Source organism: Dryobates pubescens, chromosome 8, assembly GCF_014839835.1.
Source record: "Dryobates pubescens isolate bDryPub1 chromosome 8, bDryPub1.pri, whole genome shotgun sequence".
Lineage (NCBI taxonomy): Eukaryota > Metazoa > Chordata > Aves > Piciformes > Picidae > Dryobates > Dryobates pubescens.
This window is the reverse complement of record NC_071619.1, coordinates 30,489,914-30,634,092: the sequence shown is the minus strand read 5'-3', so window position 1 is coordinate 30,634,092 and position 144,179 is coordinate 30,489,914. Positions and strand designations below refer to the sequence as shown.

The 144,179-nt window shown below is 43.1% G+C and overlaps 1 protein-coding gene across 1 annotated transcript; it reads left to right on the top strand.

Annotated features, from left to right (window-relative positions):
• The first annotated feature begins 94,763 nt into the window (after positions 1 to 94,763).
• NECTIN3 (nectin cell adhesion molecule 3) lies at positions 94,764 to 142,909 on the top strand. Its single transcript, XM_054163452.1, has 9 exons — positions 94,764 to 95,039; positions 110,826 to 111,164; positions 118,565 to 118,861; positions 120,780 to 120,897; positions 123,284 to 123,435; positions 136,346 to 136,484; positions 137,860 to 137,941; positions 141,797 to 141,859; positions 142,385 to 142,909. The coding sequence occupies exons 1-9, from the start codon at positions 94,838 to 94,840 to the stop codon at positions 142,559 to 142,561; spliced, it is 1,569 nt and encodes a 522-aa protein (XP_054019427.1). The 5' UTR covers positions 94,764 to 94,837; the 3' UTR covers positions 142,562 to 142,909.
• Positions 142,910 to 144,179: the final 1,270 nt, after the last annotated feature.

Sequence of the window (144,179 nt, the reverse complement as noted above, 5' to 3'; positions counted from 1 at the left end):
TGCTGTACCTTTCTCTATAGGTGTACAGGTAGGTCAAATTGCTTAGGAAATCTCAAAAATAGTTTTAACTACCACAGAGGAAAATTGCCACCAGCTCCTACTTGAGAAGCTTGTGAGGTGAGCTAGAGCTGATAAGATGAATAGAGTGAAGAAGCCCAGTGATTACAGCCACTAACAGCACCCCTGCTTAATTCTGATTTATTTATGGATAAATGCAATGCCATGGCAGACTACCATTTTGTTTACACTTGGCAACACTGAACACGGAAAAAGTATTTGCAGTTGCTAAATGAGAGAAGGGACAAAAGGATTTCTGCTTTGCTACTTCTAAGTGGAGATTGAATCCATTATATCCAGTGCGCCCAAAGATACGGTACGCCACCAAACTGCTTTGACTCCTCATCCATCACAGACGAGTGTGACAATACTCCAGCATTCATGATGGGATCTGAAAAGCCTCATGTAGCTCACATTTCCACCTTTAAATAGACTATGGAGAAAGTCAGTAGCATGTATCTAAGAGCATAATTGCTATCCTAAGTCAGTTATCTTCAACCAGCACACTTTCTTCATTCTAAAGCGAACTGAATCGCAGCACTATCATATCAGTGTGCATTTTTAAGCACATATTATGCATGCAGGTTCTGCACATCAACAGCAACAAATGATTTATGATATCCATCAGTAGATACACTTCTGTTCTCAGCAGAGGGAAGACAGTTCTTCTCCCGCCCTTCCTCTCTCCTTTTATTAAGGTACAAGGAGTTTTGCTATGGCTGTTTATACCAGAAGTCTGTTGGGCAAAAACTTCTTATCCTACATGTCCAAACAAATCTGTTTGACAAACCTTTATTATCCTTCATATCCAAGCTACCAAGCAGCAGTGGAATGCAAGATGGTTTGTCAATGTTTTCACAACAGGTCAGGTGGCACCTGTGTAAAGATGGCCAAAAGCCATCACTTTGTAGGGTCAGAAGGACTGTGCTCCTGCAGCACTATTGAGCTCACCCTTGTGGGCTGACTGCTTCTCTAGCCTTACAGTCTTGGTAATTTGATAGCATTGACAATGTTACAGGAAGCAATGAAATCTTCTGGTTAGAAATTTTCAAGAGGACCAACACGTGCTTAAACATTGGACTCCTTAAAGGATCATCACCAAAACTGTCATCAGAGTTTGCATATCTTTGGTGTGGCAAATTTCAGACCTCTCTGCAATGCTCAGGTTTTTCTACATCACTTTTAAACACTTTGTTTCTCTCCCATCAGTTTCCCTGGTGTTCTTACAAAGCTGATGATTGCACAATGCTATTGCCAGTTCAGTGTTTGAACTGAGCTAGCATTGTTAGCTGAAAGGCAAAAGGATAACTGGATAATATGTTGCCTTAATTACAAAATGTAATAATAATAATAATAATAATAATAATAATAATAATAATAATAATAATAATAATCAGGAGAGATCAGCTGAGCTACATTAAGAATTTAACAGTGTCCTCATTCCTCATCTTAACCCTCCTCCTGCAGGGTCTACACATGTAGAGGTGTAATGACAATCTTGTCATCATTCGACCATGGGTTAGCCTACATCAGGCTTACCAGATCAAATATACTCTTACCTTAAACACACCTGATTATCTAGGCAAATTTATTTGTCATTAACATCCTATTATTCTAAATCACCTTAAAAGGTTTGGCTTTTCCCCACTGCTCTCCCTATGAAAGCTGCAACAAGTTACTTTTAAATTTTATAGTAAGATTGATTTGTCAGTGTGACAGTTTAAGTATTAACCTGCATATTTTTGCCCCCAAGGCTCAGTGCATGCCCAGACATTCTCAAGATATCTAATCCCACCATCCCTCCTTCCTTTATGCCCTGTATTGAGCTGATCTTAAGGCTGTTTCTTAGTTGTGGTAATTTCTTTCCCCCCTCCTCTTGCATTTGAATGAGTCAGCTTACATTTTACCTTAGCAAATATTTCATGTGTGATGGCTACTCTGTTTTCCATGTTTTAACAGAAATGTGAAGTATATCTTCCAGAGGTTTTCTGTCTCACAAGACAATTGTCTTACTGCCTCAGAAGACAGGAAACTTCCTCATAAAGTAGCATAGATGATAGGAAGAGAGGCGGTAAAACATCCCTTAAATACCACAGCCTGGACAGGCAATGGCCAGAGAGGTGGCTTTGTACTAGGTCATTGCACATCAGAAACATCCCCTTGATTAAAGAGTTCTGACATTCAGGGGCTTTGGGAACACAAACAGCCATGAGGAAGCATCATTGAGTGCTCTTACTTGGATTCAAGAGCTATAAAGCTGTGAAGGGCTTAACAGAAGAAGCTGAAAAAGATGACTTCCTCCCCTCCCAGAGAAGGTCTCATTTAAAATAAGATCTCATTACCAGGCTTTAGAAGGGTACATCAACTCTGTAGCTACCTCACAACCATGACCTTGGCAGCTGACTTTGCACTGTCTCACTGCTTCAGTTGGCAAGCAAGGTGAAATCCTGGTTTCTATTTGGCTATTCAGGTTCTGATCTCTGCCTTAGAGGCTCTCTGTAATGATTCCCACAAGGGAGGTCTCACACTGGCTCAGGGTGCTGGGCCATCTCATTTCAACTACAGTATCACCAAGAAAGGCTGGACCAGATGATCCTTGGGGTCCCTTCCAATAATGCATTCTGTGACTCAATATGCTGATGTTTTCTGTTGACGTTTCTCCATCTAGCTGCACCCATCCCACAAGCCATTCATTCAGAGATACCACTAGAAAGGTGCTTTGCCCTTCTGAAATTTCCAAGTTGGCTACTGATTTGAGCATCAAAAACTTCTGCAGTAATTTTTTTCTGATGCCTAACATGCTGCTTAACCCACCACAGCCGTGCATCAACCCCTGCTTTTGCTTTCTGATCTGTTCAGTCTTTATTGTAGCGCAGCCTACTGATTCCTGAGGATGTCATCAGTCCAGATCAATTGGAACTTCACCTTCATCTCACTGGTAGGTGTTTAAATACATCCTGCTTTGAGTACATGAAGTCACAGCTCATTTCATGCTTCATTAACAGAACAGGTAAGCTTGTGGATTTACAAGATAGATGAAAGCACTGAGGGCTGTCCTTGCCAGTGTGTTTAGTTACACCTTCAGTTTTATTTAAGTTCCCTCTCCCTGTCCCCTCTCTCCCCACAAAAAACTGTTGCAAATAGGGATTACAGTGACTAATTAGGCATGCTCACATACAGCTACTACTATCTGCTACTTTTACACCACTAGAACAGCATTAATCTGACCGGTGACAATTAGCCTGGTCACCTGCTTGTCTTCTGCTCTTTCATGCAGCATGCAAAGGTCACTATCTCAGCACACCTTATGTCATCCTGGACTGTTCAACCTGCTAAGTGTCTATCAGCCTCCTTTGGGCTCACCACATGCTACAAAATTAATGACAGGATGTGCACCTATACATCTTAAAACCATGGGCATGCTAAGTAGGTTGATAGGATAAGAAAATATATAACTTCAAGGGGAATTCTGTCATGTGCTTTCTTCAGACCAAGATGATGTAGATAACACCTGGTTGTATATTAAGCCAGGATAATTCTGCTGCATGCCCAGCTGCACATGGGTAGGGGCCTCTACTGCCAGGGTATTCCATTTTTTTTCAGAATCATACAATTCTAAGTAAGCAGATGACAGAAGATTCCCTTTAAGTTAAAAATATTCTTTATTACAAGGATCTTCACTGGAGCTAACAACTGGAAATCACTCCATTAAAACAGGTAAAATCATAATTATCTCCTACTCTGCCTTTTAGCTTTCTTTTCTTTCCAAAGTCTCCTCATTAGAGTTAGAAATATTGATTAGTCTGCTGCTGTGTTTCTTTGGAGTACTTTCCATCACATTCCATGTTTTTCATTTTTACTTTAATTTTCCATTACTGACACTTTTTATCCAGCTGAGTACCCATATAGCATTACCTGTTAGGTTCCTCCAACCTGCAACACAACATTTAGCTTCTGGCTCTAGACATGAAGGCTCAAGCTATGCAAATATTAGAAGCTGATGGCATTCCAGGAAACTCTGGGATGGATTCAGTTGCCTTTTTCTTACCCCTTTTTTTTTTATTGGCCCTGTGACGTTCTATGGCCTCTTTCAAGAGGAGATTGGACGTGGCACTTGGTGCCATGGTCTAGTCATGAGGTCTACCGAGACAGATTGGACTCGATGGGGTCTCTTCCAACCTTAGTTATACTGTGATACTGTGATACTTCCTAACATCTGACTATGTCTGACCAAGCCAAAGATAACTACACCCTCATCTTCTAGCTTTGTCTCAATGCTTGCTGCTGAGTGCCTGTTGAATCTATCTGATACATATCCTGACATCCCCTGTCAGGATAAACAGCTTCCAAGCAGCACCTTTGAAAGTGACATAATGACACATTGGTAAGAATATCAGGTAGCTCACGAAGCAGCTTTGCATGACTATGCCTGCTCTGTACTCCAACAGCTTATCCAGTTCTGAGATTCCATCTAAAAGCACACACATCCCACTCTGGCTGTTTCAAGATAGCTCTTCTGCCTCTAAGTTCGTTGTGTGTGAACATGAGAATGTTTCACTGGTAAGAAAATTACATATGTTCTTCCTCCCTATATTTATCCTTAGAGGTAAATAAATGATTAACACATGGCTGTTGCACACTGAATGGTGTTACAGAGAGAATTTTGTGCTCCAACTTCTCAAAAGTATTTCAACTGTTCAAGTTCCATCCACATTAATTCTAGAAGGTGCATATTCTTTTAGCACATGATTAAAAAAAATGAGCCTTTCAAATGAGTTCCCATTTTCTTGTTGCAGCTGTAAGCACTATAGATCTCATTCTTTGTTTTGTAAGTTTTGTAGGTATTTCTGTGTTAAATGGCCAAAGCTAATGCCAGGAAAATAAGCTAACTACATGAAAAAGGGTTGACTTTTCACAGCTCCTGCTTGTCTCCTAGTAGCTAAAACAGAGCAATAGCAAGATAGTGTTCTTTGCTGCAAGTGTGAGCCACCCATGCTATAAATAACCTATTCTGAGACATTTGCAAGGCTATTTAATGCTGTTCCTTTTAAATCTCTGGTGTTTCAAGCATTGGTTGTACTTTTCTTAATATCACTTGTTTACTTTTAATTTTGCTGCTGTGAAGTTCATGCAAAGTGAACTCAGTGAGTCCATAAAGTGATTTCGCTACCACAAGCTGAAAGTCATTTGCATATCTTCGAGCTCTCTCATTTTATCTTCATCTAGTATTCATCAGGATGTAATATAGCTGTGCAAGATCTTCATTGCTACTTAACTGTACAAACTTTCTTCATTAGGCTTGAAATAAGAGTCAAGTCTCTCAAACATCTCCAAGTTCTGTGTGTGATAGATGGGCTACTTACTCTTTTCCCCTTTCAATAAATTTGAAAAGATTGGACTCCTTTTTATACCTTAGATTAGCCTTCACTCCTAATTTCTTGCAGCATCTATCTTTTGCCTGGAAGGCTTAACTGGCTCAATTGCTTCCTCCCCCCCCTTTCACATTTCTAGCACCATGAACATTTTTCTGAAGCGTCCTGTGCACATCAACATAGAATTGAGGGATTCCATGCAGGGTAAATGAAGAGCTGACGAACAGACACAGCAGCCCCAAACTGTATCAAGGAGATGTCTGTGCTTTAGATCCTATTTCACCCCAGAGGCACGATATTGCCCCATGCTTCATCTTGAAAGGCTTGCTCTCTGGTTGTTTTTTTTACAGTACAGAGGAAATGTGGAAGTGGTGTTAAAGCTGAGAAGACAGACTAGCACCAAACCAGCTCCTCCAATAACCAAGCAACGACTGTTCCTACTGAGCAACTCATCATTTTCACAAAGCTTTGCCTCCTGTGCTTAAGAATATTGATTATTTCTAATAATAATAATAATAATAATATTTCACAAATGCTGTGTTATTAGCAGGAAGCTGTCTCCTGAGCTGCACAGTTAAGCAGTAGAGCCTTTGGTAATCTGCCCCAGAATTTCTCATTAGCTCCCAGCAGCCAGTGTCACAAAGCTTTCACTAGCATAGCTGGTCAGTATCTTAAGGGGACCTACAGGAAGATTGGGGAGGCACTGCTCAGAAGGGCTTGTAGTGATAGGGCAAGGAGGAATGGTTTGAAACCAGAGCAGGGTAGATTTAGGTTGGACATAAGGAAGAAGTTCTTCACGATTAGAGTGATGAAACACTGCAGCAGGTTGCACAGGGATGTGATTGAGGCCCTATCCTTGAAGGCATTCGAGATCAGACTGGATGTGGCCCTGGGGCTAGACAAGATGACCTGTGAGGGTCCTTTCCTACTCAATGCAATCTGTGAATCTGAAGTAATCCATGGCAGAAACAGAAGGACTGCTTCTCTTTCTACTTCTATGGTCCGGTCTTAATTTCCTCTTACAATTAATCTTTAACAAAGAGGTTTTAGGTCAGCAAAAAGTAAACAATTCCATCTGTAGGTATGACTGTGCAGGCAATGGAGACAGCTGCAAGTCTCCCAGGAATGTCAAGTACAAGATATGCATGTTTCAGAGCAAAGGCAAGACTGAATTTCTTCCTCCTGTCCTGTGCTGCCAAAAGCTTAACAGTGGCACACCACTTGCTCTCAGCAAAAAGTTGCAAACAAATTCTGCTAGACAAATCAAAAAGGGAACCAAAAGCAAAATACTCTTACCCAAGTCATTGTCTTCCTTCAACATTGTTTGGCTGCATGCAAGGTTAAAATCCAAGCAAATAGATTAGCAAATCCTTTATCTGAAGGAAGTAACCAACCCATGACAAACATTTTCTGGTGCAGAAAGAGTAACTTATGTTGACCCAAATCTCCAAATAAGATGTTCAGTTAAAGCAAAGGAGCCCAGAGGTGAGGAGAAAGTTCTTCACTGAGAGAGTCATTAGCCATTGGAATGTGCTGCCCAGGGAGGTGGTGGAGACACCATCCCTGGAGGTGTTCAAGAGGGGATTGGACGTGGCACTTGGTGCCATGGTTTAGTCATGAGGTCTGTGGTGAGAGGTTGGACTTGATGATCTTTGAGGTCTCTTCCAACCTTGGTGATTCTGTGATTCTGTGATTCAGCAGTTAACACACAGGTGAGCCAGTAGACCTTTGGATGCTATTTTTGATCACAGAATCCTAGAATGGTCTGCGTTGGAAGGGACTTTAAAGATTATCTAGTTCCAACCCATCTGTTATGGGCAGGGTCACCTTCCACTAGACCGAGTTGCTCAAGGCCTCACCCAAGCTGGACTTGAACACCTCCAGAGAGGGGGTATCCACAATCTCCATAGGCAACCTGTTCCAGTGTCTCATCACCCTCACTGTCAAGAATTATCCTCATCACGCCCAAACCCACACATAGCCACTAACAACAGAGAGCTTTTCTGAAGAAGGAGAAATTGGCTCCATTTGCAAGTGTACTGAAGTTTCCTCTGCAGGTCTGTTGGATCAGCAATCCCAAGTGTGCCCTTCTACAGCAGCTTTTATTTGTTGTCCTGAAAATTTAAATTGGGATTGTGGCATTTTGAGTGTTCAGGATCTGGGGTGTTTGAGAGCAGAATTAATAAATTTCAGACTTACCTAATTTTCCTATCCAGATGGTTGGTGTAGATGTAACAGATCCTGCTGATTATTTTTAAAGCATTTCAAGTGATGAGACTAATCATACTGTAAGCCATATGTCACAGCTATTTTATACCTCTGGGTGTTGAACAGATACAATTAAGAAGTTTGGAGGGAAAATTTTTGTTCTGTAGACCCTCTCTTAATAGTCCAAGATTCTGAATTCTCACTGTTTATACTTTGATATTTCTACTGGCCACTTCCATCTTTACAAGTCCATCTACCAAACTCCAGAATGACCAATTTATGCTCTTTTGTCTTTAACTGAGGACACAGTCTCAAGCTGCACCAGGGGAAGTTTAGGCTTGAGGTGAGGAGAAAGTTATTCACAGAAAGAGTTGTTGGCCAATGGAATGTGCTGCCCAGGGAGGTGGTGGAGTCACCATCCCTGGAGGTGTTCAAGAGGGGATTGGTCATGGCACTTGGTGCCATGGTTTAGTAGTAATGAGATGTTGGGTGACAGGTTGGACTTGGTGATCTGAGGTCTTTTCCAACCTTACTGATTCTATGAATATACAGCAAGATATTAGAACTAAGTAAGATGCAGCAGGATATTAGAACTTTTAGTCTTCTGATATCTGTACTTCCTAAATTCCAACTGAATTCAGTGAGAATAAAAATGTTTGGGAGACTTCCATGAAACTTCAGTTTTCATCTGTTTCTTCACATTTAAATTTTGAACCAAGTTGTCAGTGTGTAGGTTTGTATTAGACATCTTCTGAAACAGAAACCTATAAGAAGGAAACAAGAATCAGGGGAGCACTGTAACACTTCTAAGTGTCCAAAAATCAATTAGTGGATTTATTTTATTCACCAAGCACGGGAGTCATGAATGTATCTCATTATGCATGCCACAAAGCCACCTATTCCTGACTTTTTCCTAACTAGTTCATTCCCTTCAAGAGAAATGTCTATGTTGAGAGATGCTCCTCCTTGGTTTACCTGGTGAGGCTCAAAGGAAAACTAAAAAATACACTTTGATCTTAGAGACATTCTCAAAGTGTTCATTTGAGATTGGCTTTTCTCCAACAAGAGAGCAATTCTTTCATTTGTCTCACCTGGGGAAATCTGTCCCTCTAGGGATACAATCATTTCCTTAATTAGATGAGCAGACAGCAGCCTTAACACGTTTCCCAATCACATCAGCAAAGATTTGGCTGTCAGGGAATAAGACTAAGGAGAAACATTAAAACAAGATACTTCTGATTAGAGGTCTCCTTTAGAACATGAGGCTGAGGATGAGCACAAATGTTGAACACCATGAGGTGACTCACAGAGCAAAAATAGCACATTAAAGTTATCACTATGTGCTAACTTAATTTCTTGACTGAAGAGGTTGTTAAGCCTGGCACTTATTACTGCTGACAAATCAAGAGTCATGTCAACAGTAATCACTCCTGAAGGTTGTCAAACATCTTTACAGTAAATTGCTACCCTCAGATGGTATCAATGTTGCTCCCTTCCCTTCTAGTCCATTATATTTGGGAGTTCTAGAGTGACTCTGCTTTACCCCTTCTTCATTGCACCTCCTCCAATCATCCTTTCTCACCATATCTGCACCTTTTCTACCCCACCTGCCCCCTTCCCCCCCTTTTTCCCCTCAAACCCAGAGCACCTGAGCTCTGTTGGAGTCTCCTCCCACCCCAGGTGTTGCCACTTGGCCCTCCCCACCCACTCCACTATTTAATCCCCACCAGGAAGGGCAGCAGCCCTAAGCTGAGCCCATCTGGGCTGGAGGATCCTCCTCTCATCACAGGTGAGTGCCCCTGGTGCACACTGGGTGATGGTGGTGGTGACAACAAAGGCCGGGGGGCCTGGTGGCCCCCCGGTTGTTAGGAACAACATTGATTGCTACTCCAATGTCATCCACGGGTGCTGCCTGGGGCTGAGCTCCTCTGTGTGCTGTCTTGGCTGGTTGAGGGTCTTGCCCTTGGCTCTGGGATGGGTGCAAAGATGGTGGTGGTGGAGCAGGAGCTGTTTAGGCAGGGTGGAGGATGGTGCAGAGGGAGCAGGGAGATGGTAGGGGAGTAGGAGCTGCTTTGGCAAGATGAAGAGTAAGTGAAGCAGGCTTCATAGAACCAACCAGGTTGGGAAAGACCTCAGAGACAATTAAGTCCAACTTATTACTTAATACCTCACACTTCCTAACAACTAAACTATGGCTTGAAGTGCCATGTCAAATCCTTTTTTGAACATCACCAGGGATGGTGACTCCACCACCTCCCTGGACAGCACTTTCTGATGGCCAATTACTCTTTCTGTGAAGAGGTTTCTCCTCACCTCCAGCCTAAACCTCCCCTGGCACAGCTGGAGACTGTGTCCTCTTGTTCTGGTGCTGGTTGCCTGGGAGAAGTGACCAACCCCCACCTGGCTACAACCTCCCTTCAGGTAGTTGTAGACAGCAAGAAGGTCTCCCCTGAGCCTCCTCTTAGTTGAAAGGTCTTTGAAGTTTCAAAGTAAGTCTTTGAATAACTAACAGATATGTGCCTCCTTTCTGAAGATATGTTGAGCTTCATGGTTGACTGCATTCCTGAAATCCAGGAGACATGAATGAAAAAAACTACTTCCTATAAACCACTGCTAAAAATTCTGAGCAGCATGTCAGTCCTTGCTATTATTTTGGGAATACCTTATTTAAGGAACCAAAACATACTTCCTAGAGAGCCTTTTCTTGCTTGTAAGGAGAATGCATAGTCCTCAGTTTGTCTGCAGCACTTGTTACCAAGGAGACCAGGTTTTAAAAGGTAGGTTCATAATGCTAGCAATGCAAATATAAAGAACTATTTATGCCAATTTAATACCCAGGTTAGATAGAAAAAGTCTAGTTGGGCCAACTGCACAATTAGCAGGGGAGAAAGGATGAGAAAGAGAATCCAAGAGATGCATTCGCTGAGTGTATTAGAAGCAGCAACCTAGAATAAAAGATTCATAGATTCACAGAATAGTTTGGGTTGGAAGAGACCCTAAAGATCATTTAGTTCCAATCCTCCTGCCTTGGGCAGGGACACCTCCCACTAGACCAGGCTGCTTAATGCCTCATCCAACTCAGCCTTGAACACCTCCAGGGATGGGATATCCACAGCCTCCCTGGGCAACCTGTTTCAGTGCCTCCCCAGACTCAATGTAACGAATTTCTACTGCCTAGCATGTGTACATTAATGGGGATAAGACAGTTTGCTTATTGAATTAATCTTTTGTTTGTTTGTTAAGAATTCTGTTTAAGGGCACTTTGTAAGGTCAGTTTTCCTATGACACCAGGAATTTCATGGTACTTGGATAATTTTCTCCACTTGAGAAGCAAATGACTAGACAGACTTTGGCTGGGCCATCTCATTTAAATTAGACTCCCAGCTAGAAAGGTTGGACTAGGTGATCCCTGACATCCCTTACAACCTGGCATTTTGTGGTTCTATGAACTTAACACTTCCATGAATGTTCAGAGGAGGAAATAAGTAATTTCACTGCAAGAAGTAAGACATCAGTTAGAGCTTCAGCAGTGATTTTCAAACTAATCCTTGTGAAAATCTATTTCATTGCTGCACATAAAGAGCTTGGTAGGCTCCCCCTATCTAATAAAATATATCCTTTGAACTGAGACAGTTTCTTACCCTGATTGAATTAATGAGATGCTGAAACCTAAATATTGAAAAAGCAGCACCCTACCACCACTGGTTACCAAAAGGAGCTACCAAGGAACACTTCAAACTTCCTTGCTCTTAAAAAACTCTTCTTACATCTCTCCTCACAGCTGCCATCATGCACAATTAGCCATGCAAACTGTCCTACTGCTGGCATCTGATAGCTCCTAGCACAGTAGGTAGACTAATTGCTTAAAAACCATTCCTAACTCCTGAGCTGAAAGCTTTCAGCAAACATGCAGAACATTCAGCTATGAGTTTTGCCACCCTATCTCCACAGCCCTGGAGGGCTGTACACGTTCTGAAGGGGCACATGGAATGGGAGAGCAACAAGTGTGGGACCAAGTGAAAAGCAGCCCACAGATGAGGTGTGCAAGGCATTTGTTTTCAGCTGGGACTGTGGGGTGAAGTTTTAACATATTGTGCACTTAATATAATGGGAATCAGAACACCAACCTGCTCTACAGCACAGCTGCTGATGAAAAATCACTTCAGGAGCTGCTGCTGGTATTGGTGCACTCGGCATGCACGAAGCCATCAGTGTCTATGCTTGCAGTATTCTGGCAAAGCTCATAGCAAACACTTGTTTACCATCTGCAAGGCTGTGAGTGGAAGGAAAGGTCACAGGAGACCACAGGTGCAAGGCTAAGCCTGCCATAAGATGCAGGAGAGAGTCCTTAAAGCCTTGTTTATTGCTGATGCTGTTGGTTTATTTGCTCTCTTACCTTGAAGCATCCCCATTTCTCCTGTTTTGAGAGCACTGGAGGTTTTGCTTTTGGCTACGAGGACTGGAGCTCAGGGGTAGCTCCCCACACATGCTATGGGGGCTGCTGTGCCTTATCCTGCCAAAATATGTCCAAATCTGGAGCCACAGAAACAGAAGGGGTGCAGCATTTGGTCCTTATACTCTATTACAGTAGATGAAAGGTCATCATCAACAAAATGACCTTGGAGGGTTCCTTCTAAACTGTTTTAGCTTTTGAATCTGTGAGGTACTGGGAGTGGGTGTATCTGAAGTGTGGGATCTTCCTAGTGCCCAATCTTTGCCTCTTCCTTTAATGCTGCTTTGTTTGTAAATACCTTAAGGATGATGTCGTGGCTCTGAGGGCACTAATAGGTCTTAAGTGAGCTGGTTAACCCACCCCACTGTCCCACCCTGTCCGGAAGCCCTACTCTAGCTCTGCCCCAGCAGCAGCCCCTCTTTGTGCATGTGCCCAGCTCCATCCTGAACTGTCCTGTCTCCTGGGGTTGGTATCAGACCTGACCTTCCTCTTTTACAAACACTTTTTCTCCTCACATTTGCACTTGGAGTTGCATGATTCCTCCTTAATATGTTAAACACACCTTTATCTTCAGAGACTAGTTGAAGGCAGGTGCACAAAAAGCCTACATGTTGTTTTGCATCTGACTTAAAACCACTTCTGCTTTCTATTTAAGCCTGTCAAATCTTTGAACACAGCACAAATTAACTTTTAAATCTTGTTGAGGTATTTCTGTGCCACAGGAAGGAATGCAAGGGGGAGGTTTTAGGGAAAGAAAGGAAAACCACTCACAAATCTGTACTTAAAACAGACAAGCTGAAGTAGGCTCAGGGGAGACCTTCTTGCTGTCTACAACTACCTGAAGGGAGGTTGTAGCCAGGTGGGGGTTGGTCTCTTCTCCCAGGCAACCAGCACCAGAACAAGAGGACACAGTCTGAAGCTGTGCCCGGTGAGGTTTAGACTGGATGTTAGGAAGAAATTCTTCATAGAGAGAAAGATTGGCCCCTGGAATGTGCTGCCCAGGGAGGTGGTGGAGTCACCATCACTGGAGGTTTTTAGGAAGAGACTTGATGGGGTGCTTGGTGCCATGGTTTATTTGATTAGATGGTGTTGGATGATGGGTTGGACACTATCTCAAAGGTCTCTTCCAACCTAGTTTATTATATTCTAAGTACCTGAAGTAGCTACACAGATTAGTTAATGAAAGTCATATGAAGTCCCAGACAAATGACCAAAAGAATCTGCAGCAACCTTCAACTTTCATAGGCTTTCAGAACACAGAACTGTATAGAACTGCTGAAAATTCTGTTCTCCCCTGAATAGTGTAGCTCAAGAGCTTAAAGTAGCTTCTCTGAACCTGCAGGAAAGTGTTTGTTCTTTAAGCAATATTCCAGTTGTAGGTGAATTGATGAAAACTAACTGTACTTGCACATCTGCACTCTTCTGATGAATAGTCTGATGACAGGGATTTTTAAGGGATTTTATGCTTTAAAAGTAAAGATAGTCTAATAGTGTAGTTCTGGATTGCCACAGAACAAAGTGTTTGCTGCAAAGACACTGGGTGTTGATTCTAGCTGGTATATTGATATGTTACTTCTATTGAATGTTTTTGCAGTGCAAGGGGGGGGAAAAAAGATGTGGTGATCTTATTGACCTGTAGCCTTCCCTTTGCTCTAATTTAGAGCAATCACAACTCCAGGGCTATAATTGTAATCTTCTGTTTAAGTGAGGAGATAAGTCCCAATTACATTAATTTTTCAGCTTTGTGTATAACACTTGTCTAGGTCTGAATATGTTCCAAGCCTCAGCTCTGATACCACTTACTGATGTTTTCATACTTACAAAAATGTTAATGCAAATGAAGAAATGAATAGCTGGGATTAGTACGTGGGCTGTGAAATCGTTTGTGTCTGCTTCATGCACATAAAAGTAACCATGTGGAAAAACGGTCCTGGGAGAATGCTTTGTAACAGTTGTTTGTGAAGCACTTTGAGCTTAAAACACTTCCCTGATTGCAGTAAGATGCAGTTATTTCCTAATAAGTTATTAACATCACCTGTTATTACTAATAGCAACTTGTAGGCTGCTGCTAAATGGCTTTCTCAGAAGTGAAAAGCCTGGTATCTCCAGCTCTGTTTAGATCCAAATGTGCCTACCTAGGCTGTGAGTGGTGGGTAAGCAATGCCATTCTGAGCCATACAGTCCCAAAACTACTTCTATGTCGTTCAAAACAAGTGCTCCTTCCTCTCCTTGTCCCTTTCTCCTCTCATTCCTTTTCCTTTGCTGTTTTCTCTCCTAGGTTTACACACACTACTCTCTTTGGCTACTGAGATAATACTTCTAAACCAGCTCCAAAACCAGTATTATCAGGTATTTTAACTTTAAAGATCCAAGGTGCCCCATCAGAAGTGAGTGCTGGGGGGGGGGGGGGGGGGGGGGGGAGGGAAGTATTATGCTGAATGCTGCACTATTGTTGTTAATGGCAGGCTGTTAAAAGCACCTACAAATGACATGTCTGTGATTTCCTTTAAGTGCTCCTTATAAATATTAGGTGATCACTAGATTACTTCTTTTCTTTTCACTTACTCAGTTGCAGCAGGGCAATAGTTACAATGAGAGCCTGAAAATGTATGTTCCTTGGAAAATGAGAATGCCAGGTTGGAAGGGACCCTAAGGACCATCTGCTCCAACCTTCCTGGGTGATAGTGGAGTTGAAAGAATTCACTTTAATTGTGGGTTGGTTGGGTTCTTGTGCTAATGTATAATGCTGAGTGAGTGCCAACAGACACCAAGACTTGCTGCATAAGGAACAGGATACTCTGAAGTTCCTGTGAAACTGAAAGAGTTTATCTTGACTCCAAGTATATTTTTCTATACCAATTTTTTTTCCTCTTGGTTCTTAATTCTTAATCTTAGTTTTTGGAGTCTCAAAAAAAAAATCCTTGTATCTAAAGACTTTTCTCTTTGTAAACACCTAGCATCAAGTGATAGTGTAAGGATAATTCTGCAGCAAAAAAATGTAAATATCTAGGGTGGAGTCAGACATGAAGTTTGCAGTAGGAATGTCAGACCTCTTCCTCCCACTTGGCATTGGCACCCAACATAGTATCTGTAGTTGTCAACACATTTGATTAGCAGAGCTGGTAGCAGGTGGGAGAACAGACCACTGAGGGCTGAAGCAGCTTGAGAGGTCTGTGGTGATGTCCCAGGGAATCAATTCTGTATTAGTAGTGCATGATATACAAAAGGTTATTATTGAGGATTTTTAGTGACTAACAATGAAAATGGGAGGTGGGAGCTCTTAAGGGGCTGACACATTCACTGGGTGTAGTGGAAGATGATGTGCAGTGAAGATTGGTTGCTTCTACAAGTTCAGTGTGCAGTTAAGTGATCTGAGCAGGAAGCCTGAACACAGAAAACATTTTCTGATGTGACATTTTTTTGCTTGACTTCAGTGGCATTGATAATCAATTTGAGACTGCCTTGTCTTGTCCAGTTAATGTGTGGAACAGATCTAACAGCAGTTCTTAATGTCATGAAAGGAAAAAAATAAGACTTGTTTTCTTGTGCCTTCAGTAGTTGAAAACATTCTTCTGACATTTGAACTCAAAATTGGGGAGAGAGCTTAACAACTTCAGTAAATAAAATTAAACATAATGACATAAGCACCTTGTCTTCTGAGCAATCAGTAGCAGAAACTTACATGGTGGTGGTCCTTTCAGTAGGTCTGTTTCCTGAAAGAGTTTATCTTGTACACAGCTCAATAGGCACTGAATTAGCTGAGAAGTGGGGAGAGCCCCATTGCTAGCTGAGAAGGGTGATGAGACATTGGAACAGGTTGCCCAGGGAGGTCATGGCTACCTTTCCCCTGGAGGTGTTGAAGGCCAGACTGGATGAGGTCTGGTGGAAGGTGTCCCTGGCCATGGCAAGAGGGGGTGGAATTAGATGATCCTCAAGAAACCATTCTATGAAAGCATGAGAGAGAGCAAGTTGAATTTGGATAGCAAGTACCTTGGTGAGAATATCCTGAGTAATTTTTGTTCTACAGCTTCCTCTTCTGCATCTTAAATGGCCACTATCAGTGCTAGTTTTTCTATAGCTGTAATACATTATGAATGTAATGGGTGTTGTAGTTAATTATCCACAGCCTTGAGGTCCAAAATACATTGAACTGAAAGCACTGTGAAGGGGACTTGGACACTTCCCAGTTTGCATGTTCACACCAACACCACTCTCTGTTAAAAAGGACAGATCACATGTGATGTGGGTAGAATGATTTTAGTCTTTCAGACTAGAGGCACTTAAATCATTCCTACACAGCTTTGCACTTCCAAGCTCTCTCTCCTTCCAGGTAAGCTGCTGAAGGTGTTAACTTTCTGTTACTACTTGCTTGTTAATTTCCTAGAATTAAAGCAACCACTGTAACCAGCGTCTCAGACATAGGTGGTGAGCAGAGCAGCTCCTCCAGAAGGACATGGATCAGGTTAAAGTTGGAAGGGACCTTGAAGGTCATCTAGTTTCAATGCCCCTGCCATGGGCAGGGACACTTTCCACTAGACCCAGTTGCTCAATGGCCTGTCTAACTTGACCTTGTGGTTCTGTGATCCTGCATGTCTTCAGAGAAGTCCATGAGATTTCTTGGACATGCAGCACTCAAAAGTAAAAACTCCTCACCCTACAGCTCCCAGCACAGGAAAGCCCTGCCTTTGCTTTGGGGTTAAATCAGAAACAAAAACCTCTCACACCACATTTTCCCTTTCTGCATGTCCCTGCCAGTGGCACAGGAAGGGAAGAGCTATCTCAGAAGGTAACAGGTTAGACCAAAACCCAGCCCTGAGCTCACCATGGCAGAAATCATCCCTGAAACCTCTGTCCCTTGTGGCAGGGGCATACAGCTCACCCAGAGAGGGGTATGGCCAGGGGCTCATCTGAGCTGCTACTCCCACATATGCTTAAAAATTACTGTAGTCTTGATTTATTTTTATTTTCAGTTATGGTAGCTTATGGGAGGATGATGAGGCTTAAATCAGTGGCCCCAAGTTGCCCCTGTGGAGGTTTAGGTTGGATATTAGGAAAAATTTCCTCACAGGAAGGATTTTCAAGCATTGGAACAGGCTGCCCAGAGAGGTGCTGAAGCCACCATCCCTGGAGGTGTTTGAGAAACATGTGAACATGGCATTCTGGGACATGGTTTAATAGCCATAGTGGTGTTGTGTTCATGGCTGGACTTGATCTTAGAAGTCTCTTCCAACGGAAACAACTCTATGGCCTGGGAGCTCAGTGAGGAGTGGGTGGGAAGTAGCTGCAGTGCCCCCATGATACCTAGGGAAATAGCATGGCCTCCAAGAATCCCATCCTAGGCAAACTGTTTGAAATGAACTCACTGCTGTCTCCCAGAATTATTCTGACAAGCAGGAAGTTATTCTGGTTGAAAGGCTCTACCATACCTCCCATCAAGGTCTAAAGCTTTGATCGCTGCATCCTCTGATGTTCTACACGAGTACAATATCTTACACAGTTGCTGAATGTTTTGTAAATAGAAGTGGTCTAATAGTTCTTGACATTCCTTATGTGGAAAAAGGAAACAATTAAAAAAATTGTACACTTGTTCATTTGATTTTTGTCAAGATGTTGGTAATAGGATTAGTGTGTGCTGCTGCTGCTGGGTTTTAGTGAACTGGCATAATTTCCTCCAGTGCTGCACAGCCTGTTGCTTACCCTCCTGGCAACTTGTTAGAGCAGTGGGTCCGTCCCGCTTCCACTGTGGGGGAAGAAAGCATAGATATCTGCAATTAACAGGCTGGGGCTATAGGAAATGCAGAATTAGAATAGAATTAACCAGGTTGGAAAAGACCCCTGAGATCGAGTCCAACCTATCACCCAACACCATCTAATCAGCTAAACCATGGCACCAAGTGCCTCATCCAGTCTCTTCCTAAATGCCTCCAGGGATGGTGACTCCACCACCTCCCTGGGTAGCACATTTCAATGGCAAATCACTCTTTCTATGAAGAACCATCCTTGTACATGTTCAAAAAACATGTAGGTGTGGCACCTTGGGACATGGTTTAGTGGGCATAGTGGTCTTGGGTTGATGGTTGGACTTGGTGATCTTGGAGGTCTTTTCCAACATTTATGACGCTATGTATTCTAGTCTAAGAGGACATGAGCCAGAAGAATTAAAGATGAAGTAATAGATGCCTTCCTACACTGAAAAAGTCTTGGGTGGCATTGTGGGTGATATAGTGTCAATAAAAACACAAGTGAAATGTTAGAATCAAAAGGAAAGGGACAAAAAGTTTGTTCTGTTTGCTGTGTATTTTATTTCATACCCTAGTTTCACATGTGTGTGGTGTGGGCTCCTATTTTCTCTCTTTCCAAATAAGAGAAGACCTTAAACAGGTACAGAAAAGGGCAATAGCTGTTGCAAAATCAAGTGAAAGTCAAGCATAAAAATGACTTTGGAATGTCACTGAGTACCTTCACAGAGTTTATATCCAAACCAGCAACATCTCCTTAGCTCCACTTGGGCTATGACTAGGTAGCTATTTGCCTGCAAGGAAAGGTGGACACACCAGAGACCGTTCTGTGTACACATGCTCCACTGAGAATATTTGTTTTAACATTTGCTGATGACTGCTGTTGGAGGGATGCTTAATTTGCCACAGCACAGAAGTTGCTAAGGGCTTGCAGTGAACATGTGAGCTGCAAATCATTTACTTGATTTAGTTGACGAAACAGTGCTTGAAATTTCATAGAAGATATTTTTACTCTTTGTGCCAGCTGTCTGATAGCAACATGGAAACTCGTCAGGTACTGAGTTCTTGTTAATCTGGGCTTGACTAATGAGTAGGAAGCAGAGCAGGGTTCAGATTGCTCTAATTTGAATGAGTCATTGTAGCAGACTCATTTGGCATGGCCTCTGCACAACAGTCCTGCACTGGAAATGCAGACACTGATGTCAAACTCCCTTTGCTTTTGGATACTTTCAGACAATGCCTGAATCTTTCTTAACCTGACAGTTAAATTACTGCCCTCTTTTATTATTTATTTTTCTTCCCCCCTTCCATGTCTCTCTGGCTGTAATTCTATCTAATTAGGTCTATTATAAATTGTGGAAAACTAAATTATCAGGAGCTCTGATATTAGATCAAGGTTTTAAAAGCCTCACTTGTAGATATGCCTTTAGGTGGTTGGAACCAGTAACCTCTTTTTTTCTTTCCCCTCTCTTACAAAATGTGAAACTTGGCATGTGTCAATAAATCTGTCTGACAGAACAGTGGCTCATAAAAAGCAAAGATTTTGTCTTCTATGTGGATGGCAGCCAGTAAAATTGATACAGGGCATAAAAAAGCTGCACTGTGGGCCTCTAGCACAGTTTGTTCAGTGAGAAAATTGAAAGTATTGCATTTGAAAGGAGTTTCTGGTGGGTAAGAAAAATGTAAGACATGGAGATTGTTGGGGACTCTCTTACTCTAGATGATTGCAGTGACTTGGGTTCCAGCCATGTATTCTCCTGTGTCTTCTGAAATGCACAACAATCCCCTGCACTGGGGGCCTGAGGGGAATGATTCTTGTGAGCTAATAATGTTCAGCCTGGTATTTGCCTTGTAATGCTGTGATGGTTCGTTGCCATGTGAGAGAAAGCAGCAACTTGCTAATTTAAGCTTAATATTCAGATACCATTCTTCTTTTGTTCTTAACATAGGCCCTTGACTAATCAGGCACAGCAAGATCATTTGACTTGGCTGAAAATCCCTGTAATTTACTGGCTTCTTATTATAGTGCTATAAACCAGCATATTACTAGCACTTGTCTCATCAATGTGTAGCCTATTGTATTTCATAATTATGATGTTTGATTAAAATATGATGAATCTTTCAATTGAGGCTTCCCACTGAAGGCAATGTGAGAAGTGAAAACAGTGTGGGGGTGAAGCTGTTACTGAAGGGGTTTGGGTGGTTTTAGTTGGTGAGGTTAGGTAGCACTTGTCAAAGTTGCTAGATTAAAATAAACCAATGGTGTCTATGAGAAGCCAAATCTATGAGTGAGTTACTAATAGTAGCTTGCATGTGTCTGTAATCTCTAAATCTTGGCTTCCTGATGAAGGTTCTGGGACCTTAGTTGTTAGCATGTTGCTGTTTAAATGGAGGTGTGTGACTGTGATTAACGTGCCTGTGTTCACCCCTGGTCTTGGTAACTGCAGGGTCATCAGAAGAAAGGGAATTAACTGTTTGGACCAAACAGTTGGTGATCACCTAAGTTCTTTGGAGGACTTCACATCTTGAATAGCCTCTGGTTAGGCTGCTCCAAGTTTTCCTTTGAAACTAAGCTTCACATCATAAATTAAGCATTTTCTGATCAATCTGAAGGAGTACAGCCCAAGTAATTAGGATGGCAACCACAACTGAGCAGTTAAACCCCAGGACAAGGAGAATTCTCTTTGGTTTTTGTGAAGATAGCTCTCAATACATGCTGTAGCCCGGTCAGGTAGGGAGTGTTGGCTGTGCTTCAGGGTCTTTATGGTGAGATGGCCTATAAAGAGTAAGCTGTTCCTGGAACTGTTTATTCCAGGAGATGCAAGTATATGGTCTTTAACTAGATTTTTTTGTTGTTTGTTTTCAAACTGGCTGTTGCTCTCTGTGCTACCAGTTTACACTGAGATGAAGTTCTTCCCCTCCTGTCTTCTTTCCTCACCTAATGATAATTAGGCTAATGAAGCATTTCAGCAAATCCTGGTGTAAAGCCATAGCGTTCTGTTCAAAAAGATAGAAATGGCATTTCCATGCATCCAGGGGATCTGCTGTACAGTGAAGACAGTTGTCACTGTTCAACAGGAATTCCTTCTGTTGAGATGTAGGCGAAAAGATTGACAGGTTGCTTTGGCTGTGTTCTGCAAGATAGGCTTTGGCCCTTCTTGACATCATCTGGACTGCACAGTCAGAGTAACAGAGCACAGGAATCCATTTATTGAAGAGGTTACCTTGGAGAAGCTCTCTGCAGCCTCCCAAAGAGCAAAGAAGCTTACTGGGGACATAAAGGGCTGTTTCAATTTTGGCTGCAGAAGAAAGCCTTAACTCTTCTAGAACGGTTCCCTGACCGCTGTTTACTGATACCCAAAGAAGTAAACAAATATAATGAAGTTAGGAATGCAGAATGAGTTAGTAATTCAGTGATGTCTGGAGGCCTTCTGCTCTAGAGCATTCCTCAAAAATCAATTTCCCACCACTCTTTCTGGAAGTGATCAGTGGGAAAACTGTAAACTTCTGCCTTCAAATACAAGTGGATCTTGCATAAAAACCTCTCTGAAGCATTCACAGACAACATTTGGAGGTTCTAATCGAGATGTCAGTGTTCTGAGCTGTCAACAAAAGCTTTGAAGTTTCCTTCTTAAAAGGATTTTTAATAAGTATCCATTTGAAAAGAAAAGAACCTTCCTGAAGGAAAAACTTTTCCTTCTTTCAATCAATTGATAATGCATTTGGAAACTATTCCACACTTTATGGTCAGCTGTTCTCAGTGTAGCTTACAGCTGCATCTGCTCATGCAGACCCAGCAGAGAGGGTACAAATGTGTGTGCTCTACAAGGATGTCAAGCCATGGCTGTCATTGCCATGAGAAGAAGTTATCAAGATGCTACAATTATTCACCAGCATGCCAATTTGTAAGTGGCAACATATGTATGTGGTGAGGTCTGTGTATGTGGTGGGGTCTATGGTAGCTTGTGCCTGCTGTGAGTTAAGGAAATTGCTTACCATAGACAAATAGGTGCTTCAGTGACAGAAATGGAGAAAGTCTCCTGAAACCAGATAGGGAGACTGCAACAGCTGGGAAGCTATTTCTTAAAATGCACCCTTACTACTATGGAAGAAATGCAAGACACATGGTGGGACTGCAGCCACTATTTATACACAGTCCCTCAGTCCCAGGAGAAATCTGTCATTTATCAATATTGAGGCTTCTTTTTCTTTTTTAATAAATCAAAAATAGCCAACATATTTTCTGTGCTATATCTGTGCACTCACAGTTGTGAATGCACACTACCTCTGTGTGTGCTAGGTATTTAAAGCTCCTATTTTTTTTTCTCAGGGTGGAAGCACATTGTTCACATCTGGAGCACACCAGAACACTATCAGGAGTTGTTTTGCACTTGCATATGTAATTATTTCAGCACTGGGAGCATTCACCCCTTGCTTATTCACAGAACAGTTTGGGTTGAAAGGGATCTTGAACATCATCAAGTTCCAGCTCCCTGTTGCAGGCAGGGACACCTCTCACTAGAGCAGGTTGCTCAAGACCTCCTCCAAGTTGGGCTTGAACACTTCCAAGGAAGTAGCATCCACAGTCTCTCTGAGCAACCTCTTGCAGTGTCTCACCACCCTCTCTGTAAAAAAAAATTCTTCCTAATATCCAGTCTAAATCTGCCCTCCTCAAGTTTCAATCCATCCCCTTCTACAAGAGTTGCAGTGAAAGAGAACAGCCTCTCAGGCTTCCATGAAGTGTTTTCTAACCTTAATGATTATGATCTTCTCATTTCAAAATCCATTTTCATTTAGGAGTTTGTCAGCTTTGGATAAGTTTTTTTTCCCATAAGTTAAAAATGAGTTGACTTTGTTATTCCCATCATAGACCAGCTGTAGCTGAATCAGAACTCCAAAGGTACCAGAAGGGGAAAAAAGAATACAGGCAACTGAAGAACAAATGTTTTTGTAGGTTGTCTTAAGTGGTGCTCTACAATTACTCCAGTCTCCCAAGTCTCTGACCTTTGATATGAATTTCTCTACAGCTGGAAGAGCTTTCTGTAACACTAATAGCTGGGATCTTACAAACTACTTAGTGCAGCTTTTCCCTTTCTCATTTAATTGCAGTCTACTGTAAAAAAAAAATCTTTCTGAACAAGCATTGCTTCCCATCCAAAATGGAATTCTCTTCCTTGCCAGACTTTTGATCTCTTCCTGGTATTGCAGAGCCAGGTGGTAGCCAAGCCCCTCTCAATAGTCATGCAGACAGAAGTTTCTGGGCTGCCAATAGCATATTTTTCTCCAGAGTGACAGAACACAGACAGCCCAGGTAAGACTAAGTAAACACATATGACAGCACTGTCAATTCCCTGGCTTTCCCTTAAAAGTACAGCTCTAAATCTGTTCTGTGACTACTACCAGCTGTAAGCATGGTACTATGCAAGGAGACATTAAGTGCATGGCCTGAATTCTATTTGATAGATGCAACACTGTGTAGAAAATGATGAGAGACTATCGAAGTCTCAGTGCAGAGCATCAGAGGGCAGTAAATCAGAGTTGATACCAATTGTAGTCTTCCTTAGTTGAATCTTGAGATACTTTTTCTTTGCAAAAAAACCTAAAAATATATTTGTTGGGGTTCAGTGCCTCTGGAATGAAAATTTGGTTTAATGTTCAGTCAGAGAATGACAGGTTGAAAACGTATTAGTTTTTATCAAAATCTGAATATCTCTGAGTTCAGAACCTGTAATTAAGGACAGCATCATAGAATAGGATAGAATAGAATTAACCAGGTTGGAAAAGACCCCTGAGATCGAGTCCAACCTATCACCCAACACCATCTAATCAACTAAACCATGGCACCAAGTGCCTCATCCATTCTCTTCCTAAACACCTCCAGTGATGGTGACTCCACCACCTCCCCGGACAGCACATTCCAATGGCCAATCTCTCTTTCTGTGAATAACTTCTTCCTAACCAAGCTTCAGACTGAGGTTGCATGAATATCTTTAACTTCTAGTGTAGAAATAGTAAAGCTTATCTAGTAGTACCAAACATCTCCCCCAAAAGCTCTGTTCCACCTGCCACCAGGACCAAGAGTAATCCTGTTTTAACTCCAAACTTCTCTTCCAAAAGCCAGGGCAAAGCAGAGGCACCAAGCACTGAGGAGCCAGACAGTGCTCTTGCTGGTTAAGGGTGATGAGAGACTGGAACAGGTTGCCCAGGGAGATTGTGGATGCACCCTCCCTGGAGATGTTCAAGGCCAGGTTGGATGAGGCCTTAAACAACCTGCTCTAGTGGGAGGTGTCCCTGCCCATGGCAGGTGGGTTGAGACTAGATTTTTGAGGTCCTTTCCAACCCAAACTATTCTATGAATGGGCACTACATATGGGATGTATGTTCCCCTTACTGAGAGCACAACAAGAGCGAAGATCCTGCCCAGGGCTTGGTGGTGCTCTGCAGGCTTTTATTAATACATCTGACTGAGGATTTTGTTGTCCACAATGAAATGCTTTTCCCTCTTAGCTCAGTCTCTTCTTTTCCATGTTTCCAATTCCAGTCACTTGTTTCCCTAGCCAAAGCTTAATCATGTTCTCTTGGTTGCTCCTTACAGCTGGTGAGGAGCAATCAAAGTCCAGCAGGTATGAACAGAAAGCCTTGGAAGGCAAGACAAACTGTGAGATCTGTTTGACCTCTGATCAATTTCAGAAGGAAGCAGTTTTTAAATGAACCTAACAAGGGTTAACTCTGGTACTTTGCACCTTCTTTCCCCACTCTCAGCTGTATCCTCATTTAAATAGGGCATCTACTGAAATAGCTCATGCCTGAAGTTATCACTGAACCCATGAGGGACTGAGGGAGGCTGAATACCCACACCTATTGTGGAAAACTATCTGGCAAGAGGGCTGCAGTTTCTTCAGCCCTTTAAATGTAACTTTTACTGACAAAGTAGGGAATAAATGCGGCAAAACAGACTACAGCTTCTCATTTCCCAGTCCCGAGCAGCAAGCAGCTGTGCTGAGCCATGGAAAACAGGCACTGGATTACTCTATTGTCTTCTCCAAGTCATAACCACAGCTTCTGGCAGCTGTTATTTAACCTGCTCAGAATAAACACAGAGCTATATAAAAGATGCACGAGAATAGACTTGGATGATGCACTAATTCAGTTACAGAAATGAAAGTTTTTTGACTCACCACCACCACATCCATGGTAAAGGAAAGGAAATCATCTTCAATGCAAATAATGCAGCACTGTCAAGCAGGGGTCTGCTTTCTATAGATTCAGACAATAGTGAAGACATCATTTTAACCCAAATGCTCAAGGAAGTTAATTTTTCACTTCAGATTGAATGTGTCCAGAGAAGGGCAATGAGGCTGGGGAGAGGCCTCGAGTACAAGCCCTACAAGGAGAGGCTGAGGGAGCTGGGGTTGTTTAGCCTGGAGAAGAGGAGGCTCAGGGGAGACCACCTTGCTGTCTACAACTACCTGAAGGGAGGTTGTAGCCAGGAGGGGGTTGGTCTCTTCTCCCAGGCAACCAGCACCGGAACAAGAGGACACAGTCTCCAGCTGCACCAGGGGAAGTTTAGGCTGGAGGTGAGGAGAAAGTTCTTCCCAGAAAGAGCAATTGGCCATTGGAATGTGCTGCCCAGGGAGGTGGTGGAGTCACCATCCCTGGAGGTGTTCAAGAGGGGCTTGGATGTGGCACTTGGTGCCATGGTTTATTCATGAGGTCTGTGGTGACAGGTTGGACTTGATCTTTGAGGTCTCTTCCAACCTTGGTGATTCTGTGACACTTACAGAAAATTCTCTCAAGAGCAGCTTTAATAAAGCTAACAAGGGCCATAACAATGAGCACATTGTGGTACCTGGCTTTTTGCTGTCAGCAGGAACCCCCAGCTCACGTTTCCATGATTAGTTCATCTAAGTAATTCTGCTCTCAATACAGCACACTGCAAATCTCTACTTCTGATACATAGATAAGATCAGGAGCATGTCTACAACTCAATACTGAGTCTGTTTCCCAGTTGACAAGGCTATACAATGTCAGTATGACCAGTCACTTGTTAGAGTCTTTTCTCACTTGAAAAAGGAAGATTGCTTAAGTGAAGAAAGAATGTCCAGTTATTTTATCTCATTTTTATCAAGTAAGATACTTCATTTATTACTTCTTTTCCTAAGATAAATCCCATTTGGTTTTCACCACGGCTTAAACTTGAGGAGTTCAAATTATGTTTTTGTACAACATTCCAGAGCTTGAATAAATTAGGAATGGTCAAAATGATTTTTATGGCTGGGAGTGCATCAACAACTGCAAGGCTTAATGTTTTCTAATGGCTGTCATTAAAAACCAGAGGAGGACTTCACTCAGCAAGCAATCCAAACATTTACTTACTGAGGTTATTGAGGCGATAGGGATTTTCCATTATGGCAGTAAAAGCTTTGTCAGTTTCACACAAGTAACATAATTTTATCACCTTTTGTTGACTTCTCCAGGGGTAGACTTGCTTCTCTTGTTAATTATCTGTTGTTTGAAGAGTTCCTTTATTATTTTGATGCTTTTATGCTTGCAAATATTCTTACCAGCTACAAAGGTGGCTGGTGGTATTTATAGTACCATGGGAATGAGCATGTCAGGGGGGAAAAAAGAGCTGGAAGGACATAAATGGAGATATTTCAATTAGCACAAACAATGGTCTGTGCTACTGAGCCCCCAGCTCTTCCCTAAAGGCTGCGAACACCCTTGCAGTATTTCCTGCCTTACCTCCTCAGTACTGCTGGCTAAATCTAATTTCACTTTTCATTTTCATTCCTCAACACCACTGTGGCACATCAAACAGAAAAAATGAGCTCCTGGGTGTCTTTTCTCAGATGTGGTAGCTCAGTCAGTGGGGTTTGCCTTAAGCTAAAGTTCTCACCACAAAAGGTTCCCCCTGCCATCACCACCCTACACAGCTCCATGCTCATTTGGCACACCCCAGCTGCACTCCACTTAATATATTCTTTCCCTTCTGTGGCCTGCATTTGGCAGCACTAGAAAACATTTTTCTTCTTGCAGCACAACACACTCAGAACAGAAATCAGCCCCTTTTGCAGCACAACACACTCAGAAATCACTTGCACCTCACCACAGTCTGGAGAGTGACAGGACCTGCGGTGTAAGCACAAAAAACGGAGGTGAAGCCACAGCAGTTTCTTCCTCATCTTAGCTGATATATCTTTTGCTTCACCAGGTTCATAGAAGGCCATTCAGTCAGAACACCTGTCTATCTGAAATGACTCTCTTAAAAGCTCTTTTAAACTTCCTCTCAGCTCCAATAATTTCAAATCCATGCCCATTTCTTTCTTCTATTTTGGTTAGATTAACTAGTTCCCTTCTCTACTTCAGGGTGCAATGGTTCCTCAGGTCTCAGGTCCATATTCTGATTTCTTAAATGAGCAAGCTTGTTTCTAGGATACATGTAAAGATATTTTCACTAAGGCAATAGAAAAGCTCATTATTTTTTTTTAATAATTGTTTTTTTGTAAAGGTGTCTGAACTGTGATGTTTCTCTTACCTGAGCAAGACTGTAATAGTCTTTGAATCCTGAAATAGCTTGACTATGCTGCTCCATTGATTAAAATAAACATTGAAAAAATGAAAACTATGGAGAACTGAGCATTTGTGGAACCCCAGGTGTCTATTTATGTTCTGCTTTTCAGCCTGTAAGAGATGATGAGGTTTGTTTTTGTTGTTTTTTTTATAGAAATTAGATATCCATACTTCAACTATTAGACCAATATAACTTTAATTGGTGGTGGTTAATCACCAGGTGTTGTAGTGTTAACTTCCAACCAACAGGTTGTATGGCAAGAAAACAGAGTGCACTCTTGCTCTATCTACCACAGGCTTGTACAGACATATTTTCTTGAAGCAGTAGGAATATGTCCAATTTGACCTCCCCAAAGCCTCACCTGTGCTACAGACTAAACCCTGGATATTACTCTGCAGTGCTGTTGGAAACACTCAGAGTGAGGTTATTGCTTGGGTGTCTAATTCAGTGTTCCTTCACACCAGCTTGCACTGTAATATTCAGTATCATAAAGCTCAAAGTCTATAGCTCTGCTACAGGCTAGTGTTTTGATTGACAAAGGATGATCCTATCAGCCAAGGCTGTCTACTGCTTGAGCTCTGAGCTATGACACCTCTTCACAAACCTGTGAACCAATGTACAGCTCTCCAGTTTTTCATTCCTGACTGCTGGAAGTTACTAAAAGGGAGTCAATCTATAGTAAATCTCAAAAAGCCCTTTCAAGGATCAGTTCAGCTCCCTATGGGAAATCTTATCTGTCTTATATCTACAAAGGTTTGATGGAACTCTACTTCCCACCTGTGTTTCCCCAGTCAATATTCAAGAGCCATCTATTGCACACAGGATATCTCACCCTTGGATTTCCTGCTCTTAGAAATTACTATTTATTCAGTGAGCTGGAGGGTCTGTCGCACACAGATCTGTGTGCAGAGGGCGTTTTCACATGGCAAGAGGAAGGTGTTCCAGCATTTTCATTTGGGCATTAAGTGTGATTTCAGGCTGTGCCAAATACAAGACAGAATCACAAAAAGAGTTACCAAGTGCCACCCATGTGGTTTTGAACTGGAAATATGATCACAACTGAAAGTGCCAAGCAATATTTGTCTACAGCCAGAGATACCTCAGCTGCAGATAAGTAGGTCTTGCCAAGGTCCTTGAAAATAGGCCAGGTTGGCTCTAACCACCTGAAAGGGAAATCCAAATTAATATGAAGCTCTTTATCACTCTGTCTCTGTTCACAGTCAGAACCAATTCACAGGTTTTCAGCTTTTGTATTTATAGCACACAGGACTTTAACCACAAGAAGTACCTTCCAGTTCTGCAAAGGTGTCTGAACTGTGATGTTGCTGTTATCTGAGCATGAGTTTCTAACTTTGATAGCCTTTAAACCCTGAAATAGCTTGAATATGCTGCTCCATCAATGCAAATAAAAGTTATCAGTCTGATGTGATAAAACTGATGGAGAGCTGAGCATTTGACCTAGAAACGCAGTTTCAATAATATTTTCGTGCTCTGCATCTCATTCACAGCTGCTCTCCTTTCCCACCTAAGGATGTGAAGGACTCTGAGCACTAAACCAGAAGCAGTTGCCACAGCAGCAACACAGGGCACATATTTCAAGTGACCAGCTGAAAACAAGGCAGCATCTCTTTTTGCTAGTTGCTGGTCTGCTCTTGCTGCAGCACACTTAATATGCACACTGTCTCTTGGTGGAGGGAGAGCAGCGTGCCCATCACTCTCCCCGTGGTTTTTGGGTACCAGATTTTGATGCATTCCTGACAACCACCGTGAGTGTAGATAACAGGACATAACACCATCTGTTCAGCACTGAGATTTTTAGCTGCAAAATCAGTTGTGCAGCTGATTCTTGTCATCTGTTGTCTCCAAAGTTTTCATATGTTTCTTCAGCTTCAGCTGTGGGCAGGCTGATGGGAGGCAGGTTTGTGACTCTGAAAGAAGCAGATCAACAGTTAATGACTCTCTTTGGTTCAAAACCAGACAAGTCATTGTCACCCAGCACAGCCAGTAGCTCTCTGCAGCTTTTGTCTCAGCAGCACTGCCAGTCTTACCAACCCCACCAGAAAATGTCATAGAATGGTTTGGATTGCAAAGGACCATAAAGATCATCTCGTTCCAACTCCCCTGGCATGGGCAGGGATACCTTCCATTAGACCAGCTTACTCAAGGCCTCATCCAACCTGGTCTTGAGCACCTCCAGGGAGGGGGCATCCACAACCTGTTCCAGTGTCTCACCATCGAAGAGATTCCACCACTGATTATCAACAGCATTCCCAGACATTTTCTTTACTCTGACTTGTGCTTTGCTAAAGAGCAGAAGGTGTCATTTCAATGTCTCTTGCAAAGCAGTCACCAAGGCTTAGCAGAAAGTCCTGTATCTGACAAAGAACGCCCTGGTTAAAGCCACCTGCCCCTTGGCTCTTTAGCATTTTGTAGTGAACAGTTTCCACACATGCAGCTGTGGAAGCAGACTCCACATTTCCCACGTTTCCTGATCACAATGGGACCTGCTGAAGCAGTGCTGAAGTTCTCCATCACAGCAGACCTTTCTCTCACCACTCAGAGACCCAGAAGCTTTTCTCCAGCGAGGCACATAAATACACTTGTCAAGCACCTCTCAGGTTTTTCCTGCAGAAGAAAGCAATTCCTTCTGCATCCCTCTTTGTGATCAAAATTAAACCTGTCCAAGTTTTAAGATACAGAATGACTTCATTTTTTAATTAAGACATTACACACAGGAGAAAAGGCTTTCCTTGGAAACATGCTTCAGTTTGTTGCTAGCCCCACAGGGTGCTTGAGATCTAATGAAGTGAAGGAGGTCCTAATTATATAGCTCAGTGACAAAACACCACTCTGCTCAGGGCAAAGCAGGGGGATGAAAAGGTTAGGATGACCTTTTCATCCCTTTCCTGCACCAGCTTTAGATAAGTTCCAAAAAGAAGGGTGGAAGTTTGTGTTGCTTCCAAGAGGGACCAAACTGGAGGCAAAGCAGCAACCTCAAATGACCTTTTGTTGAGAAAGGTTATCAAACCAAAAAGAGAGAGGTTATTTGCTCCTAGGTTTGAAACAAAACATGTGTAATTGATTCAAATGATGCTCAGCAGCAAACTGTCTCGAGAGTTTACTTTAGACACTTTTGATCAGTGCTTAACTGAGCAGAGTATGAACTCAAGTATTTAACTTTGCATCTGCAACACAAGGTGTGTAATTAGTTAAAGAGTTACTTGTTTAGCTAACATTTCATTACAAATCTAATCATTTAATTTTTTTGTGCTACCTGGTGGCAATATTTAAGGTCCGTGTTAACCCGAATGTCCTGCTGCCTTGAGCTTTGGTGCAGTGCAGGATCCTGCCCATTTCGGGGGGGGGGGGGGGGGGGGGGGGGGGGTGGTGGAAAGAAGGCAGAGAATTTAAGCCTAGCTTGGCAAAGAAATAAAAATCAGAAATGTTAAATAAATCCTGTTTGACTCCTTTGACATGCAACAGAAATATTCCCTCTGTGTGCCATCTTTGGCTGGAGAATACAGCTGCATTGATAAAAATCAGGCTGGAAAGACAAGGATTAAGAAGGTGTGAAAGGAGAAAAAAAGTGCTTCATTTTTATTCTGCAATTTCCAGCACAGTTAGTTCTGTGACAGTGACTCTGTGCATTATTTGAGTTGCTGGAATGTGTCCAGAGAAGGGCAACATAGCTGGGGAGGGGTCTGGAGCACAGCCCTGTGAGGAGAGGCTGGGAGAGCTGGGGTTGCTTAGCCTGGAGAAGAGGAGGCTCAGGGGAGACCTTCTTGCTCTCTACAACTCCCTGAAGGGAGGTTGTAGCCAGGTGGAGGTTGGTCTCTTCTCCCAGGCAACCAGCACCAGAACAAGAGGACACAGTCTCAAGCTGCACCAGAGGAGGTTTAGGCTGGATGTTAGGAGGAAGTTCTTCACAGAAAGAGAGACTGGCCATTAGAATGTGCTGCCCAGGGACGTAGTGGAGTCACCATCACTGGAGGTGTTTGAGAGGAGACTGGATGACGCACTTGGTGGCATGCATTAGTTGATTAGATAGTGTTGGGTGATAGGTTGGGTTTGATGATATTGAAGGTCTTTTCCAACCTGGTTTATTCTATGCTATTCTATTCTATTTATGGAGTTTTTAAAAAACCCCACTAATTACAAATTGCTGCAAATGACCATTTCTGTAACCTGCCTTTTGCCTCTCTCTTGGTCCATGTACGATTTCAATATGTTCATTTCCCTATCTGTTATTATTCTGTCTGACAGCAGTGCATCATTAATTAATGGCAACATGCTTTTCAAGCTGCAGCCCGAGGACCAGCGTGAGGTTCATCAGAATACGGCTAAGACATTTTCCCTTCATTGAAACCATGCCTGAGGTGTCGCAGTCAAGAAAGCAAAGAGCACTTGCGAAGCCCGGCTTCAGATAACTGCTCATTAATTGCTGTCTGTGTGAGATACAGCGGAAGCTTTATTGGTTTTCTTGTAGCTTACATTTTCTAATGAGTGCAATTAGGGAATAGGTTTTACTAAGTTCATTTATTAAATATACCTGTCCCTTCGAAATGCCAGAGGAGCTCGTTACACAAATAATAGTCTTGCGGTAATTAAAGCTGATGGAAGCCTATCGGAATGCACTTCCTACAGAGACAGCATTTCCTCGGGTCCTAAGGGCTCACCAGTTCATTTTCTGGGTAGGATTTTGGATCTGTATGCTTATCACTTGGGAACATATCTGTGCAGCCAGCTAAGAACACCTCTCATCAAAAGACTCATCTCATCTGGAAGCAGAACTGATGATTTCTTGCTGCTCGTTCTATGGCTCAGAAGAAAGTCTGATGCGTGACGTAAAAGATTCACCTCTTCAAGCTCCAGCAGACAATCTATGGCACGAGAATAATTCATAGCTTAAACTTCCAGGTACTAGTAGTTGCCACTTCTGTTTCTTGATTTTGCTTCAGGAACTTGCCAGTAAGAGTTTGCAGGGGAAAAATCTTTATCTATTACCTAACAGACGCTGCCAGGGGAGAGACATCACATGGCAAATATTTCTGAAGATAAATAATGTAAGCCCTGACCCTGTACAGACAGAAGAAAGAAGGAGGGGAAAGAGAAAAATGAACTGTGTAACTAAAGGAGTATTTCCCAGCACAAACTGCAAGCACCAGGCTGTGGCAGCAGTGTGCAGGGGCACAGAGGGTACCTGAGAGCACTAGGAGAGCAAGTGTCCTTCAGTAATATTGCTGAAACCATCCTGCAGAGCTGGTGCCTTGGCAAGCTGCTCTGGAACACCCCTCCAGCGTGGCAAAGAGACAGCAACAGCCTTGCTTTCACAGCTGGCTGTTGGCCAGAGGATCTTCAACCCTGCAAAAGCCCCTCTCCTGGAGAACATATCCCTGGCAGCTGCCCAAGGAACACGGTCTCCTGCCATACCTCGGGTTGAAATTATGCTCAGAGCAGCATGAGGACCAGGCAACTGGGTAAGCTGTGCCCAGGTTAGCTCCAGGGGTTCTAGCAGACATGGCAAGGAAAGGCCTTTTTTGGTAAGTGTTCACAAGGTCCCATTCCTAAGTACACCTGTTGTACCTGTGGACATGGAGATGGACTTTCCCCACAGTGGACACTGCAATGCATGTGCACAAGCTAGCAGGGCTGTGATATCACTGTCCCTGCTACTCTGAAATAAAGGCTTTCTAGTGCCAGGACAATGACAGTGATGTCTGCAGAACATAACTGAGCAGGGCTGGGGCCAAGAGTGTAATTGCATCTTTGTTTAATTACAGAATACAGAATCAACCAGGTTGGAAAAGACCTTTGAGATCAAGTCCAACCTATCACCCAACACCATCTCAGCAACTAAACCATGGTACCAAGTGCCTCATCCAGTCTTATTTCAAACATTTCTGGTGATGGTGACTCCACCATCTCCCTGGGCACCCCATGGAGGCCCTGAGAGAGTTCCTCTCTTCACTCATCTCCAACACTACAAAGAACCTCCATTAGCAGAGATTCCAGTCAATTTTAGAGCTGCTAGTGTTACCTCACTGAGAGCAGAAACTTCACTGCCCTTCCAGCTTCCCTGTAAGCCTACTACCCTGCAGATGTCAAACCTACTTTGGAGAAACTCTAGTACTTGTGTACAATTCTTCCATCAAGTAATTCCTTGCTGCTGAAGGAAGAATTAACTCTAATTCAGTTTTTCTTTGAAAAGAGACATACAAGCTAATGACACTTTTGTTTCTGAGTATTGTTTGTGTCCAGTCAGGCACAAGGACATTTTACTTTCTCAATCCCTTGTAGGATACAGGGTTGCCTCCTGCAAGATGCAAGATAAAAATAAAGCATGCCTGGTGTCCATCAGCGTGCACACTGACAGTACCCCATGGCTAGCTATTTGCCTACCACACCAGAAATTCTTTTACTTACAGCACTTCCAGCCTGTACCACTACAGGGGAAAAAATATGAATAAAGAGGAAAAAAAAGACTAAAAGTCACACTTACACAGGGCTGACCTGGCAGATTCCACACACCACTGAACTGCAGAGAGCTCCCATTGTCAGCAGTGTACCTGAGAAAAATCATGTACCACAGGATGCCTCACAAATAAAGCCTCTCCTCCTGACAGGAGCCAACAAATTACCCAAATTCAGATCTAAAGAGTGCTACTTCAAGATGCAATTGAGGATAAAGGCAGACCTAGGAATTTCTACATAGGCATTATACATACACTTCAGTCTGAAAACCTGAAGGCACCATCTTTAACCCTTTTAATGACTTATGTGAAACTGTGCTTCCAAAAAAGCATACAACTTTCGTAAGCCTAACCATGGATGTAAAGTCTATGCAGAGTGCTCTACAGACTCCACTAAAGTTAAAGTCACCAGAGATCATAGAATCAATAAGGTTGGAAAAAAACTCAGAGATCATCAAGTCCAACCTGTCACCCAACACCTCATGACTAACTAAACCATGGTTTCAAGTGCCACATCCAAACCAATCTTGAACACCCCAGGGATGGTGACTCCACCACCTCCCTGGGCAGCACATTCCAATGGCAAATTACTCTCCCAGTGAAGAACTTTCTCCTCACCTTGAGCCTAAACCTCCCCTGGCACAGCTTGAGACTGTGTCCTCTTGTTCTGGTGCTGGTTGCCTGGGAGAAGAGACCAACCCCCTCCTGGCTGCAACCACCCTTCAGGTAGTTGTACACAGCAATAAGGTCTCCCCTGAGCCTCCTCTTCTCCAGGCTAAGCAACCACAGCTCCCTCAGCCATGGCACTTGAAGCCATGGGTTAGTTAGTCATGAGGTGTTGGGTGATAGGTTGGACTTGATGATCCCCCAGGTCTTTTACAACCTTATTGATCCTATGATGAACTTGCCTCACTTTGTGTGTTGAACAGAATATCTTTAATGAGACATTGTTTAATGATTTCATTCTCAGGACATGGAAAAACAAAAATCTACATCTGCCCATACGTGATGCTGATTCTTGGAGGGAGCAGGCTTCTTATATGCCACTTTTGTTTGCTTTTCAGTCTTTAAGCCTGCATGCAAGACGTACTTTTATCCCAAGAGTGCAATTTTTTCTCACCCAGTACATACAAATCTTAGCAATTCTGAGCTTTTAATAAACTTCAAAACATTTTTCAGGTTGTGGGGTTTTTTTTCCCCCTCTGTTGGTGTTATTCCTTTCCCAAGAGTTCATGCTAAAAGCAGGTCTTTTAATAACTCATGTATTCTATTCATGTACAATATTCCTATATTATGTTTCAAACGTCAAAGATTTGCTAAAGCCATTGCAAAATTACCCTTTGATGAAAAGGTTTTCTGTGTTCCCTGCAATTTTGTTTTCCTCTGTGCCCTTGCAAAGGAAATGAAATAGAGAATAAGGACAACTGATTGAAGCACAATGCATTCAAAACAATTAGGCATTGTATATTGTATATACCTTAAGCTTTCATTCTAATGCTTGTTCATGACATTGTGGGCTTATGTTCTCTGCTATGTTCTAAAAGCATTTCTTCCTTACACCACTTTAAGATGTAATTGTATGTGTTTTGTCCAGTTGGGATGCCTGTGCGACTGAAGGGCAATACTGGAAAGGGTTGCCCAGGGAGGTGGTTGAGGCCCCATCCCTGGAGGTATCTTAGTATCATAGTAGTATCATAGTATCAGTCAGGGTTGGAAGGGACCACAAGGATCATCTAGTTCCAACCCTCCTGCCATGAGCAGGGACACTTCACACTAGGCCAGGCTGGCCAGAGCCTCGTCTAGCCTGGTCTTTAACACCTCCAGGGACAGCGCCCCAACCACCTCCCTGGACAACCCATTCCAGGGCTTGACCATTCTCATGGTGAAGAACTTCCCTCTAGTGTTTAAGACCAGGCTGGATGAGTCTCTGGCCAGCCTGATCTAGTGTGGGGTGTCCCTGCCCATGGCAGGGGGGGGTGGAAGTAGATGATCCTCGTGGTCCCTTCCAATCCTGACTGATACTATTATACTATGACTTCTTTTGCAATCTGGGTACATTCTTCTTCTTAGTCACAACTTAAAACCCCTTGCATGTTAGACTGAGTTTTGAAGCTATACTCACCCAAGGCTGTGGAGAGGAAAGCCAGCAGTTGCTATATTACAGAAAAGTTTGTGATTACAGCTTGCTAAGGCTGACTTGAAAGCAACCAGTTCAAACTGCCAGAATTAGAGGTGAAGATGCAGGAATTGTTCCCCAGGCAATTCTGGCTATACCTCTTTGCTGTTAGCCTGGATGATTCCCCTATTTCTTTAATCTAAAAAATAAATTGGCCTTTCCTGCAGTTGGTAAGGTGGTATCTTCTGCTAGTCAAAATAGCTTCATCAGATAGAAAGGAGTTAGTTAAACCAAGTAATATTTTAAAACTGGGCTTTGCTGTCAACCAATATCTCATTAACACACACACACACACCAGGCACAGCAGTGTAACAGGACAAAACTATGATGATTTTAATAGGATTTTTCCCTTCTGTCATTGGCAACTTCCTTGGGACCTGCTTTCCTGTAAGCCAGCATTCTATCCTCATCAAGGGCAATGACACACAAAGCTCTGCCTTGCTACTACCCCCGTCAGACTAAAGACAAAGGCCTAGCATAAAACATAATGCTCACATGTAGCAAAACAGCAGTATGATTCCCAACCCCACTGTAAGACATACTGACAACTGTGCAACTCAGCTTATTAACTGGCAGAGCTAATTGTTCTAAATGCTTCACACAGACAGTCCCTTTCAGAAATGAAAACAACAGCCAGAAGTTGGGTAGTTTCTTACTATGCATCGTTCAGATAGTAAGCTAATGCCAGCTGCTGACTGTGGGCTTTTCCATTTGACTTCACGAAGCAAATAAAGAGTTAACTACCCCATTGCTTTTTATTCCTGGACCTCTGCTGTTTGAAGTTCTTGAGGCATGAAGCTTTCAACTCATCACAAAGTAAGATGAGATTACCTTGACTCCTGGGGACCTCTTGATTTGTTGTCTTGTGTCAGAAGGCACAAGACAAAGCTCACATGGAAAAATATTGCTCCATATTCTGGCATCAGGTGCACCCACTCTCACAGCTGGGTGAGAAAACTCCTCTGCCCTGTCATTCTCTTGTTTTCTTAGATAGCAAGCAGCCAGTGTGGTTTTCTTCGTGTTTCTGCAGAAACACGAAGAAAAGCCAATGTAAATGGTGTGTACTCTGCCCATCAGGCTACCCCAGGTAATTGTACATTAGGCAAACGTAAGGCTAGGTTTATTCTAGGAGAGAAGGGAATGAGTCCTTGATCACAGCTTGCAAACATTACAAAAGTGCCTCAAAGTGCTTTTTCACTTAGGGGAAACCTAAATATACAGCAAACATTCATCTCCCGCTCCAGCTATCACTTCAATTTGAAACATCCCTTAGCCATGGCAACAAACAGTCAAGTCAACTGCAGTCTGTCTTTCGAGGGCTACTTTTAGAAGGGGAGCTCAGCTCCAGTTCACAGCTCCCATTTGTCTGGAGGCAGAGGTTTCCATTGCTGTGGAAGCAAACACATTTTACAGCACTGCTTGGCACTTGTTACTATGCCAAAGAAATGGGCTCAGAGTTTCTCAGGGACTGACTCCCCTCTCATATACAGAGGGATGCCTGGCATGCTACTACTCCTTCCCACGTTCACCTTCTGTTGGGAAGACAGCTGACACTACAGGACTGTGGCACTACAGCTCTGCAGTTGTAGCTTACATGGGACATTTCTTATTGCACATCAGATCTAGCTCTTTTGTCTACTCCTCTTCACAGAAACCCAACATCCCAGTGTAATGATGGACAACTAATGTTTTGTTTCAAATATTATTGCATCAAGGCTCTCATCTTAAGTTTTGCATTTCCATTTCTGGCCTTGGCTTCTCTCTGTTTATCTTAGAATTTCATTTTGTTACTGTGTGTTCTTACAGCCTTAGTAATTGCTCTCATTTACTTCTAAGTTACACTTGCCTGAAACCTCCTAACTCATCTCTCTTAAACCTACCCCCCCTTCATTTATTTCTTATCCACCTGAGAGGCAGGCTCAGAGCTGGGGAAGTTGCTGTTTGGTTAGTTCAGCCCTTGACAGATTTTCATGTGCGAGGAGCACTGCTGTTCTCCAAGCTGAGAGGCCTCTGTAAGGGCACACAATACATCTGGCATGTTATGCTGTCAGTGTTTGATGAGCTGAAGGCTAGGTGGTTCCTCCTGCAAGTCTTGCTGCTTTGGGAAGCGTGGTGTTCCTGAGGCACATAGCTCAGAGCTGCTGATAGCAGTGGCTGATTCTAACCATCCATCCTTCATCCTACATCCTACAGTTTGGTAAATAAAATCTTCAACAACTAGCAGATGAAATGTGTGCACACATATATGTGCTGCAGGAGGAGGAAGGAAAGTGCAGGGAGTCAATGTCATAAAGGAACAACATGAAAAATTAGAAGCAAAGGAGGAAAACCAGGTGCTTGCATTCTTTTACATCCTTGCCTATAGCACCTCCTTGGTGCTAAAGTTCCATTATAATCCTTGATTATAGACCAAAGGTAACACAATACAATAAGGCTCCTCTGAAAGTTTACTAGCTTTCTAAAGGGTCACCTTCTTAAAGTCATTCCATGACTCCCTGAAGCGTGAAAACCACAGAACATAAAGGCTATAAGGAGGAGGTAATACTGCAGAGGGAAAAGTACAGAATGGGCTTTTAAAGCAGTCTGTTTGCACTGGAGTCAGTGAACTAAAGGAAGGCTTTTATTCAGGAATGGCCTGATATGAAGATTCTTAACTCAAATTTTGTTCTACTGTGCTCTGAGGAGAATTTTCTTTTGCTTATTCTTCGGGAGTCTGAATATCAGTATTTCATTAACTAGCTTTTGTAAGCAGGCACTGCCTTCAGATATTAGTATAATTAAGGTAGTTCATGGAAAGTACAAATATGAAATTCAAATGGACTTTAGAAAGGAAACACTCCTAAATGAGGTAATGCACTTACCTTAATATGAAGAAGATAAGACATTTGAAAGGAACTGCCTATTTGTATTGAATTCAACACACCTATAATTTCTGCTTTCCTGAAAGAATACATGACTATGAGAACACAATGAAAATTAATGCAATAACAATCTGGTAATGCATTCAGAAGGCAGGATAAAAGCAGAATAATCCAGTGAAACTCTAGGCCTCCAGAGATGAAAGCTGTTTCTTCAAAGTGGGAATAATGCAGCAGTGAACCCAAAATGTTTTTGTCATCAGACTGGCAAGGAATCACACATCTACTGATAGGTGCGAGCAATAAAATAAACACTTACACATGCTTAGCACTGAGAATTCAAGATAGGAGAGAGAAATTAATAAAGATTTGGCAAGTTGAATCAACCTGAAGGGACATCCACTTGAGAAAAGCTGCGTAAACAGTTTTTACTCTGAAATTGAGCCAGAAGTCAAAGGGAAGGGGAAAGGAAGCAGAAAAAGATAACGATGCTAGGTCTGAGTTGGCAGATGACAAATATTTGCTTCTTGCAAGCAAAGGAGAGCTGATATAACCCTGAACCCTACAAATATGGTCAGCAAGTTCAACTAAAAGGTACTCTGGGAAGGACATAGAAAAGCCACACACTATTCTTCATAGGAACATGGGTTGCTCAGTGTTTCAGGTTGTTAGTGAGAGGAAAGCATGGGGTGGCCCTGAGGTGGAATGCTAATCGAAAACTTCTGGATCAAGAGTTAATAACCATAAGTGCTAATTCTTCATTAAGCTCTTGTAATCCCCAAATTGCAGATCCAAAATTCAGTCCTTGTAATTTTATAACAACCAGGATTGGACTGGTGGCTGCAACTAAAGGAAAGACAGAGCACTAGAAACAGGATTTTCCTCTCAGCTTTCTAAGACATCCTTTCTGCTGCATCCCAGTGCCTCCTTTTGTCGTTTGACCTCCACATCAGAACCTACAGCAGTGAACATCCAACCTCTTATTTTCAAATGGGATAAAAAGCTTATGTGATGTCCTCATACAACTCAAAAGTGCAATGGAAAAGTAGTGATCTCCATTTCCTTCTGTGGACTGCTGAGCTAGGCAGCTAGCTCTAAGCCACGATGCTGGGTTTTGAGAATGAGCAGCAAAGAGTTTGCTTTCTTAGCAAATGCAGGGAAGGGAAAGAAATACTTAGCAAAATGCATTAACTTTTTCCTAACTGGGACAAAGTATTCTTGTTTCCAGTGTCTAAGCAGCAGATTGTGATAAATGTGCTTGAAAATCATGATGGAAGGCGAAGGAGAGAACTCTTCCTTCAATGAAAGTGACTATGTTTCTGTATCGATGAAAAAGTCAGAGTGGCTGCTGCAGTTGTGCATCAGGCTCCCAATTTACAAGCAATTATAGTTGGAGGCTGAAGCCACTTCTTCCTCTCCCTTCTTGGACATCTGAGTCACACTTGTTTAGTTCTGCCATCAGGAAATTCGAAGTGACCATCAGTTAGAGCTGTGCAATTTAAAATCATTCTGAGATGGAAAATGTTTATTACATTAAGAAGGGAAAAAACCCCACAACCTTACAAAAGTCAGGAGTAAGTCATAGGGAAATTCTTACGTAGAAATGAGCTCAGTTCAGTGATTTTGACAGGAACATAGACTGTTCTGAAACTATTTGGGAAAAAAATGTAAAGAAGAAACAGAATGCACTGGGATCTCTCCAATCTGTCAGCACAGTGAGATCACACAAACCCTCCCCATGGACACAAGAGTCATCAAAGCTTCCTTTTACCGGAAAAATACTCCTTGCAACTGGGCATGGGAGGAACTTCCAGCCTTTCCCTTGCAAAGTTCTGATTGTCAGATTATTTAGAGTTGAGAAGAAAGGTTAGGAATATCTTCTATTTCAACACCTAAAATGCCTTTTCAGGCAGCCTGGAGTTATGCATACAGGCTCAGAAAGCATAGAATGCTTTATTTCCTCAGTCCTTCACTCTTGCACATGCTTTCAGCTGTTGGGAGGGCTCTGGAAAGATGGCCAAGCTGGAACTGACATACTTTGAGCTAGTTTGAGCAAGAGAGCTGAGTCATGGGTCACGTAACTGGTTAGCTCTATTTCTCTCCTTATTTACAACTCAAGATAAAGAAGCCCACGTGGTGCTATTTCAAATGATGCTAATGCTGAAGATCAGACACATGAACAGTGGGGCCCCAGCAACAGAAATATCTTTAGCTGCAAAATTAAACTAAGATATTATAGCTGTCACTTGAACAGGCTCATAAAAGTATTCTTATTAAATCTCTCTAGAGGGCTGAGGAGCTCATACACTACTTAGGTCACAGAATCACAGAAATGTTCAGGTTGGAAAAGATCCTCAGGATCGCCAAGTCCAACCCAGAACCCTGCTCTACAAGGTTCACCCCTAAACCATAACCCCAGACACCATATCCAAACAACCTTTAAACATCCAGGGTTGGTGACTCAATCACCACCCTGGGCAGCACATCCCAATGCCTGACCACCCTTGCTGTGAAAAAATTCTTCCTAATGTCCAGTCTAAACCTGCCCAGTCACAGCTTGAGGCCATTCCCTCTTGTTCTATCACTAATTGCCTGGGAGAAGAGACCAGCACCAACCTCTCCACAATGTCCTTTCAGGTAGTTGTAGACAGCAATGAGGTCTCCCCTCAGCCTCCTCTTTTCCAAGCTAACCATCCCCAGCTCCTTCAGTCACTCTTCATACAATTTATTCTCCAGAACCTTCCCCAGATTCCTTGCCCTCCTCCGCATTCACTCCAGCATCTCCACATCTCTCTCCAAAGCCCAGACAGCTTTGCAGCCACACTTCCCCAAGCCTGTAGCATTGCTTGGGGCTGTTGTGACCCAAGTGCAGGACCTGGCATTTGGCCTTGTTGAAGCTCATCCCATTAACACTGGCCATGGATCCAATCTATCCAAGGCCCTCTGTAGAGCCTCCCTATCCTCGTACAGAACACTCCCACCTAACTTGGTGTCATCTGTGAACACCCTCTATGTCTTCATGAAGGACATCAATAAAGATGTTAAACAGAAGTGGTCCCAACACTGAGCCCTGAGGAACACTACTTGTGGCCAGCCACCAGCTGGATTTAACTCCACTGACCACCACTCTTTGGGCTGTTTGCCCAGCCAGTGCTTTATCCAGCAGAGCCTGTGCTCATACAAGCCATGAGCAGCCAGTTTGTCCACGAGAATTCTGTGGGGCACAGTGTCAAAGGCTCTTTGAAAGTCTAGGTAGACAATACCCACAGACTTTCCCTCATCCAACAGTCTGTCATCCTGTCATAGAAGGAGATCAGATTGCTCAGGCAGGACCTGCCCTTCATAAACCCATGCTGACTGGGCCTGACCCCCTGGTTGTTCTCTGTATGATATGCAATGGTGCTTGAAATGACCTGCTCCATGACCTTCCCTGGTACCCAGGTCCTGAAAGAAAAATTGTGAAGTATCACACCCAAGAATGGGTATCACCAGTAATTTCTGAATAGTTTCTCCCACTCCAACAAAATAAAACAAAGGTCCTGAATATTTGCTTAGATGTCTATTCCTAATTGGCTATCAATTACAGGATAAAATTCAAGCATGAAAATGATACCATGAGGCTTGCACAGCCTCAGGCAAGCTATTTGATGTGCCACTGCACATGTGGCCAGTGTGTCAAAGACTGTGGAGCTGAGGGAATGCAATGTGCAGGCAAGTGATGCCCAGAAATATCTCCTGTTGATTTCACAGAATGCCAGGTTGGGATGCCAAGGATCATCTGGGCCAACCTTGCTAGGTAACAACATAGGTGAAATGAGGTGGCCCAGCACCTGTCAAGCTGAGTCTTCAAACTGTCCAATCTAGAGGAATCCACTGCTTCCCTTGTGAGATGACTCCAATGTCCCACTGCTCTCATAGGGAAAAGATTTCTTCTGGAGTCCAATTGGAATCTCCTCAGTAGCAACTTGTACCCATTACCCCTTGTCTTTTCCATGTGACTCCTTGTAAAAAGGTGGTCTCCACCATCGTGGTAGCCACCCTTTATATGGTGGTACCTGGTCATAAGGCCTCCCGTAAGCCTTCTCAAAGCTGAACAAACCCACTTCCCTCAGCCTTTCCTTTTGTTTCAGAACAACAGGGCAATGAAATCCAAAGAAGCCAGGGCGACATGACTTGTTGCAGGTTTCCCCTGGAAAATCTGTCTCACACCACTTTCCCAGAAGTGCTCTGTATTTGCAGAGCTGTGCAAAAGCTTCGGAGGTTATGAGGCTCTGCTCAGATGGCTGAAAGGAAGCCATCTCTCTTTCTCTCAATTTCTTCCCTGAATTCATAAACTCAGGAGAAAGAGGAGGGAAAAATAACAAAAAGAATGAAATAACACAATAGTGGATGTGACAGATTCCTGTTAGGAAGGTAATGTGCCAGTCAGGGAACGACTGCATCTAGCTGGTGAGACAGCCTCCTGGGCTGCTTCATGTGTGGGACCAAACACATCAGGCAGTGAAGAGGTGTCATGTTCCCTGCTTTTAAAACCTTTCATGGCTTTCACTGCTGGTGCTGCTTCTAATGAGAGTCTCTCGTATTGTGTCAGGAGAAGAAAGCAGAGCTCTCATGCTGCTGGGGATGAGCTATAAATGAGTCAGTGTTACAAATAAAGCCATACACTTGAAGGTGCTGGTGCAGGTGCTGTGCAGCACAAAGGAGGCAGCAGATTAGCGGAGACCTGGCTCTAGGCAGACTCCTGCCAGTACCACACAAGCCATGGCAAGGCTGCTCCTGGCTGTACTGCACTGCAGCATAGAGCTGGCATCTCTCCTGGCTTCTGGGACAGAAGCACTGCGGGGCTGTTGGTGGAACAACTGCATCTGCAGATGAACCACTGCAGAGAGGAGCAAGCATCTCCTTGTGCTGTTATTTGTTTTTTCCCAGCTTAGGCTAGCTTTTATGGATCTCTAGCACTCTGTAGTACTGATGACTAGTTTTAAAAGCATTGCTAAAGACCTTTTGCAATCTTTTGAATGTTAGAAGTGAAAGAACAGAAGAAGTTTAAATGGGACTTTAAAAAGAGGATCTCCTGCTCACGTGCCAGAGATTCATAGAACAGTTTGGGTTGGAAGGCACCTTGAACATCATCTAGTTCCAACTCCCCTGGTATGGGCAGTGATGCCTTCTACTGGACCAGATTGCTCAAGGCCTCATCCAACCTGGCCTTGAACACCTCCAGGGGAGGGGACATTCACAACCTCCTTCCTGTGTCTCACCACCCTCACTGTAAATAATTTCTTCCTAATAACAATGTCTTGTGTGAGTGCCTATTCCCCTACACAGACAAGCACCTAGAGATGGCAGGGAGCCCTGGTGGGTTGTCAGGTGTCACGCTACTGATTACAGACCACCTGCCCATTACTCACTTGCTCTCAGTGGACATAATTACCATCCCCTACCAGTAAAGCAAGGCTCATGCCATCAGAATGACTCAAGTAACCATACCATATAAAGAAAGGCTGAGAGAACTGGGTTTGTCCGGCCTTGAGAAGGCTTAGGGGACACCTTATCACCATGCAACAGTACATCATAAGTGGTTACCAGGAGGGTGGAAACTCCCTTTTTACAGGCAGCCCCATGGAAAAGACAAGAGGTAATGGGTACAAGTTACTGCCAGGGAGATTCTTGTCGGACCCCAGAAGAGCAATTTTCCCTGTGAGAACAGTTAGACATTGGAATCCTCTTGCAAAGGAAGCAGTGGATTCCTCCAGACTGGACAGCTTGAAGACTCAGCTTGACAGGGTGTTGGGCTGTCTCATTTCATCTGCACTATCGCTTAGAAAGATTGTACCAGATGTTCCTTGGGGTCCCTTCCAACCTGGCATTCTGTGATTCTGTGAAGTACAAGGCAGGTGGGGAGGTGCCCACATCAGTGCAGGTACGCTGCAGTGCACCATAGGACTGCCAGGCATGCCTAAGGTAGCCAACATCAAATTAGCTGACTCTTCCTCTAAAGACCATCATACACAGTGAGATGGAGTGATAAATAAAACAGCTGAGATACAGACTTGTCATGCATGGGGCCACTGAAACCGAGAGCCAGTCAGATGTGGCTGAATCCCAGGATGGCATGCTGGTTGCTTTGCTCCAAGTTGCTCTGCCTCTGTTTTCGTGTACCCTGGCAAATGCTACAGGTTGGGACGACTGGAGGGAGGGAAGAAACTGGAGTTAACAAAAATTACAACTAGCAGTAAACACTGGCATGCATAAGCAGAAACCGGTTTTAAGGAGTTCTTCATTAAAAATTTAAGTTGAGTCAAGCCTGATTATGGTCCTGTAAAAGCATAAACAGACCTGCTGTCAACCTTTCCTTAGCTTCCACTCTGTGCCTGCTCACTTGGTCTCAAATTATTTATATGTTAATATTTCCCAGACTGATGGCTCTTTTTCAGTTCTTTGCCATGTGCTTTATTTGCTTGCTTCCAGCACTTTAACATTTTTATTGGTACATTTAATAGTTACAGGTTTTTAAATGAAAGCTATCAAAATGCCTGCTAGATGCATTCCCATTTTATCAGGCAAGCACAGTGTGAGGGCAGTCCGTGCTTCCACGGGCTTTTGAAGTTGATCAGGATCAGCAGGAAAATCTGTGCTAGTTTCTTTTGCTCTTCCTCTACATGAGCACATTCTCCTGCAGGGTGTTTCTGGCACTTGGTGCTGGCTGCACAAGCAAATTTGAACTTGCCCTTGGCTATTCAGGCTTTTCCAAAGCCAGTCTAGTTGGCTTGGTTTGTGTCACAAGAGCCATTTAAAAAGTCTTTATTTAACAAAAGTTTACTTACTTATCTTTATTGCAGGACATGGACATCAAGTGACAGAAGATGGAGCTGATTTCAAAGATGCCTAATACCCAGACTGCTGAAATGAGTTTTACAAAAGCCCAGAGAGAGAGAGGCTCTGAGCTGTCATGAAAGGCTGCCTAGGCTGGAGGCACAAGTGGCCAAGCATCTGTGACTGCAGTGCAAACCATGGCTTTCTGGGTTTTGCTCCTGTTATCTATCCCAAATTTGTCACAGAAGTGCTTCATTTTGTGTGGCCTGCTTTCTACCAAAAGCACAGATTACAGGCCTAGTTTAAGCTTCTGATTGTCAATAAGAAACTCTGGGCTCCTTTGGCTTTTTGCCACATTAGCAGACTTGGCTTCATTTTCAAACTTCACTTGAGCTTACTGTTGATTCACAACTGCTGTCAACAGGGTCCTTATAGACACAGTGCCTCCAGAGAAACAACCTAGGGGTTTTCCAAGGAATGCTGCTCCAAGAAAGTGATCCAAAAGGGTTATAGAGCTACTGAGCAAGACCTGAGTGGGTTGAGGAGGGGATTCTATGACATTAGACAAAATGTCTTCCCCCAAAAGGTTGTCAAGCCCTGGAAAAGGCTGAAAAAGGTAGTGATGAAGTTGGCATCCCTGGAGGGATTGGAAAGCTGTGTAGATGTGGTGCTGAGGCACATGGTTTAGTGGTGACTTGGAAGTCCTAGGTGAATAGTTGGACTTGATGATCTGAAAGGTCTTTTCCAACCAAAATGATTCTCTGATTCTCTGATCCTATATCTTCACACCCATGGCAGTAGGATGCTCATCTTTAGATTTATTGCAGGAGGCTACCAGAGAAGCCTGGTGACATCACTGAAATTCAGGCACAGCTAAAAGATCTGAGCAAATTTTATATTGCAGAAAAATAGCCATGGAAAAATACCAGTGTCCATTAGTAAGCAGGGAAAAGGTCAGCAAATGATTCATTTGCTCACCAGATCCAAAGGCGAGCCCCAGGTGATGATTTTACTCACAATAACAGAAGGACAATATTTTCTCATCTGTGTAATCAAGAATCTAATCCTTTCTCTTTGCAAGTATAAAATGTAAGGCTCTTCACTATAAGCTTGTGTAAACGTATAAACCATACTAAAATGAAACTGACAGGCAGTAAGCATTCTGTTTTCCCAACACTACAACATGCAAACCCTCCAGGACTGGCAACTCAAAACAAGGGAAAAATAATTAGAGGCTCTCAGAAGTTGATCTGTCTTTCCAGAAGGGGACAAGAATAGTTTTGAGAGAAAATTTCATGAATCATTCTGGTTTCCAGCTCAGCTGTTTACTTTTCACTTAGTCAAAAGAACAATCTCAAGAAGCAAGCACTGCTGTTTCTTCAACAGAAACATATCCTGCTCTCTCTCCTTAACTTCTAGAATACTACTAAAATATTAATTGTTAAAATGTTAACATTTTTAGATTAACATAGGAAAATTCTAACTTAACATGATGAAAGTTTAAAAAGTTTCATCTTCCCTCAACGAAGCATGTGTGTTCAAGAAGGGATAGGTGGTCAAGAGGGGATTAGGTGCTCAGGAGGGGATTAGGTGCTCAGGAGGGGATGGGAAGTGGCACTTGAAACCATGGTTTAGTTAGTCATGAGGTGTTGGGTGACAGGTTAGACTTGATGATCTCTGAGGTATTTTCCAACCTTATTGATTCTATGGTTTTGGTAAGTTGAGTAACACCTCAGACCATTAGCAAGCGTCCTGTGGTCTTAATCCCTAAATGCTTGCAGTGGGACACCTGCATATAAAGCCCATAATAAATGCTGTGCCTCTAAAAAGAGCTGTAACTCCTGTATTACTGTAAATGCTCATTTCAGCTCAGAAATCCTAAGTTGGGTTAGTTCTTCCCTGGGTTTCCCAACAGCTTCTGCAGCAATGGTCCAGCCCTCACATTTCAACCTGACTTTTCTTCTGAGGCTAAAGCTTTAGCTGCCACAGCAAGGCTGGAGTTGCAGCCCTGCTTCTGCTGAATGTGAGCGGAATGTTGTAGTCTTGCCTGAGATACTTTTCTCACTTTCATAGGTTTATAAAAAGCATTTCAACCGTGGAAAGAAAAGAACAACAGCAAAAAGTGTCTTTTGCCTGGCACAAGTGCTAGGCAGTGACATCAACTTACTCTTAAGACAGAGTCAGATGGCTGCACCCTTGGAGATCCATACAGAATCTCTTTACCATTACATTTCAAGTAGTCGTCCTTTTTTATCTAAATAGTGACTTTCTAATGAGAAACAGCATGTAGCATTGTTAAGCTTGATTAGGCAAATTTAATTGGCTATAGTTAATGTATCTGTGAAAAAGACAAATACTCAGTTTAAACATGGTTCTTAATCTCTCAGTAATTTAGAGTAATTTAACTAACCATGAAGTCTTTAACTTTTAATGGGCTGTATTTCAAGTAACTTCCTCTTTTTGTCTCTTCAGCTGTCACTTAAACATTGTACACTTCCATTTCTGACAGCTGTGACCCCAGTTTGCACAACTCACATAGGTGTGGCTGCACCACTTTCCATACCCTGATGGTCTGGATTCCTTTCGTATAAACCCTGCTATAAAGCCCATCTTTTATGACTATCCACTGCTCTCTAGTTTGGAGGTTTACCATTAAGGATCACAGCTGTAATTAGTCTCTCAGCACACCAGCAGTGCTTGCTTTGATATTTATCTCCTTGCTGTCCCTGTTCATTAAGCTACTGCCTTCACACAGCTCCTTCCACTGTAGGAGTCTGCAAGAACTTCAGGATTAGAACAACTGAACCTCACACCACAGAGCTAGGTCGGTAGAACAGATTTGGTTCAGGAGTATTCTAACATTTTTAATCATCACTTTCCCACCAGGAACTTATCTTCTTTTTACTTAAATTCACTCAGCTTCATTCCCAGTTTGGCAATCCTCAGCAGTGAGATGGCAGTTCAGGACACTCAACATTTAAACAGTCAGCTACAAGCACCTACCAACCACAATTATCCTTAAATGCAATTGCTTCTTCTCTTGTTATTTCATACTTCTATCCCAGCTGTTATGGCACACCTCAACACCTACCTGCCTACCCTGGCTCCTCAGTTCTAGCTATTAGTTGCTCTCTGTTCTGTTAATGCTTCTACTTTTTTTCTTACAGGCTTGTGTTAATGCTCACATAATGGTTCAAGGTGCCTAAATGCCTTCTGATGCATGTCACTTCATTTTCTATTGTATTTTATCAAATGAACAATCAATCAACTTAAGCATCATGTTCTTTGAAGTATGCATTGTGGATGCTAAAGAGCCAACAGCTCTTTGAAAAAATGGGACCTTGCTTCAACTTATTCTGTGTATTTCAGCCCTCTTCACATTCTAATTGAAACCCAGTTTTAACCCACAAGGTTTTGCTTCATTGCTATTGAATGCTGATGTCCAACCAAACAAATCAAAGGTGACTGTTGGAAGAGGCTGAAGGTTTCAGTTAGGTAGATCTGCCCATGTGTCCTTGAAAGAGAGCACAAACATGACTTTGCTAAAGGGTAAAAATACTCTGATTTCCAGTATTCAGAATAAACACCATGTTTGGCTTTTCCCTTTTTCAACTAAATCAGGAATAAGCAGTACCAATGGACATTTAGGGACTGGACAGGCAAGCAGGTTACTAGATGATCTATCATTACTGATATGTTTTCTGTGTTCCTGCTTCTTGCAAACCACAGGGGGGAAATTATGTTCTACAGCATGTTTATCATAAAACAAACAAACCAAACAAAACCAAAACCAAACCAAACAAAAACCCCACCAAAAAGCAGGCATCAAATTCAGCATGTCCTATCACACACAAAATCACAGAATCACCAAAGTTGGAATAGACCTAAAGATCATCAAGTCCAACCTGTCACCACAGACCTCATGACTAGACCATGGTACCAAGTGCCACGTCCAATCCCCTCTTGAACACCTCCAGGGATGGTGACTCCACCACCTCCCTGGGCAGCACATTCCAATGGCTAACAACTCTCTCTGTGAAGAACTTTCTCCTCACCTCCAGCCTAAACCTCCCCTGGCATACACACACGATAGTGAACATTGCTGTTCTCTCTTTGCATCTAAGTTCTTTCTTGCAGTGTATTTTCAAAGGTACCTGCACTTTAGAAATATGCAATCCCATTATTTCTGCCAGGTTTCATTAGTGCATGAAGCAAACCCCCAGGCATCATGCTGGTCATCCTTATCCTGGCGTAAATGAGCAAGCTTTTGAAGCAAGACTGCATAAGTTTCTCTCAATGAGGTTGAAGAAGGCTCCTCACTGCAATACACAGTTCCATTATTGCCTCATTCTTCACAAGGGACACCTCTGGCAAATTCTAGAATTATCTGTAATAACCTTTTCTCCTTTACACCACAACAGACTGAGACTGCCAGCTCACAGTGTTGCCTACCATGCAAGGGCAAGGCCTTGCCTCTTGTACCAGGAACTTTGCAAAATATTCCATTTCTATTAAACATGCCTCCAAGCTTTGTCTCAGTAAGTTCCAACACCACACTCCTAATCATTTTACCAAATATATTCAATTCACAGAATCATAGAATGGTTTTAGATGGAAGGGACCTCAAAGATCATTTAGTTCCAATGCCCCTGCCATGGGCAAGGACACCTTCCACTAGACCAGGATGCTCAAGGCTTCATTTAGCCTGGCCTTGAACATCTGCAGAGAGAATGGAATGGAATGGAATAGAATTAACCAGGTTGGAAAAGACCTCAGAGATCATCGAGTCCAACCTATCACCCAACACCATCTAATCAACTAAACCATGGCACCAAACACCCCATCCAGTCTCCTCTTAAACACCTCCAGTGATGGTGACTCCACCACCTCCCTGGGCAGCACATTCCAATGGCCAATCTCTCTTTCTTTGAAGAACTTCTTCCTAACATCCAGCCTAAACCTCCCCTGGTGCAGCTTGAGACTACTCTTGTTCTGTTGCTGGCCTCCCAGGAGAAGAGACAAACCCCCACCTGGCACCCCCACCCCCACTATCTCATAACTGATCTTTGCAGAAGTTCATTAGTTAGCTGCCTCTGATAGTTCTAATATTTTCCTTTTGTTTCATGTCATTAAGAATTACCTGCCCAGGGAGGTGGTGGAGTCACCATCATTGGAAGTGTTTAGGAGGAGACTTGATAGGGTGCTTGGTTGCATGGTTTAGGTGGTGTTGGATGATGGGTTGGATGCGATGATCTTGAAGGTCTCTTCCAACCTGGTCTATTCTATTCTATTCTATTCTATACTATTCTATTCTATTCTATTCTATTCTATTCTATTCTATTCTATTCTATTCTATTCTATTCTATTCTAACAGAACACTCAAATTTAATGTAGAAGCACTTACAAGAGTAAAAATTGGGTATTCTATTCCTTCAATACAAGACCACAAAAAAAGTGTTTCATTAATGGCCTTTGATGTCTGTGAAGGAAAATCCTTATGCAACTCAACAACCTCAAGGTGCTGTGAACAAGCAGACCCTCTAAGTGTCCCAAGAGAAACCATGAACATCCAAAAATGAACTTTTCAAATACAATAAGAAAGTAGTTTGTATCTTGTTTAGCGTTAATAAGAACTCAATAGGTCAATTTAAATCTTCTGACATAGATTCCTGTTTCAGCCTTCAAAGAAAGGTATCCGGAGTCAAAACTTACTTTATATTGGTGGGTGGCATCACTGCATGGTCAATGTCCTGACACTTCAAATCTTTCCATAGTCCAAACCTGTTTGAAGGTTACTGCCAAGATATTCTTCCATTTTCCTTCTTCACATCTCTAGTTAAGCACGCAAGCCCTTGTTTTAAGCCACAAAACCATGATGAAGCTGCTGCTTTTTAAAGAACTCCTCATTCCATCAATCCATTACACTTCACACCTTGTCAAAAGCCAGTGATGTTTAGTCAATCAAAGCCTGTGAGTGTATGTGTTAGTGCATAGCTTTGAATTCTGCTTTTGGTTCAAAAATCAATACCAGTTGCCTTTCCACTATCAAATATTTGGCTGCTATCAAGCATTTTTTTCACTGTTTGAGTTTCCTGTGTAATCCCAACCTGCAGCATGAGCTATCTTGGCTGTTTTCACTGAGGTCAAGTTTTGTGTACAGCTGGTGTTTATGATGGTATCAGCTCTGGGTATCCCTGTACAAACAGACCTCACCTACATGGTGTAGACACTTGTTAAGCCAAACAGTATTCTGGAGAAGTTAACTGTTGTGCTGTTGCATAGAAATCAAATGGCTGGATCCTGATGAACAAGAATTGTCATGTTTTCCTTATAAAAAAGGGAAAGGGAAAGGGAAAGGGAAAGGGAAAGGGAAAGGAAAAGGAAAAGGAAAAGGGAAAGGGAAAGGGAAAGGGAAAGGAAAAGGAAAAGGAAAAGGAAAAGGAAAAGGAAAAGGAAAAGGAAAAGGAAAAGGAAAAGGAAAAGGAAAAGTCCCATAAAAGTTTATTGTGACTCAAGAAATTCAGATACCATTTTAGAAGCACATATTGTGGTTTGTAGCTTCCTTTTAATAACTTCCCTACAAGTCTCTTCTTGGTCTCTAAGATTAAGGGAAGATAGCCTCTTTACCTCAAGGGTGCCAGAGCCTTGCAGCTGGCTGCACAGAGAGGTGGTGGAGTCTCCCTCCCTGGAGACTTTCAAGACCAGTCTGGATGCATTCCTTTGTGACCTGCCCTAGGTGACCCTGCTTTGGCAGGAGGGTTGGACTCAATCATCTCCTGAGGTCCTTCTAACCCTTGCCATTCTATGAATCTATGATTCAGCTCCTTTATCTGAGGATGATAGCGGACTCATGTCCCTGCAGGATACATAGACTCTCCTTCACTCTTAGAGACCTCCAAAACTGAGGCCCTGATGCCAGTTTCCTTGTATCATTGATGGATACTCAGGAGAAAAAAGCATACTTCCTCACTCCTTCTGAAACATAATTTGCATGTGGGACTCCCCTCTTGCAACCCCAACTACCATGATAAGAAAATATCACTGATGCCCTCTGCCAGGTTCCTCTCCACTGCCTAGCATGCCGTATTCATCCAGGGGTTAAAGATTCCACCGTGCATCATGCAGTCTGTGTGTGATAAGATACTGAAGGTTTGCATTTCCAGTTCTTTTGTTCTTCCCACTCCCAGGACAGTCTTTCTCTTCATTCTGACTTTTCTGGGTTTACAGTGTGCCCTGCAGAACCTGTTCAGCTAGTTTTCTGTTTTCTTCCACCTATTAACTTTTCTGTTACCAGCCAGGCACAGCCTGCTTTCCAGCAGCACTGTTCTGCCTTCTTGCTCACTAAACTTTGCAGTAGAATTGATTGCACTCTAATAAACTGGAGAATGATGGTGGAATATACCTTGTTTGGTGGTCTGGCACCTGACCGTGGCTTCTTTTTGTATCAAGCTCCCTACAATCCTGTATGCCTTTGGAAAACCATGCATTTAATGTTTAGATTGGGATATAGGGCTACATCTCTTTGCAGAGCATAGATCTGTAATTTTTAGTGGTGATCTTAATGTATCAGCTTGGAGCTTGTCCAGTTTTCTCTTTTACTCAGCCCACAACTTTCATGCCAAGCATTAAATGACAATAATTGACATGTTCTGGCAACCTGGATGATCCAGGATCGTTCCACAGACAGCCTGACTCCTTCCTTTTCCCTTTTTTTCTGAGCAAGTTTCCAGCCAGCCAGTGTTGCTGTTCAAAGCAGAAGGGACAGGCTGGGATGGACTTGGCTCTATGCCATAGCACAGGGGTATTGCCCAAGCAGCTAACAAGTGACCCAGAGGACTGCAGCTAACTTGGGATGCTGGCACTGCAGAAAGGTGCTCCCATTGTGCTCGAAGCATGAAGAGCTCTTTGAGATCCTTTGCCTCTCAATCCTGGCAGTCATGTCTTCCCAGAACCACTGAATCATAGAATGGTTTGGATTGAAAGGGACCTTAAAGATCATCTAGTTCAAATCCCCCTGCCATGGGCAGGGACACCTTCTACTGGACCAGCATGCTCAAGGCCTTGTCCAACCTGGCCTTGAACACCTCCATCAGTAGTCAACACATTAGTTTTTCCTTAGAGCCTCTGAGCCATGTTAAAGGAGTTGTTACTCATATACAACAAAGTTTTTACTAAAGGATTTAGTTTTAATTTTGCATAATGGAATAAAAGCTCAAAACCTTATTTTCTTTCCCCCCTGTAGAGCTTTCAGGTCTGTCAGAGTTAGTAGCTTCTAAGTGTGCACTGCTCCAAGTATGTCATTTGCAAGAGTTAAAATCTGACAGTTTTACTCTGATGAAAATCCTGCTTTTGTCACCTGGAGTCTAAAATGTTTGCCCTCTCCTGCTCTATCCTGTAATTTTTTTCCCTTTGTTCTTTTGTTCTTTTCTATGCTGTTGTTAGCTACATGCACAAATCTCCATTTTCAGCCTTTCCCAGAATTTGCCTACACAAAAAGTCACATTTAAGTTCCAGAGCTCCATGGGATAGGAGGGCAATGTGTGTTAATCTTTCCATTTAACCTCTTTTGCAGCAGTATGACACATTTTTTTCATGACATTTTGTTGGGCATTAAAGCATACCATTTCCCCCCCCCTCACTGCAGCAGCAGCAGCATCAGCAGTCACTTTTTGGCTCTTATTAAGTGAAAGAAAAGTGAAACCATATGGCTCTTCTCTTAATTCTAGAGATACAAGCATGGGGGGAGGGGGTGGAATCTAGTTTTTCCTGTAATTGGGAGGAAAGTCTATTTTGTCTTGATATTTAATTTATACTGAAATTGTGATTATTATTCTTTTCAATTGGAATATTCTCCCAAAGCACACTGGAAATGTTACATTGCAAAACTCTTCAAATAAATCATAATGTACACAAACATTTCATAGAATCATAGAATCAATACAGTTGGAAAAGACCTCAGAGATCATCAAGTCCAACGTATCACCCAACAACTCATGACTAACTAAACCATGGCTTCAAGTGCCATGTCCAATCCCCTCTTGAACACCTCCCAGGACGGTGAATCCACCACCTCCCTGGGCAGCACATTCCAATGGCCAATTACTCTTTCTGGGAAGAACTTTCTCCTCACCTCCAGCCTAAACTTCCCTGGCACAGCTTGGGGAAATACTGTGTCAGAATATCATAGTAGTCCTAAAATTACATGGATTGTGTCTTGCAGCATCAAATCTAACACTGAAATGTAGAACATTTCAAACAACATTTCCCTTGCAAAAACAATCTTTGTTTGCAGTATCCCTACTGCAAAGTTGTGCTGCAGGTTTTAGACCTCTATCCTGACAGCCTTAGTATGGAAACTCGCTTTTGACACCTACTAGAGGGTAGAATAGCCTGAAAAGAAAAAGCATGCAATCATTTATTTTTCTCCGAGACAGAAGGAAAAGTTACACTGCTAGATGACCTCTCCCCCAAAATAAAACCCCAAACAAACAGAAAACACACCAAAAAAACCCCAAAATCAACCAACCCACCACACCAATAACAAGAAACAAAAAACAACAACCTCACCACAACAACAAAAAATACAATTTCTTTTGAATTTCCCAGAGGACAAAAAAAAAAGGAGGGAAAAGGAGGTTTATTTCTAATCCAGTTTATGAGGATGAGGACTCACTAGCTTTTTCTTCTCCTCACAGTGGTATTAGCTATTTACAGTCAGACATTTCTTCTTTTTCCTGTGGAATTACCTATTTACAATCAGACTTTCCTTTTTTTTTCCATGTTGCCAGCATGTGGTTATCAAAAGGAGAAGTCACTCATCTCTTGAAGCCATTGGTTCAGGTTTTGGCTGGCTCATGTGTTTGCCATCCAGTGTATTCCTCAGCTTTAACTTGTCTTGTTGCTCACAGATAATAGTGCACTATTTCTGGGTTTTCATCTGTCAAGGACAAGCTGGCATTTAAGGGCTGGTGACTCTTTTGCATGCTTCTTTGTGCCAGCCCTAGAAAGGCTTATGAGCAAAGGAGAGCTAAACTGCTACCTAACCAATGATCCTTTAACTTATAGCAAAAGTGACTTTCATCACATCCAGGAGGAGAGTAGCTACTCGTCAGGATCAAGCAGGGTTTGTGTTTTAATCTAAATGTATGCAAGTAATCTGAGGCTTTGTTCTGTGTTCAGATGCAGTGCAACATAGAGCTTTCTGTGCTTGTTTTATTGTGTGGATTTGAGCAGATCTGAGGCAGCCACCATCTCTGTCCCCGTTGTGCCTCAGGGTTTATTAATTGTGAACAATGGGTCACTGTCTCTGAGACTGAAGAGAGGCTAATGCTTCCTAAGTACATTATTGCCTATTCATTTGCCCCTAAAATTGTTTGGCTGAATTTCATCTGTCCTTCCATCTGTGAAATCATCATTTAGCTGAATGGTGATTATGCAGTTGCTTTTCAGTACTTCATTACTGTTTAATAGCTGTGCTGCCTTTAAAGGATTGCCTTATTTATACCATAGCTCAACTGCTTGAATCAACTGTGGCTTCATTTGTGATGAACCCTCTTCCCATCATCAAGTTGCACTGGTGGGAGCTCTAGAGCAGTTCTAGTATGGGAAGGCACTGGAGGCTTTTTTTGTCTCCCTGTGCTCAGACCTGAAATGAGCAAGTTTAAGGTTGTTTCTCTGCACCAACACCATCACTGTGGGCATTGAACTACAAGTGAATCTGAGCTGGGATTGAGCAGGGTTGTAAGTGACAACAATTAACTTTTACAACATTTTCATGTAATTTATCCCTCACTCCATTTCTTAATCACAGGGAGCTTCCCTGGGTGTGCAAAGCCTTAGATAAAATGAGCACGAGCTTCCATCTTGTACTACATCTTAATGCTTGCAGAAGTACCAGGACCACGCTGTAAAATTCCTTCCTTTATAACCTATATCAAAACCTCAGCTTCACAGAATATTTTATAGCCTTCATAGCTGGGATGTATCATCATATCACCATGCTTTTGTCTTCCATTGACACTAGTTGAAATTTGTGATTGATTGATTTATTTGTTTGTTTGTCTTTGGGGAAAGAATTACGTTCCTCTGCGAAAAAAACTAATCTATCTTGCAGCGGATTTCCTGGCAATTTCTGTGTCCAGTTCTGGGCCCCTCAATTTAAGAAGGATACTGAGACATTTGAATGTGTCCAGAGAAGGGTAACGAGGCTGGGGAGGGGTCTGGAGCACAACCCTATGAGCAGAGGCTGAGGGAGCTGGGGTTGCTTAGCCTGGAGAAGAGGAGGCTCAGGGGAGACCTTATTGCTCTCTACAACTACCTGAAGGGAGGTTGTAGCCAGGTGGGGGTTGGTCTCTTCTCCCAGGCAACCAGCACCAGAACAAGAGGACACAGTCCCAAGCTGCTCCAGGGGAAGTTTAGTCTCAAGGTGAGGAGAAAGTTCTTCCCAGAAAGAGAGATTGGCCATTGGAATGTGCTGCCCAGGGAGGTGGTGGAGTCACCAACCCTGGACGTGTTCAAAAAGGGATTGGATGTGGCACTTGAAGCCATGGTTTAGTTAGTCATGAGGTGTTGGGTGATAGGTTGGACTTGATCTCTGAGATCTTTTCCAACTGTGTTGATTCTATGATGCTATTATTCTAAGAAAACAATTTACAAAGCAATCAGAGGTTGTATTGCCCTGCTAGTCCTAGAACAGGCAGTATCTGGGTATCTCCTTGTTAAGCATGACCAACTTTTAGTGGGTACATTTCACTCCTAAGCCACAGTCCAACCTGAGCCAAAAACACTTGATAATCACTTGGCTAATTTCCATCAGGGTACCCTTTCTGCCTGGACAAAGATGAGGACTGTCTTCTAAAGCTCTTTGGTCACAGGCAGGCAGGTCTCTATTTTCCAAATGTATGCTGTTAATACCTAACAAGTCCAAAAAAATTTTACTTGAAGTTATATATATTTTGGATTTTACCTCCTTACAAGTTACTCAGACATTTGAGAGGCACAACAATAAACAAGTCACTTTCAATGTCTTGCAAACAAATGAGCCACAGTTCTCAACTGTGGACAGGGGGGGCGGGAAATGAAAGGGGAAAAAAAAGCTTCCTTTTGGGAAGGCAAAAAAAGAGTCACTCTGTTCCCTGCCACAGGCTTTCCTACCCAAATGGAACAATCAAACAAAATCTTATTGCAGGCGAAGAAGCACATCTCATGTGGCATCAGTAGATGTCTTCTGTCAGGTAGGTAATCCACCCAGGACCCCGGGGACCTGTGCTGGGCACAGGCTCTGACACCTGCAGCTCACATGGGAATTACTGCAGAGCTGCATTGCCAAGTGTGCATGGCCACAGCCTCTATTACTGCTCTCTAGGGAGAGCAGAAGGGATTTTCCTCAGGAAGATGTATTTCAATATCTGATGGGGACCTACAGGAAGACTGGGGGGGTGGGGGTGGATTGTTTATTAGGGCTTGTGGTGATAGGATGAGGGGCAGGGGAAGGGAGCAGGGTAGATTTAGGTTGGACATCAAGAGTGGTGAGATACTGGATTTAATCTGGGTGATCATGCTCTGGCAGGGAATTTGGACTTGATGAACTTCAGAGGCCCCTTTCAGCCCCTACCATTCTTGGATCCTGGGATATTATATTATTATTGTTGTGGTGGTGGTGGTGTTTTTCACTTTCCACAGCCCATTGTAAGCCTGTGCACAGTTGCTTCTGTTTTAAATCAAACCAGCCATCTTGGTTGGAATGATGCTTGAATACTGATATATGAGACAGAATTAATTTTAGACAGAATGTTAAGGCCTATTAGAAGCTTATTAATGAAAGTTCATTTGTATTACTTCCTGACCACACTCCTGGGAAGCACACAGGTAAATGCAGTACACCCTGTAGCATACACCAGTAGAGGCTTCTATTTTCTTATGCACAGACATGACAATGCTGAACTCCATTTGGCTCTGGACCTAGCTTGCTCTAGGAAATCTGTCTTGGCAACTCCACACCAAAAGGCTAAACAGGTTAAGTACACATTTCATCTTGTTTGGCTGCTAGGAAAATTAACATTCAGTTTGACTCCAATGAATGGTAAATCAAAGGAATGCATCCACTAACACAGACACAGCTTCAACAGTCTTCCAGGTGAGCAGTGCAATTTAGCATGTGCAAATGTCTAGTACCCCAAGTACCTCCTTTACCACTTCACCTCTTGATTTTACCTATTTGGAGGTTCATTCATGATTAGGTCTTCTATCAAGCACTAGGAAGAGCTTGGAAGTATTTAATTCCCATGCTTTGGACAAAATCATTCTTTTTTTCATTTAAGAAGGGAACTATGTCATTTCAGAGTCACCAAGATAATCAAGCATTGGAAAAATACCTGGGCTTGTAAAAGTCATGTGCATGATATGTGACACTGTGGAGTACTGTGGTAGAGATTAGGGAATTTTAAAGAGCTAGTGTTGTCAGAAGAGTGTCAGAAAAGTTCTGTTACTAAGAACAGGATTTTTTTTTAACCTGAAAATGTCTTGTTTTCATAGTTCACATTTCTCTCAATAATCAAGGAAATAATATCTATGATTGAGCATCTATACATTACCCTAATTCTATAGCACATTTTACTTCCAGGAGGCCTAAGAAAGCCAGGGAGTTTCAAGGAAAAAAATCTCTACTGTTCAATTCATTGTCATCCATTACACCCTTGCCCTTTAATGGGGTGATGGTGAAGTGTAACACATAAAGTTGCATTTTGCAGTGAAAAAAGGCATCATTTTCCCTTGAGACAAATGAAGCTGTGTTACTGGAAAAGTATTTGTACAGTCAATGCCAGCCTGTGTGAGTTATATCAGACAGCAGGTTGCCCAGGGAGGTGGTAGAGTCACTGTCCCTGGAGATGTTCAAGAAATGTGTATACATGGCACTTTGGGACATGGTTTCATGGCCATAGTGGTGTTAGGTTGAAGGTTGGACCTGATGATCTTAGAGGTCTCTTCTAGCCAAAATAGTTCTATGATTCTATGATTCTGTAAGCTCATTTATGACTAACTGCTTGAAGACTTTAGGAAGCTGAGAGGACTGGAACTGCAATGCTCCTTCCGTTGTCTCAGCAGAGTTCTGAGGAGCATTAGATAAGCCTACAAACCACACTCACGTTAGGCACCTAATCCCTCACCTAAAGGAACAGCTGCATGGTTGTATATTTAATTAGTGTGTGCTTACATGCAGCAATAAAAAGATAAACAATTTCTTCTTTTTCTAATAGAAGCATTTCCCCTTAATCCTTTGCACTGTAATGTTGGCATGTGAATAACAATCTTTGGCTTGCACATCCCCCAGAGAAAAAAAGGAAAAAAACAAAGGAAAGCATTTTTCACAACAGAAAAATAAATCAACATTTCTTCATCAGAGATACTCACCACCTTGCTCCAGCTCTGTAAAATTTAAAAGGCTGAAAAATTAAGATTGTGGTGGCCAGGCTGCCAAACCTGATGCATCTCATTTTTCCGGAGGAAGAAGGATACAAAAAGTAAATGAGCAGACAAAAACAGACAAAAAAGCAAACAAAAGATTCAAATCCTTCCAGAAATAAGACTAAAAAAATTAATCCTATCCCAAATAAATAATCCTATCCTGAATGTCTTCACCATGGATTTAGAGTAGAATAGAATAGAATAGAATAGAATAGAATAGAATAGAATAGAGCAGGTTGGAAAAGACCTCAGAGATCATCAAGTCCAACCTATCACCCAACACCATCTAATCAACTAAACCATGACACCAAGCACCCCATCCAGTCTCCTTTTAAACACCTCCAGTGATGGTGACTCCACCACCTCCCTGGGCAGCACATTCCAATGGCCACTCTCTCTTTCTTTGAAGAACTTCTTGCTAACATCCAGCCTAAACCCTCCTGGTGCAGCTTGAGACTGTGTCCTCTTGTTCTGTTTAGTTTCAGTGTTGAGACTTTGAACTTTCTAGAGAGGGGAAAAGAAAGAAAGAAGTTATTTTTGTCAATGTTAAGGGAAAGAACAAGAAGCCATTGGTGTATTTTGGCCCTGTGGTATCCAAAGAAACTTTTTTCACCTGTCCTCAAAAATAAAATTATAATGAATAAAAAATAAAATAACCAATGTTCTTTCTGCATCTGATTTTCAGTGACACAAGCACAGCTTCCCAGAGCATACCCTGGGATCTCCTTTGCAACTCTAATTCCAGCTACCTTCTAATGAGAACTGGGGAACATTTTCAGAACTAAGCATGCTCTTCTGCTGATCCTTCCCGAGTCCAGCAGAGGATAATGCTTCTCCTCCTCCTTCTTTTAAGCTCTGTTGTTCTTTTAGGAAATGTTACAGATCATAAGAAAATTAGAAGGAAATCAGAAGGAAATTAGAAAGGAATCAGAGGGAAATTAGAAGAAATGCTAATGTCTTTGTGACAGTCTTTGAAATATACACGTGCCCAAACACAGGCTTAACTTGGGGCAAAAAAACCCCAACATATGTTTCTGCTTCTGGTAACATTGCTGTCTGTTTGAAGGATGTATTGCCCAAACCAGCACATACCTTCCAAACACACTCGGACTGTGAACATAGGTTCTCACCACAACAGCTCAAAATATTTACATCTTGGGAGACAAACTGTGGAGCCAAGTAATGCAGTTTATATTACAGAGCTGTATAACTGATAAGTGAAGCTGGAAAACTCGGTTGCATTTCTGATTAATGCAGCAATTAAACATAATTCTGCAAATTATTCTAGTGCAAACAAATTCCAGTACCTGAAGGGGGCTATAAGAAAGCTGGGGAGGGACTTTTTGCAAAGGCTTGTAGTGACAGGATGAGGGGGAATGGATTTAAGCTTAAAGAGGGAAGATTTGGACTGAAGAAATTCTTTACAGTGAGGGTAGTGAAACACTGGAGCAGTTTGCCTGGGGAGGTTGTGGATGATCCCTTCCTGGAGGTGTTCAAGGCCTGCTTGGATGAGGCTTTGAGCAACCTGCTCTAGTGGGAGGTGTCCCTGTGCATAATGGTTGGGGGAAGGGGTTGGAACTTCTTCTAGGTCCCTTCCAACCCAAACAATTCTATGAATCTATGGTAATTTAAAATAATTCTGCAAATATAGCACTGCTGAATTTTCCACCAGTCATTTATGATGTAGCTGCTCTGATTTACTAGGGGAAGCAGCTCTACTGTCTCTGTCAGCCACCTCAAGTGTGCCACTCATCCACACGTTCTCAGCTTGGCTGCGTATCTTGTGCAGGTGCCATGTGAGGGGTCTGGAGCACAGCCCTGTGAGGAGAGGCTGAGGGAGCTGGGGTTGCTTAGCCTGGAGAAGAGGAGGCTCAGGGGAGACCTTATTGCTCTCTACAACTACCTGAAGGAAGGTTGTAGCCAGGTGGGGGTTGGTCTCTTCTCCTAGGCAACCAGCACCAGAACAAGAGGACACAGTCTCAAGCTGTGCCAGGGGAGGTTTAGGCTGGAGGTTAGGAAGAAGTTCTTCCCAGAAAGAGAGATTGGCCATTGGAATGTGCTGCCCAGGGAGGCGGTGGAGTCACCATCACTGGAGGTGTTTAGGAAGAGAATGGATGAGGCACTTGGTGCCATGGTTTTGTTGATCAGATGGTGTTGGGTGATTGGTTGGACTCAATGGTCTCAAAGGTCTTTTCCAACCTGGTTAATTCTGTATGATGCAGCACCTCAGGATTGTCCCATCCCATGGAGACAGCTGGCAGCCCACTCCAGCCATGGCAGAGCATGCCCATCCCTGCTGCCCACACTGGCAGCTCGCCACACTCCAGCACCTCCATGGTACACCAGGAAGGACCTTGCGCTCCTGAAATCTTGACACTTTTGTTTGCTTACAGAAACGAAAGGGTGACACACTTGACTTGAAACACATTGTAAAGGCAGTTCTTCTGAAGAGAGTGGAAACTTAATTAGAAAATTTAACAAACTAGCAGGTTAACTCTGCACTCTTTTGTACAAATAGTTCAAAGTGATTCCCAGGAAATGACAAGCTTCTTTATCCCTGGTTACAGGTGGAAAAATTGTACATCAAAGCCAGCATGGGAACGCCAAGCCCTGACACTTGAAGGTAATAATGTCTATCTAGTTGTGATTCTAGCCAGGCTGGCATATGTGTGCACATTTCATATACCAGCACTGAAACACTGGCAGGGATGAATTTGTACTCTAAAGCCACACTACATGTGTAACAGGGCTTCATCATTCTTCCTGCAGGCTAAGGAATGTCAGTAGATTGCTTCACAACATAATGAATGTTTGTAGTAATAATTTCCTGGGCTGGCTGCTATTTAATAGCCTTTATTTTCCTGTAAGCTCATGGAGGGTATCAGTGGTGGGCAGGTTCCTGTGAAATATGTTCTGTCAGAATGACTATTAATCCATTGTTAGTATGTTTGTTGCAGCTTTTACATGCTGTTCCTGTTTATGTGATGAGCTGGCTTCATAAAAATTTACACACCAATTAAAAGCTGGACATTTGCAAGGGCTTCACTGAATATTCTTATTGATTAGCCAGGAGCTGGCATGGCTCTGGGCTGTGTCAGTTTTATGCCTGTCCAACGCACATTGCTTCCAAGTGGCTCGTGATTTGCTTAGTGCCAATCCACAGACACTTTGCATTCTTCCCCTCCATCTGCCTGTGAATCTGCAGTGTCAGAAGGCATCACATCCACCTCCCAAGGGATTAATTTCCCAGTTATCCAACAGGGACAGAGTGAGCAACAGCCTTCTATACACAGACCTGCCAATGTGCTCAGCCTCTGCTGCCCCCAGGGCAGAGCGAGTAATGTGTTCCCTCTGCTGCTGCCTCTGTAATGAAAGCACTGAGAAGGGGGGAAATCAGAGCTATTAGGAGTTCTGCTGAGAAATGGACCTTGGATCTTTCACTTGTGATTTGAGCCGGTGACCTAAAGATGAAGTCCTTGTATGCTTTTAGTGAACCTTGGAGACAGCCAGGCTCAGCATTTAAAATACATATTTCTTTTGTGTTCACCATGTCCAGCACACAGTGAATTCAGTGCTGTGTTGCTGGATTGGGTTCCCAGCAGCAGAGCCGGCCAGGGAAGTGCTCGTTGCCCATTGCCACTCCCTCCCTGCACCCCACTCTCTCCATTGTGTAGCAACAATTGTTTGTGCAGTGAAGCAGATTTTAACATGGAGTGCCACGAAAAAAACACACAAGAGAACAAAGTGAGAGCTACATAAGCCAGTACTGGTGCCAAGATTAGCCCTACCATGTTCTCTGTTCACCCTCTTCTAGCTCTGATGGCCCTAAATATTTATAAAGTAACAACTGCTGGGTAGTGCAGAAATTATTTGCACATACCAGAGCTTGCACAATAAATCTATATAGTGAATTAACAATGCCATAAACTTATCCTCTGTATGCAAATAACAGAGCTCAAACACTAAACTTTTAAGTTGGTGGTGAGGAGCAGCAAGGTACAACAAGGACAGCAGGAAACTGACCTGAGCTCTGACAGCTCTGTGCAAGTTATTTATAAGTGCTTCACTTTTATTCCTTTAACAGGTAAGAAAAGAACAAAATCACCTTTTGCTGTTAAGACCTGAGCTCTGGAGGAGATAAAAGGAGCCACAGAAGTACAAATTTTTATGCTTACTCATTTATATTAAGAAAGTATCAGGGTTTCATTAATGTTTTTCTTTGTTCAGAAGAATGAGATCCATATCTTGATGAAACAAACCTTTTTCATCCTACTCAGATAACCAGAATGTGTGATTCATTTGCTGCGTTCTGCAGCCTTAAGCTTTGCAATAGCTTCTTCTGTACCCCATAGTGGGATGGGCTATGATCTCAGAGTCTGGAAGCCTAGGGCATGATGCAGGATGGGGTGGGAGATCACTATTAATGTACATTACATAGGGTTTTCTTTGCTTCATCAGGTGTCACATTTCCTTTAACCACTGTTGGATGAAGACCTGAGTGTGGCATCAGGAAGTGGTGGGCTTTTGGAGCTGTCCTTTGGCCAGTGATGCAGTAACACCAGAATCTAGCTACTCCTTGATCCAGTAACAAACACCAGGATGGACTTGTCTGCAGGGATCCATAGATTCATAGAATGGCTTGAGTTGTAAGGGACCTTAAAGATCATCTAGTTCAAATCCCCCTGCCACAGGCAGAGACAGCTCCCACTACACCAGGTTGCTGAAGGCCTCATCATGCCTGGCTTTGAACACCTCAAGGGAGGGGGCATCTACAACCTCCCTGGGCAACCTGTTCCAGTGTCTCATCACCCTCACTGTAAGGAATTTCTTCCTAATATCCAGTCTAAGTCTCCCCTCCTCAAGCTTCAATCCATTCCCTCTCATCCTATCCTATGTTTTATCAGGGATACTTACAGGGCTCACAACCCTGACTAGCTGCAAAGCAACATCGCTTACTTGTTCCCTTTTAGAGAAACACCAAACTCTTACTGCTCTAGAAATTACAAGTTCTTATCTTAACTACTTTATCTTATCTTAATCCCCTTGTGGGGAGTGAGGGAAAGGAAGGAGTTTCTGCACTCCTGGCTGTAAGACTAACCAGTCTGCTAATTCTTTAGCAGCGTGCCCAGCCACCTTGTCGCTCAGTGCTGCGGAGGTTGGTATCCATTCTCTCTTGATCTGTTCCATTTTTATTGCTGTCTCTCATCTCCATTCTTATCAGAAAACCTCAGATTTGACTTCTCTAATCCACTTTGATGTAACACCATCCACTGACTCACCCATTAGCAGGCAGTGTCAGACAAGGCTCTGTTTTCAGGACAGCTGTTTCCAGCTGTCTGCAGCACAATTTTCTGTTGGGCCAGGCCAGAAACGTGTATGGACATTGCATTCCTAGTAGCCACATGTTGCCTACACACACACATACTTTAATTATTATTAAGCATCCTCTAATGTGCTGATTATTAATACTGCCAGCAGTGAAAATGAGCTGTACTTACTAGAAGGGAGACCAGCTGGTGAGGGGTTTGGAGCACAAGCCCTGTGTCGAGAGGCTGAGGGAGCTGGGGCTGCTTATCCCGGAGAAGAGAAGGCTCAGACGAGACCTTATTGCTGTTTACAGCTACTTGAAGGGAGGTTGTAGCCAGGTGGGGGTTGGTCTCTTCTCCCAGGCAACCAGCACCAGAACAAGAGGACACAGTCTCAAGCTGTGCCAGGGGAGGTTTAGGCTGGATGTTAGGAAGAACTTCTTCACACAAAGAGAGACTGGCCATTGGAATGTGCTGCCCAGGGAGGTGGTGGAGTCACCATCACTGGAGGTGTTTAGGAAGAGACTGGATGAGGCACTCAGTGCCGTGGTTTAGTTGATTAGATGGTGTTGGGTGATAGGTTGGACTCGATGATCTCAAAGGTCTCTTCCAACCTGGTCTATTCTATTCTATTCTATTCTATGCTATGCTATGCTATGCTATGCTATGCTATGCTATGCTATGCTATGCTATGCTATGCTATTCTACTGCTTACCATCTGCTGTGCAGGTCTTTGAGCTTCCTAGTTTGTATCAAGATCCAGAGAGACCTAAAATCCAACCTAAATAAGGCCAAACACCTGCAAAATACTCTGTCTCTGTTAAACCAGTAATACAAATGTAGCCTCTTCTGGATCCACTGGTGAGGCTTCTGCAAAGCCATCAGAAAGATGGCACCCCTCACTTTTCCTTCTTTAGGCTTAGGGCTGGTGGCTTCCATGGGATGCTCAGATGAGTATTAACAAAAGCATCCCTGACAAGACTTTTTACATTCTGTATGGCTGCCCACCTCACTTCTGAGGTTGGAGAGGGGAACCCAAGTACAGGAAATTAAGTTCATCTGTGTCGGTGATGATGTATGGCATCACAAAGTACTTTCAGCATTAATTACATCACTGGGGAATGAAAACAAATCTTCCAAAAGGATAAATGGAGATAAATATCCAAGGAATATTGCCATGCACCTTAGCTGGTGCAAGGAGGGCTAAAGTGGATTCTGAACTGAGTCCAGCTCTGAGAGAAGTTTTCTTCTTGTCCTCCACAACATTTGCTGTTGTTTCTGAAACCTTACGAAGTCAAAAAGTTGGCTTTGGCATGACTGAACCCAAGGCTATGTCCTGAGTAGGCTTCAGACTCCTTACTGCAGAGCAGCAGAACTATGAATGCTAACTCCATGTGCCAGAAATATCACCACCAGGGCTGGGAGCAAAGTGGGATTGCTTCTATGAGCCATGAGGTTCATTCCTGGAAGTTTAAACAGATCATGAAATTACACCACTTTTCAAAATCTAGTCTTCAGTACCTGCAGAGTGAAATAATTGTATTGCATGAGTCACAGAATCACAGAATGTTAGGGGCTGGAAGGGGCCTTGAAAGATCATCCAGTCCAACCCCCTGCCAGAGGAGGATCACACAGGAACACAACCAGGTGGGTTTTGAATATCTCCAGAGAGGGAGACTCCACAGCCCCCCTGGGCAGCCTGTTCCAGTGTTCTGTCACCCTCACAGTGAAAAGATTTCTCCTCATATTTCCATGGACCTTCCTATGCCTCCATTTCCACTTATTGTCCCTTGTTCTGTCATTGGGCATCTCCGAGAGGGGCCTGACTCCATCCTCTTGGCACTCACCCTTTACATATTCATAAACAAGAACGAGGTCACACTTAGCCTCCTCCTCTCCAAGATGAAGAGCCCCAGCTCCCCCAGTCTCTCCTCAGAAAGAAGATGTTCCACTCCCCTAATCATTTTTGTGGCTTTGCACTCGACTCTTTCAAGCAGTTCCCTGTCCTTCTTGAACTGAGGGCCCAGAGCTGAGATGCTGAGGGACATGGTTTAGCACCAGAGCTGGTAGGGTTAAACAATGGTTGGACCCCCATGACCTTAAATGTCTTTTCCAAACAAAAGGATTCTACAGTTCTAAATATCTCTGTCATGGGAACAATGTTTGCTCCCCACTGCTCCCAAGAGAAAACAGGGAAGATAGGCACCAGCCTCATCTTTAGTCAGTTCTTTCATGTGTCACCACACTTAATGTCTGTTCCTCTGCTGAAGCAGTCCTTGGGCACTTGTGGAAATTTCAGTCAGTCACTTCCTCATGCTTTGCTGGCTCTTTTTGTTTGCAGACTGGTATTTCTGCTTCATTCTTTGTATTGTTTTCTCCAATGAGAAAAGGCACTTTACCCTGCAAGCTAAAGGTAGCACAGGCTGTTCCCAGCAACATCACTTTAACATCAGCCCATACAGAGAAAGGTTTTGTTATGTTGTGTTGAGCTGCAGGGAACTTTTCTAGCTTTGCTTATGCTGCTCCTACGAGCTGCTGCATGCAGCTCTCTGAAATGGCTGTCTGCCTGCTAGGAGCTGGCTTTCAGGGGATGGGAACTGGCATTTAACATCCATTCCAGTACAACATTCTAAAGGAAAAGGTGCTTTTTATTCTCATTTTCACGTACAGCTTTTTGTTTGTCCTCCCAGGCTGAAGAGAAGGTTAAAATTAGGCAAATGCAAGGCAAACACATCACTTCACTTGCATGAATGCTGTATTATGCTTCCATCACTTACACAGACATTTTTCTGTTAATCTGTTAGAAAATAAATGGCTAGCTCTTTTGGGTTGAAACTGTCTGGTTTGTTGTTGTTGTTGTTGTTGTTGTTGTTTTTCCCCCTTTGTGTTTTCCTCTTAATAGGGAAAGGAGGCTAGAAAGAGGGAAATAAAAATGAGCCAGAAAAATTATGAATGACATCTGAATGAGTTGCATGGGAAAGTCAGAAAGTTCCAAAAATAAGGGCACTGAATTAGGATGGCATCTGTTAAGAAGTAAGTATAACAGAATTAAAGCAAGATGCAGATTAGAACTTCATATTTCTAGAGTACAACACCAAGGAAATGATAACTGAAACAAAGATTTGAGGAGCCAGTTATGTACATTCAATTTAATATTGATTGAAGAGAGAGAAAAGGAGCAGCTAGGCTGAGACTGCTTGAGCTGAGACAAAGAAAGTGCGTGCTTTCTGACTGTGGTGTGCCTTCCACAGGAATGCAGACAGCTGAGGAGCTGGAAAGCTGCTACACTGATGACAAGGCAGAAGGACTGAAAAAAATCCCCAACTTACTGTATTCTACTTGCCTGCCTTAGCCACTGAGTGTTTCTGCCCTGGCTGATCACTTGATGCAGAGCCTCAAGGCAGCTGTGGAAGGTGAAGGAAGAAAGCAAGCCTGGGCTCTGAAAACACATGAGCTGCTCAGGGGGCACAGGCAAAACAACGAGTCAGATAATTTTTGAGGGAGAAAAAGCAACACTGGTCAGAGCAGGGAATGACTGCCATTTATTTTGGTGCTGGCTGACAGTTCTGTTTCATTTGTGGTTAATGTAAAGCCTTTAGACAGTATTTTCAATCTTAGTTGCTCAAATAAAGGCTTTTAAGTTCATTTTCAGCACAGAAATGAAGGAGGCCTGGTTTTCAAAGGCAGTGACTTCAGTGAGGTTTATTGGTACCATGTCAGGTCCCAGCTAGCTGACAAAACATGGAGTTAGGAGCCCAGCCATAGCCAGCCAAGTATGAAAAGTCTGGCCACACAATCTACTGTTGGAGGACACGTGAGAGCCCGAGGTGTTTAGAGCAAAGCTTTGGAGGAAAGCAAGCCACACCAACTTTTTGTTTGGTGTCAAACTGGTTGGGCTGATTTAGGCAATGCATGACACCGCTGTATCAGCAGGCAGGCGGGCTGCACAACTCTGAATGTCCCCAGTCACGCAGATGCTTAGGGTTTTCTCTCCCCATCTGCTAAGTCACCTGGCTAAAAACCTCAGAAGCAACTATTTGCAAAGAAATGAGCCACTGCCATGTTACAGTCCAACCCCCCAGCTAGTGTCAGGGCAGTGGGGGCAGCAAAGGTCACTGAGCAATGCCGGGTGAAGTCAAGCCTTGGACCAGAGCTCCACCTTCAAGCCAGCGTGCTTCTCACACAGCTCTCCTTTCCCTTTCCTCATGTAGAGCCTTTGAAGTGTGCTAGCAGGAAAGAGACAAACTTGCTCATGAAATGCAATGCACTTCCTTCCCCAAGACGGTGGAAATGGCTTAGCCCTTGCTCTGTGGGATGACTGGCATGGGCAGGTGTGTTGTGGGGGCTGGAGAATGGGGAGGACTGAAGCAAAATTATCTATAAAGTTCTCACCTGTTTGGAGTTTGTGCCCGCGGGAACAATGCGTGACAAATCCTCGGATCACCCACGTTCTTCCTTTTTAATCTATTCCCTTGAATATTCTTTTGTTTGTCTGTCCATAGGCGAGGTAGGAACTTCTCAGGGAGTAAATTAAATTGTTCTTTTGTCTCCTGAATTGCATTTCACTTGCACTGCTCTCTGGAGGATAAAAGCTCCTGTAGGTTTCCCTTCTAATCGGGAGGTAGAAGTCTTTTACAATATTGACTCATCGCCAAATTAAGTGAAAATGTTTAAAAAGCCCAAACAAACAAAGTAAAGGAAGTATCATTTAGTTCTTCTGAGGCAACTGCCAGTAATTTATTCCACCCCATTAAATTCTGACTCGTTAAAAACCTGGGATGCAGCTATTTGTGAGAAAAACGAGATCATCATCCGTCCTTGTTGCCTTTTCACATTGCTGGAATAAACACTCAGTGTGAATGCACGAAGTTTGGGGGGTATTTTTTTACTGCTATTTCTAAGTTTCATCTGTCCAGTTCAACACTTTTTAACATTGATCAGTCTGAAAATCATAGAACATAGAGTTGCTCAGGTTGGAAGGGACATTAGAGATCAATGGGAAAATATTCAGCCAGGGACCAAGGCAAAGAAAATAATTTGGTCCTTGTTAGACAAGGAGCACTGCACTCACTGTTACTCTCTGGCACTTTATGAGATGATACCTCACTTACAGGTTCCTAGCAACACTAGAAAGGGTCTCATGAGAGTTATGAAGGCAGCTGCTAAGCTGCCTTGTTGAGCATGATGTATATGATCAATGAAAAGCTGGCAGCCTTCATAGTGTGGATCACACTGGTGTTGCCATATCTGGGCACATCTTTCATGGCCCCTTAAAGGTCCAGGTGAACATAACTGCTTTTATATATCAGCATCTGAACATATCCTTGTCAAAGGGGCTAGAGAAAGCAAAAAGCACCATAAACAGAGAGCAAAGAAGTCCAAAGATACAATTGCTATGTAGATTTCTGCTCTGGCAGGGGTGTTGGACTCAAAGATCTCCAGAGGTCCCTTCCAAACCCTAACATCCTGTGATCCTGTGATGGCTGATAGAGGCTTTTTGTCCACACCACTGCAGAGCTACACAATGTCCTTCAGCATAACTAGCTGCAGGATGAATATAAGTGCTAGTTGAATAGCTGGTTAGACAGGACATGACATCTATGTTCCAATCCCTGGATTAGTCCTGCAGTTTACAAGAGGCAATCCCTGAGGTCCCCTTTGTAACTGTTTCTCATCATCCAAGGATTTCCTTTGGATTAATTAACAGAAATCCTGGAAATCCTTTGCATTTCCTTTCAGCAGCATACAGAAGCAGTGAAGCTCTTTGCCCCATTAAACACCTGCAGTTGGCTTGCCACCATCATTTTAGAAGTGGTGGATTTGGAACACAGATAAATCAATATTAAAATGACAGCTGTCCACCATACCTAATTCATCTCTAATTCATGCTCAGCTGCTGCTGCTCCCAGGATGATTTTGGATTTTATTTGTATTTAAACTTGTGTGAGTAGAGGGGCAAATTGGGCACGCTGTTGCAGCTCCTCGGATGCAGCCTCTGAAATCCTCATTCCAGAGATGCTTCTTGCTCACTAGACAAATGTGAACGGCTTTCTTTTTACTAAATCCTCCCTAGACAGTCAACTCCTTCACAAATTTCTATCAGAGGATCTTTCCAACAGCTGACCATTTTAAATCCTGCTATTGTCCCTACCTGCTACAAATAGCTTAGCCAACTTTGAACCAAAACCGGAGTCTTTTCACTGGATTATGCATTGCAAAAGGCTTTGGATTATTTTGTATGACTGGAGCCCTTATTTATAACAAGAAGATTATGGTATTAAACAATAAAGAATTTTTTGACTCATGAGGGTTCAGATATTTTAATTAATTTGCTAAAAACTTCAGGACAGAAGGCTCTTCGTAATCTTTGAGTGCAATTGATACCACGGTAATTGCATTTCTGAGCACTTAAACACAGTGACAGATCCTGGAGTACTGTGCCCAGTTCTGGAGCCCCTGTGACAGGAAAGGTATGAACACACAGAGAAGGGCCACAGGGATGATCAGAGGGCTGGAGAACCTCTCCTATGAGGACAGGCTGTGACAGTTGGGGTTGCTCAGTTTGGAGAAGAGAAGACTCCAAGGAGGGCTCAATGTAGCCTTCCAGGATCTGAAGGGGGCCTACAAGAAGCAGGTGAGGGACTTTTTAGGATGTCAGGTAGTGATAGGCCTGGGGAAATGGATCCAAGCTAGAGGAGGGTGAATTTAGATTAGATATTAGGAAGAACTCCTTCACCATAAGGATGGTGAGACACTGGAACAGGTTGCTGAAAGAGGTGGGGGAAGCCCCATCCCTGGAATTTTTTAAAGCCAGACTGGATGTGGCTCTGGACAATATGATCTAGTGGAAAGTGTCCCTGCCCATGGCAGGGGGGTTGGAACTAGATGATCTTTGAGGTCCCTTTCAACCCTGACAATTCTGTGATATTCTGGGTGGCAAAACAAGTCCCACTCCCTTATGCTGTATAGCTACTGATTGCAGCACTGAGGTTGCCAATTTGGCTACTAGTCTGAAAAAAACAACACTTGAGAACTGATAAATTTTAGCAGCAGTTATTATTCTATTGTTATCAACACTTACATGTGTCTGCACCACAATAATTCCATTTCTTCATGATCATTTATCCAGGGAATGAGTAAACCAGATGAAATCCACAGTGGTAGAAGAGGATGCCCAGTGAGAAATCCATCACGAGAGCTTCCACAAGCACTGGATTCATGAAGTTTCATATTCATTAAATTAGTACCCATAAAGGATTCATAGATTCATAGAATGGTCTGGGTTGGAAGGGACCTTAACAATCATCTAGTTCCAATCCCCCTGACATGGGCAGGGCATCTTCCACTAGACCAGGTTGCCCAGGTCTCCATCCAGCCTGGTCTTGGACACCTCTAGAGAGGAGGCACCCCTGGGCAACCTGTTCCAGTGTCTCACCACCCTCACTGATAAGAACTTCTTCTTAATGTCTAGTCTAAATCTCCCCTTTTCCATCTTAAATCCATTCCCTCTTGTCCTATTACCACAAGCCCTGGTAAGGAGACCCTCCCCTGTCCTCCTGAAACCTCTTTCAGGCACTTAAAGGCTGCTAGAAGGTCTCCCTGGAGCCTTCTCCTCTCCAGGCTGAACAGACCCAGCTCTTGGAGCCTGGATAAGCACTTGAGTGGCAGGAAATTATTTTTTCACCAGGGATGAGACATGAGAAGTACAGATATTCTCAAAGAAATCTGACTACCTTATTTATACCACCACTGACCTCAGTTCACAATCCCTTGCCCCACAGGAGTTTTGGGCCAACCTTTACTTCACTGGCTGAGGCCCACACAGGACAGTAACCTGGTGGCATTTCTATTTACTCTCAGCAGCTTGCTGCTGCACCGTGCAATCTGCATTGCCTCACCATGTCCTCTCCTACTGTAATAGCCAGCGACCTTGGAGTGAGCTGAACCATAAATAACTTCTAGGGCTTATCAGACAAGGAACAGTGTGGAGAATAATAAAACTGTTGCTGTACTTGGCATTCAGAGAGCTCCAGGTTAGCCTCACCTCTAGTGAGGCAACTAACTACCGTATGATGAAATAGAGCAGCAGCTCCTTTCCCAAGACAGGGATCCATGCTCTGAGAACAGATGGTGCTACTTTTGATGCCAGGACTTCTGAACTTCACTATTTGTTCAATTGGACAGAGAAGACCATAAGATCAGCTCTCAAAATAATACATGTGAGCCATGATGTGTGAGCTGTGCACACCTAACCCTTGTTCACTCTGAGGACCTTTTATGCTGTTAAGAAGCAGAAGACACATGACTGAAAATCAATTCCTCTGTGATTTTTTTTTTCCTCAGTTCATTTATTTTTAACTCTGTTTCCACTTTATTCCTCCATTCCTTTTTATTTTATTTTATTCCTTCCCCTATTTCATTGCAATTCACAGATTCATACAACCACAGAATGGAAGGGATCCTAAAGATCATCTAGTTCCCACACACACACACACACCCCATGGGCAGGGACATCTTCCACTAGACCAGGTTGCTCAAGGCCCTGTCCAACCTGACTTTGAACATATCCAGGTGTTGCCTCCCTGGGTGACCTGTTCCAGTGTCTCACCACCCTCACTGTGAATATCCAGTCTAAATCTACCCTCTAGTCTACATCACAGCAGTAGCTTTATCATGGCCCCTAGAGATGGTGTCTAAAGCTGGTGGAGGGGGTCCATAGTTCTTCATTATGGCTTTAGTTCCTCCTGAAATCACTGCCAATAATTCTGTGTCTTCAACACCAGCATGCCCACAGTTTGCAGCGAAGTAGAAAGCAAGATTTTTGTTCCAAACTTTCCATTCCTGGAGGCATTTGAGAAACATGTGGACATGGCACTTCGGGATGTGGTTTAATAGCCATTGGTCAATGGTTGGACTTGATTTTAGAGGTCTTTTCCAACCACAACAATTCTCTGATTCTATCTTTCACTTGACCCAGCGGTGACCCAAAATGCAGTTACATCCAACATGGATCATTGATATTTGCTGTTCTAAAGAAAAGAATTGAGACACTGAGATGCTTGGTATGTCTCAGGATTCAGCCATATCAATCTTTTCAGTTTCAGTTGCTTTGTCAGCACTGTAATACACCAGAGTATTATGATCCACACTAAAAGAGATGCCACACAGAGCTGATCTCTGTGAAACTTCAGTTTCTGGAAAGAACAATTCCCATTATTGGTATTGATTATTTTATATTTGTGTGTGTAGTGATTGCTCTGAAAGGAAAGTACAACCCTGAAAGGGAAGTTTAAAGCCCTGCACAACAGCCTCAAGTGCTTGACAAATGCAGTTTCACATAACCTGCAATCACTAGCCACAGGGGACCCTGCTCTGCTCTCAGCTGTAAGAAATCCCTGCCATAGTCCCTTAGGAAGGGCTGGGGTGGCAGGGGGAAGGCTCCTGAAAGAGCCAACACCAACCACAGGCACTGCAGCTCTGGCCTGCGTGTGCTGACTGCCAAAAGATGGAAGTTCATAGGTTCATAGAACGGTTTGGGTTGGAAGGGACCTTAAACATCATCTCGTTTGAACCCCCCTGACAGGGATAGGGACAACTCCCACTAGAGCAGCTTGCTCAAGGCCTCATTCAAGCTGGCCTTGAACATCTCCAAGGAGGGGGCATCCACAGCCTCCCTGGGCAACTTATTGCAGTGTCTTACCACCCTCACTGTAAAGCATTTCTTCCTACTATCCAGTCTAAACCCACCTATGCCCTCTGACCACTTCTGCATTCACTTCCAAGACTTCTCTTTTCTTTCCTTTAAATAAACTATATATATAAAAAAAGAGCCACCTCTGCCTTTTCTTGCATTGGAGATACATTTGTGTTTTCAGTTTGAAGACTCAAAATGGCTCTTGGTACAAATGAACATACATTTCTGAACAACATAGCTCCTTACATAAGGAAGTCTGAAGCCCACAAAGATCAAAGTGGGTAAGAAAGTGTTATGTTGAGGAAGCTGGTCAAAGTGCCACAATTACAAGGCATCGGATGCGGCATAATCAAACCTGGCCTCTTACAGTTGGTTCCAAAGTCACACCAAAAGGCAGGTGTGAGCACCTGCAGGACAGGTTTATTGGAAGTGCACCACCTCTGAAAATAGCATGCAGCATGGAGGAGGCAGGGAGAGGGAACCCAGCTGAGCCAGCAGGGAAGCAGTGAAGGAGCTCTGACTTAAGAGCACCTGTTTTGATTTCCATCTGTCTGGAAGTAATGCTTATTTCACATTTGTTAGCCCAGAATACCTCAGGAAAGCAGCCCTTTCCTTCTTTTTTTAATAACCCTCAGTAATGCACAGGAGAGTGCTGGCCAGTGTGCTTGTTGCAGTTATGTATTGGGATCATGGCATACAGTTGGGGTTTGCATGAGGAATCAGATCTTCCAAACAGGACTCGGTCACTGCTCAATGACAATGAGGGTCTCTCTTGCACAGGTCTTTGCAACAGCATCTTTAAACCTCCGAACCCCCTGTTTTGCTCAGTTCTTATCATCTAGCAGCCCACAGCTCTAGCATACCTGTTATTTCCTCTGCTCTGAGGAAAGAAAGAATTGAGAGCATAATCTGGTCTTCCATTAGCCTGCTTTAATTAAAAACATATTGAATCTGACAGTTCTGGGCAAGGCTGGAGGAAAACTGAAATTCAGCCCTGATCATTTCTCTACTGAAAATACAATTTATTAGGATGAAGTTAGCTTCTTCATAACTGAGAATTACAGTATCCTATAAAGTCTCTTGATACTCACATTTCATAACCAGCACATTTCTATAAAAGAGCCAAAAAATAGTCTGAAGAGAGAGGAGGAGAGGGAGAGGGAGGAGGAAGTGGTGGGGGAGAAAGAAGGGAGAGAAGAGCAGGGGAAGAGAGGGCAGTGGCTTTTTCTGTACGTTTCAAAGCAGTATCACTTATTGCAGCAAAACAACACTGTTTTACACTGAAAGAGAATCTAAACTGACATGACTAAATCAGTACCTAAACATCTGACTCAGAACCCAAAAAGTGCAAAAGAAAGCACCCACTGACAATGGTAGTATCTCTTTTTGTGTGCATATATGTAAAGCAATCATTAATTTTTTTATTATGGCAGTGCATTTACTTGTTCCTCTCCAAACAGTCACATTTCTATGGTAATCTTCCTTATCTTCAGAGCTTTTATCTTAGCTTTGCAGGATTTCTACTGTACAACAGCACTCTTCACTGAAAGCTGCCAGCAATGCCATAACTCATCTGTAGATGTTGCAGTAAATATTCTTCAGGGCAGCCACTTTCTAACATGAGAGAAAACCTGCAGTGAACCTCTTCTTTTGGATCTGGATTCTGCAAACTTAAACACTCTCAACATTGGCCAACACAGGTATGTAACACAAGTTGGATCCCTGCTGGAAATGCTCTGCAGCTTACAAAACCAGATGTCTTGTTTTGATATTAAAATGGCTGAAGAAATGCAGATGTAGACAAATAACATTCCCCATTTCCAAATGATATGACTGTTGCTTATCAGAAAAACATCTAATGTTTCCTTACAAAGTCCTAGCCATAGGTACCCAGACGGCTTTGTATTTCAACATGAATGTTCACTAGAACATTCAGTAGCCTTCCTGGGAGATTGGTGACTTTTACTCAACAGTTAACTGGTAGTATTAAAGTAAACTGCTGAACTCAAAACGCAAGCAGATTCCCCAGATAATGTCATTAGCTCCTTCTTTCTAATTATTGCCAACACCATATGATGTGACTCATGCATTCACTGAAAACACAAACCTATTGGAAGTGATTCTTCTCTCACCTCAGTCATCACCAACAGCCATACAAGAAGAAATTCATCAAAGCTCCATTCCTCACCTTCTAAACAGGTCTGCATCTGTCCTGCTATGAACTCACTATATTCAGTGATTTATTCTCCCAGGCAACCAGTACCAGAACAAGAGGACACAGTCTCAGGCTGCACCAGGGGAGGTTTAGGCTGGAGGTTAGGAGGAAGTTTTACACAGAGAGAGTGATTGCCCATTGGAATGGGCTGCCTGGGGAGGTGGTGGAGTCACCATCACTGGAGGTGTTCAGGAGGAGACTTGATAGGGTGCTTGGTTGCATGGTTTAGTTGGTTGGGTGGTGTTGGATGCTAGGTTGGACTCGATGATCTTGAAGGTCTCTTCCAACCTGGTCTATTCTATTCTATTCTATTCTATTCTAGTCTATTCTATTCTATTCTATTCTTTCTATTCCATTCTATTCCATTCAATTCCATTCCATTCCATTCCATTCTATTCTATCCTATTAAATCAGTGCAGGTAATGAGATGAAGTTTGCTGGAATGAACAAACAAGACACCAGTAAAACACACCAGAGCTTAATAGATGTCTGGAAAAAAAACCCACTTTTTATTACTTTAGTGTTTGTATTGTATGTACAAACTTGCTCTTACTGCATGGTCTCTACTCAAGATTGGTGTAAGTGAATATATGGTAATAAATATATAATAATGATTGGTGTAAGAGATCAGAGTCCTGGCTAGCTGTCTTAACTAACATTCTTTCTTCAAGCTTTGAGTTTCTGCTTTTCTGTCCCTGTTATTACAAACATCCTCACATTTGAAGCAATCAAATGCCAGGCATTCCCACGGACAAAACCAGAGCTTAAAAAGAACTCAGAAAAGATTTTGCACAGTTCACATGTCAGGCAAACTTCTGCAGGCTCAAATTGCAGCAGAAGACAAAGCTCAGAAATTCCTAGAGATCTGTACACACACATTCATGAAAGTGGTCTCTAACTCTTGAGTAATATTTGTGCAATGCTGCGCAGGCACAGAGGAAACAACAGGAAGTTTACAAAAACCTCCTCTGAGAAGACAAAAGCAAGGAAAGACAAGAAGCCTGTATGCAGATTCCAAAGTTGTTTCAGTCATGGGAATGCAAACATGGGTCAATCTTCTTTTTCAGTGAGATGTAATGAAGGGACACATGCATGATACAGGCACCAAGTATGAATGATCATGGTGTAACAATGGCATGGATACTGAAAATGCAAGGGTTAGGCAGAAATGCAATGGAAGAAAAATCTCAAATCGTGTCAACATTACCTGCACAAATAAATGTGTGTGTGTGTATCTGCATTATGTACAGCCTCCCTTCCCCTGACTTCTCACACAAAACACTTTAAGCAATTTTATCTTGTCCTGTATCACTTGATGCTTCCCCCTCCAAATTCCCCCTGACAAGGAGAAATGCCATCAAGAAAATGTAGCCATATTAAACAGAATGATGAACAAGGGTCATTTTCATCTAGCAAAGAATTTACATATGAGGTTTACTTTCTGCAGGTACCAGATCTGCAACAAACATCATTCAAATCACAAAATCACACAGAATCACAGAATGTTAGCTGTTGGAAGGCATCTCCAGAGTTCATAGAGTCCAACCCCACCTGCCAAAGCAGAATCATCTAGGGCAGGCTGCACAGGAACACATCCAGGTGAATTTTGAAAGTCTTCAGAGAAGGAGACTCCACAACCTCTCTGGGCTGCCTGTTCCTGAAGTGTCTCTTCATGTTGAGGAGGAAGCTCCAGGGTTCTAGCTTGTACTGTTCTTCCTTGTCCTATCACTGAGCACCCCTGAAATGAGTCTGGTACCTTCATCCTGACACCCACCCCTCAGGTAATTATAGACATTGATAAGATGATCCTTTGTAGTGTGTGAGGGATAGGTACTGTCTTTTCTGTGGCTGTATTAAATTGTAGGAGTGATTTTAAAACATAGTCCACTGTGGGGCTGAGGTCTTAGAGCTCCTCACTCTGCTTAGTTCACAAATTCATAGCTTCTAGGAGAGTTTCAAAGAGGGGAGTCCTCAGTTTTGTGTTTGTTCTGACCCTTGGGCAGCAGGCACCCCCTCCTCCTCACCAGCACCACGGGGTAAGATGACCTGCCACCAACTCACATGCTGCCATGCCAGTGGAAATAATGCAAAAACAAATGCTGCTTCACACTGAGTGAGAGGCTTCGCCCATTGCCTGGGGCTCAGTGAATGGCAAGATAATTGAGTGTTTTTCTATGGAGTGCTTGAGCATGCACTTAGATTGGCTACACTTACTCTGAAATCCTGGGCAGCACTGCAATGTAATTGCTGGTGATAGCAGTGTAGATTATAGTCTGGGTAGAGCTTAACATAGCCAAGATAGGGACCAAGATAGAGACCATGTTTATTACTGATGTGATTTCAGCATTATATCAACGTGGTTTCAGAGGTACAACAAATAGCAAGGCTAACGCTGACACTGATGCCTGCAGTGTCTTTTTACACAAGGACTGAAATGGGAATGTAGATTGAATGTAAATTCTTGAACAGCACTTGTGCCTCATACACATGGGCATCAAGCCATACTAGACACTGAATTTCATTTTCAGGCTGGTAATTTTGTCATTTGGCCACATCCTATATCATCATGAGGAACACACATTAGACTCACAGTTTTGACACCTCAATATTTATGATTACAACACCTCCTTATTTTCATTTACCATCAGTACAGTCAGTGCTTTGAACAGTAGGAAATGATTATGGTTTTTTTGTATGGGTATCACTTAAATAGTAAGGATTTTAGCTGCTGTGCATAAGCAGTAAGGATCTAAATTGCAGTAGGAAAAATAAAAGTGAGCAGAATTATTTCAGTGTACCTCATCACTCTACTGATTTAGCATGAATTCCAGGGGGAATGTCATCTATTATACACCATTGTTCCTCCTTTTTTTTTTCCCCCCCTAGGTCTAACTTATAGATTCCAGTGACTAAAAGTAGTAATGAGATACAAAATTTTAGAGTATACTTAAGTAGCTATAAGAAATTCAATCAAGATATCCTTCTGAGCCCCTATTTAATTCTTAACCATGGCAACAGGGGAGGTCTTCTGCTGAAGTTCTTAGGCTTTCCAGACAAACTTGTCCAAAGAACTCAAACTTTAGGCCACCAACAATCATAGCTGTACCTAATAAATTAACTACAAGGATAAATTTCAATATTCTAGTCAAATACTGTATCAGAGGGAAAAAAAAATCAGTCCTATTAAGTCCTCTGAATTTTTCCACTGGGGTTTTATTTTAACAACCCCTTTTAAAATACCACAGCCACCTCAGCCACACCAGTCTTTCTAACACTGTTAAACTTAGAGGAATATTTCTAGGGAACTAGACACCTGAAAAACATCACCTTTGATTGTAGTTTGGTACTTTTTCAGTTATTACTTTGGTTTGTTATATTCTGTGATAATTAGCTCTCCTTCAACAGAAAATGGCTGCACTCTCAATACCGAGATCAATGGGGGAAATGTTCCATTTCAGCAGCTCCAGAACAAGTGTGAAACTAGTCAGTGATGTCAGCTGATATTGAGTCACTACTGTTTGATATGTAATATGACAGGAGTAACCTGGGCCAGGTTCAGGAACTACAGCTCAGTATCATGCTAGAAGCTTTGTGCATGGCACTAAGCTGGAAAAGAGAAGGTAGAAGGTCAATACAAAATGACTGCCTGTATGTCAACGTGCACGGGTCTCCAAAATGTTAATCTCTCGTGAACTTCATCCTTCAGTGGAACTAAAGGGATTTGCCATGTGGATTAAAAATGTAGGGGGTAGGCTTTGCAAATTACTGTCCTAGTGGGATGCCAGAAGACACACAAAACACCACCCAGCTTTCAAATTTGAGCTGGATGCCTCTGAACATAGAAGTCTTAGAGTGGAAACTGGGTTTGTAGCACCATCTCTATAATCAGTTTAGGGCCAAATCTCAGTAAAGAGTGATTTTAGGCATGAACTCATATGGATATGCATGCTTATGCCCTCATTGCCATGGAGGGATTAATAACTGGACACACCATTATAGCAACACCCAAACAAGCCTGGGTGTCCTTCAGAGCCTGACACCCCTGAAGGTGTCATTTTAAAAGACACATAACCAGAGTTCTGGTTGGGATTCATGTCAGAGGGAACCTCAGCAGGGAAAGAAGGCTGATGCATTTTAGAGCCCCTAAGGTTTCCTAAGCAGGCTGTTAGCTGCTTCTTGCATAGCCCCTGACATTGTTGGTCTATGCAGCTTCCCTGGAAGCTAAAGGTATTTATGAATCACTTTCACTTGCAAAAGACTGAAGTCAGTAAAAGGTGCTACACTTTACAGCACATGAATTTGTCATTTGCACCTACAGCTGCAAATTCTGAATTACACCAATCCTACATGGAGGTGTACAGCTCAAAACCCAATGTTCTATGCTTTTTTAGTTAGTCCAGTGAATTTTGTTCTTAGGAAATATCAGAAGTTACACATTTGCACCCACATGGTGATTCTAATATCATTAGTTATTTAATCAGAATGAATCTGATTAACCAGCAGCTGGATTTCATAGAGAGAACAATGAAAGTTTTTTGCTAGCAAGAGAGCTGGGTTTGAGTGTTCTGGTTTGGAGTGATCTATGAGTAGTCTGGAATCCTGTAACAGGAAGGATTTTGTAGAAAATAGCTGGCTGCCTGATAGAGCCAAAAAGTAGCTGCTGCAGCAGTAAATCTCTGCCATAGTTTTGCATAAAGGCATCTCTGACTGGTTAAAGTGAGCAGTACAGTTCAGAAACACAAGAAATTAGCGTCACAAGTGACAAAAAGTGGCTATTTAACCTGGAAAGGGACACAAAGTGCCATGAAATTGAATTCTGTGACACCTTTCCAAAATTGGGGGGGAAAAAACCTAGCAGATTAATGTTGTTTGTATATTTCCAACAGTCCTGTAGTCACCTTGTGCTTAACATTGGCCATGAAAGGATGGCAGAATCAAACCTGGTAAATATTTATTTAGCTCTAAGGTATTAAGGCTAATCCCCTCTGTTTTCCTTTCACACAAATGTGAAATAGTTGGCACATGCAAACTTTAATTCACTGGTGAAAACCTACAGGGATATAGAGCCATTTCAACTTACAGAGGTGATTGCATAAGCAGTTACAAAACCATTACATTTTTGCTGCAATATAGGAGAAAAAGGTTCAAACTTTGCGGTGCAGTGGCTCTTAGTTGACTGGTGGAAGAGTCTTCTGCACAAAGACTGAAACCCCAGCACTTCATGGGGAGAACATTGCACTGAGTATTTCTGTGCTGCAGGCAGGAGCCAGCAGATGCTTGGTGGAGTTCCACTGGATTGGCTTTACATCTGTTCAGGAGAAAAAAAAAGTGAAAGAGCATGGCCCAAATCCATGGATTTTTGTTTTGCTTCAGCACAGCTTCATTAAACAGTTAACACTTGTAGAGTTTGGGACCATGCCACGCATCTTAACTCTTCCTTACCCAGCTGATGAGTTTTGCGTGCCATGCTTCCACGTCAAAGCTCTGAAGTTGGGCTCTGGTGTGTTGCAAATATATCTTCCAGATACCCAACAACTTTTCTGCTGTGTAGCTGTCTGCTTCTTCAGCAGATCTCCAGGCACTGAGGAAATAAACCAAAGCCAACTGAGGAATTAAAGCAACATACCCTCCTAATATCTAACTACACAAGGTGGCCCTAAGCCAGTCTTTCAATGAACTCCAGGAGCTCTTGATGAGGTCCTCACCGTGACAGCTTTATCCTACAAAGCTGCCTCATCATCCCCCACACATCTTTCAAAGCACAGAGTGAATTAAGCCAGGTTTCTTCAGAGCCCTGCCTCATCAGCACTGGTTAGGCCACACCTTGAGTCCTGTGTCCAGTTCTGGGCCCCTCAATTTAAGAAGGATATTGAGACTCTTGAATGTGTCCAGAGAAGGGCAACGAGGCTGGGGAGAGGCCTTGAGCACAAACCCTATGAGAAGAGGCTGAGGGAGCTGGGATTGTTCAGCCTGGAGAAGAGGAGGCTCAGGGGAGACCTCATTGCTCTCTACAACTACCTGAAAGGAGGTTGTAGCCAGGTGGGGGTTGGTCTCTTCTCCCAGGCAAGCAGCACCAGAACAAGAGGACACAGTCTCAAGCTGCACCAGGGGAAGTTTAGGCTTGAGGTGAGGAGAAAATTTTTCACAGAAAGAGAGATTGGCCATTGGGATGTGCTGCTCAGGGAGGTGGTGGAGTCACCATCCCTGGAGGTGTTCAAGAGGGGATTGGATGTGGCACTTGGTGCCATGGTTTAGTTGTCATGAGGTGCTGGGTGACAGGTTGGACTTGATGATCTTTGAGGTCTTTTCCAACCTTATTGATTCTATGATTCTATGATTTCTTTCCCTACTACGCTCCAGTTCTCAGACCCTAGTAAGGCTAATCAGGGATCCACACATGGTGTCGCCCTCTTTCCTTCGTGGCATCACCAGTGAGCTCTTACAAAAACCATATCAATCACTTTTTCACACAGTTATGCTGCTTCTCTTTCCTTCCAAAGCATAACTAGATGGAAATTGATATGCACACACTAGGTTATTACACCTGCAGCCACTACTAATACAGCAGAGCAAACTATAATTTTTAGTCAAATAATTGCAATTAAAAATCAGAGGGGAAAGCCTTCTGATCCACTGGAATGCAAATGGACTTCTTCTGTGTACATTGCTATTGAAATGTTGCAATTTGTTCTCAGATTGTGCACCTCTAATTATTTCATCTTTTAAAAGAATAGACCGCTCTCCAGTGAAAAATGGTTTTTTGAAAGGAAAAGCCAAAATGAGTCACTAAAATAAGTCAAAATAAGCAGTTGGTGTTTCTGAAATGAACCATTTCAGGCCTTTTTATAAGGCCTCCATATTTTTTTCAGTCACAATTGTTTGCCAAATTACACTTATTGGAGAGAACAATTTTGGTCACTTTAGAACCATACTGTCAGTAACTTTTCCAATAATTGGGGGAAAAAAATACCTATTCCTGCTGCTGCAAAAATAACAGATGTAAACATATTCACTGCAAAATGAAGTAAATGAAGTATTTCTGCCTCACAAAAGTGGTCCAGGAGGCATTTTCCAAGCTGTCTACTCTTAAGTCATGAGTGGCCCATAGCTACATCTAAAAGCAAGCTTTCTGGCACCCCATGGATATAACACTCTTCTATCTGCCAGGTTGAGGTTCCTTTTTTGCCCACCTTAGAGTCTGCACTTGGGTCTCCTAAAGCCTGGTGAAACAGGACCTGGAGGTGCTGGCTGACAGGAGCTGAACGCCTCCAGGGAGGGGGCATCCATGATCTCCCTGGGCAACCTGTTCCAGTGTCTCACCATCCTCACAGGAAAGAATTTCTTCCTAACATCCAGTCTAAGCCTCTCCTCCTCAAGCTTCAATCCATTCCCTCTCGCCCTACCACAGTTCTTACAGTTCATGTCATTAACAGTGAAATTGTTTACTATTGCCTCAGGTAAGCTGGTTTCCTTGCTCATTTCTAAGATGATTAATAAGAACATTATCATCAAGAATTCCAGTCATTCTGAATTTGGAGACCCTTTTTTATTCATCTGTCATTCTGAGAGCTTACAACCTTGATGAAGACTTCTCAGGGGAAACTGAAGAGATGCAACCGTAAAAATCAGCTAAAATGCCTGTCAGGGTTTGGACTGAGTATTTGAGACCAGTCTCAGCCAAGGATCTGTGGAAAAATTGATCATGACTGGTTATACATTTTGTGCTATTCAAGTGTGAATATTATCTGTCCTGGTGAAAACATCCTTGCATTCTCACTGAAATTCTACCCATTCTTGGTAGGCTGCTTTTTATGTTGGCATTTATTCCTGAATACCACTTCTCCCCAACAAGATCTGTTAGAATCACTGTGCTGCTCATACAATCCTCAATACTTATGCAGTTTATCTAAACCCCAGTCTAGCAAAGACTTCCTAAAGCATCCATTCTTCAGCTCATGGAAAATCATCAGTTTCTGAAATCCCCCCAAAGAGTCACAGAGTCACAGATTTCCAGGTTGGAAGGCACCCCTGGGATCATCTGATTCAACTTTTCTAGGTGATAGTGCAGCTGAAATGAGATGGCCAAGACAGACTTGGAGTGGTAGGGGTCAGAGATGATTTGGACTATCTGTTACTTCTCTGCATTTCCTACTGTGTTTATTGTGAATTTCACTTAATTAATTGCAAGCAGGGGGAGAACATAACTGATGATATTAGAGAAGCTTGAAAAATAACATAAAATGGACATTTTGACTTGACACAATTAACATCCATCTCTGTCAAGGCTAATGGCAGAAATCTATAGAGGAAGTGTGGAGACTTCTCTGCAAATGCAGCTCATGAATTGTCTGCTGCCCTTCCTGAACTGCATGGAGTCATTCACACAGTGGTAAATAGTATTTTGTGCTGTTGTTCATACAACTAGGAACAGATAACAAACAAAAGGGCTTGATGTGGTAGGTAGAAAGAGAATGGATTGAAGCTTGAAGAGGGGAGAATTAAACTGCATATTGAAGTGAGAGTGATGAGACACTGGAACAGGCTGCCCAGGCTGGTTGTGGATGCCCCTCCACTGGACAGGCCAGGTTGGACAGGGCCTTGAGCATCTTGGTCTAGTAGGAGGTGCCGCTGCCCATGGCAGGAGCTCATAACTAGATGATCACAGGGGAGTCAATCTGTGCCCTTCCTACCCAAACCATTCTATGATTCTATGAAACAGTCTTCTATCCCTGTAGAACCAGGAGCTAATGGGGCTGAGGACTTACTGCCCCAGGGATGAACACAGCCACTGTTGTGGAGCTTCAAGACTGGGTAAGTCTGGAAGAAAAATGCAAAAAGCAGGATTTGTCAGCTTGGCATCGTTCTTCACGCTCATCAAATTGTTTTGAGAGCTTAGCTGGAGCTAAAAGTGAAACAGGATAGCAGCTGGTGTACAAAGATCCTTAAACAACGTTTGGTAGACAATGTAGGTGAGGAAAGCGTGGCTCTTCGGCTGAGGGAGAACAGCAACAAAGACCTCAATTCATTTTTGCCATCCTACCTGTTATGCCAGAGAAAACAAAGAAATCACAGCATTGTTCCTTTCAAGTGCAAAGTGTGACTGCCTGTGGCTCATCCTGTCTGCTCCTTCTGCAGATTAAAGCTCATTTTGGTTTTCACACCAAACTATAGACACATGAATAAACCATTGTTAAAAAACTATGGTGTGCTGCAAGGCAGATGTAAACAAAGCACTTGCAGCCCAGAAGTGAAATTGATATCCAAACCATTTGCAAACAGCCCTAGGATTGGCAACTGTCAAATGCCATGAGATTCCTATTTAAGGCTGGTTCCTCAATTCTGATGGCTTCAAAAAAGAGACACCATACGCTCAGGGGTGGGAGCAGGGTGGGTACACCAAAGCTACATTATATAGAAGCTATCATGAAATCACTGCTGAAGAATTGATCCCAGATGACATGCTGTTAAATGTACTTGGATGCAAATGAGCTGACAAAAAAAAAAAGGAAAAGATAATTAAATATATAATGAGGCCGTCCAACCTGCTGTTGAAGGATAGAGTTGAGGATGCAGCTAATTTTACAAGGCATTAGCTGGTGTGAGTTTGTGGGCAGCAGAAATATGTTTTAGAACCTTAGTTTCTCAAGGCATTTAGATGTACATGCATCTTTACAGCAAGTCTGCTTTCTTCTAACCAGGTTCTTTTCAAACTTGAAGTTATATGTGTTCTTTTCACCACTTAAACCAGTATTCTTCTTTGATTGCGTCTTCTAAAGGATGGCATTAGAGGAGTGTCAGGTGTCTCAGTTTTACACACAAAATCATGGAATCACAGAATGTTAGAGTTTGAAAAGGACCTTGAAAGATCATCTAGTCCAACCCACCTGTCAGAGCAGCCTAAACCTCCCCTGGCACAGCTTGAGACTGTGTCCTCTTGTTCTGGTGCTGGTTGCCTGGGAGAAGAGACCAACCCCCACCTGACTACAACCTGCGTTCAGGTAGTTGTAGAGAGCAAGAAGGTCTCCCCTGAGCCTCCTCTTCTCCAGGCTAAACAATCCCAGCTCCCTCAGCCACTCCTCATAGGGCTTGTGGTTGAGATGGAGACTTCAACTCCAGCAACACTTTCACTGGGAAATGGTGGACTTCTCTGTGCAAAGGCACACCGTGGGACAGACCAAAGACTGCTGAGGTCAAACTAGAGCTTTAGAGATTTTCTTAGGCTTCTAACATCATCTATTAAACAATTGTATAGAAATGGAGTGCTCTTTGTGCATGGAGACTTGTTTTTAAAGTTTAATAAGGTTCCTTCAGTTTACAAATGTTTTTTCAAAGGATCAAAAGCATGTAGGTGCTTTCTGAGCCACTCTTTTCAGGCTGAAAGTAGAGGGGTAAAGTCTGAATTCAATTATCCATGTAAAAAGGATAAAAATAGCTGTCTAAAATTAATGCATATTCCTCTTTGCCACTCAAAGTTTTAAAAGATTTGATCTAGAAGTGATTTAAAACATGCTTGAAAATCATTCAGAGACTGAAACAGAATCACAGAATGCCAGGTTGGAAGGGACCCCAAGGACCATCTGGTCCTACCTTTCTAGGTAATAGTAGAGTTTCATTTCTATTCAAGCCAAAACTAATCTTTTATAGCTATTAAAAAATGGCATAAAGAAACTGCAATGTGCATTGGCTTCATGCAGCAGAAACCTACAGGTGTAATAAGGGGACATTTTTCTCACTGAACCATGGCATGTTCCAGTCCTATGCTGGCTTCTGAATTTGCTGAAGTTAATCTGGTTTCAAGTCCAACCTAGGGATATGAGCAGCAGCACTACAGCAGGTAACTGCAGTTACCTTGATGCATTTTCACATTGTACATATCCTAGGACACAGGCAGGCAAAACTTTTGGCTCCATGTACTCCACTCACCATACTCGGCTGCATTTAACAATCAATTAGTTGAGGAAAAGACAGTGAGAAAGAAGAAAGGCAAAGTAATAAGATTAAAGCATTTGTAGCAGCTAAAACCTCACCAAGATGTGATCATTTCTAAGGATGAGAATAAACGCTCTCAAGGAAAATGAAAAGACCAGGGAGGAGCAGTTCAGAAGATGAAGGGAGAAAGCCTGAGCAGAGAAAACAGTAAGTTCCTCTGGGGAATTCTAAACCTGCTTATTCTCCCATAATTAAATGAAGCCGGTGTAACCGCGCTGATACTAAAAATGACTAAAGGCTCCCATTAAAATGAACGTTAAAACTCCCTTCTTCTTGAACCAAGAACTCACCTCCTGCTGGGAGGTGGATCACCTGCTGGATCATGTCAGTGACTGAGACAATAAAAGTATCACTGTGAAATGTAGGTAGGTACTACACAACTCACTGGCAGTGATTTTGATTATTAGTTTTTCCCTGAAGTCACCTTTCTTCTTTGTCACCCTGTAGAAAAGCAGATTCACTTCAGCTTTCTAGTCATGAGAGAAACGTCTCTGGGGACATCTTGCAGGACTGCCTTGGGGAAACACCTCCTCCACCACACCACATGGGGGCTGGGTGAGGTGACGGGTCAGGAAAATCAGCCAGGAGCTGTGCCTAGTGCATCATTTTGAGGCCACTGCCAAAGGCAGGGAATTGGCACTGCAGCACAGCAATGTCCAGCTGGCACCCAAGCAGACTGGCAACAGCCTCTGCTGCTGCCTGACAGTTTTGGATGGGGAGTAGCCCCAGGGGGAGTGACACAAAAGGCAAGATATAGCATCCTCCCTCTGCCACATCAGCTACTCCCCAGCTACAGATCAGAGTCCTGTCCTTCAGGTTTCTTCTCACTGTACTGCACTCCTGCTTCTGAAACCTAGTGGCAGCAGCCCTCACTCACCATCTTTTCTCCACTTGTCCCCTTCATTTTCCTCTCTCCTGCCTTCCTGTACTCTCTTCATGCTCATCTTCAGTATCAAATGTGTGTGCCTAGGAAGAAATGTGTTCATTTTAGAACAAAATAAGCAAATTGTGCACTTGCCCATACAGATCCTTTCAAATCAAGGGTGTTTTCTGTTTATTAGCATAACATCTCACACTTCAGTATAAGTATGCACAAACAAAAAATGGAGAGAAAGGCAAGGAAATAGGCAGCAAAGACTGCAGTGAAGAGAATCACAGAATCAGGGAATGGGGGGGTGGGGTGGAAGGGACTTCTGAAGATTAAGTTCAACTCCCCTGACAAGGTAGGTTCAGCTACGACAGGTTACACAGGACACATCCAGAAGGGTTTTGGAAGTCACCAGAGATGGAGACTCGACCACCTCTCTAGACAACCTGTTCCAGTGCTCTACCACCCTTAAAGAAGTTCTTCCTCATGTTTAGGTGGAACTTCTTGTGTTCAGAGCAGAAAGAAAATAGGAAGCACTGTCATGAAGATATTCTCCTGAAAGGAATCCTTAAGTTTTCTGTCCTCTTTCTTAATAAGGCAAGTGGCAAAACAGAGTTCTAACTGGAAAGCAAACCATCTCCTCACCTACTGGTTTTTGTCTGCCAGAAATGTATGAGAATTTTACTCACTGGCTGGGAGTCTTACACCTCTTGGCTGAGGCAATGGAAATCTCAGTCGCAGACTGGATGATGTGCACACCTGACCACAAGTAAAGAAGCATCATGTTGGAGAGTGACTCTGTCAATAACTGCATTGCTCTTCTGTGAAAAAGGCACAAGCTTTGGGACTTCCCTGAGACACATAAATGCCCTGGCACAAATGGTGAGAGTGGGGCCACTCTGCATGCAAGAGAACCAGTTTTCTAAGGGTGCTTTGCAGTGAAGCTAGAGCCAGTCACTCGGCTGTCTCCTGAAAGGGATGCTCTTTGGTTGAAACAAGATTTAGGGATGCCATCTTTAATAAGCAAAGTACTGGGCAAATGGGTTTGAAAATTATCATATACTGTGTGACTGTGTGCATGTTATTCTTGGCTAGGCTTGCTTATGACTGGAATCAAAATATTATGATAGATCTTTCTAGGAGATGACAACCCAGATGATTCTGCACTATACTGTATGCAAAGAGCTGGGAAACATGAGAACAATCCATCTTTGCAATACATCCTTAGACATTTCTTAATAACAGTCCTGATTGGAGAGCATCTTCCCCCACCCCCCAAAAAAAAATCCCTCTGTGTATCCAACACAACCTAAAACAGAATTTGCCAAGGATAAGCCAATCTCTATGCTCTGAGGGGTGTTGTCTGAGCCCTTCCAAATGTGCTGCCGGATGATCAGAGCACTGAGTCCACCACTGGGTCACATAAACATGCAGCCCACGTTCTCTGGTCTTGCTGGGACCGCTGTCAATCACGCCTGCTGCTCAGCCTACAGAAATGCTTTGCTGTGGCTTTCCAGACAAGGAATCAGACAGGCACCTTTCTCCATTCAGCACAGAAAACAGCACTTCTGGTACAGTTCTGATGAGGGACACCCCAAGACACAACTATTCTGCCTTCAGCTGGAGGAAGGATGCAGAAACAGCCTCCTGTTAGCAGATTGCAGAAACTCTGTGTAAGAAGATCTCATCCAGCAGGAAGTGCGTGGAGAAAAAGGCAGCTTTGGTGTGGGGCTGGTTTGGTGTCACTTTATGTGGAAGGGCACATTGTTCTGCTGCACATCGAGGTGCACATTCCCACTGCAGTGAACAGTGCTCCTCTCCAGCAGGAACCCGGGCTGTCACTTCCAATGCTATGCATTTCAGTGAATTTCACACTGCTCCAGGACTTTGTTTCCAAAAGGGTTAAGAATAGAGAAGTAAATCCTTGCCAAACACCCTGCTCTAAATTAGGGGTAAAGGCTCTTTTTTTTCCCCTCTCACTGTCAGGGAGGGCAGGTGGGTGGACAATAGCCAGCGAGGGAAATCTGGACTGGATATAGCATTTTGTACTTTTACAGTTCAAAGATGCCTTTGAACAGGATTGCTGCCAACTGTAGAAAACATCTTTCTACAGAAAAAATATGCCAGTAACAATTGCTTTACACAAACTGAGGCTGTGTGCCCTATATGTATTTATTCAGTACTCTGCAAGATTAATTGTTTGGAGCATAATGCCTTCAGGAGTGTGCTAAGCACTGGGGAGCCAAATTTAGCCTTGATATCATGAAGTCAGATTTCCTTGTGTATCACAAAGTCCCCAGGATGCCTGATTACAACAGTGCTGAATTTGGCACTGGAGGATGTTACCCACAGACTGGGCACAGCTCTGTTTAAATATGACACACTGCATTTGCTTCCTCAGCCTGCATGAATCCAGGTACATATTTTGGTGCTAGACCTTCAAATCACTTGATTTTTTAAAAGACCTAATGCCTTTTGAATGAAAAGAAATGAAATTCTAACAGCAGATGACAATTTTATTACAGTTGTCACAAACGGGATTTTAAGGGTTGCCCTCTCAACTACTCTATAGCCACATTTATTATGCCTTCAGCTCTTAACAACAAAAGGTGATTTATCTGTATAGGACTCATCTATACAGGGAAATGGAACAATTACACTCAGTTAAAACATCTACCTGGAATGTGACATCAGCAAAGCCATACCAGCATCAACTACTCTGCTGCAATTATGCTGATCAATTTTCCCAGGTAAAAAAGCTCTTAGTATAAATTCAGCTCTAATGATGAATTCAGTATTATATTTATCCAGGTTTATTGGCATGGTGGAATATATTGGTTTCCATGGAATCAAAAGATTCAAACAACAAAGGATCAGGCTTCAAAAATATCAGCAGAGTGGGGAAATGTCTTTCTCCCCTTTTATCAGTCATGCAAATCCATTTGGGCACTTTTTGGACAGCATCCACAGCAATCCTGACCCCAAATCCCATAGCAAATGGGCATGAGGGGGATTAGAGTTAGGGAATTACATTGATTCCACTAAACTTTGGATGTTCTCTCAGTTATGTTGGTTTATCACAAAATGCTGATGAGCACTGAACATCCAGCACAGCTAGCAGTGTGTCTCTACTAACTCTTAGCCTGAATTCTGTTTCACAGTTACAAATTAATGAGACCAGTTAATTGGCAACCATTCAGTGTAGCTGAAGAAGGGAAGAAGAACATCCCATTGTGAGCATCTGACAAACGTAGTCATGCATGGCTTTGAGGGACACTGCTGTTCATGGCCACCATTGGAGCATGTTGTGGAATATTGCTCTGTACTGGGAACATACAGTGCTTATGTGGAACCTGCTCCCAGCAGATGCCACAGCAGTAGGGGTGGTCTATATTCAATGTTTTCCTTCAAGCTTTGCAAGGACAGTACATCTGACATGGGAAAGCACACCTACACATTAAAAAAGCAAGACTCCTGACCCAATGCTTTTGAGCTTCTGTATTTTGTTGTCAAAAATCTGATGTGTGTATAGTGGTACCCAGGTTGTCCTTGCAAGGTATTGCAAGGGTGGGTAAAAATATGCCCTGCAGCCCCAATTGCCTCATCATCCAGATTGAGGACTTGCTTCTTGAGCTCCCTAGATATCCTGTAGTGAAGATTGGGGTAAGTTAGGGAACATCTTAGTGTCTTCCAGACAGTCAGGACACAGACACAATTCAGTACTGGAGCTGATGTGTGGTCAGTGTGGCTATGGACACCTCCAAACTTTGGCTTCCAACTTAGATGTATGGCTTCTAAGACTTCCAGTACCTGAAGGGAGCCTACAAGAAAGCTGGGGAGGGACTTTCTACAAGGGCTTGAGTGATAGGACAAGAGGGAATGAAGATTGAGGAAGGCAGATTAGGATATTAGGAAGAAATTCTTTACAGTGAGGGTAGTGAGACACTGCAACAGGTAGCCCAGGAGGGAGGTTGTGTCCCTTCCTGGAAGGGTTCAAGGCCATGTTGGATGAGGTCTTGAGAAAAATCTGGTGTAGTGGAAGTTGTCCCTGCCCATGACGGGGGGGTTGGAACTAGGTAATCTTTAAGGTCCCTTCCAGCCCAAACTATTCTATAAATCTGTGATTCTACAGATCCATCAACACCATGCCCACAACACTGACTTCCAGACAAGCATGGAGATGTAACACAGAATGTGTCTCCTAGCAGAGCCACCTTTAATTTTGTGACCTGCTTACAGCCTGCTCTAATTCTGAGACAGCTCTCCGGGGGCCCTGGCGAAGGCAGGAAGCCCCACTTCACCTCGGGAGCCTTAGCCTACCACCTTAATCACAGCGCTGATGTCCTCCTCAGGGCTGGGCACAGGGCTGGTCACCACCACTGCTCTCATGGATGCTAGGCTTGCCAGAGCTGTGCTCCAGCTCATAACCCTGCAGGTGACGGTCCTGCCCTGATGCCCCCGGGCCCCGCAGCCCCTCTGAGAGGGCTGCTCGGGAGTATCTGGGGCACCTCAGCGGTTTCTGCACACGGGTGGTCCCAGATCCCCTGGCTCTGCCAGAGCCCACCTGTGAGCACCATCATCTCACCCGGGCTTAGGATGGGGTCCGCACCTTCCCGAACCCCTGCGCTCGACGCTGCCCTTCGGCTGCCCGGTGGTCGCAGAAGGCAGGCTGGGAGGTGTCGCGGGAACGGAGTCCCTGGCATCGCGGCGGGGACTGGGCCTTTCACCGAGGGGTCTGCTAGGGGCGCAGTCAGCGACAGGGCACAAGCGCGGCGAAGTTTAACGACGGGGCCAACCCTGGGCATCCGTTGCCAGGGGCCCAGCCACAACTGCTGCGTCCCGCGGGGCAGGGCACGACCCGGCCCGATAAGGGGGCTTCGCCAACCGGCACCGGGAGGAGCCCTGACCGGCACCGAGCCAACAGTCCCCGCTCGGGGCATGAGCGGCCGGCCGGTCCCAGCCTGCGGGGCGGCTCGGCTCCCCTCTGCCGCCAGCCGCTTAGTGCCTCGGCAGGGCCCCGGACAGCGCTGGGAGACCACAGGACGAGAGAGAAGGGGAAGACATCAAAGACCGACAAGGTCCGGGGAAAGGACGGCGCGGGGCAGCGGAGCATAGCCGCGAGCCAGGCCGGACCACGGGGAACGGCGCCCCCGGCCCCGCTGGAGGCGGCGGCGGGCGGGGCGGGGGGCGGGCCGGGCCGTACCAACAGCCCCCGGGGGAGGCTGTGCGGCCCCCGCCCTCCCGTGCCCCTCGGCGCTGGCGCTACCGAAGAGACCACCGACTCTGCGCGGCCAAAGCTCTGAGTCTGAGGAGCGGGCCCGAACCTGCGGCGAAGAGGTGGCTTATCCCGAAGGGACGGAAAAGCGGGGCCGGGGCCGGGGGTCGGGGTAGGCGCGCACAACACACGCCTCACTCCCCCTCCCCGCGGCGCGGTGGTGCAGCCCGCCCGGAGGAGGCGGGAGCGGCGGGCAGCGCCTCCCTGCTCGGTGACACACGCCCGGTGCGGGGAGGTGGTGGCTGGTCGGGCAGCGGTAGCGGGCGGGCGTCGTAGCGGCGGCGGCGGGGAGCCGAGCCCGGAGGATGGCAGGAGCCGGAGCGGCTACGGACTCTGCGGCTGATTTTCCCCCTTCGTCAGCTCCTCCCGTCCTCCGGGAACTTTCTCCCGTGGCCAGCGGCGGTGCCTTCTCCCGGTGGCGGCGGCAGCGGCTGCGGGTGCGTTCGACGGTGCCGCCCGGTCCGCGGCTGGGGCTGCTGGCGCTGGTTCTCTGCCGCTTTTGCTGCGGTGAGTGAAACTTTCCCGCGGGCGGGGCAGGGTGAGGGGCGAGCGCAGGAGGAGGAGCGAAGCCGGGCCCCGGCAGCTCCGGGCGGCTCGGCCAAGTTGGGGGAAAGTTTGGGCGGCCGGCGGGGCGGGGTGGCGGTTCTGTGCCGCCAACGGCGGGGGTGGCTGGGACGGGGCCGGGACCGCGGGAGCGACTCGTGGGGATTGGGCTAGAGCCGGAGCCCGCAGTGCCGGGAGACCTCGGTCGCTTTCTCCCGCTTTCTCCCGAAACGCTCCGCTCCCAACGCACTCCACGCCCGGAGGTGGCCGGCGATGGGGGAGAGAAGGCCGGGCGGCCCGGAGGCCGCGGCGGGGCGGGGAGGGCCGTGGCGCCGGCGCCGGGCTTGTTCGCTGCGGCGGGACCGTTACTTGCTGGGGGCCGCTCCGCCGGTGACTCCGCCAAGTTTCTGCGGCCGCTGGCCCCGCACCCCGGCCGGGGAAGCTCATCCGGGGCCGGGGCTTCCCCCCGCGGGCGGCAGCTCCCGTCCCGAGCGACGGGCCCCGAGTTGTGTGCGGAGATGCTCGGCCGCGGCGGGTCTGCGTGTGCCCCGGGGGCTCCCTGGGCAGTAGCAGTGCGTTGCTTGGCTCGCATCGCTGCTCTTTCTTAAGCGGGCTGAGATCGGCGCAGGATGCTGCAGGCTTACGGGTTTAGATCGCTTCTCTCGTGCTCCACACCGCCCGCATCCCCAGCAGCCGGGGGGTACTGCGGGTCCCCCGTTGGGCTGGAAACCACCGGCACTCCCCTGATCCCGGAGAACAAGGAAGCACCTAGCAGCTGCAAACTAAATCCGAGCAGCCTTTATTGTGTTGCTTTGTGCCGCATGCGGTGCAGTGCCTGTGGTGGTGTTCTCACAGCAGTGGAAGGTGAAGAGCAAAGTGGACTTAGGCATGAGCACACCACCAATAACCCTCCTGCTGTTGTGTTCCCAACGCAGCGCTGAGCAGTTGGCAAGGAGGTTGCGTTGTAGGACACACCGTGTCCTTTACCTCCTAAAGGAAGGAGGAACAAGTTAGAGGAAGTAATCTCAGGAGGTTGGTGTGATAAAAATACCGAAGAACTTGTAAGGCACCATAAAGCAGTTGTGTGGTTTCTGAGAAAGGCTTTTTCAGGGAGTTGAGGCAGTGCTGCTGTAAGATTGTGCTCCTGCATGGAGTAGTCTCCCCCATCTGGCAATGATGTAGCTCTCAGAAAAGAAGATCATTACTAATTTCAGCTTAAACAGGCGTTTGCTGCAAGAGGGCTCTGTAGATTCGCGATGTTCTTCTATCCCTAAAGAAAGGCTGTTATGGGAAGGACAGAAGAGCGGGTCTTGATGCACAGAGGGTTTATTTGAAGGAGGAGGAGAATTCACTGCCATTCTTTGTTCTGATGGTGAACCCCTTACCGTTTCAGCTTACCCAGAGCAAATGTGCTTACATAAATTTTGTTGAGAGGACAGATTTGATCCTGGTCAGACTGGGTAACAACTGCCAGCTCTATTGTTACGTCGCAGGAGCTCTGCAGGACCTGGTGCCTGTCTCCTTAGTCAGACGTTACTGGGATGCTTCCTTAGAGAAGGGAACTAAATGTTAGTGAAGCAGCCTAAAAGTTGAATTGCTTCTGCAGAAATACTTCTGTGTTACACAGCATAAGTCGTGGCTATAGGATTAAATCTTTACTTTGATGGCTTGCTCATTTTTCTAATAGATTATCCGCTATTAAACTAAGTTGCTGCTAAAGTAGCTGAAACAAGGTCTATCACCCTCTTTCACATTCTTGTTACGTTAAAAAGCTGTTCTCCTTCCTCTCTGCAGTAACAGCCAGCATTTTCTTTCCCCAGGTGTAAAACTTTGGAGCTCTTAGTTGATAACCAACACTTACTGTACAGTATTTGGCTTCATTTGTGGTAAATCTTTTTCAGTATTAAGGTGCAACATTTCGAAGCCTTAATGTTTGAAGGCTTAGTTTCTATAGGGGTGGGCAGCAGGCTTTTCTCCTCCTTTTCTGATGGTGATTTCTGCCCTTTTGTGATGAAAAAGGCAAAGTTGCAGACTTCACATAACTTTGCCATACTATTTTTACATGCAAATGTGGAGATAACATTAACAATGAACTCGAGGACACCTGTGTCGGGCAGTGGCTTACTATTTTAGCTTTGACGAGTGTAACAGGGATCTCAGTCTTCCCAGATTCCTTTTGGCAGCTGGGAGCTTGACTGATAACGCTTTAGAACACCTGCCCGAAATGGGCATGTTAGGTTGAAATAATGCTCTTTTCAAGGCCAAAACTTTGAAGTATCCTCTATGGATAAAAGAAGAAACTGAAAGGACCACTAGTAACTTTTGGAGTGTGAGGTGTGGAGCAGGGGAAGATACTTTTTTTTTATCAGTGTCTTCTTTTTTTTTTTTTTTAATTACTTTTGCCCCTGAATTTTGCCACATTTAGTTTTATTCTTTCTGTAACTGCCACACGTGAGTGTGAAGGAAAAGTAATGTGATGACTGTGGCTTTTAAGAAGGCTTTAGGTGAGCCCATATGACAGTGGAAAGAGAAGGTACAGGGCAGGGGGGGTTGGACTTGATCTCTTAGTCCCTTCCAACATCTAATGTACTGTGGTACTGTGAAACCTTCTATAACGTGAAGCTGGAGAGAAGGAAACGCTGGTGAGCTAGGGTGTAGGTGGGGCAGTGCATAAAACTATCCTGGGAAGGGAGGGAGGCACTGCGCTGGTAGAAGTAACAGAGTAACCTCAAATAGAATTAGAAGTGAATCTGGATTGTTTGGTAAACAGCCAGAAAACTGAAGCCGAATGTTTGTCAAGTCTGTCCTCAGGATGCTTCAATGTAATATGAGGTGTACTGTTGCAGCAGCTCTGTTTTGTTGTGGAAGCTCTGTCATGTTCGTGATCACTGTTAGGGGTACTCCTGTAAAGTAAACATAACAGCGTAGATGCTAATATTTTAACAAAATATATTGCAGAGGCTTATAATTCTTGAGTATTATTGAAATATTAGACAAAACAATTTCAGCTTGTCTGTAGCATCTCATGGAAACAGTGCAAACTTGGGCTGCTCTGAAGGGAGTGGTTATAAAACCCACAGGGAAAAGGTTACAGTAATCATATATTTTGGGAGGAGTGAAAAGCAAGGATGTCAACTCAGGTTTTGGCTTGTGGTGTGCAGGTATTGCCATATACACAAGAGTGAAGTGTAATGGTATGTGAGTTGGTAAGATCTGCTTGCTTTGAGTGCTTTAGAAGAATTGTGATGGTTGTTTGGCCACTTGTGCTCTTTATTGATTTAAACAATGTGTTTGTCCCTTGCCTCCTTAAATAACTTAGATTTGTCATGGACTTTGAAGATTGATATTGAGCAAAAGGAGGCTCTAGCAGGATCTATTTCTTGTAAGATTCCAGAGTCAAATACCCTCTTCAGAAATATGGCCAAATTTAGGTTATTCTCTTTCCCATCCCCTTGCTGTAATGTTGCTCTGAGGCTGATATTGGGAAGCATTTTTCTGTAGCAGGAGAAGCAAAAATACATTGTCTTTACAGAGCATCTGTGCCAGTTTATTGCCTGTCAGGTGCTGGGGATGGAGCTTTTAATGTATGCAAAATCACAAGTGAATACATCTGGTGGGAAAAGGAATTGGGGGTGTGTTCCCTTAGTAAACAGTGTGTGGGGCTGGTAAGAGTAGCATTTGAGTAGAAGCTTTAGCATCCAATGTCTGGATCTGAATTTTGTGAAACAAAAGCAGTAGTGAGTGGAAATGGAGTAAGAGAAATATAAAAACCAGTGTATAAACTAGTAGAAGATAACCTTGCTAAGCTCCAGCTGCTTGCAGTCATGTTAGTGAATGTCCTATTTTTAGCATTGATTGAGTTATCTGTTGAGGAGCAATAAAACTTGGGAGTGTCACTTTCCATCCCCTGCTACACCAGATTGCTGCTGTGGAGGTAGTTTGACCTGCTGTCCTGTGTTTGCACACAGCTATGTCCAAACAGAGCTCTCTGTCAGAATGTGTGGCTGCAAACTGGTTAGAGAAGCCTGCCCAGAAGTGAGGGTGCTGAGATTGCTGGTGGCTTCTGCTTGTGCTGGAGTCCTGGGACATGGGTGCTTGATGATGGGCTGTGTGGTGGTGGTTTGTGTTTGTACTTGGCCTTCTTGTCTCCAGCTTTGAGTGAATGTGTTGTATTGAATCAGGATTGTTTGAACTTTCTGTCCTGCTGATTGCAATACTGAGTATTGTATAGATACTAATGCAGAGGTTCCTGTGAGGAGTTTCCTTAGCATCCATTTATCACCCTGTGATAAATCATCATTTATCCACCCTGAGTGGCTAGAATTTCCTGGGTAGTGAAGAGTAGCTGTAGGTGCAATTTATGATGTTTTTGTTATGCTATGTCTTGTTGAGTTCTGTTATTTGAAGGGAAGGAAGTATATTTGATCTTTGAGGGTCTAAACTGTTCTATTTGGGGTTTTTTAGGGGGAAGGTTAGCCCATCTCAAAAAAGATTTTGGGAAAGTAGCTATTTGAAGGACAGTTGTGTTCAGTGCTTCAGGTCACAGCTGTTTTGGAATGCAGTAATGTGTTTTTTTGAGGAAATGATCAAGATGATGAATTACTGGATTAGACATGATATAGGTGAGTCAAGTTTTCTTGTTAGAGGTAGAGGGATTATTAACACTTGTCTGTTTCTGGTTAGAAAGCTGGTGGACTCTCTAGAGAAGAATATCATGGAAGAATGGAAAGAGATTTCAATAACAGTTAAGAAAGCACAGACAGGAATAGCTGAGTGTGGGTAAAGTACAAGGAAATAGATGAGGAGCAATCAAACAGTGGCATGTGCAGTAAAGACAATATCAGGAAAGTGCTGGTGGTTTTTCTGTCTAAAGAGAGGTGGTAAAAGTGCTAGGTGAGAGCTTGTCTTGTTCCCTTGCATGAGAAAAGGTAGGGAAGGCATAATATGAGTTAAAACAAGATGTGGCTATGTATGAGTAAGGCTCCTGAGTGGGTTCATGGCCAATATTTACTTTGGTCGAATCACTGTCCCTGGAGGTGTTCAAGAAGTGTATGGATGTGGCACTTTAGGACGTTGTTCAATAACCATGGTGGTGTTGGGTTGATGGTTGGACTCGATCTAGAGGTCTTTTGCAAGTGAAACAATTAAATGATTGGTTCTGGAAAAGGTAGGCCAGTGTTTGCAGGTGATGGTGAAGAAGTTCAAGGCATAGCACAACTTTCAAATCATAGTAAACCCCGAACAAACATTTAAAAATTGTCCAAGAGATTAATGCCTCAAGGATTAATATTTAGACTGAGGACAGTTTCAAATGTGAACTCTCAAGTGGATATTTCTGTCCTGGAGTTACCAATGGAATGAAACTAGCAGCAAAGTAAGAAACTGGCAGTCCTGAAATCTGACCTCTGTTTCTTCTACTTCTGATTTTCCAAGTGTGGGGAATTGAGTAAAGTTTTAATCAACATGCTCTCAAGAAGGTCATTAGTTTAGGTAGTGGAAAGTAGCAAGCTTCCAGGCTGGCATCTTCTATCACCGCTACAATCCCCTCTTCAATATTTCACTTCCAGTTGTTATTTTAAGTAGTGTACAGAAGAAAATGACATTTAAATTCTGTAATACCTTTAAAATAGCATGGTTTTGCATTCTCAACATAAAGGGCCGCTCAAGTGTAGCTTGTATTGACTGGTATGCTAGAATTACCTGCAGCAGTAGATGGCTCTTGCTGATTGCCTGCACTGTCCCCACCCCACTCCCCACATATCGGATTTTCATTATCAGGCAGTTAAGATACTTTTGTATGTCTACAGGGGATCACTGTTTTTTCCTTTTCTATTAGTCAAGGCTGGTATAACAGGATAGTTTTTGAACTTGTCATTAGTATCTTCCTGGGATTTGCTGGGCAGATCAGAATGCTTTCCTTGAGTGACTGTTGTTTTAAATAGATAGATAGTGCTGGTGCCTTCACTTTGCTGCAATGGCACATGCAGAAAAGTGATTGAGATGGCAGCCAAATACCAGCACTTGCTAAAAGATGAACAAAGGCTGATTAGACAGGTCTGCACACTTGGTATGCCTTCAGATGAAGGGAAGAAACCAACTGAGCTGGGTCAACCAGTTTGTCCATTTGGAATCTCTTATTTCCACTAGCCTTTCAGTTAAAAAATTGCAAATTTGTGTTTGTCTTATTTTTTTTTTACAATTCTTATTTGTGTGGCCATTCTTTGCCCTCTTTTGCTGCTTTTTTACTTGCAATACCACCTGTGTTACATATGGTTAAGCTGAAAATTAATTATTGCTGGGACAAGCACACTTAAGAGTAGCCTGCTGGATGAAGGGGTGCTGAGGAAAGAATAGGGGGGAAGCTAAGCTGAGAGTGTTAAAGTTGGGTAGCTAGCTTTCCTTGATTTCTTTTTGGAGTACATTATCTGCTAGAAGAGTAGTGAAGTCAAATGTCAGTTAAATTGCATCAAAGGCAAGGAACTTCCTCATAACAGCACAGAACCGAAGGTGTAACTGAACTGGGACATGTGTTAAGTTGGGATAGATTGAGTTTTGTTACTTTTCCCTCCTATGTCACCCGTTGACTCATTCCACAGTAATACACTTAGTCAACAGTGCTGAAGATGATTACTAGAGGTCAGAAAAGCAAAGATCAAGAGCTGTTAAGCTTAATTTCCTTTTTGAACAGCCTTGTAAAGATTGATAGTATTTGCATTACAAAAACCTATTGCTTGTCCCTTCACCAGTGATGCTACTTCTGTGCTTTAAACTCCTCTGTGCACTGAAACAGAAGTAATGTTATGACCTCATGAAGGTACTTCAGCATTGGTGAGGCACTGTGGATCTGAGGAAGTCAACTGTAAGGATTTGGTGGTTGTGACCATACTATGACTGCATAATATGAAAAGTTTCCATGTGTTATTGGTAGCTGAGGTAGCATCAAGTGGTGTACCTCTGGGAAGTAACAAGTGCAATCAGTGTTTTCTTGTCAGCATTTAATAACACTTTCTGAGAAACAGGAAAGTAAGCTGTTCTCAAGAAATAGTGGGTTTCATATAAGGTCTTGTAAAAGTTCTACTGAGATTCTTGTGCCTTACAGAAAGAGAACTGTGGGAATTGATGTTGGTGAGTTCCCTTGCTGAGAGCTGCTCTAAAGCTGTGAGCTCCAAGGCTCAAGAGGCATAAATTGATGTGGCTGAAAATGAGGTGAAAACTGAATTAAGTGAGGAAAAAGTTGTAGTGTCTCCACAGTTTGTCATCACTGCTCTTCAAAGAGGTCCTCAGTGCTTGCTATAAGATGTGACTGTGGGCAGAGGAATAATAGTGAGTGGTGGTAACCTTGAGTGGCTTTTAACAAGGATTCCTAAAAACTTCTTGTAGCCAAATTGGTGAGATGTCGTTTAGATGAGTGGGTTAAGTGGGTGAAAAACTGCATGTGCTGCTGGACTCCAAAGGTTCTGATCAACTGTGGAAGTCTACCTGGAGGCATGTTGCTGGTGACCATGCCTTTAAGGATCAGTGCAGGGGCAATTTGTTTGCATTCCAACTCCTCTTCTGGGTCAGTGATGCACTTTCAGTGGTTTTGTGAATGTTACCAGATCTTGAGAGAGGTAATTGATACGCTGGAGACTGTGGGGCTAGTTGAATGGAGCAGTGGTTGTCAGAAACCTCATGAAACTCACCAGAAACTAATGCTGAGTCTTTCAGGAGTGAAATGAGTGCAGCAGGACAGATGTGGTGCTAACTGGGGAAGAGACCACAGAGGTCCTCATGGGTTGGGGTGTACTTTTGTGGTGCCCAGGATAAAGAGCATACTGGGCATGGTCAGACAGGGGAATGAAGCAATATTCCTCCACTATTCTGAGCTTGTGAGACTGCATCTGGAGTGCTGTGCCCAGCTTTGTGCTCCCAAGCACTGGAAAAAATCTGAAATGTCTGTGGAAGGCCACCAAGAGTCAGTGGGACATGATGTATGGAAGAGGGGCTGAGAAGTGAAATTGTTCAGAGTCTAACGTGGGGATCTTCATTGCTGGCTATGGCTGTTTATTAGGAAAACAGAAAATTAGTAGAGACTACTTAAATGTGCACAGGTAAAGGAGAAGAAACAACAGACAAGCTGCACCACGGGAAGTTCTAATAATGTCTTAGGAGTAAGCTTTCCCACACAGAGTGAAGCAGTGAAACTGGCTGTGGAATGTCTGTCCTTGAAAACATTCAGAACCTGGCCGTGGTATGACTCTCAGCAACTTGATCTGACTTCAAAGTTGGCCCTGCTTTCAGTTGGGGATGGGATAGAGTAACCTCCAGAAGTCGCTTTCAGTCTCATGAGCCTCATTTGTGCATGGGCAGGCAGGAGCTGGCACACTGCAGTTACTAGCCCTTGAAACCTGGAAGTAGTTGGAGGTGTTTTTCTAAGATCAAAAAATCCAACTGAATTAAGAAACAAATTTTTACTATGAAGCAATTTGACTGCTAACAATGTACTTTAAATTTAGAGTCCCATTGTTTGTTCCTCCTGTAAGCAATAACTTCTAGGGAATCTGGTAATGATCTGCATGCATTTCTTCTGTTGCTCCAGTGAGCAGTCAGTAAAACCAGTCCCTGATGGCACAGAGCTGAGTGTGACAGAGACAATATAGCTTGGCAGTACATTGAGCCACTCTTACAAAGCATTTACATGCTTGGCTGTTGGTTAACCAGGCTTCCTGTCTTGATGCGGCTCCTGGGCAAAAAGGGTTAATTCCTGGAATAGCTCAGTTGAGGATGGCCTTAAGAGCTAAAAAAAAGCCAGCAGTGTCAGCAGTGCAGAGGACAGCAGGCATCCACATCACTCTGTCATGTCGGGGGTGACCCTTCAGGTCTGGGACAGCTGAGATTTAGCCACTGCAGTTTGTGCTTTGCTGCTCCTGAGCCAGTCTTTCATTTCAGATTTCACTGTGTGTGTGCAGTTGTTAAAGATTGGCAGATCACTTCTTCAGTTACTTACAAACTTTGAATGTGAAGTTAATGTTTAGCTGGCTTTCTGAACTTGGGACTTTGCCACTTGATCTAATGCCAGCTGTATCCTCCCTTCCCTTCAGACCTCACTGCTTCCCAGAGGAGGGGGTACATGGGAAGACAGAATATAAAATGTGAAGGAGTGGTCTGCTGAAGGGGGTGAAGGCTTTTTTAGGGGCTGAAGGCCTTGTCTGCTCATCTAGGAATGTCACCACATGTCAGGCTTCCTGACCTGTTTTGATTGGTTCTCTAATTTCATAGATTCATAGAATGATTTGGGTTGGAAGGACCTTAAAGATCATCTGGTTCTAACCCCCCTGCCATGGGCAGGGACACCTTCCACTAGACCGGGCTGCTCAAGGCATCATTCAACCTGGCCATGAACACCCATGGGGTGGGGACATCCACAGCCTACTTGGGCAGCCTGTTCCAATGTCTCACCACCCTCACTGTAAAGAAGAAAACTTCAGTATAGAAGGTACAATTCTGGGGATAGGGATTGCTGAATGTTTACAGCCATTGCTGTATGCTTAGCAGAATTTCAGGTCCTTCCTTGAAATTAATTTCAACAATGAATAAATGTTCAGTGATGTTCACAAGGCTTCCTTTGTAGAGAAGTAACCTTCATATATTGTCTCTGAGTTGACTGTTAGTGTACTTGGAAACAAGACCTTGGGTATGTGATGCTCCTTTTTCTTTTGATGTTAGATACTTCTGAAAGGGGTGGGGGATGCAAATCAAGTGTAGGAGTAAAAGGCTTAGGATTCTAGTAATTTTCAGAATGCCTAGAAAGTGACAGCTTGTGTAATGTATGTAATTGTCTCATTATGGCAGGAAATGCATCTGGGAGTAGGTGATCAGTCTGACTGAAAGGCAGATGAAGCTTGTTGGTTTGCAGAAAGCAGAAAAGTTGGAGCACTGGCTGACAAAAATGATTAGGTGTTACTGTGTCCTGAGCAAACTTTCTGTCATCACCTTGAATTCACAGCCCCGCAGAGAAACGGAGCTTTCAAAATAAATCTTAACCCAGCAACACCAAACTTATGCCAAAGCATCAGGTTATAACTTACTAATGAACATACTCAGGATGAGTTCCTTGTCTCAAAGCTGAGGGCTGTCTCTCCAGGCCTTTTTTTTGTGGTCAAGAGTGAGAAAACCAGTTATTGGAGTGTGTCACAGTGACCTAACTGAGGAGAAGCTGATACTAATGGAGACTTTGTGTGGATTCATACACACAGATCTAAAAGCTTTTAAGAGACAATAGCTGAATATCTGCTGTTGGATCAGAATACAAGAAATAATAGAGAAGATTGATTATCCACTGTGAGCTGGCTGTGGCTGTCCATCTGATGGAGAGGAAATCCTTTACTGAACAGAGGAACTGCAAAAGGATATAAATAGAAGCAGAAAATGGTGAGAAACATTGGGTGGGAAAACAGCTATCAAACTGAACAGAACATTCCAGTTAAACCACAAATGCAGTAGACCTGAGGATGAAAATAGTACTTGAAAGTGCTGTCTTAAGTGTATATGTAGTGGGTAAAAGCACTGGTGCTCTGCCACAGGCAACTTTTGGTTTCATAATTACTGATTTTCAATGCTGTTTGTAGCACTTCAATGAATTAGCCACCCTGGAGGTCTTCTGAGTCAATTTCTTCTTTCTGTTTGTGGTGACTGCTTCCTCTGCTATTGTGTTGGTTCCTGGATTTGCAAAGCAAATGAGGGTAGTCCGGAAACACAGGTGGGGAAAAAAAAGTGAATCAGCATGTTGCTAGTAAGAGGAGTGGGAATGAGACTTAGATAACAGTGGAATCTCGTCAGAGTAGTGAGTTCTGAGGAACCTAACGGTCATGAGAGAGCAAGTGGTGTAAGTATATTGAATGAGTTGTTGAAAGTAAGCTCCTGAAAGGAGAGCTTGTAATTGAAACATGTAATAGCTAACAAGATTTTGGCGGGATCCTAGGTTATTACTCTGCTAAAAATGCCTGTTTATAATCTTAGAATTGAGCTGGCAAAATTCTTGCAGAGATCCTGTCTCTACCCCCATGCAGGAACTGCCTAGGTTACTTTTCTGTATGCAGTTACTTGGCAGCCCCACCAAGAAAAAAAAAGTGCAGTGCTCCTTTTGATCTCTCATTAGATCTGTCAGGTATTTTGATTGTGTTTAAACTGGATGCTACCTAGAAGGACTTTAACCTGTTCCTCCACATTGGTTTGTCAGAACTATTGACTTGTCTTTTGTTCCAAAAGATTCTAGACTGTCTGGAACTCTTTAAATTCTCTAAACAAAGTCTAGTGTTTCATTGTGGTTCTTATTAACGTACTCATACCTATTGCCCTGGTACTAGGGCATTTAAATGTAAGTAAACTGGAGTGTGAATTACTTTGTGGTATTGAGAGAAAGTGGCTATATTTCTATGGATAACTTTTGATCTACTTATTTACCTTTACTCCTAGTGTTTTGAAACATGGGACTCAAGGCAAGATGTTCTCTTGCAGTCCTGCATTTGAGTCTGGCCCATTTATCAGAAAGAGTACCTTGTCCTGCTTTTATCCTTCTAAAGGGGGTGGGATTGAGAGGCTTGTCTGGTGGAACAGACATTGGGATGTTCATCACAGAAGAGCTGCCAGCTGCTCATAACTTTCCTTAGTAGTTTAATGTGCCTTGGAAATAGCTGAATGCTTAGTAGGAAGACAAACATTGATGCCTTAATTTGCTATATGTTCACATACACAGAAGATTATAATTGAGGAGTGTGTACAACCCTGGTGCTAGTATGGTTTAAGATGAAATTCCAAGTGGAATTTTTGAAGTTCATGAAACTTTGTAAACATTGTTGGTGAGTAGTTTTATAAGGTTAAAGCTTTAAATCTAACTGGATTTCTAAGAGTGTTTTTCACAACTCATTTTGAATCATGGGCCTAACCTTTCTTGAAACATCTCTCTAGTGTCTTGGGTTGTATTTAGCTTCCTGCTGCTTGATACTAAAGTTCTGTGCAGCATGGGAAGAACCAGAGTATTCAGGGGCACATCTCTGCCTCACATGAAGGTAATGAAATTGGAACAGAAGTGCCAGCTAATGTGAACAAAATGACATTGTGAAGTAGGAAAAGGGGATCACAGCCATGCCTGACTGCAACAGAGATACAGAGCTTTTGTGAAGCTCCAACTCATGACTGTAGTTGGACTCAGGCTGTGTTCATGCCAAACTCTTGACCCTTCTGATTGGTTTCCTTGCTTTCTGTGATGAAAACACCCATTTTGCTGAGAAATGTTTGTTGTGGCACTGTAGAGGTTTGCATGCCTTTATTGTCTTGACCTGTCTCTATTGGGATGAGAGTACTTGCCCAGTATTACATTATTTGGCCTTTTAAAAGGCAAGTGTGAGCCTTCTGGCTGCAGGTGCTGTCTTGTGAGTGGCGACTGGAGACTTCCTCAGAAATATCAGTTACCTGCCTGCAAATATCCTTGTTACCTAGATCGTCATTGCATCAGCAACCAGAGGAAGACGACTGACTGCCCCTTCCAGCAGCTGTGGGGCATGAAAGAGTGAAGCAACAGGAGCCTCATGGTAGAATGGTGTCATGTTTTGTCAGCTTTGCCCTTAGAAGCAACAGGTGGAGGCTCAAATACTTGAGAACTCTACAGAACACCCTATCCTAGCACTTAACTGAGAATTTTGCTGTCTGGAGCTTGATGTTCTGAGTAAAACTCCTGCTTGAGCAAGAGTTAACTACTGAAGAGACTAAACTCTTCAATGCATCCTCATCAACTCAACCAGTTCTGGTGACTGACGTCTTCAGCTTCTAGATTGCTTGGGAAATTCTACCCTTGTGCAACCTTTTTTTGCCAGTTTTCAAGTAGAAAGCTGTTTCCGTTACTATAGCCTGTGTAAGCATGTAGGCTATAGTCACCTACTGGGGAGTTCCTTGCATGGATTCATGGAATGGTTAGGGTTCAAAGGAGCCTTGAAGGTCATCTGGTTCCAAGCCACCTGGCATTGACAGGGGCACCATCGACTAAACCAGGTTGCTCAAGGCCTCTATGTGTTAAAGACTGGAGTTTGGTTTGGCCCACTTCTAGATATCAAGTATTAATATTCAGAAGTTAACAGATTCATTGCCTAGTGATGAATGTGTGAGAGCCACAGCAGTGATGCATTGGTGCAATTGGAGAAATCTAGAAGTAAGTCATTATTTAACTGCCTTTTGCTATCAGGTAATGTGGGCCTCTGGATTCAAAAGACTAGAGTCCCTAGATCATGAATGAAATGGCAAATGCTGAGAAAGGCTGAGAGGATTTCTTGGAGGTGTTCAAGAAATGTGTGGACTTGGCACTGTGGGATATGGTTTAATGGCTGTGCGGGTGTTAGGAAGGTGGTTGGACTTGGTGACCTTGGAAGCCTTTTCCAACCCAAACAATTCTATGATTCTGTGACTTCAGACTATTCAATTGCCTATGCCTCATGTCACTAATTCATTCTACCTTCCAAACAAGGTTTTAAGAATTGCTCTTCTAGGATGGAAATAACATACCTTTGGTTTGTGGTTTGACAAATAAAGTGAGTGCTGTAAAACAAAGGGAAGCTGAGTCTAGTGAATATAATGTCTGTGGAAGCCAACCTCATACCCACTTTCTGCCCCCAAAATCTCCACTGACAAACTGGCACTGGCTTCAAGCAGTGGCTGTGATAAAGCAGATCTTTAATAACACTAGGTTGTAATACTTTCCTCTTTGATCTAAGTACAGTTTCTTTCCTAAGCACTTACTTAACTCTAACTGAAAGCTGGTGTAAAGAGCATTTTGTACTGCTTAATCCTGAATTCCTGAATGTCCAACATTGTTCAGTTCTGATTCTTTTTGACACAGTAATTTGATGGTGCTCTGGTACTCAAAAGACACACACTGACTTCTTCCTAGCAATTTAAGTGTATATCTTTATAAAGCCTCAGGCTTGAGGTTTCAAGCTTGTTTTCTGTAGTGTCTGAGGGATGTAATTCTGTAGGCATATTGGAAAATGCCTTTAGGATGAGCAGCTGTGCTCTTGTTGCCTCAGTGGCATTGCCGCTTGGAATGGGCTGTTCAGAGAATTGGGCAGCTCGGAAAGCAAAATCAAGAAGAAAAGAGGTTTTGTAGGTTGGGCTCTTGAAGGTACCTAGTGAGGGATGGTAGAATGAGACTGAGTTCTGCTGTCAGCTAAAATTAAACTGACCTCACAATAATGCTCAGCCTGACCTCAGAAGTGTTTGATGGGAAGTTCTGCTGACAGAGCAACTTGCTGTCACCAGAATGGGATGTTCTTGTTTTGCTCTGCTCTTGATTGGAACCCTTTCTATTTTCCTTTGTTTTGCGGTGTAGTAAGGTCAGATACAGATTGGTTAAGAATTACTAGTGAGCAGCTTCTGTCATCATGGTCAATATCTGATCAGCTCTCCTTCTGTGGCTTTTAGTGCTAGAAATGTGGTTTAGAGGTTTTGTTTACTTCTCAAACTGCTTTTTGACAAGGTGAGAACGGTCAATACCTCGCTGATCTGAATCAGGTTCTTTCAGTAGTCTGAAACTGGAGAGCTAGTGAACACGATGTAAATCTTGATTTAAAAAGTGGTTTGGAACAGATGCTGAAATCTAACTTGTGTGTTCTATTGTCAAGGTTGGCTTTCTCATTCCATTTGTTGCCTTCTAGAAGTCTGAGCAGCTTTCATGTAAGTTTACTTACAGGGCTTTTCTGTACTAAGTTCGGAGCCTGTAGTGGTTTGAACCTGTGGTAGTTTTAGGCTATGCCTTTAAAATTTTGTTACAGATTTGAAACTGTCATTTCCCTGGTCTCTAACTAACCAGGGGAGTGGTTGTGGTGTTTGTTAATTGTGAATATTGTAAATCCTGTCTATTCTGTACATATTCATTGCATTCCATTGTAGATTGCAGTTTTGTCCTGGTGGATTTCCTTTTGTGAAAGGAGGTGGTGTAGAATGCTGAGCTCAGAAGGCAGTTGCTGCTGTGGAAAGTGTTTTAGGTATTAAACAAATGTTTTGAAGCTTACACAAACACTTGACTGTACCTACTCATGTGGGTTTACTCTGCTAATGCAGGGAAGTGGAAACATCACCCCAGAGTGCAGCAGGCATACTGCATGTGTATGATGGTGCATATCTTTAGTGGAAGCTAGGATGCCTTACCTGCAATGGAATTCCTAAGTTAACTATCACTGTTAAGACGGAGTGATTTGGGGGGGGGTGGGGGTCGTTTCTCAGGTTGGGGTGTCTGGTTTTGTTGCTTTGCTTTTTAACTAGTTACTGAAGTGGTGAGTGGTAGAAGTTTCCCACTAAATTATCTTTGTTAGGAGTCCTGTCTTTTAAAAATAAGTGCAGTATATAAAATTTTCATTTTTTACCTGGTGGTCTGGAGCAGTAATCAGACTGCCAAGGTACCATGTCTGGTGACTCTTTTTGCAGTAGGTCTCAGTATATGCAGTGCTCCATACACCAGTTACACAAATATCAGGTCATTTTTATAGACAGTTGTGCAGTAGTGATGGTAGTCTCTGAAGCATGGTTGATCTACACCTGTTTTTCCTGTTTAAAGGGTGCTTTGTAATGTTTCCACACTGCTGTGACTCAGCTAGAATACAGCTCTTCAGAAGAAAGCAGGAATCCTTTTTGACAAAGATGAGCCAATCACTGAAGAAGACTGACTGTGGAGACTTAGAGGCATAACCCTCTTGTATATGAACTAACAACTGCTTTGTTTTTTAGGTGCCTTAGCTGGACCAATTGTTCACCCTCAGGTGACAGCAGTTTGGGGGAAGAAGGTTGAACTCAAATGCATAATCGATGTAAATGAAACCATAACACAAGTTTCTTGGGAGAAGACACACGGTAAAAGTTCACAGACTATTGCAGTACATCATCCTAAATATGGAATATCTATTCAAGAAGACTACCAGGGGAGAGTGTCATTTAAGAACTACTCACTCACTGATGCCACAATCATCCTAAAAAACGTGAGCTTTTCCGACGCAGGAGAATATATTTGCAAGGCAGTTACATTCCCACTTGGAAATACAGAGTCATCAATAACTGTGACAGTACTGGGTAAGTCAAACTTCTTTATTCAAGGAGATGACATTGACAGCACAAACTGATAGTGGCATGCTGCAGACTTGTTAATATGTTGTGGTTTACCTTTTTTAACCCAAAGAAAATATACAGTATATTCACCAGTCTTTCATAGCAGGTGTCTTGGTGTTCTTACTAACGTGACTGAGAAGTCTTCTCTTGGTTCCTGCTCCTGTACAGCTTGGTCTTTAATTGTCCAGGCATTAAAAATAAATAAGTACTTCCTGTTCAGGCATTGTGTTAATCTGAAGCACTGTCCAAATGTTTAGAAGTTAGACCTGGTAGTGCTGATCCTGGGGACCTCTGTGTGTGTGGGAAAGCTGCCAAAGACAGACTGAGTGACCACCTTGACCAAATTCCCTCAGAAATGTGTTGCTAATATAGTGGAGTAAGGTAGCCACTTGAGCCTGGTCGTGCAAACTTCTTTGCACAGTACCAGTGTGAAAGCAAAACTGCCTAGACTACTACAAGGAGTTGTGGGAAGGAAGATGTAATCAAAGGCCTTTATTGGTTGTGGGTAGTCATAATGTGAGGCTTATATAAAGTAATTTTTTTCCATAAACCACACTAATTTTATCTCCTTGATGGGTCTGCCTTGCTGTCATACAGTACTACTAGTACTGAAGCACAGCTAGACTTGGGAGACAGTGCAGTATGAAGTGAAATGATTTAATCTCTTTACTTGACCTCTTCCTTACAGTATTAACACCCTCTTGTGAGAGGGTGAGTGACTTCTGTTTCCACTGCAGGAACTCAAGGGAAATTTTCTCCAGCCATGGTCTTCAGTGACTTTGTTTTCACAAACAAATCTTATATCATCTCTTTGGTCTTCAGTTTCTGCTCTCCACAGCAGCAGAACCCTAGATGAGGTTAATCAGATGGTTGTACCACAGTATGTAAACTGCCTTTCACCACAAGGTGGGGCAAAGCAAACGCATCAAAGCAAGTGGCTTAATCCGATTTGGAACTACTAACTTGAGCAGTTTTGTGATAGACAAAGGGTGTAGCCTCATGACTCTTCTGTCTGTACTGCAGGTGGCTGAGGCTGTTGCTAGTGTAGCGGACTTTTGATTTCAGGTTTCATCTGTTGTGCTTAATCAATGTACAGTAAGAGGCTCCTGCTGTTCTCCCTCATCTCCTCTAGTCAGTTCTAATTTCTGAGATTTTAATTTCACAGAATCATTTGAGTTGGAAGGGACCTTAAAGGTCACCTTAGTTGCAGCCCCCCAGCCGCGGGCAAGGGCACCTTCCACTAGACCAGGCTGCTCAAGGCTCCATCTAACCTGTCTCTGAACACTTGCAGGCTTGGAGCCTCCACAACTTCTCTGGGCAACCTCTTCTGGTGCCTCACCACCCTTAGAAGGAAGAATTTTCTCCTAAAGTCTAATCAAAATCCAACTCCTTCCAGTTTGTATCCATTACCCCAGTCCTATAATAAATAATATGGTTTATCTTATATATCTATAATATATTGATTGATATAAATACAAAATTCTATTACACATACAACAGAAGCAAATCAGTTATCTCTGCCCTTTCCATGAAGTACTGGTGGACAATATGAGATGTGAGGGACTCACCCCTAGAATGAAGATGAAGCCCTAACAAATATTAAACTGCAGACTTGCAAGCCAGTGAACCTGTAAATCACAGCTTTTCTTTTTATCTTTGTATTCCTCCTCCAAAAAAAAAAAAACCATGAGAAAAAGCTTTGTGTTGTTTTCTGTGTGTTGTTTGGGTTGGTTTGGTGTGGGGTTTTTTTATCTGAATTTCCTCTGGTTGTGTCCACTTTGCCCTTCAAATTTTAGGTTTGTGGAAAACTTGAAGAGGAACTCAGAAAGCAGAATTGCAGCTTCTGTTTATTGTGTTAGATACAATCAAAAATTGCAGTTAGAAAATGTAAATAACTGTCAGGCATATAGTGCTTCTGATATATATATACTTATATTCTTCATAGTTTATGTAGATGGTTGCTGATCGTTGTAAGCCTCTCAGTGATTTGGTGCCAACAACTGGGAAGGAAAGCAGTTGAGTCCATTGGACATGTTTAAAAGATCTGTAGATGCTGCATTTAGTGACATGGTTTAGTGGTGGGCTTGACAGTGTGAGGCTGACGTTGGGCTATGGTGATATTCAAGGTCTTTTCCAACCTTCAGCAATTCTTGGTAGCAGATGCTTGTGTGCTGCAAGGCAGAGACACCTAAAGGCAAATGCAGGAAAAAGTAACTCTAGGATAAAATGTCCACTGTTTGGCCCCAATGCACTGCTCACTTAAGACCACATTTAGCTCTGTTTTACTCAAGCTTACCAGACTTGCCATGTTTGTTGCCTTTGCTCCTTGTTTGCTTCATGTAGTGCTGTGTTATCTTGAGGAAATGAACTGTGAAAGAAGAGGTTAATATGGTGAAAACACACAAATTATTCTCGGGTCAAGGAGGTGTATTGACCTTGGCCAAAATGGTTCTTCAAACAGGGGGCAGAAAATGGCAACAAATGTTGTGTCTTGTTTCTTTCTCAAGATACTGACTGACCTGGCCAAGGTGGTGGTTGAAGGCAGAAGAGATGGTGTGTGGCAGGATAGCTTGTAGAACCCTAATTTTGATTAACTTGAGCACTGTACATGACTGGTTTTAACACTTGGTTCAGTTTGGCTCTATTATCTTGCTAAGCTGGATTTCTCAGCATGGGTATTGATAAAATAGCTAGCCTGCAGAAGAACAAGACCTCTTACCAGTGCTGCAAGGGAAGAGCAAGCTGTACAGATGGGAAAGTCCATGGTGTGCATCTGTCAGCATGAGCAGACATGCTAGTCTAGACACTTTTACAGCAAGGAATTAAAGGAAGATAAGTGTCAGTGTGGAAAATGGGTCTTCTCACACAGTTCTGAAAAAATGGTGTTTGAAGAGTGCAGTTTGGTGAGAAGTATACATCCTTCTTAAGTACCAAGCAGTACTCTGGGCCAAGAAAAAGTTGTCAAGCAGATAAATCACTGAGCTGTCTCCTCTCAAGACAAAACATAAATTCAAAACAACAAACACACCTCAACAAAACCCCAAACAACCCAAACCCACACACAACCACCCAAACAAAACCAGCAAAGAACCCAAACATAAAACCATTGAAATAAAGAAATCCCAAACACTCTACAACAACAGCAAAAAGGCAAAAGAAACCCAAACAAAAAACCCCTCAAACAACAACAAAACAACTTAAACCTAGGAAGATGCTTTCCTGTTGTGAGAGGTGAGGTGCCAATGGATTAATTAACATGTTTATCTCAATCTGTGAGTGAAACAGCTAGAAAGGTTGCAGCACCAGATTTGCTGCTGATTTTGCTTGAGTTGCTGGGACAAAGCAATCCTGAAGACCAGAGTAGAGAGGTATGAAAAGAGAAGGGTTTTTTTTCCTCCTTTTTGGTTGGTGGCTGTTGGATTATCTTGGAGTTGATGTGTGATTTATGGGAAGACAGGCCATGAGAAGCCTAACCATTTGTGAAATGTTTTAAAACCCCAATCTACTAAAGCACCAAGACACACTGGCCTGGGAATAAGTGTATTTTATGGAGTAGTTCTGAATAGCTCAACTTTGTGTCAGTGTAAAAGTTAAGAATTATATGAGTGCTGCACTTTGGACTCAACAACCCCAGGCAGTGCCACAGGCTGGGGTCAGAGTGGCTGGAGAGCAGCCAGGCAGAGGGGACCTGGGGGTACTGGTTGATAGCTGGCTGAACATGAGCCAGCAGTGTGCACAGGTGGCCCAGAAAGCCAATGGCCTCCTGGCCTGTATCAGGAATAGTGTGGCCAGCAGGAGCAGGGAAGTCATTGTGCCCCTGTACTCAGCACTGGTTAGGCCACATCTTTAGTTCTGTGTTCAGTTCTGGGCCCCTCAGTTTAAGAAGGACATTGAGAGACTTGAACATGTCCAGAGAAGGGCAACAAGGCTGGGGAGCACCTCAGCCCTGTGAGGAGAGGCTGAGGGAGCTGGGGTTGTTTGGCCCGGAGAAGAGGAGGCTCAGGGGAGACCTTATTGCCATCTACAACTACCTGAAAAGAGGTCGTAGCCAGGTGGTGGGGGCAGCTGACAACCAGCACCAGAACAAGAGGACATAGCCTCATGCTGTGCCAGGGGAAGTTTAGGCTGGAGGTGAGGAGAAAGTTCTTCCCAGAGAGAGTAATTGGCCATTGGAATGTGCTGCCCAGGGAGTCACCATCCCTGGAGTTGTTCAAGAGAGGAGTGGATGTGGCACTTGATGCCATGGTTTAGTAGTCATGAGCTGTTGGGTGATAGGTTGGACTTGCTGATCTCGCAGGTCTTTTCCAACCTTATTGATTCTATGAACTGAAACAGGCCAAGCTCACACACTTCAGATATCACTTGGAAACAGTGTATGCTTTTTTCCTAGTAATGATGATAGTCTTAGGAGAAGCTAGGCTTTTTAAATGAGTCTAGATGCTGTTCTCTGGCTCCTCTCACCTTGCTACTTGAAAAGATTTTCTTCCTTAAAGCATGGGAAGTGAAGCAGCACACTGAGTAGTCTGCTTTAGATCTGGAGATCTCTACTACCTTAATTAAGACTTCTTGTTGACTTATGTATCCTCTTAGAAAGGGGTAGTGGAAAAAATCTGAAGCTGTGTGGTCTTTTTGCTTTGAGGAAAATTCAAAGGAACAGAGTACATTAAACTATTTCCAGCTGAAATGGTTTGGGCCTGTAAGATGTGGCATGAAAAGCTAATGATACCTGCTAATTTAAATTATCTCATGGTGATGGGTATCTTGGGCAGCGAGGTGGAATACAGCAAAAATGAGTATTTTTGTGCTTCAGAGACAGAAAATGGACATTTGAGTGTTTCCTCCTGCACTCTAATAATACAGAAGCTGTTGAAAAGGTTAATACTGGTGATTCAGAAGCAGCAAGATGGTGATGTTTACATTAAATGAGGGAAAGCAAGTCGCGAATCAGATAGCAAAGCTATAAAGTGTTCATCTATCCTGGCTCCTAAAGGCTTTTTCCAGGTGTGATGGAATGCTGCATATGTACAGTAATTCAAATATATCCAAGTTTAGTGCAGAGAGCTTTAGCTGTTGCTTGTGTTGGAGAGCAGGAAATTGAGTTTTGGAAAGCTCTCATGCTTGAGATCTGGAATAGTAGGACTTGGAAAAACCCTGCTGTTGATTAATTCACTGCAGGGCATTCAGAGCAGGCATTCAGAGAAACAAAGCAGGAAATAACCCCCTCTCAGTATCTGCCCACAAACCCTTCAATTTGCTAATAAGGTATATTCTTTAAGCACTGCTAAACACAGAACAGAACACATCATTTTATATTAGCCATTTTGTGGCTGCCTTTCTTTGTAGAGTAATTGAGCAAGTAATAAACCATCACCTTCAGCCTTGAGCAGTGTCAGAATGAGCAGCAAACAATCAAAACCTGATTCTGCCACTGCACTCACTGAAGCTGAAAATATTTGCTACCCAATTATCTCTTGAAAGTGTAGACAGGTGAAGTGTCTTGCACAGGTATTGTGAACTCCACTCTGTTTAATTTCAGGATGTGTGAGGCAGCTTCAACTCCATGGAAAGAAATTCTGTGGCCTGCACTTCTGCCTCCAAAGGCATAGAACCTTCAGGAGTTGTCCCTGCTTTGTGGTTAGTGAGGGCTAGACCACTGAGATGGATTCTGAAGCTTTGCAGTATGTAGTGATGGTTTCATTTCAGATGACCCTTGTAGCCTCATTAGATCAGATCAAAAGACAAGGATTATGTAATGGCAAACCTGCATCTTAAGATACTGATGATAGACATGGGCCACCCTAGACACTAAAACCTGGTTTTCATCTGAAGCATCAGGTAGTGTTTCTGACTTAGGCTGCAACTGGCAGATGGCTTGTACAGGGATGAAACATGTCTTAAATAAGGAAATGCATTGAAAAGCTTTCCAGTCTATGGCTTTCAACAGTAGACTTGTACATAGGATCTTGGCTTCCTTTTGAAAGGAAGTGTGTTTTCTCACCTCTACAATGGTGAGGTGAGCAGTGGGGCTTACAGGGCAATCAGGTCCTTCCATTGGTGGATTTCTTCAGTCTTGGATGTAGTGTTGAATTTTGGTGGTGTTTTCTTTGTTTTTGTTTTCCCTTACACCATGTCCCGAAGTGCTGTGTCCACATATTTCTTGACTACCTCCAGGGATGGTGATTCTACCACCTTCCTGGGTAACCTAATCAAAAGAATATGTATAGATAGAATTATGCTTATATATAGAAACAACATATTTGTATATCAACCATACAAAATGTATATAGAAATTACTTGCATTTGTGTACCTATTATATTTTATATATCATGTACATACACAGATAAGTTTTGCAGAGGTTAACCATCCAGCTCTGTGCCACTCAATTTAAGAAGGCTGTTGAGACACTTGAATGTGTCCAGAGAAGGACAATGAGGCTAGGGAGGGATTTGGAGCACAGCCCTGTGAGGAGAGACTGAGGGAGCTGGGGTTGCTTAGTCTGGAAAAGAGGAGGCTCAGGGGAGACCTTATTGCTGCCCACAGCTACCTGAAGGGAGGTTGTAGCCAGGTGGGGGTTGGTCTCTTCTCCCAGGCCATCAGCACCAGAACAAGTGGACACAGTCTCAAGCTGTGCCAGGGGAGGTTTAGGCTGGAGGTGAGGAGAAAGTTCTTCCGAGAAAGAGAGATTGGCCATTGGAATGTGCTGCCCAGGGAGGTGGTGGAGTCATTGTCCCCAGAGGTGTTCAAGAGGGGATTGGACATGGCACTTGAAACCATGGTTTAGTTACTCATGAGGTGTTGGGTGACAGGTTGGACTTGATGATCCCTGAGGTCTTTTCCAACCTCAATGATTCTATGATCCTTTTCATCATGGAATGATTTTTTGATGTACTGATCAGCAGGAGCTTAAACATCTTGATGTTGGTTGTTAAAACAGTGAATTTGGTAGCTTTGAAGTGACAAAAACTAACAGTATAGAGTAATACTTTTGAAGTGTTCTGCTGCTTGAAAGTGCAGCAGAATCTGAGCTTTCTGAAAAACTGAAGTTTTCATCCCAGCATCTTCAGCTGTCTCTGAGCCGTGGTAGCTGAGGTACTGTGCATGGGATGGCGAACTGAAGCGGGTTGGAGTTCTTTGTCAATGCGTTCAGTGTAGTGAAGGAGTGGAGTAACCTTCAAGTGGATGAGTGGACAAAGGTGAAAGATTTCAGCAGCTAGAAGCTGTCTTCTCTGCTGTGTGACATGGGCTTAATTCTGGGGTGTCTGGTTAGCATGGGCTTTTGCAAACAGTTAGATCTTGTTTGACTCTTCTATATAGCAGCGAAGATGTGGAGTCTTGTTTAAATTTGCTTCTCTTCCTCCCTTAGTTGAACCTGTCGTGAGCTTAATGAAAGGACCAAGCCCTCTCATAGATGGTGCCAATAGGACTGTAGCAGCCACTTGCACAGCAGCCACTGGAAAACCTGCTGCAGAGATCGACTGGGAAGGAGGTCTGGGTGAAATGGAATCCAGCTCTACTGTCTTTCCAAATGGAACAGTGACAGTTGTAAGCCAGTATGTGATTGTCCCTACGCGATTTGCAAGAGGAAGACTCATAACCTGCATTGTGAAGCACCCTGCTTTGGAAAAGGAGATAAGATACCCTCAGGTGTTGGACATACAGTGTAAGTATTTTGTAAGGTGGTTAACACTTGGTCTGTATCTTGTAAGCACCCTCTTTATCAGTGTATACCTTCTACAAGAAGCAGATGAGCGCTTAGGGGGGAAAAAGGGGAAACTGAAACTACAGACATACAGGTGATAAGAGGTAGGAGAGTCTCTGTATTAAAATAACAAGAAAGAAAAAAATAAATCCAAAGCCAGAACACTACTACGTTGCTGGGGTTTGGTTTGGATATTGGCTCAAGGGTAAATATTATTATTCATGTTCATATTTAACAATGAAGGGATTATGGACAAAATACCAAACCCCATTTAGCCCTGAACTGTTGATAGTGCCTTGCAATTTCAGCTGTATTAAGAAAGGAATTCTAATGAAGATTCATGCTTGAGGTGACAAGTTGACAGTAAGCCCTCTGGGGGTCAGTAAGTTGTTTTCAAATTACTCACTAAGCTTTTCCCCCTCTAATTTGCATAAGGAAACAAGAATGTATTATATACATCACTAATACTTGTTTGTCAGCTTCAGATTGCTTGTGTAATGCAAACCTGTACCAGGCTTGCTTAACACATTTGGGCTTTACAACACATGAATGTGAAGCAAGAGGGCTCACAACCCTTCTTAGCTGAAAACAGTTAAGACAAATAAGCTGCCTTTTTTTTTTTCTTTTTGACTAAAGTCAGATATTTTCAGGTTTGTCCTTTGGTAGCCTGCCTTAAAATGGTTTAGTTGGCTGGGTGGTGTTGGATGATAGGTTGGACACGATGATCTTGAAGGTCTCTTCCAACCTGGTTTATTCTATTCTAAATCGTGGAAATCTCTCAATTCAAGTAAAAGAAGAGCAGTGGCTGAGAAAACTAAACTTTGCTATTACCCTTTGACTAGAATCTCTTGTGGGCTTCTTTTTGTTCTGTTTGGCAAAGAATCACTTAGCCAGGTGTAAAATAGTGATTAGTACTGGGTTTATTTTGTCACAGAGCCATTCCAACAGAAATGGAAGTAAAGGTTATTTGTTCCTATCAATCTTTACTTCCTACAGAAGTAAAGGTTATTTGTTCTTATCAATGGCAATGAAGTTCTTATTTGAAGTGCAATGGTCTTAAACTTGTTTTTGTGTGAGGGATGCTGAGGCATGTTTCAGAACTTCTAACATTGTGTAGGAGGACAGCAGGAAGGGAGAACTGGAGATTTTGTTTCTGTTCTCTACTGTTCCTTCAGTTCTGTCTTATGCTTTTTTTTATGCTGTCTTACAGCTTTTTTTAACTGCTCACCCATCCCTGCTGGAGGGGCCTTTATTAAATCATACTGGCACTTCTGTTCTCAGGATTCTTAATATTTCCTTAGGTCTCTCTGGCTTATCTGCAGTGGCCTTGGTTTTTAGAGCCATAACATCATGATTCCATATTATGATGCCAGTGGATAACTCTTAACCTCTTTTTAACTGATACCTGTGATTTGTGATTTCCTAATTACCTGGATTCCCAAAATGCTGATTGTGATCCTCTGCTGTGAAAAGTAGCTCTCAATTACTATTCCTCATTCCCAAAAGACCTTATTAAACTGATCCTATACTTCTGAAGCCCTCTCACTTTTCCCCAAGTGCTGTATGCTTACTAAAGGCACACAGAAGGACAGTTGCACTGGCAAAACAGCTATTCCTGATCTAATCTTCTGCTGCATATGGGTGTGTTGTGGCTTGGAGGGGCAGGGAGGGAAGGGGAGGAAACAAACCAACCCACCACCACCTGCTGCTCTGAGCAGAACTTGGATTATCACAGCAGAAAATACCTCTCTCCCTTGGAGACAAGACTGACACTGATTTTCAGAGAAAGTCATATTTATTTTCTTCAGTAATATTTTAAAACAGTTCTTGTTTGGAGAAACTACTGTGACTGTTGATAGGTTACTTTTTTTGTTGCCAGATGCCCCAGAGGTCTCAGTAACTGGCTATGATGGAAACTGGTTCATCGGAAGAGAGAATGTTCAGCTCAGATGTAATGCTGATGCAAACCCATTACCTATGGAATTCACATGGACCAGGTAAATACCTACCTAAAGGGACTTGCCACATGATGGAAATGGTGTCATCTCTTACCACAAACACCTGAGTATATGCTTCTGTTGGGTTGCAGTGCTGTTACCCAGCCTTTCAAAAGGAGTATGTATGGCATCCTGGCCTGTATCAGGAGCAGTGTGGCCAGCAGGAGCAGGGAAGTCATTCTGCCCTGTACTCAGCACTGCTCAGCCCACACCTTGAGTCCTGTGTCCAGTTCTGGGCCCCTCAGTGTAGGAAAGATATTGACTTGCTGGAATATGTCCAGAGAAAAGCAACAAAGCTGGGGAGGGGTTTGGAGCACAGCCCTGTGAGGAGAGGCTGAGGGAGCTGGGGTTGCTTAGCCTGGAGAAGAGGAGGCTCAGGGGAGACCTAATTACCATCTACAACTCCCTGAAGGGAGGTTGCAGCCAGGTGGGGATTGGTCTCTTCTCCCAGGCACCCAGCACCAGAACAAGAGGACACAGTCTCAAGCTGCGCCAGGGGAGGTTTAGGCTGGATGCTAGGAAGAAATTCTTCACAGGAAGAGAGATTTGCCATTGGAATGTGCTGCCCAGGGAGGTGGTGGAGTCACCATGACTGGAAGTCACAGAATCATAGAATCAATAAGGTTGGAAAAGACCTCAGAGATCAAGTCCAACCTGGCACCCGACATGTTCCTCATGACTAACTAAACCATAGCTTCAAGTGCCACATCCAGTCCTTTTTTGAACACCTCCAGGGATGGTGACTCCACCACCTCCCTGGGGAGCACATTCCAAGGGCCAATTACTCTTTCTGGGAAGAACTTTCTCCTCACCTCGAGTCTAAACTTCCCCTGGTGCAGCTTGAGACTGAGTCCTCTTGTTCTGTCACAGGTTGCCTGGTAGAAGAGACCAACCCCCACCTGGCTACAGCCTCCCTTCAGGGAGTTGTAGACAGCAAGAAGGTCTCCCCTGAGCCTCCTCTTCTCCAGGCTAAACAACCCCAGCTCCCTCAGCCTCTCCTCACAGGGCTGTGCTCCAGACCTCTCCCCAGCCTCATTGCCCTTCTCTGGACACATTCAAGAGTCTCAATATCCTTCTTAAACTGAGGGACCCAGAACTGGACACAGTACTCAAGGTGTGGCCTAACCAGTGCTGAGTACAGGGGCACAATGACTTCCCTGCTCCTGCTGGCCACACTTTTTTTGATGCAGAAACAGATAAACCAAACCCAATTCTATGCAAAAGAAGGGTGTCTTGAGTGTATGAATGAGTAGCTACATCGAAATAGTGTGCTAACTTACTGGTTTCACAAAATAATAGCTTTTTGATCTACCACACCAGGAAACCTTGCTCCCTTGGAAGCAAAGGTGACATTGTATTTGCTAGGATAGACATATTTTCTTGGTCAATAATATTTAAAAGTGTTGCATATATGAGAGTTTGGTTAGGATGTGGCTTTCAAACCAATGGACTGTTTTATGAGGCTTTAAAAAATATTTCTGGTGCAGTGAATTAAGGAGCACATGCTTAATAACTTCTATTAGCTTTATATGGCTGAAGCAGTTCTGGGCAGCAATTGTTGTCAGCAAAGCAATGAGAGTGTTGTCTTCAACCTGTGTTTGTTGGAGGTCCCATTTGCTGTTAATTGTTTGGGGTTTTATTTTTCCATTTGAATACCTATTTGAATGTCTTGGGGTGTTTTGTGTTAAATACCACTTGTAAAATCATGCTTTCTAAATGCTTCTAAGATGCTGAGCCCCTGTGATCACTGCTTTGAATATTGACTTAGTCTTGCTTAGCTGTTAATAGATACTTGGATGAAAGCACAGTGGAATTCGATGGCATGAAATTACACAGGGCTTGAGTGAGGTTTGGGGCTTGCATTCTCAAATGTATCCCCAAGCACCACATTCCATTTCCGTGCTGTAAATTGGATGGAAAAGTGATGGGGATGAGAAAAGGCAGATGAAGAGGGAAGAAACTGCCTGAACTCTTGTTCAGAAATGCTAGTCAGTGTGCTGTAAACTAAATGTATCCCGACAGGACATTTATTGTCATGACTCAACTGGATGTGAAAGAACAGACAGATAATCCTGACAACAATACAAAGTGCTTCTTAGTCTGACTTAGTTTTTAGAGCTTGGCTTGGATTGTTCCTCCAAGTTCTATTAAGATAATGTTTTTCTTAGTTGTAATAATGGTCATCTGTAGACTGCTTGCTAGTGCCAGCACATTTGGAATTGAAAGGATCTGGCACAGAAACCAAATCCTAAATATTCAAGTACTCACTGAGAATATCTGATGAGAGCCCACTGATGGTGTCAGAGCACAGGCAAGAAATTTCTCTAGACTATACAAGACATGATATTTAAACTAGTTAGAATTAAAACTCCCTGTTTTGCTTCAGATTGGATGGACACTGGCCTGAAGGATTGCTCTCTGTCAACAACACTCTGCAGTTCAGCAGCCCATTGACTTACAACTACACTGGGACTTACATCTGTAAGGTGACCAATTCCCTTGGTCAGAGAAGTGATCAGAAGACTATCTACATTCTAGGTATGTCTGTCTTCTCAGCAAAGACAGGAGGCTAGTTTGGGGGTTTGTTGGTCAGTGGTTGAAATAACGAACTGAGCAGCAAGTTGATGCATAAAATATTTGTGCCCTTTAATTGTGTGAGAAGCTATTGAAAGCATGGATTTGAAAGCTGCACTAGAACCTGGGATTAAACTGACTCTTCAATAACAGCAATGCAGAGCGAAAATTCTGCTTCTGAAATTACTCCTTTCTCTTGCTAGGTGAATTTTGTAAGTGTTAACCTGCACTTTCCAAGACATTGACTGCAATAAACTGTATCTTGTTTATAATACATTTTTTTAAACAGGGGAGCAGCTACATTTAGAGAAGTCAGAGATCCTCTGCTTTAAGGAGGGTAGGATTATGTTACAGGTGTGTGGTGTGCTCCATGTACTCATCACCTTTGCTTAGGATGCAGATAACCCAGAGATTATAAAGTTGTGTTCTCATACAAAACTCTTCCTGATTTGCTTAGACAGACTTGAGTCTGTTTAGCACCATGGCTGCTGAGAAACATCTCCATAGGTATCAACCCAGTATACACCCTGACCTTTGTGAAGGAGCAGCATGACAGAGTGTATGTGAATGGTGCTGTACATGTACCAGAAAGCTCTCTGGATCTCCAGAATGGAAAGGGAGTGGTACAGCATAACCTCAGCTACCTGGAGACCATACATGGTCATGATTCTACACATTCTAGGCACTGGTAAAAACAAATGCTTCAGCTGACATAAATTTCAGTTGTTAAAAGCTTTATTACTCTTGGGAGTGTGTAGCAGGACCAACATTTTTTTAGGCAGCTCAGAATTAGTCTGGTGCTATATTGGGTTTGATGATCTCAAAGGTCTTTTCCAGCCTGGTTAATTCTATTCTATTCTGTATCACTACAGCTGATCAGTTTAACATTGAGACCAGCATCCTGCACCCTGGTCTAGGTGCTTTAGAGAAGATTATACCAAACTGATTAAAAGCACTGTGTGTCAACTTCTAGTATATAGGAGACTTGATTAAAATGAGAGAGGTGAGGCCATCAAAGTTATAGCACCTGTATTGTTTACAGAAATTAATATTTAGCACATGCATTGTAACTCTTCAGAACAACTTTTCAGTCTGATGTCTCTCTTAATAACTGAAATGCACTTAAAATGGTTCAGGATGGTTGACTGAAACAGAAAAAGTGTCCATCTTAAATAACAATCATTCAGGGTACTCCACAGAGACAATGTAGAGACTGATGTGAGGAGCACAGAAAATAAGACTGAAGTAGTAAACTTGAAGTTAAACTGCTTATCAGCTTAATATTTGACTTGACATCTAGTAATGGTGAACATGGCACTGCTGTGCTGTAGAGGAATCATTTAATTAGCTTATTTTTCTGTCTTAGCTCTTTTCCACTCTATAAACCTTGGCAAAAACATAGTGAGGCTTGGAAGCTATCAGACAAAGCTGTATGATCATGCTGTCTTTTGGGTTTTAATTATGAAGCTGTCAAAGAGCATTTATAAAGTTAATGTTTCTGAGTAGTCATGATGTTGGTAGAGAAAACAAATATGAAGTTGGAATGTGGTGGAATTGGAATGTAAGCTTAGGAAAAATGCTTTTGTTCCTCATACACATTGTTGAAAAAGGAAGCTCTGTTTTTAATTGTTCTTAATACTCTTGAAGTGGACTAGGGAAATGGAAGTAGCTGACAAAGGACTATCTGATAGATTGGCCAGCTTTTAGTGATGGGAGGTGATACATGGATATCTGGCTAGTGAAATACTATTGTGATGTTTGAAGCTATTGACTCTCTTTTAATATTGGTTATAAGACACAGATACTTTTGCTACCTCTTACTTGATCATTATTAACCAGGTTAAATTTGGTTCGGTACTTGGCTAGTAATAAGGAGTCATGCTTCTCGTGGAGTTCAGAGGTGATCAAGTGTTGTTGAAGTTCCTGTCTTAGTCCTGCAGCAGCAGGCTTTCCAAAAGAAGCTGTCAGCTTGACACGTGAAGCAGTTAGTCCTGTAATCTAGGCCTGCTCAGGGTTTTACAGGTGAAATTGAGCTTTATTTCTTGCCTTGGTGTTCTTTCACCTTCATAGTGCTTACTGAGGCCTCCTCTATCCATTTGCAAGAGAGGTGAACATGAGCCTCACATTCAGATGGGAACATACATGCTTGTTGCTTCTGTAATCTTTTCAAATGTCTACCTTTTGGAAGAGTCCACTTTTTGTCCACGGTGAAGCCACTGTTTGTTAGCTGGCCAGCCCCGCAGCTCTAGAGAGATTCAACTTGTAAAGGCAGAATCACTTCATCTAGGGTGGCTGCTGTCAGGGCACCTGATCATTACTTTTGTTTCTCACTATGTAGATGTCTCTTCTGAGAGTGTGTTGTGAATTCAGGCACTCTTGCATTTTCTGAAGTGTATATTGGAAGGGATGTTGATAAATCACATAGTTCCTGTCCCAGGATACCTAGACCTTGCATGCTGCCTGGTATAGCAGGGTTGGAACTTTCAGCGCTGTTCCTGAACATTCCTTGCAAGCTTGAGATTATGCTCATGATCACAGCTTTTCTCTTGTGTCCCAAGGAAATGCCAACATGTTTCACTTGGTGCCTGGAAATCCCCACTAGAAACTGCTGAAGTGCAGCTAACTTCGGAAACGGATGATTGACTCTTGAGGAAGAAAGTGTTTGTTCAGGTTGATACCAACCTTGCATTGATCAGGCTTCCAAAATAAGGGGAAGCAAACTGAACATGATCCAAAGGGAAACTCCAGTATGGAACCTGTGTAGGCAGGACTTTGTGGGGAGAGGGTTAAACAGTGTCCTCACTGACTAGGTGACTTTAGAGTGGGAATAGTTGAAGAAACAAAGATGCATTTGCAAATCAGACATTTAGAAAGCCTCTTCCATGCAAAGCCTGCTTTTCCTGCTGTTGCTGTAAGGCAGTTGCAAAATCAGCTTTTGAGCAGCTGAAAGTAAGGGCTGTTTGTATAATGCTCAGCCATATAACTATCAAGTACTTGAATTGTTAGAGTGCTGTATTTCCCTTAGATGCTGTAACTGCAGGGTAAGAAGCAGAGGTAAACATGGCCCTGTGATACGTATGCAGGCAGATGCCTGCCATCAAATGAGGACTGCCAACACCACCCTGCATTTTGGAATGCAAGTAACTAATGGTAGATCCTTCTCTTGCAGAAGGCAAAGGAAAGGATATGGGAGTCAAAGCATGGATCTTGAATTGTGTGGGGTTTGTGCTCTATTTCTTAAATGAAGAGAACTAGATTTTATTGTGGTGCTTGAAGCCATGTGGGCTTTGCCTATATTAAGGCACAGAAACCAGCCAAGGCTTTCCTTTCCAAAACATTTTCTGTAATGCTCAAATGATAAATTTTAGTGAAAGGAGATGTGGTTTAGTATGGAGTTTTCTTCTTACTGTTCACCCTGACACAGTGGGCTGCATCCAAAATGGTTTGTAGTTTAACAGTCCTGTGTTGTGTAGCTGATTTTTACAGTGCTGTACATGTTGCTACCAAAACTTAAGACTTTGGAGCTAGTTTTCAGATTCTAAGTATAATCCATCCATCTCTTTTCCCATTGAACTTTCTCATTGGCCTTTCACTGCTGCAGAAGCAAAGATGGATGCTGGACATCTGAAGGAGTCTACTGCACGGGGTTTGAGGAGAGGCAGTGCAGTGTCTGGAGACGGGAGCTGTGTCACAGTCTGATGTCTCTACTGAACGTCAGTGTAGAAACTCATGTGCCCAAAATAAGTTGGTTGCACTGCAAGAACTGGGAGAACTGTGTCAAAAAGAGTCAGTAAAAATACCAGAGTTAAGCTGTTTAAAGTTGCTGCTTGTTTTCATGGGAAATGTGTGGAATACAAGTAATACAGGGACAACTAAGCCTTGTGTACAAGGACTACAGTGGTATTAGAGCTTCATTTGAAGTAAAGAGCAATTCTTGCTTTTCTGGATAGGAAACTATCAAGACTCATGTCAGGAAATGTAGTTTTGCTTTCTTGAGTTTTCTCCTATCCTATTTTAATGAGGATGGTAGATATGTAATAGTAGAAGGAATTGTTTGTGGGTCTTCAGTTATCATTACTACAGAATGCATGTAATAAGGATTTGAACAGGGCCCAGAACATAGCAAGAAACAAAAACACAGATCCTAACCCCACACTTCTGAAGAAGTTCTGCCACTTTTGACTTCTGACTTCCTGTCCTGCAGATGTCATGGTTTGTGCACCAAGCTTATGTTGGTGAAAGATGAAAGCTATTAAGGTTGTAAGTAAAATGTTAGAGGAAATGGATGCTTTTGAATAAAGTATATTTGAAGCAACTCAATGATGTGCTTAATGTTTTGTGGGAAGCAAGACAGAAGAGGCATTTTCTTAATTTGGAAGGTAGTGCTTGAGATGTGATTTGCAAGCAAAGTGTTAGGAAGTGGAGGTAAGGATCTCTGGCATTCCTGGTCTTCATGTTATTTTCCATTTGGGAGCTTGCTTGGTGCAGGAAGTACCATAACAAAAGGTTAAACAAATAAATCTACTTTTCCATTGAGAAATCCTAGGATCACACCAGAAATTAACTTCCCATGTTCCTCTTCAAAGGCCAGTTACAGCTAAGGAGGGGTGCTTTTAATTTTGTCACTCTTCAGCAATAAAAGGTACTGGCAGAAATACAGAGGTATTCTTGGCTTTGTATTCTAGGACTGCATATAGACACTGAATTCATACTACATTTGCAATGAATTTAAGATCAGAATGTTCATTAATGCTTGGAGATAATGCAGCTGCACAACCTGAACAACTGGTGAATGAAACAGAAGTTTTTAAGGGGAAAAACTTCTAAAACACTGATACTTTGATGCATTGATAATGGAGTGTAATTGCCAGTGTTTATTTCACATATCTGATGGTTACATTTGCCAGAATGCAAATATTATATCCTTGTGAATGTGTGGTTATTTTTGTTGTGGGTGTAGAGGATGGAACTGGAAGCCTCAGAATGAAACAAATAAAACAATTACAAAGCCAGTTTAAAAACCCCAGAGAGTGTAGCCTGAAAGAAGATATTGCTGGTGCTTTCTGAACTTGTATTTTAAGCTAACAAATCTTCTCTAAAGCAAAAATGTTTTTCAAGGAAGAGGATTTTGAGTTTAACTTCCTGATCTATGGATTTGTGGGACATGGGAACCCTGGTAAACTTGGATTCCTTAATCTCTGCTTCTTTGTTAAATTGTTAAACTCACCCTAAATCAGTTTTTACTAAAATCATCATCTGAACTCCTCTTGTTCATTTTGGTAGCGCATCTTCCTCCTTCAGCTTCCTGTCCTCTGTCAAATTAATTTCATTTATGTATATATACACACACCCCCCTCTCCTAACAAAACACCACACTTACATAGTCAAGTCATAGAACTGTGTGCTTTGAAAATCTGTGTAAATCTTCCCCATTTAAATCAAGCTTAAAATGCTACATTCAGCAACGTGATGCCGCCTGAGGTGTGGCTTGTAGTGACCGTGACAAATGTGGCAATTCTGTCTCTGTGAGAGAACTGTATGGCTGTCTCTGAGAAGGAACATTACATTGGATTTATGAAGCTTTAAAGTTAGCATCTGTCAAATAACTGGAACCTTGACAAATCTCCAGTCTTATCTGTTTTACTTTGTGGTGGTACATTTAGGGTGCCTCTGTGATGTGGTAGTAGTGGTTCTCGTTGCCCTGCATAACCTGACACGAAGTTAGCTGCTACTTTATCCTGAGGAGTGAATGTGGAACACTTTTGCGTGTAAGGGATCAAATTGCTTAGGAAGAATGCATAGAAATAATTTTTACTTCAAATGTTTTGGTGGTTTTTCATTGTTTTGTAGTCCTGATTGCTCCTTGCTCAATGTGTTATTTTGAGATTAATACAACCCATTTTTAACCATGCTTCTTTCACTAATCCCAAGGTGAAGCCGAGTAAGTTGTGTTAATGCAACGTTTTTATGGAGAGAACAGCTTAAAAATCAGTAGTTCATGTGCTGCTGACTGAGCACACAACTCATAGTTTTTCATTCTTCTGTGCCCTGAAAAATTTCTCAAGTGGGAACTAAATATGACATAATTTGACACTGGGGCATAATCAGTTGATTTGATCCAGTATTCCTAACTGCTGGCTGGGGCATAATCAATTAATTTGATCCAGTATTCCTAACTGCTGGCTGGGGCATAATCAGTTGACTTGATCCAGTATTCCTAACTGCTGGCTGGAAAAAGAGAGGTCTGCTTTGCGTTATTCCTAACAGCATTCTTCCATGGGGGAGGTAAATAATGAACTCTGGACAGTGGACCTCTGAGCAGAAAAAGCTGCATCTCCTCCTTGGAGCAGGGCAAGGTGTCTACCTAAAGGTTATTTATTTCATTGTTCTCCCCATACTTCCTGTCCTGCTGCAGCTTGGCTCAAACCCACACGTAATGAGGCTGGTTCAAAGCTTGTGAAGAGCGTGATACTTCTTGAAATGCCATGAACTTGAGAATGAAAAACTATTCTTGTAGAACACACCCATCAACTTTGCTTTCTTATAAACCCTTAACTGATTTAGCTTGCATTGACATTCTTGTGCCTTTTCTGTGTCTTGTCTACTTCTTTGCTCTTTCCATTAGATCCTCCTACTACTACCACTCGGCTGCCCACGGTTCCCTGGCATCCTTCGACCGATGGCATCACAGGTTTAGCAACAGAGCCTAGAATAATAGAGTTCCCAACAGCCACCTTGCCAGCCATGCAGGAAGACTCTTGGGGCACTGTCATCGGTAGCGCGGTGGGTGGGGCTCTCTTCCTGATACTGGCCAGTGTTCTGGTTGGAGTTATCTGCTATAGGAGAAGACGGACGTTCCGTGGCGACTACTTTGCTAAGAACTACATCCCGCCATCAGACATGCAGAAAGAGTCTCAGATAGATGTCCTGCAGTCAGATGATGCGGACTCTTACCCTGACAGTCTAAAAAAAGAGATAAAGCATCCCATGAACAGCTTAATCTCTAAAGATTATTTAGAAGAATTTGAAAAGCCAGACTGGAACAACCTAGACAATATTAACAGGTACCAGGAACGTTATGAGAGACCCATGGATTACTACGAAGGTGGAACCTTGGGAATGAAGTACATGGGTGGTGAATGTTTCGATGACAATGAAGAAGACTTTGTTTCTCACATAGATGGCTCAGTAATATCTCGGAGGGAGTGGTATGTGTAGTGACCACTGGAAACCAAGCATACCTGCAGTTCCTGTCACGGGCTGGTCGCTTTCAGATTGTTTATACTTAAACACAGGAGCAGGAAGACACTTTTTGAAACTTGACATTGGTTTGGTTGGTTTTTTTGGGTTGTTTTCTTTTGGTTTTTTTATATTGGGACTCAACACAAAATACTGAATCTGGGGAAAATGTATTGGAGCTGCTTTTTTTTTTTCCTTTCTCTTTTTTTTTTTTCCCTATGCTGTACTACTGTTTACGGTTTGAGTCTTCATGCAGAGTGCTTACCTTGGTCTGTGTCAGAGGTTCAAAAGGCTAAATTAAAGTTGCCATTCAAAAAAATTGTTGAAGAATCCAAAGTGGGTGTCTTTGCTCTCTGATTTCAAAAGGAGTTTACCTAAGGCAAGGATAAAATAGAATCCTCTGGGTCATTTACTTTGCAGATTAAGTGAATTAGTCCAGTCTAGATACCATCCAGGGTAAACTCAGCGCTTCTGTATAGCAAATACTTCACCAATTAAAATGAGTTACAGCAGATTCAAAGCTTTATTTTTAGTTCTTTCTGCACAAAAGTGAATACCTCTTAGCATTTTAATGAGCCTTCTTGTACTGAAGTCGTTGCACTGAAACTAACTTAGGAACAAGAGTTTGAGAAGTAACTGTGTGACCAGGTCAAAGGCTTGTCACCGAATCAGATGAAACATTATTTTTGTAGTCACTGGTTTCCAAAGCTTATGCCGGTGTCTGCACATATACCTACAGTAGGATATTTTGTCAAACCTGTAATCAGGAGGGTGTCAAAGCTCATTAATGGTTACAAGACTCTTTGCAAGTGAGCAGGGTATAATTTGAGACCAGTTTCTGAGGCTTTGTGGGAATCTTGCCACTGAATTTGAAACCTGGAGAACTGACATAAGTAAGAAGAAAACTAATAGCTTTTGAAGCTGGAGGCTAATGCCAGTTTCCTTGTTTTTCCCAGGTACCACTAAACATAAAGCATGCTAAGAGTTGTCAGAGCTTTTGCTTTGTTTTACCACCAGAAGCTAAAACACCGATTTTCTGCCGTTTCTGAATAAGTTAAGAGTTGTTGCTTTGAAGACAGTGACTGGAATTTCGCGTTATTAGTAGGGAAGTGAACACTTGCATTGCTACTTCATCTACTGAAACACCTTGCAGTGGTTTTGGAGGAGCCTAGATGTGTTGTGCAGTCTTGGTACCGCAGTGGGTTTGTTTTCCCTTCAAAGAATCAATACTGGTTTAACAACAGGTTTTTGCTCTTTCAAATGACATTGGGTGCGTTCAGTGTAGGGCACCTTGCTTGCCATCTGAAGCAGTTCTACTTTGCCTTGAGCAGGTTCACCAAGCTAATTCTGCCAAACGTGCAGGGAGGAATGAAATCACTTGGGATGGATTACAGAAGAATGATAAGTTCCTAATTAGAATAGTAGGTCCCTTTGAACTGCCAATTTTACATGTTTAGCTCAAGAAAATGAAGCTGATCAGTGTTTGAAGCTATTAGTATTTGAAACCCGGGAAGGGGAAACATCTCTGCTAACTCTAAAATGAAACAGGCTACCTGATTACAATGGTTTCATGAGCATTCAAGCTGCAAGTTCTTTTCTATTCTTATCTTTTGGTAGCTTACAGCATTTAGAGCTTGACAAAAATGGTTGTATTAAGCACTGTGGTTGCACATGACTGCATGCCTTTGAAAAGGATTAAGACAACAGCTTCATTTGAAATTCAAGTGGAAAAGCATCCCTAAACAACTCGAGGTCCATGTTTAGATTGGTGGGGTACCAATACATTACTGACCAAAGTCTCAAAGAACAACAGCAGATGACATTGTGTGTATCTGTAGTTTGAGTGCAAAATACAAGGGAAGGAGTCAAATTTCTAGCAGAAGGTTCTGATACAAACTGTTTCTGGAATAAAGAGATCCTAAGTCTCTTCAGATAATAAAATGCTTAATATATCATCTTTAAAAGATGGTGTTACTTGGAAATAAACATAACTAGAAACCTGTTTTCCACATGGGATATCTTGTTTCTGTCTCTGTGGATTTCTTTTTGGTTTGGATTTTTAAAATATATATATATATATATTTAATTCCTCTGGGTTAAGAACTTGAAATGTTCTTGAAGTTGGTAGTAGGGGTAGGGCTCCTGCGTGTTGCAATGTTTTGTACGTTCTGTCTGCTGTAAAAAGAAATGATTGTAAGTACAAATGGCTTTTGTGTGAATAAACTTTTTCTTATGATCTGGAACATAGACAGTGGTCAAGAAATGTTTGACAGGTGTGTCCTTGAAGCTGGAAAAAGCCAGAGGCTCAGTTGAATAAGCTGAAGTGTGGAAGGAGGACTTCTTAGCCTTTCCTCTTGGACACCCTGAGCTTCTAAAACAAGTGTCTTCAGAAACTTAACTTTTTCAAGTCTGAACCTTGAGGAAGATGGGTAGGGATAGTTGCTGTCCACATAGACTCACTGCAAGCACAGCTGGCACACTAGAGAGAATTCATGTTCTCAAAAAACCCAAACATAAATATTTGGGGCTTTTGTTTTCAGTTGCTGTAGCTCTGCTTTACCTGTGTTTCTTGCAGTTTATCTGTGGTCATCTGTGCTGGTTAACAAGCTGTGTAGCTGGCACCATGTATCTTGGTGTTCTCTCACTTATTCAGCTTGGCATGGTGGTCTGGGCTTCTGATTGTTCCTCAGGTTAGACTGAGAGATTTGGGGTTTTTTGTGACTGCTTTTTTTGCAGACTAAAAGCAAATTACACAAGGCCTGGGATAATTGCACTTGAGTTCCTGTACGTTGCAGCACTTGCTGTGACGCTGCCTTTTTTCCCCTGGTGTTGAGAGGTACATGGATGGCTCTTACCATCTCATCCAAAATGGGATTTGCTTGTTCAGCTCTCATTGGAACTAAAATACTTTATGATGTTTGAAAACTGAAAGCAGAATCTTGCAGGGGGCTGGGGGTGAAAGGCACTGTAGAGTTAGCACAGTTTGAAACAATAAGGAAACTCTTCTGTGTAATCACAAGACCAAAGCATCTCCATGAATTCTGGACCTAAGAGCATACAGAACTTGTGCAAGGCATTTGACACTGTCCAACATGATGTGCTTGTTTCTAAATGGGAGGCACATGGATATGACCGATGGACTGCTCAGTGGGTAAGGAGTTGGCTGGATGGCTGCACTTAAAACAGTTGTGGCCAAGGGCTCAGTGTCCAAGTGTGACTGGTAACGAGTGGTGCTCCTCAGGAGCTGGTACTGGGACCAGTGCTGTCTTTGCCAGTGACATGGACAATGGGATTGAGGCACCCTCAGTAAGTTGTATGCTGTGACTGACACACCAGACGGAAGGGATGTTATCCAGAGGGACCTTGGCAGCCTGGAGAGTTGGTCTAGCCCCATATGAAGTTCAAGAAGGTCAAGTGCAAGATAATCCTCTACAGGCAATCCCATGTGCAAATACAGGCTGGGCAATGACTGGATTGAGAGCAGCCCTGTGGAGGAGGACTTGAGGATGTTGGTGGATGAAAAACAGAATATGATCCTGCCTGGGTACCCTGTTCAGCTCTGGATTCCCCAGCATAAGAAGAACACGAACCCGCTTACATGGGTCCAGAAAGCGGCCATGAAGATGTCTGGGGGCTAGAGCCGCTTTCTTATGAGGACAGGCTGAGAGAGTTGCATCTCTTCAGCCTGGAGAAGTCTCCAGGGAGACCTTGGAGTAGCCTTCCAGTACCTGAAAGGGGCTAAATGAGAGCTGGGGAGGGACTTCTTATCGGGAAGTGTAGTGATAGGTGAGGGGCATCAGTTTCAAACTGGAGGAGGGAAGATTTACATCAGGTATTGGGATGAAATTCTTTCCTGGGAGTGTGGTGAGAAACTGGAACAGGTTGCCCAGGGAGGTTGTGAATGCCCCCTCCCTAGAGCTGTTCTGTGCCAGGCTGGATGAGGCCTTGAGCAACCTGGCCTAGTGGGAGGTACCCCTGCCCATGCCATGTTGGGATGATCTTTGAGGTCCCAATCTAAACCATTTTGTGATTCTGGATTAGCTACCTGCAATTTTCTCACTTCAGAGGACCCTCAGTGTAAAATCACCTTAAACCAGCTACAGTGCAGTGTTTCAGTGAGCCCTCCACTCACTGATGTGTCCCTCCTTCAGAAGAACCTAGGACTCCTACCTTGTGTCTGACATACGAGTGGAGCTTTGTGAAATGGAACAGTGACCACTGACAGTGGCATGCTGTGTTCATCTTTTGGAGTGCATTAGTTTTACTGCAAGTTACTAATCTATGACTTTATGACTTCATGCCTTAATTTAGGTGATTTTTGTGAGCTGTTAAATTTGATATTTGTTTAAGCTACTTAAACCTACCTGCGTGAGTGATCCTGGGGAACATTGCTGTCAGGTCTTCTGTAGCAGTGGGAGGACAGTAGTCCCTTTATCGGGATGGAATTAAGATGGTTTGGTTTGTTCTCTAAATCAGAGATACAAAGAATACTTTGTCTAGCCAAACAGCAATGGTATTAGGAGTAATCAGTAAAACATGCTGCATAGTTTGGGGGCTTGGCCTAGGAATAGAATATAGAGCTGAAGAGGGTTCTAAAATGTTCTCTGGTCAGAGACCGAATAGAGGATGCTTGTGTCATGCTGGAGAAGCAGAGAATCATTTCTGTGGGAAAATAACAAGCCAACTGCATTGGAAATGTTACTAATATAGAACTATATGAATTTTAAATACCCTTGCTGTTACCCTTCTGCCCCAGTAGCTAATGTCAGCAGAGCATTAGTTCTGTATGCTACCATCTCAAAGTTTTAGTCAAGCTCATGTGAATTACTCCAGTTGTGCAATGTTTTGATAAGTATGTAAATGCAGGTTGGAGACACTCAGATGAATGATGCTGAGCTGAAGCATGCTAGCAGGCTTCACAGTTTGGAGACGTAAACCTGACTGAATTCCTGACATAGTGAAACAGATGACCTTTAAAGACTGAAAAGTGCCTTAATGCAGAATGAGAGCTGCTTTAACATCAGATTTGACAATGCTAAGGTCAAAAGGAAAATACTTCCCCCATGAAAAAGAGCTTTTCCTCCTGCTTTGTTAACATTTATTTGTAGAAGTGATTGTTTCATGCAGCTTGAAGTATGAAGTCCTGGTGATGCTAGATGATCTTAGGGGTTGCTGTGATAAGTGTAAGCAAAGTATAAGTAAGTTTGTGTGTTCATTGCTCCTAGCAGTACATCTTTTCCCCCCTGATTTTAAGATTTCCCTCTTTTTCTTTCTGCAGACTTAAGTGGCTTGCCAATAAAGCCATAGCTGTCTAGCTTGTTAACACCTGGTTTGCTCATATAAGTGCAAAGCATGTGTTCTGTAGCTTCATCTTGCCCTGAAATTGGAAGCAAAAGCATGGGGTTACTACTTACTGAAAGCACTCAGTGGCCCTTTGGAAATGATGTTGATGAGCTCTCTTCTTGCAGACAGTTTGAGTCACTGAAGCCAATGCTGCCAGACTGCTAGTACAGGACAGGGTTTTGTTTGGTCACAGAGGCAAGAAACGTTTCTCAGACCAGTGCTGAAGTAGCTTATCTGAGTTTTAAAAGTATGTGAACTTCTGAAAGGTGTCATCTATGCTATCACATTGCAGATGTGCCATTTAAGCAGACCTCTTCTGTTGCCGTAGCAGGGGCTGTGATTGGAGCAGTCCTTGCTCTCTTTATCATTACCATCTTTGTGACAGTGCTGCTGACTCCACGGAAGAAAAGGCCGTCCTATCTTGACAAAGTGTGAGTATCTGTTGGGTGGGTTTGGTTTCAGTTTGCTTGGCTTGAGTGTTTTCATTGAGAGTTTGTTCTATGCAGGAATTTCAAGGTTTGAGTTCCCTCAGCAGCTGTTCTGCTGTCGGTTTCAGAATATTTTAAGTGTGACATCTCTTGTATTTCTGGAAAAGAAATTGGGGAGCTGAGGGCAACTTCAGGGGTGACAGAATTCTTTATCTCTTCAGAAGTTACTTTAAAAGAACTGCTCATTGATTGAACTGGAGGGCAGGGGAGAGGGTCGACCTTGACAGATGCCACAGACTGCTAGCTTATCTTAACGGCAGGTCTTACAGGAGAACAAAGCAGCCATGCTCTGCAGAAGGGAAGGTCCACTGAGATTTATCCTGAGCTGTGTAAAGTGAAGCACACGCCTGTGGGTGCTTGCTTAGAAATAACTGACTTAAAAGTGCTTTCTGGAAGGCTGTTTGTTTCCTCAAGTCTCTGGCACAGATGTGATTTACTTTTTAAAGCAACCAATATGGTCAAACAAGAAGGAGCAAACAAAAAAACGTCTGAAAGGATTTTGTCAGTTCAAGTGGATGGTGTCTAGACTCTGTTTGGAATAGGCATCCAAAGCAATGATGGCTTGGAATATCTCTAAATATGAGTTGTTTCACACATGCTGTATACAGTTAACACTTCAACTGAATGGGGAATGAAAATGTCTGTCGTGTCTGAATATACTTAATGAGGAGCAGAATAAAATAACTTAGCTGCAGATAAAATAAGGCTCAGCATTTGCATCTATTGAGCTAGCAAGATGAGTCAAGCATTTCTCTACAACATAACTCCTAACATGGTTAGAAGTACTGTTTTCTTGTTTTGCTTTTAATTTCTGTAGCTGAAGCACATTTACATGAGTAGTCTTAAGCACTGTAATTGTGTTATAACCATTTGCTTTCACTGAGAGAGTTACAATGCAGTAGCTTTGCATGTACTGACTGCAAAGCTTTCTCAAGGGCTTTTCAGAGAAATAATGTAGTAGTAACTGTGGCTCAGTGTACCTTATAACCTGGAAATGATGATAGATACCAGTAGCCTCTAATCCTACTTGGAGTGTGTGTGGAGTTCGGCCTGCTTGGCACTTTATAGGATAAATAACAATAAATAACAATGATAAATAGCAAATTACAGGCAGTGCTTTTCAATAGGCAGTGCGTGACTGAGTTATTGCCAGTGGTGGATGTTACCCTTGCAATATTTCACGTGTGTCATTGGTGACTGAAAGTGATTTGTCCCTGAATGTTGAGTGTTGGATGATTTTTGCAGCTAACATAAAAAATATCTGGCCTTTCAATTGGACTTCACAACACAGCATGTTGTATTTCATTCTTTATTACAGGATTGATCTTCCACCCACTCATAAACCATCCACCTGTGAGGAGAGAGCATTCTCTGTGCCACAGAAAGAAGCTATGCTTCAGGTAAGTGTTTGTGTACAGCTTATGCTGGTTTAGTCAGATTTTGCTTCTCTAGCAATGATTAGCTCACAGCCAAGAGGTTTCTCAGCACGTGTCATACCTGAATCTTACATCTTTGTTGCTGAAGTCTCAGAGGTGAGGAAACTGGCAAATGGATCCCTTTTGTATCTATAATAGTGTTTGACAGACTCTGGTCCTCTTGAAGCAGAACAAGCTGCAGCTGAAGTTCTGCAATGAAGAGAAGTACACAATTTTATAGAAGAGTCTTCACAGAGGGGGACAAGGGACTTGAAACAGCATCTTGCTTACTAGTAGCAGCTGCTGGTTTTTAAGCTGATAAAGACTGAATGATGGGAGTATGCTGGAATTTGGGCTTTGGTGTGACTGCTTGTACTGGAGTATGGGTTTGATTCCCAGTGCAAATCACTAAATCACTTCTAAATGCTTGTAGTTATGTAGCTTATAATTTTATCTTGTTTCTTAAGTATATCAGCAGCAAAGGACTATCAGTTCTGTGACAAATACCTGACTCTCCTAGAGTGCCTTCAGGGATTTTTAGTGTATATTGTATTGGTCTGGTTTTTAGAGTCAGGTTGCCCAGGGAAGTCGTGGATGTCCCCTCCCTGGCAGTGTTCAAGGCCATGTTGGATGGGGCCTTGAGCAACCTGGTCTGGTAAAAGGTGTCGCTGCCCATGGCAGGAGGATTGAAACTAGATGATCTTGGAGGTCCCTTCCAACCCAAACCATTGTATGAATCCTTTGCAGAGCTACTCAGACAGTGCATACCTTATTCTTTTCTGTCTTAGCATTCTGCTGGGTTTGAATTGTTCCTTGGGTTTGCTTACTGTGGCTTCTGTCTGTGCATACATAAGAACTGAGGAAAGTTGGAGCTGACTGCAGTCTTGGAGCATATAACCAAATGTTTTATCTAAATGTATTTTGTAAATAAAGACCCTAAACAGAAAGAATGGAATGCTTCTTCCCTTCACACTGGATAAATACAGTTTTAAGCTGTTTAGGGAAAGGGAGGAGAGAGCTTATTTATTTCAGGCTAGATGTAAACTGTGCTTTATTTAAAATAATGGATGCTGGCATTGTTACTGCACCTGTTCTTTCTCTCTTCTGTGGAACTCCAAAACTGGAACTGCTAGAGCAGGAGGCTGCCTTTCTAGCTGATAGTGCCTGTAATCAACACATACTGTTATGCCTGAAGGAAGTGACAAAAAGCTGGCTTTAGCCAGGAGATGACTGGTTGCATTTGTTTGGTGTAACAAGCCAACACTTGGATAGCTGTACGAGAGGTAAAAGCAGCACGTTAGCAGCCTGTCTTCTTGTGTTTGACTAAAAAGTCTGTGCAAGCCATGGAACTTCTGTTCCAAATGCTCATTGAACTGCAGTGTCTGGTCCTAAATGAGAGGCATGCTGGTGAGCCTCTCTAGGTATTTGAGAGGTAAGCTTCTGGTGTGACTACATTGTCAGCAGCAAGGCGTGATCAGGTTCAGTCACAGTGCAAGTATCTGCCACGAATCTGAAGTGTAAGAACTGGCCTGAAACTGTTCTGGATGCACTGTGCAGCATTTTGAATGGTGTATAATATCTGGTGCAAAAATACTTTAAGAGGATGTACCTTTTCATGCAGCATGAACACTTTTAAGTTTTATATTGGAGATCAAGTTCAGCTTCTTGAATGATGAGGGGACTTGCAGCATCTCTCTGACTGAGAATTGGGACTTTTAGTCTGGAAAAGAGAAGACTGAGTGGGGATCTGATTAATGCTGATCAATACTGAAAGGGAGGGAGTCAGGAGGATGGGACCAGTCTTTTTTCAATGGTGCCCAGTCGCAGGACAAGGGGTAATGGGCACAAACTTGAACACAGGAAGTTCCATGTAAACCTGAGGAGGAACTTTAGGGTGCTGGAGCAGGCTGCCCAGGGAAGTGGTGGAGTCTCAGTCTCTGGAGACATTCGAAACTCACCTGGACACATTCCTGTGTGACTTTCTGTAGGTGAACCTGCCTTGGCAGAGGGATTGGACTCCAGAGGTCTCTTCCATCCTTTACCATTCTGTGAAGTGATAGGCTGCACACAGAGATGCAAAGTCACAGGAGAATGAAATGCAACAGTGTCTTCTGTATACACACACTGCCGACTGAGAGAGGATTTGAGTCAGTTTAAGTTGATGCTGCTAAGATGTTAATGCAACCTGCACATTTCTCACTCTGTATGATTATTGTTCAAATCATGCACGTCACCTTTTCTTTCAGATCTTGCAAAGTATTCCAGATGTGACTGCATGAGCCTAAATACTGTGTCCAGTTCTGGGTCCCTCAGTTTAGGAAAGATGTTGAGCTGCTGGAACATGTCCAGAGAAGGGCAACAAAGCTGGGGAGGGGTTTGGAGCACAGCCCTGTGAGGAGAGGCTGAGAGAGCTGGGGTTGCTTAGCCTGGAGAAGAGGAGGCTCAGGGGAGACCTTATTGCTGTCTACAACTACCTGAAGGGAGGCTGTAGCCAGGTGGGGATTGGTCTCTTCTCCCAGGCAACCTGTGACAGAACAAGAGGACACAGTCTTAAGCTGCACCAGGGGAGGTTTAGGCTGGATGTTAGCAAGAAATTCTTCCCAGAAAGAGAGATTGGCCATTGGAATGTGCTGCCCAGGAAGGTGGTGGAGTCACCATCCCTGGAGGTGTTTAAGAAGAGACTGGATGGGGTGCTTGGTGCCACGGTTTAGTTGATTAGATAGTGTTGGGTTACAGGTTAGACTCATGATCTCAAAGGTCTTTTCCAATACTTATCTATTCTAAATCCTCCTCTTTGTGCTCCAGTAGTCAATATTTAACTACTTTTTACCCACATCGGATTAAATGGGTGTTGGTATTAAAGCAAAGGAGGATGTTGTAGACATTTCATAGTGATGGATAGCTGATGTCTTGTATAGTTACTCCCTCAGATATGCAAGCTTGAAGTATACACCAGTGTTTGCATGATGGTGTTAAATAAGCTGCATAAGTGTATGAGTACAGTGTGATTGAGTACTCACTGTAATTTCTCCATACTGGTGTTTGAAGATGCCAGTTTGTGTGAATCTTAAGAACTAAATAAACACAGTTCACTTGTGGCTGTAAAAGAGTGAGGCAGAAGTACAAAACACAAGAAGATTACATGGAGTAAATTAAAACAGGAAGTGTAAATAATTTTACTTACCATGAAGACCATGGGCTCACCTTTCTTAACTGTTTTAGCAACAAAGCTATTGCTTTTGTCTGTGTTTTGTCTGGCAGCTGAGTTTTGAGTTGACTCAAGGGGAAGCTGAGCAGTGGAAGAAATCCACTGACTTAAAGAGGAATTCCTCAGTTGTGTATTAAAGGCACTAATTCAGGCAATCCTTTCATTAACTAAGATTAAAAAGGGTGACATTTAGATATTCTCTGTCCCTCTCAGTGGAGTTCTAAACCACAAGCTCCTAACACTTCTACACTCAGTAGTGTGTTAAAAAATTCTGTTTCAGTTAAGCACTGTGGTGCCAGAACAGACTCAGAATTTACCTGCATGATACTTGTGAAAGCTTTTGGGTTTTACTTTGTTCTGAGCCTGTGGCATGTCTAAAAACAATGTCACATTAAAATAAAGCTTTTCAGTCTTTCTCAAACATGCTTATGCTTGAATAAACTCAAGATTAAACGTGTAAATGACACTTAAGTGGACAACAGCATCTTTTTTTTTCTGCTTGTTAGAAGTATTCTGCAAGGTAGTGAAGACAAGGCAGAGAGCATTTGGCAAGGATGAGCATTTGTGTCAGATAAGGCTGTTCTACAGGTTGAATTTTTACTTCTTTCCACTGTGACTTTTTTTTCTTTCAGAAAGAACATTTTGCTTTGCAAAGCCAGTGCAGAGAGAAAGAGACTGGAGACTTGCACCACATGGTAAATAACAAGCTGAAGCTGGTTCACAGTGCTGATGGAAGCTTTGATTTAGGCTTCTCCCTTACACTAAGTTTATAAGGATGTTTTCCATCCTGGTCACTGACTGTTGGATGTGTGGGTTTGCTGTCCAGGAGCTGGAAAGTGTCAATATCATTGTAATATTCTGGATTAACTAGGGAGCTTTGACTACTTTAGGTACCTAAACAGTACAGCTCTGAAGTTCTTACTGAATAACATGTCTGTCAGCATTCCTGTGCTTTATTTTCATAGTTTGTGATTTGCTTTTTAGATTTATTTGGCTTTAAATTCTAACTTCCTTTGGAACAAATGTATGAGGTCTACTCTGAACAGATGCTGGCACTTCTGTCATGTCTTCTAGTGATTGGAGTGTTTAGGTTCTTGATTGATGGCACTGTTTGGGAGGTCATGCAGCTTTTATTTTGCTTAAAGCCTTAACAAGAATGAGAATTGCAGAGTCTGTGCATGACTGTGAAACTGATTGCTGCTGCTTCAATTTGTGTTTAGAAAGCTGTGAATGGAAGGCAACTTACTTGTGAGACTGAAGAGCCCCAGGAACAAGAAAGTCTCCAGCAAATGTATCCTGTTTACCAGCAAACCTACTACAAAAACTGGAGCAGCAGATACTCACAGAACTCAGGACCTGGAAGAGTCTACATCAACCCAAGGGAGCATTATGTATGATTCTGTACCAAAATGTCTCGGCTTTTAAGACAGGAAGGTTTTGATACATGATGACTCTGACCAATGTGACTTGTTGCCTTTCATCTCAAAACTAGTTGGTCTGTTTTCCTGTGGGAGGAAATTGCATGGAGAATTGTTTATAGGGAAACCCAATGGTATTTGAGACACCTTGGCTTCTAGTGTTGGCTATGTACTTGGTTTTGTAGTTCTATCACCCTGCCGAAAGAGGAGAGCTGTGTAGCTGCTTTAACCTTCGTAGCTGTAAGATGTATCTGTGAGATGGACTGGCATGTGCCACACTGTGGGTAAGCTGCTTCCCTGCTTATCTCTGGAAGCATTCTCTCCTTGAATGACCTCACCTATGTAACAGTGAGTAGATGTGGGCAAGGAAGCTGAATCATAAGCAGCCCCGTGCTGAGAGTTTTCTTCCCTTGTTTTTTCATCCTAGCTAATTTGGGATAGTTACTGTTTTGACTGGCCTTCCCTACTGCTTTCTCCACTATCTCTACCTCTGCCAGTCAAATGAGCAACTAGGCTACCTCTCAAATACTGTTTCATAACCTGTGTTCTATATCTTCCTACCTTCTTAAAAGAAAAGCAATTTCTTTACATCAGAAACTTGCTGGTTTATATTGATTCCGGCTGTCAGTTGATGTACTTGCTGGTTGCAGTGTCACAGCAGATCTAGATGAGAGCTGGTTGGAGGAAGCAGATGACTGCATAGGCAAAACTTCCTGATAGTGTTTGATGTGGAGCTGCATCTCATCTACAAATTGCTATGTAGCCATTTTTCCAGGTATGACTCCCATGCTAAGTGTTGCTGAGTTTGGCTTTTTGGGTAATAAATGCATTTCATGTTCTTTGGTTTCTTCTCAGTTGGCAATAAAAACTGCCTATGGTGTGTGCTTAATGTCTTGGCAAGAAAAGGAAACCTTCAGTAGACTTCAAGTAGTTTTCAGCACTGTTCTTTAATCTTAACCAGTAATGTGAAGTAACTGGAAAATCTCCTGATGATACCAGTGTCCCACATGACATTTTTTGAATGTGGGGTAATGCTTGAAAATTTTGCTCAGGATCTTCTTAGGAAAAAGAAGTTTTCCTTTGGGATAATAAAAAAAAGTAGTTAGCAAGTGGAAAAAATTTGTATATAATGGCTTAGTGCTGAAAGGAGCTCACAGGACAATCTTAAAGCATTTTAAGACATCAGGAAGGAAGACACTGATTAAAACTTGCTGGAGAACCTTAAATGGCTTGTATGTATTTTTCTACTTAAGTGTATCTGGCCACAGGAGTACAGAATAATGATTTTCCATCAGATGACCTGAAGACAAGACACTGAGAAGAATGGCTGTGTCACACTCAGCTGGCTTTTGTTACAGAATTAAACATCACTGCTCTGTTGCTGGAGTTTTCTCTGTAGATAATCAGATCTTTTTCAGGTGGAGTCATAGCTGGAGAATCAATAACATTGAAAACTAGTCTGGTGAAGTGTGTTGCAGGCAGGATGCTGCTGCAGTGCCTGTGTTCAACCTGCACTCATGTCCACCAGAATGAGAGTTGCTGAGACCTCTCTCCACACAGGACTAGGTAAACAGTTCCTGTTTGCAGGTAGCAGCAA

Bases quoted from the DNA above. Each gene is read 5' to 3' on its own strand.
- NECTIN3 (XM_054163452.1), top strand. From the start codon at position 94,838: ATGGCAGGAGCCGGAGCGGCTACGGACTCTGCGGCTGATTTTCCCCCT. The intron at 136,485-137,859 runs GTGAGTATCTGT...TCTTTATTACAG, and splicing joins CCGTCCTATCTTGACAAAGT to GATTGATCTTCCACCCACTC. The intron at 137,942-141,796 runs GTAAGTGTTTGT...TTTTTCTTTCAG, and splicing joins AGAAAGAAGCTATGCTTCAG to AAAGAACATTTTGCTTTGCA.